Raw genomic sequence first — 131,291 nt, 5'->3', positions numbered from 1 at the left:
TTTTTTTTTTTTTTTTTAAGTAAGATATCAGTTCAGATCTTTTGCCCATTTCAAAAATTTGGTTGTGCTGGGCACAGTGGCACATGCCTGTAGTCCCAGGGGCTCAGGAGGCTGAGGCAGGAGGATCATGAGTTCAAAGTCAGCCTCAGCAAAGGCAAGGCTCTAAGCAACTCAGTAAGACCCTGTCTATAAATAAAATACAAAAAATAGGGCTGGGGATGTTGCTCAGTCGAGTGCTCCTGAGTTCAATCTCTAGAACACCCCCCCCAAAAAAAATTCAGTTGATAATTTTCTTACTGTTGGGTTTCAAGAGCTCTTTGTATACTGTGAACACAAATCTTTTGACACACAATTTGCAGAGATTTTATCTTCAACTGTGATTTTGCTTTTTATTCTCCGAGGAGTGTCCTTTACAAAACAAAAGTTTTGCATTTTAATGAAGTTTAATTTATCCATTTAAAAAATTTATATATTGTACTTTTGGTGCCATATCTAAGAACTCTGCCTAACCCAGGTCATAAAAGGCATACTCCTATGTTTTCTTCTAAGAATTTTACATTAAGATTCATCAGTTATTTTTTCTATAATTTGTGAAGTATAGATCAAAGTTACATTTTTTTATATAAGGATGTTCAATTCTTCCAGTACTGTTATTGAAAAGATTGCCCATAGAATTGCCATTGTACCTTTGTAAAAAAAAATCAGTTGAACATGTGTGTGGATCTATTTCTGGATTTTCTATTCTGTTCCATTGATTTATGTGTCTATCTTTTTGTTAATTCTACACTGCATCTTAATAGATTGTCTTAAAATTAGCTAGTGTGGATCCTTAAACTTTATTATTTTCAAAATTATTTCAGCTATTCTAGTTCTTTTATTTTTGAATATAAATTTCAAAATCAGCTTTTCTCTATCTACAAAAATCTTGTTGGCATTTTTATTGGTATTGTAAATATAGTACAAGAGTATCTGGGGATTTACAGTCAACAGGCCAGGTGAGGGAAAGACAGAATTAATAAGAGGAACTTGGTCAGGTGTCAGAAGCTGGGAGAAAGAGGAACTTGACAGAATATCAAGGGTGGGGGATTTTTGCTGTATTAGCTTAGCAGAATTCTTGCTAAAACTGAGCTCAGAAGGCCGAAGATGAGGCCTAAAGAAAAGTGTTCAGAGGAGCCTAACTAAAGTATGGACAAGGAGGAAGCCTCTCATGGGAATATTTAAATCATGACGAGATACTGTCACATACCTATTAGAAGAGCTAAACAATGAGACACCATTACACACATATTAGAATAGCTAAATTCCAAAACACCAGAAACAATGGTAAAGATGTGGAAAAACCGAAACTTATTCATTACTGATGGGAATGCAAAACGGTACTTTGGAAAACAGTTTGGCAATTTTTCACAAAATTAAATGTCCTCCTATCATATAATTTAGTAATCACCCTCCCTGGTATTTAACCAAATGAGTTGAAAACATCTTTACACAAAAACCTATACTTTTTTTTTAAGGTACTGGGGATAACCCAGGGGTGCTTTACCACTAAACTACATTTCCAGTCCTTTTTTTTCCCCCTTTTTTATTTTGAGACAGAGTCTTACTAAGTTGCCAGGCTGGCCTAGAACCTAAGATCCCCCTGCCTCAGCTTCTCGAGTAGTAGGGATTCCAGATATGTACCACCATGTCTGGCTACACACAAATACTTATAGCAACTTTATTTATAATTGTCAAAACTCAGAAACAGCCAATATATCTCATAGCAGAAGATGGATAAATGCACTATAGTAATCCAAACAATGGAATATTATTCAATGATAAAGAGAAATGTGTTATCAAGCCACAGAAAGACATGGAGGAAATTTGAAAGCATATTGCTAAGTGAAAGAAGTCAATCTGAAAAGACCACATAGTGATGATTCCAATGACATGACATTCTGGAAAAGATAAAACTATGGAGACAGAAAGAAGATTAGTAATTCTATACAGGAGCAGTAGTGCATATCTATAATTCCAGCGACTGAGGTGGGAGGATTATCAGTCCAATCAGCCTCATCAATTTAGTGAGTCCCTGTCTCAAAATAAAAAATAAAAAAGGTTGGGGATGGAGTTCAGAGGTAGAGCATTCCTCCATTCCATCCCCAATACTGCATGCAAAAAAAGATCTAGAAATGGTAGACACCTGGAAAAACCCATAGCATATATAACACAAAGAGTGAACCCTAACATAAACAAAAACAAAACCATAATGAGATTTAGTTAATAATTTAGTTAATAATAATATATCAAACACCTATTGGTCAGTTATTACATATGTACCACATTAATACAGGGTACAAACAATAGAAAAATTGTGCTCAGGGAGGAAGCAAGTCCAGCAACTCTGTACTTTCTGACCAATTTTTTTTTTTTTTGGTAAACCTAAAACTGCTCTAAAAATAAAAATAAAATACAAAAAACAAATCTCACAGTTAGAACTACTTCACACCCGCTAAGATAAAAAAGATGAACAAAACAATGACGACGATATGGAGGAAACAGAAACTCCCTTACGTTGCTGGTGGGAATGTAAAATTTGCAGCCATTATGGAAAAACATCCTGGTAATGATCCAGAACAGATGGACTTGAGCAGTGGGAACATAAGGTTAAGGTAATAATTCTATGAATTAGGCCTACTCTGCCGACCTCCACATGCATTTTTTTTTTAAAGCAATTTACCTGCAGCCCGACTTGGCTTAAGTTGACAGGATATGTTACATTCCTCCCCTAACTAGGTTATCTTTGGGAGAAATGCAGGCCCAAATGGGAAATGCTGATAAAAACATAAGTTACCCTGAAGGGGGGCACTTTTGTGACTCTTACACAAGCCAGATTGCAGAACTCATAGGCATAAGGATAATTTCCCCCCTAACCATAAAATCTGTAAGAACAGGTTTCAGTTAGAAACTGAAAGAGGGCGTCTCTATGACTGCCTAAGTTTTACAGCGGACAGATATCCAAAATGACCTAGAATTGTCTCCACAAACAGTGTAGACTTGAAAGTCTGATGTCATCTTGCTGTCAATCAAAAGTCAAGAGGTGGACATGGGTGGGACTCTTTGGAAATTTCCCTGTGACCCCAACAAAATCTGGAGGGTGGGAAGGGTGTTATAAAGCTCTGGCCTCCGGGAAACTGAGGCAATATAGAGACCCCCCCTTGAAACTCCGATTCTTGTGGTCAAATTAGAAAGATTTCAGACATGTCATTCAGAGTAACAAAAATGAGTTTTATTGAAGGGATAGGAAAAGGGAAAGGGGACACTCTTAAGGGAGAGAATGGGTCCTCTCAGGGAGGAGAGGGACAATCCATCTCTTCTGCACTGCAGTTTTATTGGGGATCCCAGAGAAATTTCCAGAAATTCCCGGCCAGGTCCACCTCTTGAATTTTGACTGACAGCAGGATGACTTCTGATTTTCAAGTCCCACTGCCATGACAACTCTAGGTCACCTTGGCCCTTCTGACCTGTTCTAATTGGAAATTTTTTTCCTAATTGTGTTCTTACAGATTTTATGGTTAGAAAGAATTATCTATTAAAAAAAATTCTCTCTCTGAGTTTTAGGATCTGGTCACAAAAGTCTCCTTCGGGAGACTTGGGTTCCTCTTATTGGCATTATTTTGGGCCTGTATTTCTCCTACAGATAACACGTAGTTTACTGAGGAATGTGACTTATCCTGTCTGCTTAGGCCAGGCAGGATTGCAAGTAAATTGCTTCTTGGAAAAGAAAGCATGTGGAGGTCAGCACAGTGGGCCCACTTTATAGAATTATTCTCTTAAACTCATGTTCCCACCATTCGTACCTGACTGTTCCCTAACAGGAGCACACTGTCGGTCTCTCTTCTCTGAGAGGACCCATTCTATCTCTTGAGAGTATTCTCTTTTCCCCTTTTCCTATCCCATCTAAAAAAAAAAAAAAAAAAAAAAAAAAACTCATGCCTATTACTCTGAGTGACATGTCTGAAATCTTTCTGGAATGATTGCAAGAATCAGGTTTTGAAGAGGGGGTCTCTATGACTGCCTAAGCTTTACAGCGGACAGATATCCTGTAACAGATATCCTATAACAGTGATTCCTCAAAAAAAGGCTAAATATAGAGTTACCATGTAACCCAGCAGTCGATCCCAAATGAAATGGAAACATGTCCACACAAAAACTTGTACACAAATATTATTTGCAGCATTATTCATTCACAATAGCCAAAAGGTGGAAATACTCCAAAAGTCCAGCAAGTAATGAATGGATAAACAAAATGTGGTAGTTCATACACTGGGCTACTATTTGGCGATATAAAGGAATGAAGCAATGGTGCATGCTACAGTATGCAAGATCTCAAAAACTATACTAAGTGGAACAAGTCAGGCAAAGAGAATTATGTAGTATATGATTCCATTTCTATGACATGTTCAGAATAGCAAATCCATAGTCAGAAAATAGAGCCCCACACCTATAGTGTCACTGGAGACCATATAGGGAGCACCCTGTCTTTGCCCAGTCAGGGTGCTCAGCAGAGGCCTGGTGGGGAGTCTAAACTTATCCTCTTCCCCAAGGTGACCAGGTATCTTTCCAGGGTGTCAACATGGGCTCTGTGGGGACCCTGGACTTCCACTCCCACCTGATAACTGCAAGGTGATTACAATACATGTACAACCAGCAAACAGTTTTGAGGGAGGAAAAAACAAAAAGACAACTGGTTCTTGGCAAGTATGCAATTCAAGAATGGAAGACATTGTGTATAATTGCTTTAGGGTTGGGATTTTAGTGAGCTTTAGCCCTCGGCCAGTACCTTTTTCAGAGTCCATAAGGTAGAGGTTGCTTGCTACTGCATTTCTGCATGTAAAAATGCAAGTTAAAGGGCTTTTAGCATCTGCTTTCTACTTGAAAGTGACCTGCCTATCTAAAGAACACTGGGGAGCCTGCCATAAGCACCATCCATACTGTGGATATTGGGGACCCCTAGTGGACAAGTTAGAGTGTGGGCTCTTCAAAAATCCCTGTCCCAATCAAATGGTATTCTCAAAGGAGACCAAACAGAAAGCCACTTACAGTGGACCCCCCATCACCCAGGAGTAGAAGTTTCTATGCTATTGCCACCCAAGACAAACAAATTAATCTATAAACTTATTGCAATTCTAACCAAATCTTTAAAAGATTTAAAAATTGGAATCTGAGAACTCTGATTCTCTCATGGAAGAGAAAATGTTGGGGGGGGGGGAATGTATAATTCAATGGAAGAGCACATTCTTAGCATGCTAAAGGCCCTGAGAGGCCAAAATATCCACGCACATTAGTCCTCTTGGCAAGAATCGTGCCCTTAACTTGTTTATTTACCACAATGTCAATAGTGTCCTGGGTAACTGTAGCCTTTCAGTCTAGCCATGGCAACATTCATTGGTTGTTCCTTTTTGACAACATCCTTTTCCTCCTTGTCCACACCATCACCTTTCCTGTAGATTCCAAAGTACCAAAGGAATAAACTCCATGTTTTGTAAAAGGTCTAGAGAACAAATATACAAAATATACAAAATTTTGGAAGATGGTTCCTGCTGGGAGTCTACTAACAATTTCTTCAATTGACAAAGGATAGGAACCAGGCAATTTACAGAAGAGTCTAAATCAAAAAAGGAAATGAGGGAGGGGACAGGAGAAAAGAAAAGAGAGGGAGAGGGAGAGGGAGAGGGAGAGGGAGAGAGAGAGAGAGAGAGAGAGAGAGAGAGAGAGAGAGATTGATTCTCAAACTCAATGGTAATAAAAAAAATTAAATGAGTTTTCCCCCCCATCAGATTGTCAAGTTAAAATTTTGCTTGTCTAGTGCTATAGTTACAGTATATTTCTTTTCTCTCCTCACTGCCCCTGTACCGGTGATGAAACCAGAGGTGCTTTACCACTGAATTACATCCCCAGGCCTTTTTATTTTATTTTGAGACTGGGTCTTGCTATGTTGCTGAGGCTGTCCTTATAATTATGATCCTCCTGCCTCAGCCTCCCAACAAGCAGGGATTACAGGCATGCATCACCACACCTGGCTTTGCTTTTTCTTCTTAATAATATTTTGGAAATGAGAGGTATGCCAATATTATCATGATATTTGTAGGTTTAAAATATTGTACAATGAGATATGTACAAGGAATAATTTTAGCCAGGAACAGTGGTTCATGCCTATAATTCAAGTAGCTCAGGAGGTTGAAGAAGGAGGATGGAAAGTTTGAGGCCAGACTCAGCAATTTAGCAAGGTTCTAAGCAACTTTGTGGGACCCTGTCTTATATGCTTGTTGTTGTTTTTTGGGAAATGTATTCAGAAAGGCTTCTTCTATACTCTGGAATCATATGTGTAAATTTAGAATTGTGTATTCCTTGAAGAATGAGTCAAACTCAATGGTGAAACCTGTGAGCCTGATGTTTTCTTTTTCTTTCTTTTTTAAAATATTTTTTTTAGTTGTCAATGGACCTTTATTTATTTGTTTTTATATGATGCTGAGAATTAAACCTGGTGCCTCACACATACTAGGGAAGCACGCTACCACTGAGCCACAACCCCAGCCCAAGCCTGGGGTTTTCTTCATAAGGTATTTCTTACTACTGTTTCTCTTTCTTTAACGGGAATAGGACTATTCAGATACTCTCTTGTTTCTCTACCTATAATTATGTATCCTTTGTGTTTCAAGAATGAATTATTCAGTCCTTTCTTGGTTTTTGCCAGTTGGTGAATTTCATCATTCTTTTCAAAGCACCACATTTTGACTTATTGACCAAAGCAAATTTAGGCTATAAATTGACAAGACAATTTGTGATTTTCCAGAGATTCAGCCCACTTCCCACCCCATCTGCTCTGTTTGAGTCTAAAGGAACACTCCTTTCAGTCCCTGGGGCCTGAAGGTATCACACTTTTGGGTCCTCCACGCCCCCCCCCCAAAAAAAAAGGAAAAGGAAAAAAGCTTTGTGGAGAGAAGTTCTATCTGTCTGCACATGCCTAGATGTCATTGCTGTCAAAATTGAAGCTGACAAAACTAAAGCTCAATTTTACCCAAATCTGCAAATATACTAAGGACAAAAGCAGTCTCAGGGACCTGCTTACCGCTCTGGATTCCTGCCTTGTCTAGACTTTGGCCCAATAAATCTGTAATCTCTTAGTCGCTAGGTGATGACTTAAAGAGGTTTTTGTGTAGTTGAAGATTGAACCCAGGATTTCACACATGCTAGGCAAGCTCTCTACCACTGACCTATATGCCCCACCTTAAGAAGATTAAAAAATTTTATTTGGCATTTTAATTAATTTCAACAGGAGCTTTAATCCAGATATTTAACTAATCTGGTTGTTTGATACACAAATACAGCAGAAGTCTTCTTTGTTTAAAACAACACAAAACACTATCATTAATTAATGCATTTAACTCACTGCTCACTGCTTTATGCCTCCAACCCTATTTTGTATGACATTATTGCTCCTATTTCTACAGTCTTTTTACCATTTGAGTGGCACATTTTTTCTATCCTTTATTTTCAATAATTCTATGCCATTAAATTCTTTTAAGAATTTCTTTTAAAATACTAAGTAGCATGGGCACGGTGGCACACACCTGTAATCTCAGCGACTCAGGAGATTGAGGCAGGATGATTGCAAGTTCAAGGTCAGTCTCAGCAACTTAGTGAGACTCTGTCTCAAAATAAAAATAAAAAGGACTGCCGATGTAGCTCAGTTAAAGCACCCCTGGATTCAATTTCCTGTACCTAAGTAAATAAATAAAATAACCAGTAGCTTGATTTATTTATTTATTTTAAAATCAAATATCTATGACTTTTATGGCTTAATTTTATATATTCATAATTAATGGGGCTAGGGATTTGCTTAGATATATTCTTATCCTATCATTAAGGATTTTTATTTAGCATGCTTTCCCCTCTACTCCTTTTCTACTTTTGTTTGAAGTAATCAAGGATTTTCTTTTTCCACATAGTTTATTTTTTACTCTAATAGTGTGACAGTAATACATTGTATATCCAGTATGTTATTAGTTATCTTTTTTTTGTACTAGGAATTGAACCCAGGGGTACTGAACCACTGAGCCACATCTGTAGTCCTTTTTAAAATATTTATTTAGATATTTATGAATCTTTATTTTATTAATGTATTTATATGAGGTGCTAAGAATTGAACCCAGAGCCTCACACATGCTAGGCAAGTGCTCTACCACTGAGCCATAACTCAGCCCCCCTTTTTATTTTTTTATTTTGAGACAGGGCCTCATTAAGTTGCTTGGGGTAGTTATCTTCCAAATATTCAATGTACACTTTAATTTTTCTGTTACTGTAGTTATCTGGTCTGAATTGTGTTCTCTAAAAAAGAAAAAAGAGGATCTTAGCTCACTTTTCTTCCTTTTGTCCCTTTCTCTTCCATAACCCTCTAATATCATCTTGGATTTTAGTTCCAGATTATAATTTTATTGGTTAAATGGTTTGTCATCCTAATAGTTCACTTTTAAAAAAATTAGCTGTAAATGGACTTTTATTTTATTTATTTATATATGGTGCTGAGGATTAAACCCAGTGACTCACACATGCTAGGCAAGCACTCTACCACTGAGCCACAACCCCAGCCCCTAATAGTTCATTTTTGATGAATTCATGTTTCTTCTCTCTGGAATATCTCCCCTAGTAATTCTTTCAAAAAAATGGGTATAATTGAAAACTTTATGAGTCCTTGTTTGTTTGTTTGTTTGTTTTAGAACTCAGGAATAAACCCAGAGGGAACTTTACCACTGACCTACATAACCAGTCCTTTTTATTTTTTGAGACAGGGTCTCCTTAAATTGCTGAGGCTGGCCTTGAACTTGCCATTCTCTTGCCTTAGCCTCCCAAATCATTGAGATACAGGCGTGGGTCACCACATCTGTCTTCATGAGTCCTTCTGAACCTGAAAATATATTTAATGCTCATTTTGGGATATCCATGTCAAATTTTAGTTTGAAAATTTTCTCATTGACAATTAATCCAAACAGTTTATTGCTGAGCTAGAGCTTCTGCCAATGGCTCAGTGACATACTAGAATGATTGGAAGGATTTTCCTCTGACTGGCAAAAATGGCCAAATGGACTCAAGATCCTCCCACCATCACCCTGACATGGAGTAGGCTGCTTCATTTTTGAACAGACAGAGGGGAAGCAAAGTGGCCTACTGGGACTGCAGGTTGATGGGCCCTTTATTTCCCACGAGAAGGGGAACAGCCAGAAGTGGCTCCTCAGAGGATGTGGCCACTTTAATAGAAAATCCATGACTGCCCCAGAATTGTGGGACTGTTAGTGTTTGGAAATGGAAAAGGAACAAGTTGCATACCTGCAAACTGGGAAGGACACTGAGCACCACAGCATTTTTCAAACATTGGGTTGCAACAATTAGTAGATGATGCATGAAATCAATTTTATTGTATATTTCCTACCAAGAAGAACTTTATCCCATGTAATAGCAATAGAACTGGGAAAATCACAAAATTAATATCACTTCCATCTCATCCTCCGCTCCCATTTAAATTTCACCTATTGTCCTAATGATGTCCTTTATAGCAGAAGAATGAACTTCGGAATCATATTGCATTTGTCATATCATTTGAGTCTCCAGCCTAAAATATTTCAATCTGTCATTGACTTTGACTTTCATGACCTTCATACTTTCCACGATTACAAGCCAGTTATCTTACAGAATGTCTTTCAGTTCAGTTTTTTATCTGATGTTTTCTCATGATCAGATTGGGGTTATACACCTTTGATGGGAATACCTCAGGATAGTACATTCTTCCCATTGCATCTTATCAGATGGCACATGACTGTCATTTGCCCCACAATTAATAATGCTCATTTTGATTACTTAATTAAGATGATATCTGCCAGGCTTTTTCACTACAAAAATGTTTCTTTTCCCCTTGTAACCAATAAGTATTTTGTACAGAGGAAGGTATTTAAAATTATGTAAAGATATTATTCTTCCTCTAACTTCTGATTTATTCACTTCCTTGTGTCAATATTAACTCATGATTTCTGTTTGGTAGTCAATGGGCTATAATCCAATACTATAATTGTGATGCTCACGTTGTCCCAGATTTAGCCAGCTGGCTTCTATGTCTTTTTGAGATGATTTTATCAACCCTTGAGAAGTACTTTGCTTTCTTGCACAAGGTGTTCCTGGAACATCTTGTGCTTTGGCCCCCACCCTAAAATCATCTATTTCTCTCAGAAGCCCTGGATTTTTTTTTAGAGGACAATGACATTTAGAAGCCAAAATCTAGGCACAAAATACTTATTATTATTGAAGTGCTACTGCTCCCAGGCTCTCTGGGCAGAGCTAATTCTGTCTCTATTTATTTCCTAGAGATATGTTGAAAATCATGAATGTATGCTAGTATCTCCTATTCCAATTCATAACACAGAATTCATCCTTCCTTTTCATACATATAACACCCATCTCTGATATCCTGTGTTATCCTTAATATATTTATTTGACACACTGCTCTGAAGCCAAAGCCCCATCAGAGTCTCTTGCACAGAAACCTAACTCTTGCCCCAACCTGGCCCCTGTGTGGATTACCTCATCACCCATCCTATGCTGATACCCACCTCCAGGAAATCTCCAGGATGGATGACCTCCTCACCCTACTTGGGCTCCCACCTATCCACAGCGCTTCTTCTCATACAGACCTCCTTCTCATTGCCCTCAGGCTCCAGCAACCCAGGTTGGGCTACTCACATGTATAGATGCCCTCTTCATTCTGTTTAGGTTCTGATTCTTCATGTCACACACACACACACACACACACACACACACACACGCTTGTTCAGGCTATGAAAACCTGGCTCCCTCCTTGCTACACCCTAGTTGACACCCCACATCAGATCTCTTCCCTGTGGAGATGCCCTTCACATTCCCACTGAGCTCATGCTCATCCACTCGGGCTCCCAACCCACATGGCCTCTCCTCATCCCCACCCTGTGGCCTCCAGGCTAATCAGCCCCTTCAGGTGGATGCTCTTCTCCCTTGCTCAGACTGTGACTTCCCAACCTGGGCCAATCCCATGTGTGCACTCCCTCCTCACTCAAGTTCTGATATCCCACACCAAACAGTCCCCACCATGAAAGCTTACCTTCCTCTACTCATATAATGGACTGGATTATTCAGGAAGGTGAGGCGCTCAGAAAATACTAACTACACCCTATGGGTATTTTTTTTCATGAAATTCTAGTTTTAGTAAGGTACACAGTATGTGTTGAAAGGAAAGTGACCATGACACTTGGAGCGACCAAGAGATCTTTATTGTTGGTAGTGTCATTAACAGAGAAGGAAGAAAAAAGAGAGAGAGAGAAAGAAATTGAGTGAAAGAGCAGGGAAAAAGAGAAGGAGAGAGCAAAGCAAGAGAGAGATTGGGGGAGAGTAAAGCACAAGAGAGAGAGAAAGCAAGAGAAGAAAGAGAGAGGGAGAGGGGGTGAGAGAGAGTAAAAGAGAGGGAGAGACAGCAAAGTGAGAGAGGAAGAAAGAGAGATAAAGAGAGAAGGAGGGTGAGAGAGAAGGGGCGGGTGACAGAGAAGAAAGAGTGAAGAGGAAGGGAGAGTTTTTAATAGCCAAAATCTAATGGGGTCTTTGAGTCTGTAAGCTGCCTTCTTGGCTACAATGATTGGATCATAGAGTAATTGCTAAGGGTGCCATCTTCTGCCATCAGGAAGACCAGGCAGGGGCCAGATGTGGGTTTCCCTTGCACCAGACAGGTGGAGTCGAGTGTTCAGCCTTGAGTGGGGTTGAGTGTTCAGATTTGAGGCAAACAAGGAGCCAGACACATAAGAAACCAGACAGATGAGGGTTGAGTGTTCAGCCCACCCTGCAGCTAACATGTGTTAGCCCTGAGGTTCCTCCCACTAGACCCCAACTCTTAAAGTTGCCACCACCTTCCAAGAGCACCATACTGAGTATCAAGCTTTAAACACATGGGATTTTGGAGGACATTCTAGATTCAAACTATAGCAATGCATGTATTGGATGATGATGTAAAATATATTTCTTCCCATGGGCCTCAATCCAAAAAGTTTAAAAGCTGTGGCCCTAGAAAAATTCTAGAATGATGGTGCTACTGGCCTCCCCAATTAATGTCTCATTGTACTCCAGATTGCTGTCTCCAGAGAGACCCCATTGTTTGTGTAAACACCCTGACCAAAAGGATGCTGCTTTCACAGCAATAGTACAACTTGTTGGGCCACTGAAAGTCAAAAACCCAAATTCTAGCTGTCTCAACCACTTTACCAATCAAGCCATTCAGTTACTTTATACATTAAAATACAAAAAAAAAAAAAGTGAATTTAAAAATCAGTAAAAATGCAGATGATGAGTTGAGGGTATAGTTCAATGGAAGAGTGTTTATTTACCTAACATGCATAAGGTTCTGGTGTTATGGTTTGGATGTGAGGTGTCCCCCAAAAGCTCACGTGTGAGACAATGCAAGAAGGTTCAGAGGAGAAATGACCAGATTGTGGGAGTTCTAACCCAACCAGTGAATTAATCCCTGATGGGATTAACTGAGTGGCAACTAGAGGCAGGAAGGAGTGGCTGGAGGAGGTGGTTAATTGGGGGCATGGCTACAGGGCATATTTTGTATCTGGAGCCAGAGTCTCTCTCTCTCTCTGCTTCTTGATCACCATGATGTGAGCTGCTTCCCTCTGGCACACCTCTACCATAATGTTCTGCCTCACCACAAGCTCTGAGGGATGCAGCTGGTCTTCTCTGGACCGAGACCTCTGAAACCATGAGCCCTCAAATAAACTTTTCCTCCCCTCTAATTGTGCTGGTCAGATCCTTTAGCAACAGCAGCAAAAAAGCTGACTAAAACAGCTGGGTTCAGTCTTCTACACCATACACATACACACACACACACACACACACACACACACACACAAATGCAGATGAGATTTGCTTTTCTCTCAAAGCATAAAATCAGGTAGTATATGAAAGTACATTGAAAAATACAATAATTACTATAATAACCAATATTTAAGGATTGCATATATACCTCTGTATAAAAGTGCATGCAATTTTTTTTTCCTTCAATACAGTACTGGGGATTATCCCCAAGGCTTTGCATATGATAAGCAAAACACTACCGCTGAGCTATACCCCAAAGCCCTAATATATTTTTAAATGGAAACAATTTTTAAATATTTTTTTTAGTTGGACACAATACCTTTATTTATTTATTTTTATGTAATGCTGAGGATCGAACCCAGCACCTTGCACATGCTAGAAACAGGTTTTCACTACATTGTCCAGGCTGGTCTCAAACTTATATCCTCCTGCCTCAGCCTCCTGAGTGGCTGGAATTACAGGCCTGTACCACCATACTTGGCTAAACCAGCGTTTGATCCCAGATCTATTACACTCCATCCTCAAAAGCATTAAATGGCACTTGTAAAATGCTATGTGAAGAAAAGAAATTTATGGCATTAGAAGGAAAGGAGCATATTTGTTCTCTGAACTTTGAATTATTTGTATGGAGAACTGTACCTGTTGCCATTCCCCGCCCCCCATAATAGTTCTTGAAAATTTGTGGGACTATTTCCTCTTCTGTGCAAATATAACTAAACGCAAGACTTTGAGGCTAAATGGGGCAACTCTGAAATGCCAATAGTGGCATCTGGTTCAGGGTCCTGGAGTGACATAGCAGTATCCTTAGCTATAAAATGGCCACTATTTTAAGGCCCTTTGTAGTATATATTGAAGAATGAACAAAGGAGCACCAGTTAGGTCTAGATCTCTGGCAGATTGGTGGGAAGGGATAGTAAGCCAGGGAGCAGTGCCCTCAAGCCCCCAGTGGGAGGGGCTACCGGAGAGGAGGGCAGACCTAGGGGTCTCTGTCCATCTGGTGTTCTCTAGGACTCCCTGCTGGGAGGATGGACAATCCTTAGAACATTTGGGTTTGGAGGGAGGGGGCAGAAGTGCTTGGGGTTTGAGATTAGGCAAGAGAGGGCTCAGGGTTCTGAGTTCAAGAGACTGATTATGGGTATTTCTTCCCAGCCCCATTTCCTGAAAGAATGGTCAATGTGAATTTTTCTTTATACTAAGCCCTGGGCTTGGGGTTAGGGATATGTGCCCTGCTCTTGACTGTTCCATAACTCCTGGATTGGCCAAGAAATGAGATTCAGAGGCCAGGCCTCAAGAATACAGATGGGGCTGGGGATGTGGCTCAAGTGGTAGGGCACTCACCTGGCATGTGTGCAGCCCAGGTTCAATCCTCAGCACCACATACAAACAAAGATGTTGTGTCCACCAAAAACTAAAAAATAAATATTAAAAAAATTCTCTCTCTTAAAAAAAAAAAAAGAATCCACAGATGATCTTATCTCACTAGTTCTTGGTATACACAATTGTTGCTCTCTCCTATGGCTTGAGCCAGAAATCTCCCATTTCTGCTTTGCCTAGACATTTTCACATAGCTTGTTCTCAGCATAAGACCTTGCTCCAGAGGCAGCTCAGCCAGGGTACTTGAACCAGGAAACAAGGCTTGAATTGGAAAACCCTGGTTTGATAAATTATATGCAAATATTTTATCATTTTATATAGGGGACTTGCACAGTCGAGGACTTTGGTATCTGAGGGGGTTCTTGGAACCAGTTCTCATGGATACTGACAACTTACATACCTAGTCACCTGGCCTCTGAGTAGACTCTTTCTACCCTAATTTGGCAAATCAAACTCTAGGGATCTTATTCTCTCCATTACCCCTGAAGCCCCATCCAGGCATGTCTGAAATAGTGTTAATGGACATATCTTGGACCTGACCATCACAGCCATTTCTCAGGTCTGGAATAGCTCAAGACTATATATCCACAGTCCATATTGAATAGGAATTTATATATTTTTGCAGTGCTGGGGATTAAACCCACACATGCTAGACAGCTCTATCACTGAGCTACATCCCATACTGAATAGGAATTTTTATTCTCAATTCCAGTGTGTCATGGATTGGGGAAATAATGAGCAGAAGGTTTTAGGTTCATTGGTGCTCTAATTGGATCTGGGCAGAGTAGCCGTGGCTGGGGTCTGGGTTTGAGCATGATGAGCCTGTTCTCCCACAGGGCTGGCCAGAGCAGCAGTGGAAAGAGAACTAAAGTGGAAAGAGAAAGTTGGGATATAACCAGCACTGTGGCATATGCCTGTAGTCCCAGTTGCTCAGGAGGCAGAAGCAAGATCAGGTGTGCCCAGGAGTATGGAGCCAACCTTGGCAACACAGCAAGACTCTGTCTCTTAAAAAATAAGGCTGGGGTGGAGACAGGAAGACAGAATGTCCAGCACAGGATATGAGACTAGCTGGGTCATGTCTGGGAGCCATAAGGTGGCCTCAGTAGGAGCTGAATCCTCAGATCTGCCTAGGACATCTCTGCTGAGGTAATCTGGAGAGCTTCTCAGCAACAGAGATTGTTTGGCAAAGGACAAAAAGGGCAACAGGTGACAGCCTAAGCCACAAGAAGTAAAGCCTTAAGGAGTAAGTACATCTTCCACCCTGAGGAGCGCAATGCTGCCCCAACAGATGTGGAACTGCAGAAACTCCAGGAAGTTTCAGTGGAAGGCCCCTCTGTCCCTTCCACTGACAAACACATCTATGCACAGGAGGGGCTCTTCTTCTCCAGGGACTGGGTGGATAGTTCAAGACAGAACAGAAGCCAAGACTCTAGATCCAACAGCAATTTTTATTCCCTAGGAACAAAGATACATGAGAAAGAAACTCCAAAAGAAAATAGGAGTATCAATGACAGAATGATACCAGGGTGCCTGGCTCAGGAGACAAGGATAGCATATTCCACAGAGGACCTGGTTACGGCCCTGGTTCCTTGGATCCATATTTGCCCATCCCCAAAAGCCCATTTCAGTGTTTTAGGATGGGGTCAGTGATGTGGAAAATCTGCCTACTGTACACAAAGCAGATGAACACACCTGCCTATTCAGAGAGGCTCAGGGACATCAAAACCTCTCAAGAACAAATTAGGCACACAAGAATGAGGAGCCTGGGAGTCACAGACAACCAGAAAGGGATCACAGGGCCCACCAAGGCTGACAGAATCGGTGTCAACATGGAATAATAAGGGAACAGTTGTCCTTTAAGGAGCTTTGAGCTATGTGGAGCTGGTGGAGCTGGTCAATCTTGTCAAATCGGGCCCCAGGACAATTTTCCCCAGAAGTATGGTCTCTAACTTCTCCAAAGGACACTGGCTATGCTGAATCAGAAGCCATATCCCTTTCCCAGAGGATTTGCTCCTATGCTCATTATTGCACTATCCTTCCCCTTGCAGCCTGGTCCTCTAGAGAACAGACTGGCAAAGGATGAGGAGAAACTCTGCTCTCCCCTCACCCGCCTGGAATGGGACAATTTCCATGGCAGGTGAGAACCTTTAAGAACAAAATCCTTTGGTGTAGACAAAGTCACCCAGTCCCATCCCTGCACTATAGTGTCCTCCGACTGCTGGCTGGCAGTGGGGATCTGTCCCCATCATAGAGAGGTCTCTTGGAGAACAAAAGTGGGGCTGCTGCCCTGGTGGGCTGAGCCATCCTGAGCCATCTCCTCCTTGTCTCTGCTGTCCCACAGCACCCCATTCATCTTCTTCTCCGGAAACAGGTCACAGTCCGTGGGGACATCCTGGGAACATGCAGAGCAAGGCAGTGGAACTGGTAAGGTGGGCAAGGGTGATGAGGGACACATGTAGGAAAGCGAGAGACCCTGCTTGGGTCCCCGCTAGAAGGGAGCCCAGCCAGGCCAGTGGGGGAGCAGGGGAGGAGAGGGAGGAGCACAGTACAGAGCAGGAGTGGGACAGGGCAGCAGAAAGGCCAGGCTGAGCTAAGCTGATCCTTCTGCTCCCCGAGCCAGCTCGGCCTTGTGGAAGGGCAGCTGCTAGGGACAGTCCCTGTTTAGGCACATGATTAGAAAAAGGAGTGCTGGAGACAGGAGACAGAAAAGGGGATAGGAGGGGACTTGGAAGGCAAGTGGCATCTGTGTGCAAGAGAAGGAAGTAGGTCATGTGACAGTGGGTCCCACCTGGCTGTGGCTTCTGCAGCAAAGCCGCTTCTGACAGGACAAGGGCAGGAGGGAGAGAAGTCTTGGCAGCACAGGGTAAATGGTCCCAGGGTTCAGGGGCCGGCCCCGCATTCCCCCTGAAGGCAAAGGAACTTCTGAGTGACTTCTGGGGAACCCTCCAGGGCAGCAAGTCCTTGGCTGTCCCTTCAGCAGAAGTCTCAGCCCCCTCCCACCTCTGGGACCTCTGCTGGGAAGCCTGGCTGTTACCTACAGCCAAGGGCTCTGAGGGGCAGAGTCCTCAGGAGCCCCCTTGCCCCTCCTCATTTTTCTGCACAGCAATACCAGATCCTTACCAGTGAGCAGACTGACAGTCAGGCCCACCACAATAACTGTGGTAGAGTTGTGAGCACTGTACCATAAATAAGACAGAGAATAGAATCGTTGCAGCCCTGTGGGCCTGGAGAGAAGAGAGGGGGGAAGACAATTAGCAATGGTTGAAAGGGCATTCTTAGACACCTCATTCTATCCACCTGCAACAACACTTCCCAAGCCAACACTTCCCAAAGTCCTCTGGTGGCCAATCCCTTAGCAAGGCCTGTTTTAAGATCCTTAAAACTGAGTTTCTGCCCTCAAGGAGAAGGACAGCAAGCCCAGCCTCACTTAGAGAGGGTGGTCGGGGTCATCAGGGTGGTCACAGTAGTGGTAGTCAGATTGATGGGCAGGCTGAAGATGGACCCATTAAGTGAAGGTGCAATGCTAGAGCTCATGCTGGTCACTATGCTCCCAACGCCGATCCAGAAGGCCATGATGAGTCCCGCCAACAGGCCCACAATGGCACCCTGCCCAAAGACACAGCACACTTTCTTGTCACAAGGCCAAACCTTCACAGTCTCCAGCCCCCCATCCTGAAAGCCCTGCCAACCAAGTCCACAGGCCCATCCCATGCACATGACTGTGGACCCAGATACATCACTCACAGGAGGGTTGGCACAAGGAAAGAACATCCCAAGGCAGAAGAGTCCAAGCAGTGGCCCCCCGACCATGCCAAAGATGCTGATTGCTGCCTGGGGAGGACAGAGTTGAGGAAAAATGAGAAAAGAACACACCACCCACAATCAAAGACCCCAGGCTCACTGAGCAAGCACAACTACCAATCACTGCCTCATAGCCCCACTCATCAGCTGTCTATCTCCTCCCCCTGGAACAGAGGGCAGAAATGACTGCGGGCATGTGCTCTGGATTCCCACTTCAGGCTGAACTCTATGTCTCTCTGAACTGACAATATCCCAGAAGCAACCTGAGAGCTTTTTGCCACTTGAGAGTCTACAGTGGCAAAAAGCTAAAGGTGGTCATCAAAGGGGATTTCTGACACCTGCTCCTTAAGCCATACCCTGCTGAAAATTTCCTATTTCAATCAATCCCTTTTCTTCCTTACAAAGTATTTTCTTCTCTCCATAGTTCATTACCTGCAGCACAGATCCCAAATGGGAAGAAATGTAGGCCATTCCAAGACAAAGTATCCCATAGCCAAAGGCTGGGGAAAAGCACAAGGGAGAAAATAAGCAGATGTGAGCAAACACCATAAAAAGAGAGAAAAACAATACAACTACCCAACCAAGCCACCACTCCTGGAGCCCTGGAAAGAGGGCACATATTCCTCATGCCCCAGCTCCAGGTCCCTCTGCCCATTCTCAGTGCTATGTGACTCAGAAACCTCCCCAGGAAACGCTCTGAGATATATAAAACCATGGGGTGAAGGCTGTGGGCTTCACCAGGCAACTGGTGTGCCCAGAATAAAATAGGTGCTGACAGTAGTCAGGGTGTATCTCAGAAAGAACAAAACTGACAATATGGGGAAGTGTAACCCCACCAAGGCTTCTGGAAAGCACGATGGCCCGGGCCTCGCAGAACTCAGGGAACCAAGGTTGAATCAGGTCTTCCATCGTAACAGTTGCCAATGAATTAAAAGCAGAGGATATGGTGCTAGAAAAAAAGAGAATGAGGAACAGCACTGTGCCCAGGAGCCAAGATAGGCAGAACTAACAAGGGACTCTACAGAGAGAACAGGGCCCAAAAGGTGACAGAGATGACATATGCAACCTAGAACCATCCTCACAGTTGGAACTCGGGATACTTCAGAGGAGGTCTGGAAGGCAAGGACACTGTCCCTTGTTGATTTTTCTTTTTTTTTTTTGCAGCACTGGGGACTGAACCTAGGACCACCCATGTGGTAGGCCAAGTGCTCTACTACTGAGCCCCAGACACTGTCCTTTTCGGATGTAGGTAAAGCTTTTGTTGAAGTCAATCGATTCCTGACATTATAAAAAGAACTCTTAATCACAACAGAGCATCATCTGCAGAGGCTGTGGTCTTATACAGTTGGACTATATCTTGTCATCCACAATGGATGGCACAGTGAGAAACTCAATGGGATCCCTCCTCCACCTGTCCCCTTGGAGTAGGAGCACCACACCTGGGGCAAGTGGTCAAAGGGGATACCTGAGGGAGCCACTGAAGAGGCAGGCAACAAAGAGCCCAGGCAGGCCTGGCAGACCTTTCAGGATGTCTATCACAAAGTAGAGGACGAACTGCAAGCAGAGCAGAGTACATGGACCTCCTCAGAAAGGTGCCTTCCCCAGGTAGGCTGTGCACAGAAACCCCTCTGCACATGCCCCAGCAAGTCCCCAGAGCCTGGTGCATCAGGATAGGGAGTCAGATACACAGGCATCTGCTACTATAAGTGACCTCCCCCAAGTCAACAGAAAAGGGGCCCTGAAGAGACAGTGACACATGGCAGCACAAGTCCCAGTTCTGCCTCTGACTAGCAGTATGATGTCAGCACACTGCCTACCTCACCAAGGCGATTTCTCCTCTATAAAATGACACTTCTGGAAGGATTATATAAGACCAGGCATATGACAACTCCTGGCAGGGCATGTCATGCATAGTGAGGGACAGGTTAAAAGTAACCTTCTCCCCACGCCCCCATCCTGGCAGGATGAGCACTAATTAGGTGATGACTAGGGCTGGCATCTGACTCTCTAGACTACTGGAACCTCAGAGTTAGAGAGGACTTTTCCTCCATCTCCCATCCAGGCCATGGGGCTTTTCTGTAGCTACTCAAACTATCTGCTTGGGAGGCACTGGGTTCGATCCTCAGCACCACATAAAACCATAAATAAATAAAACAAACTATCTGCTTGGATGCCAGGTCTGGCCTCTCATGGGCACAGGAGGGAGCTGGAGAGGCCCTCTCACTTGGTCAGGAGCTGCCTGAGACTGCTGGGTACTCATGGGATTCTCCTGGTAATAGGCGAACATGACCAAGCCGATGAGACAGCTCATGCAGAGGACCAGCTGCTGGCAGGGGAACACCGCATAGCAGGAGCTGCAAAAAGTCAGTGCCAAGGGGTAAGTCTGGGTTAATGGGCACCATCAGGCACACCCTCCTGAGCCTTCAGAAAGGAGGTCTACTTCCTGGCTCCAATGGATGCATGTGCACCCTGCCATCCTGCCCCACCCCATGCATCTCCAGGGAACCCCCTACTCTACTGCTTCCTGACCCCGCACTCACAGCACAGCAGCCTTCTCTGTACGGGAACTGAGGTAGCGCTGCACCTGAGCCTGGTTCACACCATATAAAGAGAGCATCATAAAGACTCCCCCAAAGGCCAAGGACCAGAAGGTATGCCGCACAAAGGGGTCAGGATCCAGCCTGCAACAGATGCCACCCAGCCACCATGTCAGAGCCCCAGACACCAACTTGGCTTTCCTGTCCCTGGAAAGAGAGGTAAGTGGACAGCAGAGCAAAGTGCCATTGCTATGCTAAGAGAATGACTTAAGACAAGGACCTGGATAGACTCAAGAGATAGCACAGCAAGCTGGAGGGAGAGTTCCCTCTTTTCAACCCCAGCCTCATCCCAGGTAGTCATCCTGGTACCATCCTGATCCTCCACAAACACCAGCAGGGCACCTGTGATCACTGTTCCTCTCTGTAGTGCCAGCTTCCTGCCCATGCAGTGTTGCACCTGAGCTTCCCAGCATGCCCTTTGCTTATGATGCCCAGATACTAGGTTTTAGGATGGGCTTAGATCCCAGATACTGCAGACTGCAGTCAGGTCAAAGTGTGTACTTACTCAATCCCAGAGATGCGGCCGTGCTGGGAAGCCACATCCCACACATGCCCCAAGCCTCCTACTTTGTTCGATCCCACAATGATGACTGCCAGCTGCCCTAAGAACATGACCAGTGTCTGGAACACATCTGTCCAGATGACAGCCTTCAGTCCACCCTGCAGAGAAAAGACAGCACACCTGCCAAAGATATCTTCCACATCATCCACAGGGAGGACACAACCAGCGGGGAGGCTACACAACTTTCCGGCAGTAATCACTGGGACTCTACTGGCATCATTCCCATCCTCACTCCTACCTCCCATCCTAAATCTCATCTTCCCTCACCCCAACCTATCCGTAGATTTCACCCCATCTCCTCACCTATATTCTTATCTCATTCCTTCTTCTTCTTCTTCTTCTTTTTTTTTCAGTTGTAGATGAACACAAGACATTTATTTATTTATTTATTTATTTTTATGTGGTGCTAAGGATCGAACCCAGTGCCTCACACTTGGGACGCAAGCACTCTGCGACTGAGCTACAATCCCAGCCCCTCATCCCTTCTTTATCTCTCAGGCCTTACTGCACTTACCAATGCAGTATAGATGTTGCAGACAATGCCCAGGGTCAGCACAGACAGCCACAGATCAAAGCCAGTCACTGTAAGCAGATAAAAGTCACACTCATATCTCTGGAAGAGGATTTCCCAAGACAGAAGCCAGAAAAGCCCTGGTGAATGCAGCTATGCTAAGTCATAGAGATGAAGCAATTAGTCATTAAAGACAAAATAAACCATTCTCAATGGGGAAAAATGTTTGCAAAGCTCCACCAAAAGGTGTTGATTAACCAATTCAGGAGAGGCATAGTAATGTTTGATCAGCTTTCAAGTAAGGTGAACCAATCCTGCTTCTACCTGATAGAAGCCAACCCAAGGGCCCATGCAATGATTTAACTCCCTGTCCAAAGTTAGGTTCTTATGGCACATTGCCCTTCTTTGACCCTCCCAAAGGTGTTTTCCCAGACTTCCACTGCTGGAAGCCAGGGGCCTGACTCCTCACCTGCATTGAGGGCCAAAGATGGAGCATAGAGCACGACCCCCATGTAGATCACCTGTTGGATATGCGAAATGATGCGATGGGGAGAGGAGATGCAGGTGGGATGAGAGAAGGATGGACCTCAGCTCCAATTTCCCCAAGATTTCCCCTTTCCTAGTTTACTTCCCTCTCCCTTCTCCTCCCAAAGTCTGGCTTACTATCACCCCAGTGCCTATGGTGGCATTGGACAGAATGGGCAGCAGGAGGCCGCTGATGGCTTCTATGACATTGACCCCTCACAGGAATTTCAATCCTGCCAGTCTGAGAGCAGGGAAAACTCCATCTCCCTCAACATGCCTAAATTCAGCTCTCTACATGCCCCGGGCTCAATTTCTATCACATTCCACTTACCATCTGAAAAATGAAGGTCACAGTTCCACAAACCCGCACTGCTTTATTGAATCGGAGCTCCAAGTACTGGGTAGGAATACACAGAAAGAAAAGGTATGGCATTCCTCCCAAGTCTGCCCTCCACAACACATACCCCTTCCCTCAAAGACCCAGGAGGAAACATCTAACGCATGTCCACTCTAAGCCTTCCTCAGCAAGGCACTCCCCGGACTCCCAGCCCCACCTGGACTCCATGTCCAGGAAGAACTGAGAAATTCAGGGGAATTCTCTGTCATCTTCCTTGGATGGCGGTGATCTAGGGCCCTAGATCACCTCATGTATGTCCTGTCCTCTTCTCCATTCATATCTCTGGAGGTCCCCATGCCTCCCCCGACCTTCCCTGCTCACCTCATAGGCACTGGTGAGATTCAAACGGTAGAAGATAGGGATGAAGATGTGAGCAGGTATCAGCAGCCCTAGGAAGTAGGAGCAACCCAGGAACCAATACTGGGTCCCAAATCGGTAGATCTCAGATGGAACTCCCAGGATGGCAACAGCTGACTGGAAGGTGGCTAGCAGGGACAGCGCCACAGGAAAGCAGCCCATTTTGCGATCTGCCATCAGCAGATGGCCAACAGTATGGTGGCCCCAGCCACGAAAAGCATGGTAGAGACCAATGGCCAGGGAGAGAAGCAACAGCAGAACAAATACCACATAGTCCACAAAGGAGAAGGTAGATGTGGCCACGCTTGTGTCCGAGGTTGAGAGGAGGGGGGCTGCGGTGCTCATCGTTGCACTCATCCTCGCAGTGTCTGTGGTCTGTAGCCAGGTGCTGCTCTTGGGTTCTGGGCTGCCACTCAGCTGGGCAGGGCAGGCAACTTACAAGCTGGCTCCCAGCCACGGTTATCACAGTCCTCCTCTTCCACCCAGTGACATGGTCCAGGGTGAGCTGCAAGGAGTCAACTTCTAGTCAAGCCTATTTTGTTCCATACCTGTTAGACTTGCACCAGACAGTGTGGCGATAACTACCTGTGAAGGCCTGGGATGGGCTGGATAGGGGAAATTGGAAAGGGAGGAAGCAGCAGAGTAAGAGAGCCAGGAGACAATAATTTGGCTAGGACCTTTGGGTGTGCAAAGCTATGAAATTCAATAATATTCTTGGGCTTCCACCTAAGTAGCAAAAAGAAAAATCAACTCTAGCTCCAGTTTCTTTTCAGAATTAATATAAACTTTGCCTTGTAGGCAAAGACCCAGTCACTATAATGTATTAAGCTAGTAGAGCCCAGCCTGGCGCCACAGCCTGCAGGGAAGAAGAAATGGAGAACAATGACAGCAGGGCTTCCCCTGTTCCCCTTGCCTCAGCCTCAGCCTTACCTCCCATGATTCCCAGAATCACCCTTCTAACAGCACCACTTCTCAACACTGCTCAACAGTGAGCTTGCCTCCATGGCAGCCTGAACTCCATTCTAATCACTCTGTGCCCTTTCCTTTCTCTCCAACACTACTCAATCAACCTGATACCCAATTTCTCAGACCCTCCACCTGCCCTACCAAGGTCAATAACAGATCTGGAAAGAATGATGGGATTCCAAAATGAGAGGCAAGGTGCCAGGGCACTGTGCTGGAACCAAGGATTGAAGATTATGATTCCAGAACCACTGTGGACAAAAGCTAACCAGCTGGGGAGAATGTTCACACACTGCTACAGGCAGACACCTACCTGGAGAAGTAATCCCTGTTCTGTGGCAGAGCTGGGCAGAGGTGGAGTGTCCGGCTCTATAAAGTGGCTAAGAAGAGACTAGGAATGAGGCGTGGGGAAAAGCTCAAAAGCTATTTGTTCTGGTCCATCCATGCAGGGAACCAATCACTGTGAACCAAATGGCCCTATCACCCCAACTCAGAAGTTCCAAAATGGAAAGCAGTGAGCTCATATTCAATAGCATTCCTAGATGGATTAGGCTTTCAACCTAAGTCACTCTTGGCACCCTGTGTGCTGGAGGGAGTTAGAAAGGAGGAACTGAGAGAAAATGGGAAAGTTGCTTTTCTAACTCCCACACAAAAAATAGTAATCCTCCAAGAACACACAGAGAAGCAAAGATAGAATTGCAGAATTTCAGCATTTAAAGATATCTTAGGTGATCACTATTATACCCTCTCATTTCACAGATAAGCAAAGGCCCAGATTATTCAAGTGAACTTTTCAGAAGCACAGCCAATTGTTGTCAGAAGCCAGATCAGAACCAAGATCTAATAATTCTCCATCCATTCTGCTCTCCATAAATATCATCTTGTCTTCAGAACCAATGCCCTAGGAGTACTTATTGGTACGGAGGAAAAAACAGCAGAGTGTCATGTATTTAGATAGCCTAACATGACGACAGTTAACATTTTCTAAACATCTGCTATATAGCCCAGAAGTGTGCTAAGTGCTTTGCTCTCATTAGTAACACTAAATAATGAAGTTATAATGGCTGATGCTTTCAAAATACCATTTCTCAGGTTAAGACAGGAATTTTTCACAAGGTAATTGAAACAAATAATTTGCTTAAGGTTATGCAGTATGATACAAAACAAGGGAGGAAAAAAAATAATGCTGTCTAAAGGAAGAGTATTGTCTGTAACTATGGCAGGTGAGTCACCAGAAAAGATCTGTCCTTACTACTCCAAGAAAGGGCAGGAGCTGAGTGTTAACTATAGTCAATCATTCAAGACACATAGTTTAGATTTCAACTAATCTAGAGATAGATTAATATAAACTGTGTCTTCTGGGCCTGCCCACTGGAGGGAAGATCAGGCCATCCTTTAGCTCTCCAGTATTCTTGGGCATATGCTACCTGGTTAGCAAGGAATAGACTGAACCTGAACTTGGAACCTCCTGGGACCATTGAAAAGAAGAAAGAGCTGGCAATTATTGGGTCACATGTTTACAGTCACGAATGCTAGTGTCTAGAACAAAGTTCTGAACAGGTCACTCTGGTTTAATCTAAAGATGGCCAGGTCTTTTTTATGTTGCAACATCTTGAGTTTTCTTGTTCCTCTTTGACAATTTTTACTGCTAATGATAGAGATGATGGGAACTACTAGAAAGAGATGTCTGCTATGTGCAACAAAGAACATGTAGAACTAAATGGTTAATGGCACTGATAGGCAGGTGGTTACAGAAAGGACTGGGACACCATACTGCTGAGGTAAACTGATAGGCTTCCTGATAAAATTCTATTTGCCTGAAGTACAGAGAACCCTCCTGGATGGCTAAAGAGAGCCAGGAAAGACAGGAAAAAAAAAAAAAAACCGGTAACAAAGCCTTCATCGAACACAGTATAATTCTAGGAACAGAGCAGTGGCTTTCTAAAAACCCTACACTGATAAAATCCAATGGACTTGCCAGAGAGTTGGAGTCAAAAGGAGGAACCAAGTTGTTTTACTAAAACTTCAACATACCAAGGTACAAACAGCTCCCTTTTAAAAAAGCCTTACTCACTTTGGTCGCACACTGCACTGGAATGCTTTGACTCCTACAAAATGTAAAGGACCCACTGTAGGATCAACTTCTCCAAAAAGATTCTCTCAAAATTTGTCTTGTGTCTAAAATTCCTCAAAGTCTGAAAAGCTTGGGGCTTCTTATCAAAATGCCAAGATCGGATTTTAACATCTTGGAAAATGTGCCTGCCATCCAAATGTAAAACGCAAATTCCGAAAATTCTCAGGTATAGGTACCTAGTAATAGATACCTGGGAGAACATGAAGGGAAGGCTCTGCTGGCTACTCGAGATGAGTTCTGGTTGGCTTCAATGAGCTTTTATTTTTATGTGGTGCTGAGGATTGAACCCAGTGCCTCATGTGTGCTANTGTGTTGCCCCAACCTCCTCGCTACGCTCTGGGACGCCGCGCGGTCTCAGGACTGAGGTGAAGGCGACTTGGCGCCCGGGGCGTTCCCAGGCTCGTGTCCTCCCACCCGTATTTGCCCTTCGCCCTCCGCTCCTCCATCACCCTTACCCTCTTTCTTTCCCGGTTTTCCCCTGCCCTCCACACGTGCCGAGCTCACCTCTTAACTGCTGGCACTTCAGACCTCCAGTCCCCACGCTTAGGGACAGTCCGCTCCGCCCCTACCAGTCCCTCCTCGTCCGCCCAGAAACTGTTCTGCCCAGCCTCTTCGCCCCCGCCCACTCCGGCCCGGCCCAGCCCACCTGCCGGGTCTCCACACGTGGATTGCTGGAGGGCTGGGCCCGCAGCGCCCAGGCCGGGTGACAGCGGGGCCCCGCCCCCTGCCCGCCCCAGCCGCTGTGCCGCCATGTTTACTGAGGGCGGATGGAGAGGCCCGAATCGCTACGGAGGCGCAACCTTGGCATCTGGACTAGCAGAACGCGGGCCGGAGGGAGTCTGCAGTCGGCTCAGGGGAGCTGAGCGGCTACAGGGGCGTATGCCAAAGGGGAAAATGAAAAGGCGGGTGGGTCTGTCCACCCCGAATGAGCACTGGAGCGCACCGAAACTAGCACGGACCTCGTAGTGATGTCCGCCCCTCGGCGACTGGACCTGTCCGACTAAGCCACGCCCCGAGGCGATTGCACTAGAAGGGGGTGGTGCTCCGGAGGCGGGGCCCCGCGCTGCTCTCGCGAGCTGTCAAGGAGGTCGGAGAGGGCGGAAAATGGCGCCTATCGTTCCTAGTAGTGGTGCAAGCCTGGTTTCCAGGGCTATGGCCCTGCTCCTCTCTCTGGGCGTGGAAAGGGCTCTGGCGCTACCCGAGGTACAGAAGCAAATTGAAGCCGGGCTGAAGTAGGGTTTGTTGACCCTCTGTGTGTCGCGCTTGCCCGCGGTTCTCCCCTCCCTCTGCCGGCTCAAGCTCGGATTTCCTCCTCGAGGCCTCCAGATCCTTGTCCCAGGAATACCCCAGACGGATCCTACTCCCGAGTACTCACAGTACTCACGTTGCCCAGGCCTCCGCGCCCTCGCCCTGCCCACATTCAAAGACCTATGAAATTCGACCTCCTCTCTCCTCAGCCTTTGAATAGTTTTAAATTCTTCGTGCGGATGAGTCCTATGACTCTTTTGCAAGCTGTCCAGTCACGAATGCCGTGCGTGGTGCGGTGATAGGACTATTCTTTCTGTAATGCTTGACGAGTTCTTTGTGTTCCTGCAGTCCTTTTACGCTCGGCTAAACTGGGTCTGCCAAGATGCGAAGTCTCTGGAGAGACCATAGTAAAAACCTTGTGTAGTAATCCTCGAAGTTAAAGATCTTTCCTCTGTGAAGACTGGTATTGAAAATCTGACTCACTCGTTCAGCGCCCAGCTTTAGGAGAAGAAATGGCATCTCCTAGTCCAGCCTGATAAAAAGATATGACATGAGCCATCTCCCCTGCATTAGAGGAATTCTGGAGAGGTGTACTGGCAGTGAATTCTTGATCCTTGTTTGTTCTCTTGGCTTTTCTTTCTACAACCCTAATAAGGTTTCTTTCTCTTCTGCAGATATGTACCCAGTGTCCGGGGAGTGTGCAAAATTTGTCAAACGTGGCCCTTTACTGTAAGCAGACTCCGGAGCTAATGCTGCAGGCCCGCTGCTGCCTGAATCAAAAGGGCACCATCTTGGGGTGAGGGAGTAGAAGACATCCTTGGACACCGGAAAAGAGTTTCAGACCTAAATCTACAATCCTTGCCAGATTGGGTTTTGGGATAAATATTGGTGCCTAACCGGAGGCATCTAAACCATGATCCTCAAACTTTTAAATTTGTTATAGCGTTTTTGGCTAGGTAAACAATCCTGTGCTTCCTGGATGAAACTGCTTAAAAGTCATAGTTTGGGCCTTTTTAAAAATAGGCTTTTATGCTGGGCTCAGTGGTGAATGTCTGTTATCCCAGCGGCTCAGGAGGCTGAGACAGGAGGATCGAGAGTTCATAGCCAGACTCAGCAAAAAGCAAGGCACTAAGCAACTAAGCGATACCCTGTCTCTAGCTAAAATATAAAAAGGCGGGGAGGGGGGGGATGCTGCTGATGTGACTCAATGGTTAAGTCCCTTTGGTACCAAAAAAGGGCTTTTATGGCACCATTTTGAAAAGAGCTTTGTTCTTTTGTTTATTATCAAGACTTGGGTTATTTACTGTGTGTCTGGAAGAGATTCTCCCCTTATTCTCCAAGACACTGCACTAATAAGGCTTTTCTTCCTTTTCTGATTAATTCATTTTTTCTTTACGACAAATTCCTCTTCCTGGCCCTTTTTTCAGGTTAACCCCTCAGATTCACTCCTTGGCCTGGCTGCCTTTCTCCCTTTATCTTTCTTTTTTTTTAGGGGAGGGTATGGGGGATTGAACTCAGGGGCACTCAACCACTAAGCCACATCTCTAGCCATATTTTTTATTTTATTTAGAGGCAGGATGTCACAGAGATGCTTAGGGCCATGGTAAATTGCTGAGGCTGGCTTTGAACTCTTGATCCTCCTGCCTCAGCCTCCCAATGTGTGGGGATTATAGATATGTGCCATCCTGCCCAAGAATCTGCCTATTCCTAATGGTTTCAACTATAACCATCATGCAAATCTCTCCCCAAATTAGGTATCTTTTAGTGACCTTTGACTTCTTCAAGCTCCAGGTACATGTGGGTATCTCTAACCTATTAAACATTTCTTCCTGGGTACACTCTAAACTTCAAATTGGAAAATGTCATGCCTTGCTCTCGTTCTCTTCTTTCCCTAATCTACCTAAATACTTCCTGTGTTAAACTTTCTGAAAGCCAATTTTTTTTCATTATCATTCTCTTGCCTTCATATTGTATGTGTAACTATTTCTTGCCCACAGGATACAGTTGAAATATGAACTACCATAACTAGTCCCAACCTGTTTGTCCATCATTTAAATTACTTGCCCACTCAAACCCTCCATAAGGTCTAGCTCCAGCCAGACTTGCCTCCTCCCCAAAGGCATTCCATTTTTGTTTGTTTCTTCATGCCTCTTTCCATAACTAAAATTGCATTCCTCCACCAAGTTAGGACATAGCAATACTTAAATTCCAACATCCTTTGTGAATGCTCCCTACTACCACATCCCAGAGTAATATCTTTTCCCTTGTAACACTTAGTGTTTATACCATTCGAATTTCTGTATATGGTCTCCTATGATTTCTTTCATATTGTAATTTAATGTATTCATTTTTAGTTTTTTTTTAAGTTATGCTCTTGTTCCCCTACTACATTGTAATCCACTTGAAGACTAAGATACTGTGTTATATATATTTTATCCTCTCCTAATTTTTGCATTTGTAGTTACTCAGTAAATTTTCCCCCCGGAACTGGTGATTGAACCCAGGGGAGCTATGTCACTACATTACATCCCCAATCCTGCTTATTTTACACATCTCATTAAATTATACCTTTGGCCTCAAGCTTGTGGTACTCCTGCCTCAGTCTCTCAAGATGCTGGGATTACAGGTGTTCACCACTGCACATGGCACTCAGTAAATGTTTGTAAAATAAAGGACTGGAAAACAATAGATAGTGAAGAAAAAATAGCATGTCATGGAGTTTAATGTCCAGGAGTTTAGAATCCGTCGGTAATAGAAATTGCACTTGGAAAAAAAACTGTATGTGATACATTTTTTTTTAATTTAAATGTTTTCTGTGGATCTGAGAATCGATATAAGATTCACTAATCTAAACAAGAACAAAATTTCTTCCAATATTTGCACAGTGCATAGAAAAAAGTATTAGAACAGTTTGGTCCAATAGAATATTCTGTGATAATGGAAATGTTCTAATCTGTACTAAACAAAACATAGCCACTAAGGTGGTTATTTCACATGCACTTTGAAATGTGACTAATGCAAATGAAACACTGAATTTTTAGACTAAATTAAAGTAACTACATATAGCTAGTATTGATTGTATCAGATAATGCATGATTGAAATGTCTACCACAACACCTAGTCTGTGGCTCTAAACAATTGTATTCAATTATCATTAGCTGAAAGGGGGACTGCATAATCAAATACAAACCTTGCCTTGGATTAAAAAAAAAGATACATAGTTATACTAATTATTTTATTTCCTCAGATTGGATCTCCAGAACTGTTCTTTGGAGGATCCTGGGCCAAACTTTCCTCAAGCATATACTGCTGTTATCGTGTAAGTGGTTAGGTACCCTCTTGCCCAAAAGGTGAATATGATAAAGTGTTGATAGGAAAATCTTTGGAGATGGACCCTTTAGAAAGTGAATGAATATTAATATTGGATAATCAGGAAAAAGATGCTTTCCTGAACAGTGTGTGCTTTGCAGAGACCTTCAAGCAAACCCTCTCAAGGATAACTTGGCCAACACCTTCCGTGGCTTTATCCAGCTCCAGACTCTGTGAGTAACAGGATAGGGCAAATGCTACAAATTCAATAACTTTGGGCTACATTTTCTTTTTCTTCTTTCTTTTATTTTATTCTTTTTGGTGTTGGGGATTGAATCTATGGCTCTTGCATGTTAAGCATTTGCTCTACCTCAGAGTTACACCCTCAGCCCCTCAGGCTGCATGTTATGATCACCTATGTTGTCTTCAGGGTACTGCCACAAGATATAAGCTGTCCTGGGGGTAATAATGCCTGGAAACAAGTTATCTCTTACAAAGACAACAAGATCTGCCAAGGGCAAAGGAACCTTTGCAATAGCACTGGAGACCCAGGTATGCTGTCTTATCTCCACCCTTCTGAGCATTTCCTTTCCTCCCTTATATTATCTGTTTTAGATCAGAAATATAATGATACTTAAGTTGTCTTTTGTTTGAAGATCTGAGGCTTTAACTCTTTGGAAAGAAAAGATCTTAAATATTATTATGTTCTGATTATTTGTATTCTGAGAACTAAGTTAAAGCACATATTTTGGAATAAACCTGATGCCATTCAGTGATGTTCTCCTTTCTTTCTGACTTCCAGAAATGTGTCCCGAGAATGGATCTTGTGCAGTTGATGGTCCTGGTCTCTTGCAGTGTGTTTGTGCTGATGGCTTCCACGGATACAAGTGTATGCACCAGGTGAGGATTTGATCTTCTTATTAGTAATAAAAGGAATGCATAGGGCAGGAACCTCACTGAAAGGAAAGCCACAAGAAGCTGATGCCAGTTACCTAGAGAAGAGGAGCTATAGGGGAATTGCCCAGAATGAACTAGGTGTTAGGATGTAGTCCTCTGTGCAATGAATGCTGTGTAATTTTTTTTTTTTGGTTAATCACAGGGCTCCTTCTCACTATTTATGTTCTTTGGGATTCTGGGATCCACCACACTATCCCTCTCCATTTTGCTTTGGGGAACCCAGCGCCGAAAAGCCAAGACTTCATGAACTACACAGGGCTTCCTACTGACCTAAGATCATCCTGATGTATATAGCCCAGCAAGGAAGATTTGTTAACTTGACGGGCATCATTGACCAACGGACCCTCCTAAGTCTGAGGCTGCATTTGGAAGGAAAAAGAAAAATTGCACTACACCAGTGTTGGACACTCTTGAGTCAGGAATGAACCAGTACCAGTTCCCATTTGTGCTGTTAACTACAATAAACATTAAAAAAAAAAAAGAAGAACTTTTCCCCTTTTTTTTCCCTCTCTTTTTTCTTTTTTACATTTTAGGGAAAGGCGGCTAGTCTTTCGTGTTTCTTGCTTGGGGGGCAGCTTCGTGGAGGCCGGGTTTTTCAGGTCTCGCTGGTTTGGCGCAGCGGGGACGACGCGGGCGCACCTCGAGCCCGCCCCGAACGTGCCCGGCCCCGCCCCTCACGCTGCCTGCTGCTCGCGCCGCCGCAGTCGTGCAGTCGCGGAGCGCGCCCAGGGCTCTTACCTCGCGGCGCCCGCCTTCTCTCTAGCGCTCTGTGCTGCTAGCCACGTGGACCGACTCCGGCGCGCCGCCCTCGCGTGGTTCCAGTGGGGCGTGCAGCGCCTCCTGCGTCTCTGGGTTCACCCCTGCTTCAGCTCGGTTCCCATGGCGGCCCTGGTGTTGGAGGACGGGTCAGTGCTGCGGGGCCGGCCCTTTGGGGCCGCTGTGTCGACTGCCGGGGAAGTGGGTAAGCAAGCCCGGGCGGGCTGCCGACCGCATCCCCTCAGATGCCCTTCTACCCAACCCGCGGTGCCCAGGCCCCACCTACACACTCCCTCATCCCCATCCGTGCCACGGCCCCGGCCCTTTCACCCCCCACTACCAAGGCAGCCTCCACGAGGGTAACCTCCGCTCTGGCGGTGTTGTGAAGGGTGCCCTTGCCAGAGTCCAGCCGTGCCTCTTTTTGCAGTGTTTCAAACCGGCATGGTCGGCTACCCCGAAGCTCTCACTGACCCTTCCTACAAAGCACAAATCTTAGTGCTGACATATCCTCTGATCGGCAACTATGGCATCCCCCCAGATGAAGTGGATGAGTTCGGCCTCCGAAAGGTAGCCACGCCCAATCCTTTCTCTCTACATTTCTTTTCAAATCAGTAGTTGTTGGTGAAGTGACGACATTGACACCCTGCTAGGCATCCTGGAAAGAACAAAGATACCCGTTGAAGCGGTAAATACTAAGACAACTGTAGGTAGGGGTTGTTAAGTACCTGGAGAAGCCCAGAGTGCAATATTTTGTCTGTAGTGAAGGCATGGAGCCAGGAAAGTGGCAAAGGTTTGGGAGAACAGTTGTCCAAATAGCTAGGAATGCAGAAATAAAAGTCCTGCAGATAGGTTGTAGTGAGTCTGGAGGGCTTGAAGCCAAACCAATTTGAGCTTAATTTTTTAAGGAACCAGCAAAGGATTTATAACAGTAGAATCATGTGAGGAGAGCTGGGCTCCGGCATTACATAAATTAATAGGAGATTGGAAAGGGTCATGCCTTTCTGGGTGACAGTGGGTACTAGTTTACCTACAAAACCAGTGACATTGATTATTATCCTTTAGACTTCTTACATTGCCTTTTCTCATTTTCTACTTTTCAAGTGTTTTTATTCTAAATTATAAAATTGAGTCTCCTGCTAGAGTGAGATTTCCCTAGTCTTTCTCCTTGGAATTTGGAAACTAAGTTGCCCTCTGAGAGTTCAAGTAAAAAAAAAAAGAACCAACACATAGCAGTTAGGTAATAGTGGAAGTCACCATAGCCTAGATTCATTATTCCTCAAAACTTACTTTGGCCTGATTCTAGGCTTGCTGAGCCTTTGATTCTTGATTTGCTCTCCTGGCAAAAGGGAGCACTGAATAAGAGATACTCTCATTGTTATTCCTGAAAAGAACCCTTCTTCATTATAAACCTTTAAACCACTGAATTCTAGTTTATAATGCAATATCTTGTGAATTTGGTTAACATATGTCAGTCATCAACTTTATCAGCTGTGGACACACTGACAAAATTGAGTTTATAAAACTGCAAAATTGAGATCCTGATAGGGTCAGTGGAAGTGAGGCCTCCTAAAACCTTAGCCTAACACTGATACTTTTGTGGCACGTGTGCTATAAATGGACTTGCACATGTGTGGATTAAATCCATCTTCCTTTAAACCCTTTACCATTGAGCTGAATGTGATTTAAGTGTGCTACTCCCTCCCACAAAAACTTTGTTTTGTTATTATTTATTGAGTAACAAAGTTGTGTTATACTTTTTTAAATGATAATCCCTAATAAAGTGGGAAAAGAATATGATGTCTAGTATTGTACTGTGCAACTTATTTTTTTTTATCACACTATATAATTAACATTTACTTATATGTTTCTGGCTCCCTAAATCAGAAATTAACATCATGAAGATAGGAACCTCTTCTTTTTGTACTCCCTGCTTTTCCCCAGCATCTATTAAAATGCTTGCACTTAGTGAACACTTAGTAAATGTTTGTTAACTGATACTGTGTGGTCAGACATAAATACATATTCACAATACAGTGTAAATGGCAAGAAGGGAAGGTGTTAGGTGAAATCTTAGAAGGAGGCATAAGCTATAGTGGGTGAATGGGAATTCCTTCACAGAAAAGAGGATTTGTGAACTCAATTTTGGATAAGGGAAAAGCAGATTGTCATTTTCAGCAATCAGGCATGTTGAGCCTGTATATTCAGTATTTTCTATAGTGCACAGCAAAGTTGGTAAAGGAACTATCCGTGCAAAAGCATAAAATACTAGGTATATTGAAGGAATGACAGGTCAGCTAGTGTGGTCAAGTAGAAGGTCTATGGCCAGACAGTGGGGGCAAATGCTGTAGGGAGATAGTTAGCCCCAAGCTCTTCACCTTCTCCTCTTTTCGTCTGTAGTGGTTCGAATCCTCGAAGATCCATGTGGCAGGACTGGTGGTGGGAGAGTGCTGCCCCACACCTAGCCACTGGAGCGCCACCTGCACCCTGCATGAATGGCTGCAGCAGCATGGCATTCCTGGCCTGCAAGGTATGGTGACAGGTCACTGGTGTGTCACAACAGAGCATAGTGTGCCTAGATGGAAAGAATCAGAAGGTTTCTGAAGTCTTTCAGAACCAAGGTCTAAGGTGACAGAAAGTGTCAAAGGTTTAGATTGGCATTTGGGGCTTGGGGAAGAAACTGAGCTATCACTCAAATGGAAAATTTCCATTATACAAAGGAAAGAATAGTATAATGAATTCCATAATCATCCACTCAAGACTGATCTTATTTCATCACCACTGTTACCATCCCTAGGTTATTTTAAAGCAAATCTCAAACATCATATCACTTTTTTAAAACTTACACACACACATATTTTAGTTGTAGGTGGACACAATACCTATATTTTATTTTTATGTGGTGCTGAGGATTGAACCCAGTGCCTCATGTGTGCTAGGCAAGTGCTCTACACTGAGCCACAACCCCAGTCCTCAAACATCATATCATTTCATCTACAGTAGTTTAATGTCTACGAGAAAGAAATTTTTAAAAAAAATGACTAATGCTGTTATATTTTTTAAAAATCCATTCCTTATATGCAGATAATGTTGAAAATTTCCTCAGGTCAGGAATTTCTTTTAACTATTTGTTTATTTGAATTTGGCTCTAAACAAAGTTCATATGCTACATTTGGTTGCTATTACTTAAATGTAATCTATGGACCTTTAACATATTTGAGGAAAACAGGTCATTTTTCCCTAGGAATATCCCATAGTTTGTTGGCTATATTCCTATAGTGAAAGTTAGCATATCCTTTTTCCTTGTGGAATTAACTTTCTGTAATTGGATTGATCTAGAATTGTGATTCAATTCAGATGTGATATTCAGGGCACAAATACTTCATGGTAGTGTCCTTTGATCAGGAGTTTTTTTTTTTTTTTTTTAATGTAAATGGACACAATACCTTTATTTATTTTTATGTGGTACTGAGGTGCTAAGCAGGCATCCTACCACTAAGCTACAACCTCAGCTGTTTGACCAGGATTTTGATGCCCATAAAATAGTGGTGTGTGACTTAGGTCTCTGGAATGAAAGTGCTCCTGGATGACTTAGTTGGGGGAGTGTGATCTCTGAGACTATGCTATTTTTATAGGAGTGGACACTCGGGAGCTGACTAAGAAGTTGCGGGAACAAGGGTCTCTGCTTGGGAAGTTGATCCAGGATGGGACTGAGCCTTCAGCCCTGCAATTCTTGGACCCCAATGCCCGGCCCCTGGTGCCAGAGGTCTCCATTAAGGTACAAAGGGACAGCAGAATTTTGTAAGTGGAAGCATGTTGGTTATTTTCTGCCCACAACTGGGATAAATATGTGAGGGTGAATCAGGGGGACCTCAAAGGTAGGGGTTGGTGGGGGCACACCTTATACCTGCTGATCATAGCGGCCAACTGTTGCTCTTTATTCCTTAGACTCCGCAGATATTCAATGCAGGGGGCATCCCTCGGATCCTTGCTTTGGACTGTGGCCTCAAATATAATCAGATTCGATGTCTTTGCCAGCGTGGGGCTGAGGTCACTGTGGTTCCCTGGGACCATAAATTAGACAGCCAACGTGAGTAGCTGTGGCCTGCCCAGGGCTTCAGACCAGGAGCTTGGGTGGAAAATCAGTCCATCAGTCTAGTTGCTAGGAGCAACTTTTACTCCTGTAAAAATAGCATAGTCTCAGTGAAAAAGACAAGGCACCAGGGCTTCTGTTCATATGATAAGAGCTGTGGTTTGTCTCTTCTGGTTGAAATCCTATGTTCAATGATATCTTTTCTGCCCACTGCAGAGTATGATGGTCTTTTCCTAAGCAATGGCCCTGGTGATCCTGCCTCCTATCCCAGTGTGGTAGCCACACTGAGCCGTGTCTTATCTGAGCCTAATCCCCGACCTGTGTTTGGGATCTGCCTGGGACACCAATTGTTGGCCTTAGCCATTGGGGCTAAGACCTACAAGATGAGGTGAGACTTGTGAGAAGAGGAAGGTGACACAATTGTAACATGAGGGGGGCGTGGGGTACATTGGGGACTGGAAGAGAGTCAGAGAGTGTTAGTGTATGAACAAGAGTGGGGCTAGCAAGTAATGAGGGCCAGGAGAGCTAGGTTTGGCACAGAAGGAAAGAGAGTGAAAGGGGCCTGTGACTTGACATGCTTCTATCTCCAGATATGGGAATCGAGGCCATAACCAGCCCTGCTTGTTGGTGGGCTCTGGACGCTGCTTTCTGACATCCCAGAACCATGGGTTTGCTGTGGAAACAGACTCCCTGCCCATAGGCTGGGCTCCTCTCTTCACCAATGCCAATGATGGTTCTAATGAAGGCATTGTACATGACAACCTGCCATTCTTCAGGTGAGCCTGTATAGTCTTGCCAGGGTAACTGGCAAGTGTGTGGCTTTGAAGCCCTAGGGTCTTTGAAGATGGGGAAAGTAAAGCCCAGCAGTAGAACTGAGTCCCCTCTGTCCACTACCCACCTCTGAGGCTGCTGATGTCATGCCAGTGATAAAGCATCCAATCTCTTCAACAGTGTCCAGTTTCACCCAGAGCACCAAGCAGGTCCTTCAGATATGGAATTACTTTTTGATATCTTTCTGGAAACTGTGAAAGAGGCTGCAGCTGGCAACCCTGGAGGCCAGACAGGTAAGCACTCTGAGTAGAATTGGATTGTGGACCTAAACATAAGATCAACATGCCCCAGAAATACTTGTTGGAGTTTGGGAGTGGTGGGAAGATAAGCAAGCTCAGACAGTTTATGTCACCTCTGTTAGGAACTCCAGAGTCATGAGTCCTGGGTTCTGGTGGTTCTCTCTCTGTCATTAGATGCATGATTTGTTCTGAACTCTTCTGAAAGTGAAGGAACTAATCCAGATGGTGTCTTGGGTCCCACTAAGCTGTGCCATTCCTTGACTTTATTTGTTTCTACAGTTCGAGAACGGCTGGCCGAGCGCCTCTGTCCAGCTGGGCTTCCTGCCCCTGGCTCTGGTCTTCCACCACCACGAAAGGTTCTGATCCTAGGCTCAGGGGGCCTCTCCATTGGCCAAGCTGGGGAGTTTGACTATTCAGGCTCTCAGGTAAGTCATAGTCATCTGCACCCTTCAGTGTATGTGACCTGCAAATGTGAATAGAGTCTTAAGGACTGAAGTAATGTTGATTATAGGGAGGAAGTCTGAGGATATACAGAAAGAAGGAGGTGGTGAAGGATAGAAATCAGTTATTAGGGAACTGAGATTATAAGGAGGGGAAGAAGAAGAGTAGAAATGCTGGCCAAAGACTATTTCAAGACTTGCTTCTATAATAGAAGCTGATGGGTCCTTCTTGTCCTCTTAGGCAATTAAAGCCCTGAAGGAAGAGAACATCCAGACATTGCTGATCAACCCCAACATTGCCACAGTGCAGACCTCTCAGGGGCTGGCCGACAAGGTCTATTTTCTTCCCATAACTCCTCACTATGTAACCCAGGTATGATGGGGGTAAGACTGGACTGAGGTGGGGACTCTTGGTGGATGGGGGGGTTTTATGGTCACTCTGGGTTCCTAAGCTGCTTTGAGTCACTCTCTACCCCTAAGGTCTAAAGGCCTATGACTCCTCTTTCTTGCCTCAGGTGATACGTAATGAACGGCCAGATGGTGTGTTGCTGACTTTTGGGGGCCAGACAGCCCTGAATTGTGGTGTGGAACTGACAAAGGCTGGAGTATTAGCTCGATATGGGGTCCGGGTCCTGGGCACACCCGTGGAGACCATTGAGCTGACTGAGGATCGACGTGCCTTTGCAGCCAGGATGGCAGAGATTGGAGAGCATGTGGCCCCCAGCGAGGCAGCAAATTCTCTTGAACAGGTTCGAGAGCTGGTTGGGTAGTAGAGTAGTGTAATTTTCTTTATGTCTTATTTTCTCTGGCTCTGGGCAACCTGTGGGAAGCAGAAAATAACCTATGAATTAATTTCTTCCATTCATTGCAGGCACAAGCAGCCGCTGAGCGACTGGGCTACCCTGTGCTGGTGCGTGCAGCCTTTGCCCTGGGGGGTCTAGGCTCCGGCTTTGCCTCCACCAAGGAGGAGCTCTCAGCTCTTGTGGCTCCTGCTTTTGCCCATACAAGCCAGGTGCTGGTAGACAAGTCCCTGAAGGGATGGAAGGAGATTGAGTATGAGGTGGTGAGAGACGCCTATGGCAACTGTGTGACGGTGAGTGATTGGGGAGGGAGGGTTGGCTCAGGCAGTCTGAGCTTTTGGAAGAGCAGAGACCAGGGCTGAGATCTCTGAGATGTCTGTGTTCCTCAGATCCAGGTTAGGCATAGCCCCATAGATGTAGCCTCCTATCTCCTGATTCCCTTGGACAGTGACATTTGTGTCATTCCCCTTCCCAGGTATGTAATATGGAGAACTTAGACCCATTGGGCATCCACACTGGTGAGTCCATAGTGGTGGCTCCTAGCCAGACACTGAATGACAGAGAGTACCAGCTCCTGCGACGGACAGCTATCAAGGTGACCCAGCACCTGGGGATTGTTGGAGAGTGCAATGTACAGTATGCCTTGAATCCAGAGTCTGAACAGGTGAGGCTGAGGCCCTGGAACTGACATTGTATCTGTTATCTCTTCTTCTTTCTGTAATCTTTGGGCCTCACAGTTAAGAGGTTTTCTGGCCCTGTAGATCCTGAGAGCCTGGATCAACTTTAGTAGGTTGAGCCTTAGGGAGGGCCCTTTGTTCTCTGTCCTTATGAAAAAGCTATTCTCTCTCCTTTCTGAGATCTCTTCTAGGCAGGAATTTCTAGGCTGGGTACCCAATAACTTTTTCTCTGTTCTCCCTCATTGCAGTATTACATCATTGAAGTGAATGCCAGGCTATCTCGCAGCTCTGCTCTGGCCAGTAAGGCCACAGGCTATCCACTAGCCTATGTGGCAGCCAAGCTAGCTTTGGGCATCCCCCTGCCTGAACTCAGGTATGAGGTAGGGGGAATCTTAGTGTTAAGAGGGGGCAGGGAGGCTGGGCACAGTGGTACACGCCTGTAATCCAGTGGCTTGGGAGGCTGATGCAGGAGGATTACAAGTTCAAAGCCAGCCTTAGCAACTTAACAAGGCCCTGAGCAATTCAGTGAGACTCGTCTCTAAATAAAATATTTTTTTTAGAAAGGGCTGGACTTGTGGGTCAATGGTAAAAGCACCTCTGGGATCAATCCCTGTTACCAAAAATGGGTCAGGGGAGCTGAAGAAAATATTCATGGGGCAAGGACTATGAAAAGGATATTGGTCTAGATGTGTGGGTCAGAGCTATCTGGAAGCTCACCCTGTCCTGTATACTTTTCTCTGTCTGGCAACCCTACTTGCTGGTCCCCAGGAACTCTGTTACAGGGGGAACAGCAGCCTTTGAACCCAGTCTGGACTACTGTGTGGTAAAGATTCCTCGCTGGGACCTCAGCAAGTTCCTGCGTGTCAGCACAAAGATTGGGAGCTGCATGAAGAGCGTTGGTGAGAGTCATACCCTGGTCACCCCCATAAGGTCCACTAGGACCAAATGTTCCCTAGCCTGGCCTAAAAATTCCCTGGTGCCTTTTTTAGCAGCAACTTAGAAATGTGGTTTCTGAGAGCTCATAGGGACACTTCAAACTAAGATAGTCCTCATCAGGAGCAGGGTCAAAGTCACCTGGAAATGTGTTGGAAGGCAGACTCGGCCAGGGTACAAGCGGCAAATTGTCTCATCTCTCTTATTTAACAAATGAGGAAACTGAGGTGCCCCTGGGAGTAAAGTGACTTGGCTGAGGACCCACAAAGGAGTAGGGGGTAGAACCAAGAGTGAAAACTAGATCGGCTTCCTAGTTGCATGCCCTGTGTTCACTGCATCACCTGTCACCTGGGAGACCAGTTCATGAAACCATGGACAGCATTTCATCCTCATGGCATTTTACCCATGGCCTCATCACTAGGTTGTTAATGCCAGTGGCATTTTATTCACTGTTAGTTTAAATACTTAAATTTCAGGAGAACAATTACTGCTGTTTTCTTGTGAACCTTTCTAAATCTGAGTCAGCCCAGTTGCAGGTATTCTTAGCCTATCTCCTACCCTGACACTCTGTGCCTCAGTCACTAAATGAAATGTTTTTTAAAATAATGTTAAGATTAGAGCAAGGGGCTGGGGCTGTAGCTCAGTGGTAGAGCACCTGACTTGCACGTGTGAGGCAATGGGTTCGATCCTAAAGCACCATGTAAAAAAACAAATAAGTAAATAAAGATATGTTTAAAAAAAAAAAAAGATTAGAGCCATGAGAGATCTTAATTATAATAGGGAGCTTTATCAATGAGTATGAATGGGTGTAACAGTCATTCACCACCCAGTAGTGGAGTTTAGTTGCCTTAAACTGTTCTCTAAAACATTTCAACCAAGACAAGAGTATGTATGTATGAGACCAAGTGTCACCAGCTCAGTAAATAAGAGCATTTCGTTGTGCTCCAGACTTCCATTTAGAGCACTAGTGGCCTTTAAACAAGTCTGGGCTCAGATATTATTTCAGAATTTTTAGAAATCCTACAAGACTGCCAAGTTGTTCCTTCTGGAGATGAGTTTCTATTAAATTATAATAAACATGGGAATGAAGCCATAATTAAATTATGGCTAAGAGAAGTAAATTGAAAATAGGACAATTGAAGAATGATTCCTAGCTGAAATATATAATAAGTGTTTTACATCTATTCAAGTATTCTTAGAATGTATTCTTTGGTAACTTTTTATAGGATTTATTGTATAAGTAAGATACATGAATCCTTGAAAAATGAAAGATTATTTAGCCAGAAAAAAAAAATCATCTGTGATCTTGTCAGAGTTGGATTACTCTAGATATATATACACATCCAAATTTTATATATATGTGTATGCATATTTTATATATTTTATGTATATGTGTGTGTGTCTGTCTCCAAGTTATATAATTTCAGAAATTTTGTAGGTATTCCTGTATGAGTGTGCGAAATTTAACAAATGCCAAAATAAAAGGTTCTATAACCACAGTACAAAGGAATTAAAATCTTATTCCACGTGCCTATAATCCTATCAGCTTAGAGACTGAGAAGAAGATCACAAGTTCAAAGCCAGCCTCAGCAATTTAGTGAGGCCCTAAGCAACTCAGTCAACTCAGTGAGACCCTATCTCAAAATAAAATATTAAAAAGGGCTAAGGATATGACTCAGTAGTTAAGTGCTCCTGGGTTCAATCCCCATTACCAAAAAAAGAAAAGAAATTCTACTTCATTTGCACCACTATCAGCATCTTAGTGTTTTAAAACTTTGTGGAGAGGTGGTACCAGGGATCAAACGCAGGGGCACTTGGCCACTGAGCCACGTCCCAACCCCCTTTTATATTTTATTTAGAGTTAGGGTCTTACCAAGTTGCTTAGCACTTCACTTTTGCTGAGGCTGGCTTTGAACTCAAAATCCTCCTGCCTCAGCTTCCCAAGCCACTGGAATTACAGGTGTGTGCCACTGCAACTGGCAAACTTTTTAAGAAACATAAATATTAGGATTGTAAACCAGGTGCAATTGCACATGCCTGTAATCCCAGTGGCTTGAAAGGCTGAGGCAGGAGGAACCCAGTTTGAGACCAATTTTGGCAACTTAGCAAGATCCTGTCTCCAAAAATAAAAAGGGCTAGGATGTAGCTCAGTGATAGATCACCCCTGAGCTCAGTCCTCAATAGTGAAAAGAAAAGAAAGAAAAAAATGATAAGAGGGCATGAACAGAACTTTATAGAAGAGGAAATCATAAGCAGACCTGGGGAGAAAAAGTTTCCTTTCACTAGTTAATAGAAATCTAGTTCAAAAGAGAGATTCTTTTTTATTTAATGACCAAAAACCAACTAAAATAATTATGTCCACTTTTCAGAAGGTTGGTTAAACTCTATTGTAAAGTACAAACTTTTATAAAGTAATTAGTATTTACCAAGGGCCTTTACCCCTTACCCTTGCACCTCTTGAAATTTATTAAAAGAAGCTAATCCAAAACGTCACAGCCTCATTTGTAACAATCAGCACTTAAAAGCTAAATGTCCATCAGTAAGTTGGCAGTTAAATTATGGCAAATCACACAGAAGTTAGGTGTCTGTGAAGTCACACAGCTATGTGGGAAAATATTTATGAGAAAAAAAGGGTGGGCATTATGTATGTACTATAATCGTGTATAAAATATACATATGAAAAAAGTTCAGGAGGAAAAACTCTAGAATACTTTTTAAAATATAACTGTCTCTAGAGGGATTCAAATAGTAATGATGTCATCTTCCTGTTACCCGAACCTTTTAAAGGTCTAAAGGTTGAGGCAGATTCCAGATGGTGTCATTACAGTATAAATAAAACAAGCCGAATAACTGGGCAGTCATCAGTAGTTCAGGCCAGTGGGATAAACTATAACATGTCCATTTTAGGCATATCAATTCCATATTTACTCATAAGCACAAAGCTTATCCATGAAAATGGCAGGGAGAAAAGCTTAAAGTTTTGAGGTTTCTTAATAGTGAAATATCATGAATCCCACTACCCTGGGGCTTACCTTGAGAGCCTCCCAGAGGTTTGACTAAACCATAAGTATGCTGGGTAGTGTCCTGCCCCTAAGCCCTCAGTTTTTTCATCTTGTTCCTCCAGGTGAAGTTATGGGCATTGGACGTTCATTTGAGGAGGCCTTCCAGAAGGCCCTGCGCATGGTGGATGAGAACTGTGTGGGCTTTGATCACACAGTGAAGCCAGTCAGCGATGTGGTAAGCAGCTTACCTCCTCAGCAACACCCTAGCATGGACTCTGCTCGTTATGGGAGAATGTATTATTAGACTTGTTTTTACAGGTGAGGTTATAAAAATTGCTCATGGCAGTGAGAGGCAGAGCCAGGATTTGTATCCAGGATTTTGCAGATTCCGAGCCTATGCCATGGTGTTCAGCTTCTTTTTCCTAACACCAACTCAAGCACTCAGGCTTTCAGAGGTGCTGACATGAGTAGGTTGGGAATTTGTTTTTGATTAATTGATTGAGATAAGGTCTCGCTGTATTACCTAGGCTGGTCTCAAACTTTGGGGCTCAAATGATTCTCCCCCTTACCCTCCTGAGAAACTGGTATGCACCACCACGTCTGATTGATTGGGAATATTTTTGGTTAGCATTCTGATCTCTCCTGCTTCTGCACAGTTCCATATCTATCTGTATTCTCCCCATCAGGAATTGGAGACACCAACAGATAAGCGGATCTTTGTGGTGGCTGCTGCTCTATGGGCTGGTTACTCAGTGGAGCGCCTGTATGAGCTCACACGCATTGACCGCTGGTTTCTGCACCGAATGAAGAGGATTGTCACCCATGCCCAGCTGTTGGAACAACACCGTGGACAGCCTTTGCCTCCAGACCTGCTACACCAGGCCAAGTGCCTTGGCTTCTCCGACAAACAGATTGCCCTTGCCGTCCTGAGGTCAGAGATTGTGGTGAGGGGCTTGGGCTGAGAAGTGTGGGCAGAGCCTTTGTATCAGGAAGGGCCCTTGGGGAGCTTTGGAGGCTCTGGCCTTTTTCCCTGGGATATTTTCCTCTTTGATCCCTGCCCTAGGAACTTACCTCTCTGTCAGTCTGTATCCTACTCCCAGGGACTGAGTTACCCACCCTTCTCCTTCAGCACAGAGTTGGCTGTTCGCAAGCTGCGTCAAGAACTAGGGATCTGCCCAGCAGTGAAACAGATTGACACAGTTGCAGCCGAATGGCCAGCTCAAACAAATTACCTGTACCTGACATACTGGGGTAAAACCCATGACCTCACCTTTCGAACACCTCATGTCCTGGTCCTGGGCTCTGGCGTCTACCGTATCGGCTCCAGCGTTGAGTTTGACTGGTGTGCTGTAGGTTGCATCCAGCAGCTCCGAAAGGTCTGAGATTTTGTGTTGCTTAATAGTTTCTCTGCTGTCTGCTCAGTTTGGGTGGTTGCCTGTCATCCCTCACCTAATCCTGACTCTTCCTATTATTTGCTATACCTTTCTTCTGTCAGAGAGCTTTGGGTTGGGGCCTTGCTTAGTCCATCCAGTACTTGAGTCCCTTCCCCAACTCTTTGCCTGCTTCCCCCCAATGCAGCTGTGCTGTACAACTGTTTCACAGGAAGCTGAGCTGGCTGGCACTCTCCAGTGGGGGCTTTGGCTTAGTTTCTCCATGCTCTTCCTGCCTCCTAATTGCTAAGTGCATTCCCCACCCTGTGGCAGATGGGGTATAAGACCATCATGGTGAACTACAATCCAGAGACAGTCAGCACCGACTATGACATGTGCGACCGACTCTACTTTGATGAGATTTCTTTCGAGGTAAGGGGAATGAGGGCTGCCCTATACCTGGGTGGCCAGGGTCAAGAAAGAATGACTGACTGACCCAGTATTCTGTGGCACTTATTGGGAGTGAAGGGATCTGTGAGCAAGAAGGCTCGGCTTCCTGACCCTCTTTGTGGCCACTGTCTATAGGTGGTGATGGACATCTATGAGCTAGAGAACCCAGAAGGTGTGATACTGTCCATGGGTGGGCAGCTGCCCAACAACATGGCCATGGCTTTGCATCGGCAGCAGTGCCGGGTGCTAGGCACCTCCCCTGAAGCCATCGACTCAGCAGAGAACCGATTTAAGTTCTCCCGGCTCCTAGACACTATTGGTATCAGCCAGCCTCAGTGGAGGGAGCTCAGTGACCTAGAGGTAGGCCGGGGTAAAGGGGCCTATAGGCTGGATGGTGTTTGTAGGTGAATGTGACCAACCCTGCTAAACTCCCTGTCCCTCTTAGTCTGCTCGCCAGTTCTGCCAGACCGTGGGGTACCCCTGTGTGGTGCGCCCCTCCTATGTTCTGAGTGGTGCTGCTATGAATGTAGCCTACACTGATGGGGACCTGGAGCGCTTCCTGAGCAGCGCAGCAGCTGTCTCTAAGGAACACCCTGTAGTCATCTCTAAGTTCATCCAGGAAGCCAAGGTGAGAAGCTGCAAAGAAATCTGGGGGCAGGCTCAGGGCCCTAAGGAGACTTCCCTCTGGTCCTGCAGAGTCATAGAAACAATGGGTTGGGAAGGATGGGTCACATCTTGGTCCTGTTAAAGAAAGGGAGCATCGCCGGGCACAGGAGCACACCTGAAATCCCAGTAGCTTGGGAAGCTAAGACAGGAGGATTGTAAGTTCAAAGCCAGCCTCGGCAACTTAGTGAAGCCCTAAGCAATTTAGCAAGGCCCTGTCTCAAAATAAATATAATAAAGGGATGGGGATGTGGCTCAGGGGTCCCTAGGTTCAATCCCTGATACTGGGGGAAAAAAAAAGTGGAGGGAGCATCCTAGAGAAAGGGCAAGTCCTAGGATGGCTCTTGCCCTACATCACACTGCCTATGTCCCCCACTAGGAGATTGACGTGGATGCTGTGGCCTGTGATGGTATGGTGGAAGCCATTGCCATCTCTGAGCATGTGGAGAATGCAGGTGTGCATTCAGGAGATGCCACACTGGTTACCCCACCACAAGACATCACCACCAAAACTCTGGAGCGGATCAAAGCCATTGTGCATGCAGTAGGCCAGGAGCTGCAAGTCACAGGACCCTTTAATCTTCAGCTCATTGCCAAGGTAATAAGGCAAAAGGAAGGGATTAAAGGGCTCTGCAGCTCCTCTCTGTTCTGTACCGTCCTGTGGTGCATCTGTCCTCACCCAAGTAGACAGGAGAACTGCAGAGAAGAGCTCAGTGTTATCAGGGTTAGTGATAGTTATTCAGGTTCATTACTCACAGAAAGAAGAGGGGAAGAGTCAAAGTTCATACAGTAGCTTCAGAATGCCCAGCCTATGCAGGCCTGACCAGTGTTTCTCTGCCCCAGGATGACCAGCTAAAAGTTATTGAATGCAACGTGCGAGTCTCACGATCCTTCCCCTTCGTCTCCAAGACACTAGGTGTTGACCTAGTGGCCTTGGCCACACGGGTCATCATGGGGGAAAAGGTGGAACCTGTAGGGCTCATGACTGGCTCTGGAGTCGTGGGAGTAAAGGTAAGGAGGATTGAAACCCTTGAGCAGAGAGCTCAATCAGCAGATGAACTGCCACCTACTTAGGCATTGCCAGATTGTGGGGTCATAGACGGTTTTTGTCCCTTTGGAGCTTACTCTCCAGGAATGGGAGGTAAAGGAAGTTGGGTCCAAAAATAGCTTTATCATGGGACAGTCAGATAAACTCACATTATCAAGGTATAAACCAAATGTGCAAGATGGTTAGATACAGAAGAAGCAACTTCCAAGAGGGCTGACCTGGGAAGGCTTAGAAGAAGGGGTGGCATTTGAACTGAGTCTCAAGGATTGTGAGGATTTTTGACTTTCAGAGTTTTTTGGGAAAATATCCCATGATCATTGAACAGATGGAGCAGGAACAGTTAGAGAAGCTTTAGGGCGTGTGGAGCGTAGCATCAGGGAAGGCCAGCATCACTGCAGGTACGATAAGGAGCAAGGACTATGTTTGTCCCTCTCCAAGAGACAACCCAGCCCTCTCTTTCATCCTGCTCTCTCAGGTACCTCAGTTCTCCTTCTCCCGCTTGGCTGGTGCTGACGTGGTGTTGGGCGTGGAGATGACCAGTACTGGGGAGGTGGCTGGCTTCGGGGAGAGCCGTTGTGAGGCCTACCTCAAGGCTATGCTAAGCACTGGCTTTAAGATCCCCAAGAAGAATATTCTGCTGACCATCGGCAGCTATAAGGTACCAGAATTACAGAGGGTCATCCAGGAGTTGGAAATGGAAGACAGAGAGACATTCCCACTTCATGCCTCTGCTTGATTTCAGAACAAAAGTGAGCTGCTCCCAACTGTGCGTCTGCTTGAGAGCCTGGGCTACAGCCTCTATGCCAGCCTGGGTACAGCTGACTTCTACACAGAGCATGGTGTCAAGGTACAACTCCTGCCACCACCCCATACTTCACTCCTGTGGCCCCAGGCTTGCCTCTCTCTCTCCCTCTGCTTCTGTGATCATGACATGTTATTAACGTGTTTCATGTATAACAAGTAGGGTATACAGGAAAACAAAAAGAAAAAAGTCCTTTGTAGTTTTTTGCACTGTTAATATTCTGGCATATTTTCTTTCCAAGGCTTGCCTGTGTATGTGCCCACGAGCTCATATTGTTTATGGTCTTTGGTAACCTGTCTCATTCCACATACCTTTCCTGTCAAGAAAGATACCTTGCAAATAGCAAATAGCAGTAGCCCTGGTCCCCACTGGGGGTCCTTAATTTCCTCATTATGAACTCCTAGGTCAGCTCCCCTAGTTTTAGGCTGGCCTTCCTGACCCCTGCCATGTTCAGGTTGGCCCTGACCTTAACTCTGGGCCTGCAGGTGACAGCTGTGGACTGGCACTTTGAAGAGGCTGTGGATGGTGAGTGCCCACCACAGCGGAGCATCCTGGAGCAGCTGGCTGAGAATCATTTTGAACTAGTGATTAATCTGTCCATGCGTGGGGCTGGGGGCCGGCGTCTCTCTTCTTTCGTTACCAAGGGCTACCGTACCCGGCGCCTGGCTGCTGACTTCTCTGTGCCCCTCATCATCGACATCAAATGCACCAAACTCTTTGTAGAGGTAGCTGAAATGGGGTGCTGGGAGGGAACCTGCTTCTCCTTTGCATGATGTAGGGAGGGAATAGTGAGCACATCCTCAGTATTGGAAAAGGTCAGTGTGAAACAGCATTGCTCTGAGAATGCTTTGTGGCTACAGAGGGAGGAGCCTTGGTTTTAGGAAAGCCTGGTCCCTACCCACTACCCTTGGGTCCCCCTTCCATTAAATCAATGTTAACCATGCTCCCCACTTGCAGGCCCTAGGCCAGATTGGGCCAGCCCCACCTTTAAAAGTGCACGTTGATTGTATGACCTCCCAGAAGCTTGTGCGATTACCTGGTAAGTACATCTCTTGGGACACTTGTAGCTGGCACAGAGCCCCTTGGGGTCTAAAGGTGGCTATGGGTCTACTCTGCCCTGGGCTGTATAGACAGTGAAGGCCTCAGAATCTGTCTCACTCTGAGCCCTTCCTTCCTTAATCCAGGATGCCCTGGACTGAGGAACTTGTATCATTTGCTTTTAATTTTCCCACTATGCCAACTCATTTATGTCCTTCCTATTTCTGAATCTCCCTCTAATATTGCTGTCCCCGTGTTTTCCCAGGACTTATTGATGTTCATGTGCACCTACGGGAACCAGGTGGGACACACAAGGAGGATTTTGCCTCTGGCACAGCTGCTGCCCTGGCTGGTGGTGTCACCATGGTGTGTGCCATGCCTAATACCCGGCCCCCCATTGTTGATGCCCCTGCTCTGGCCCTGGCCCAGAAGGTGAGCCACTACACCCCTGCTTCCTTGAGCCCTTTGCCCTCTTCTTTCCCTGTGGGGCCAGGTGTGATGCTAGGCTGGCCTGTGGGCATGGGTGTCAGCAGCTTTCTTCTCATGTGAATCCCCTGCAGCTGGCAGAAGCTGGTGCCCGCTGTGATTTTGCCCTTTTCCTCGGGGCCTCATCTGAAAATGCAGGGACCCTGAGTACTGTGGCAGGGTCTGCAGCAGGGCTGAAGCTCTACCTCAATGAGACCTTCTCTGAGCTGCGGCTGGACAGTGTGGCGCAGTGGATGGAGGTAGGGAGTACACGTGTGGCAGAAGACCACCAAATGGTATCCCTTGGCTTGAGGACCCCAAAAGTGCTGGGCTCTGAGCAAAGAATCAAAGGCTCTGCACTCTCCCTCATCAGTTCTTTCTGTCCTCAGCACTTCGAGACCTGGCCATCCCACCTTCCCATTGTGGCTCATGCAGAGCGGCAGAGTGTCGCTGCCATCCTCATGGTGGCTCAGCTGACCCAGCGCCCAGTGCACATATGTCACGTGGCACGGAAGGAGGAGGTGAGAGTGCACCTGAGGTCCTGGTTCCCTGTTTTTTTCCCAGTAACTCTAAAGGTCAGGGTAGTCCTTGTGGGGCAGGAAAGGATGGGAGGAGGGCCTTGATCTAGCACCCTGGGCACAGTTGGCCCATAATACTCTGAGGAGAGTTGCCGGCCATGAGAACTTCGAAGGACAAACATGGGGGACCTCCTCCGGATCTCCTCTCTCTCTAGATCCTGCTGATTAAAGCCGCAAAGGCACAAGGACTGCCAGTGACCTGTGAGGTAGCACCCCACCACCTGTTCCTGAGCCGTGATGACTTAGAACGTCTGGGGCCTGGGAAGGGAGAAGTCCGGCCTGAGCTTGGCTGTCGCCAGGACATGGAGGCCCTGTGGGAGAACATGGCTGTCATTGACTGCTTTGCTTCAGATCACGGTGAGAAGACCCAGCCTACTCCTCCTTTGCCCAGCAGGACTTGTGTCCCAGGTCAAGCTATGGGGCAGCCCTAGCAAGAAAATGTAAGGGGGCTAGACTCTGAATTCCATAAAAACAGGATCTTGATCTGTGTAGGTCCCCATCCTCTAATTTACTGCCTGGTCCGTGATAGGTGCTTGACAAATACTTGACCGAGAGAATAAGTGTGAGTCTATTGTAAATGAGAGAATACATGGGCACAGGTGTGGGAGGACAGTGTTCCCGCTTCCCTGGGCTCCAATTCCCAGGGGGGAAAAAAAAAAGCATTGAGGTTGGTAATACAAGACTACTGGAAGTACAGCCCTGGGGTGTGAATCCCCAGGTATTGAGGTGACTCCCTGCCTCCTCAGAAGGTAACCTCTTTCTTTCTCCAGCCCCCCACACGTTGGAGGAGAAGTGTGGGCCCCAGCCTCCACCTGGCTTCCCTGGGCTAGAGACCATGCTGCCATTGCTGCTGACAGCTGTGAGCGAGGGCCGCCTCAGTCTAGATGACCTGCTGCAGCGATTGCATCACAATCCTCGGCGGATCTTCCACCTGCCCCAACAGGAGGATACCTATGTGGAGGTGTGCGGGTGAGGGCCCCAAGCGAGTGGGGGACTCTAGCCCTTGGTCTGTTCTCTGGTATGACCTCTCCTTCTTGTAACCACACCCTCTGGGCAGGTGGATCTGGAGCATGAGTGGACAATTCCCAGCCACATGCCCTTCTCCAAGGCCCGCTGGACACCCTTTGAAGGGCAGAAAGTGAAGGGCACCATCCGCCGTGTGGTCTTGCGAGGGGAGGTTGCTTATATTGATGGGCAGGTGCGTGTATGGCCCCTACCTGATCTCAGTAATGACCTCTGTGGTTTTCATTTTCTTCCCTGTGCAGCACATCTGCATAGTTCCACTGCCCCTGCATCAGCTGCTTGCTGATGTCCACCTTTAGAAGCCCAGTCATGGTGCTCTCTGTTCCTTTCTCATGCCCCGCCCCTGCCTTCTGTCTGCAGGTGCTGGTGCCCCCAGGCTATGGACAGGATGTACGGAAGTGGCCTCAGGGGGCTGTCCCTCAGCCCCCACCCTCTGCCCCTGCCACCAGTGAGATAACCACGGTATCACACTGCTCCTGGGCTAGGGCTTGTGGGGTGCCCAAGGGTAGGACCAACAGTTTGAACATTTTCATTGGTAGTCAAGGGCTCTACACTTGACCACTAAAATGCCTCCTGCAACACAAAGTTGACTGTTAGGAGGCTGCCTGTGAGTGTCACAAACCCACTGCTCATCCAGCCAGGGTTCTGTCTAGAACCCTGCTGTGGGGTTAACACACACCTCTAAGAAGCCAGTTTGTCACCTGTTGACAAAACACCAGAAGGATGGGGCCAAGGGGAGATGGCATGGAGAAAAATGCACACACACAAGGAACAGCTCTTCCTGTGGGACTGTGAACTGTGGTTAGATTCATTACCTTTCAAAACACTGAGCCCATGTCACCACTCCAGACACCTGAAAGACCACGCCGAGGCATCCCAGGGCTTCCTGATGGTCGCTTCCATCTGCCACCTCGAATCCACCGAGCCTCCGACCCTGGTCTGCCAGGTAAGAGAGGGTTTCCTGTGGCACAGGAGAAAGGCCACTCTTGACTAAGGTGTGTAGGGACGGGCTTCTCCTGCATTCTGTGTCCAAGATCAGGACTCAGTTGCCCAGGAACTGGTTCAGGCCCCTCCTCCCAGCATTTGCCTGTCCTTTTCTCCATCCCTTTGTCCTAGTTCCTCATTTGCCTAAGTAAATCACCACACCGTGAGGTAAACCTCCCACAGTTGCTTCTCACAGCCCTTTTTTTTGTTATGGGCAGCTGTGTTCCTGCGCCCGGGAGCTGGGATCCCACAGGGCAGCAGAGTATGGGGTAAATCCTGGTTGCTGATTGGTGTGAGCCTGGCCGTCCTCTGCCTAAGATCCCTGTGCCAAGGGGGAAGGCCCTGGGAGGGCACCACTATTCCCATACAACAGAACCCCAGAGCTGCTGCACCCTCTCACCCTCCCCTAACCTGCTGTAGCTACTGTCGTGTGAGGTGGTTTAACACAGGTGCTGTGAGGCAAAGTTCCTGGGAAAATTGGTGCTCTCTAGACCACAGCTGAAAATTGGCATCTGTCCTGTTGCCCTCTTTACAGCTGAGGAGCCAAAGGAAAAGCCCTCTCGGAAAGCAGCTGAGCCAGGTAAGACTCCACTCTTGGCACACACTTATCTTGGGGACACTCCACTCTGGCCTGGGTAGGGGGAACCCTCTGACCAGCTTCTTCTGCCCCATCCCTCACTGCAGAGCTGATGGGAACCCCTGATGGCACCTGCTACCCTCCACCACCAGTACCTAGACAGGCGTCACCCCAGAACCTGGGGACCCCTGGCCTGCTGCACCCCCAGACCTCACCCCTGCTGCACTCATTAGTGGGCCAACATATCCTGTCTGTCAAGCAGTTCACCAAGGATCAGGTGCCTGGGGGAGGGAGGGCAGGGACACCCAGAGCTTTGAGGATTTGGAAATTTGGGGCCAGGACCTCCAGGGGCTGCTCAGCGCCTTTCCCTCTGACTTGGGGTTTTTCTTAGATGTCGCATCTGTTCAATGTGGCGCACACACTGCGTATGATGGTACAGAAAGAGCGGAGCCTCGACATCCTCAAGGTTGGGATCAGGGTTGTGGGCTGAGGGCCCCCTCCATTATCTGCCATTAGCCCCCGTTGGGGATGGGATATGCAGTGGTCAGAGGGGATCTTCCTGTCCCTGCCATCAGGTTCTTTTGTGTGCCTCCAGTCCCTGCACTGTCATCAGCTCGGCCCTCTGTTCTGGGAGAGCCTGCTGCTCTAGACCTGATCTCAGCAGGTAGTTAGTTGACATGGGGACCTGAGCACTATAGCATCAGACCACACTTGGGGTCATCTGATCTGTGCCAAGTGGTCATGGGAGAAAGCTGTGGCCTTTCCTCCTCTGCTGAGTTATTCACACTCAGTGATGCGTTTTGGAGGCAGAATGTTTAGCTCAGAGTCACACTAGCGGCAGAAATGTCAAGACTGTGATAGGTCACAGGGGAGGTTTGTGTAAAGAAGGATCCCCTCAATTCTCTTTGATATAAACTGGAGAGGTGAGCTCTGTCCTGTTCCTCAAGATGAATGTGCACACATGCCTTCCTCATCCTCTCCCCAGGGAAAGGTCATGGCCTCCATGTTCTATGAAGTGAGCACGCGGACCAGCAGCTCTTTTGCAGCGGCCATGGCCCGACTCGGGGGTTCTATGCTTAGCTTCTCAGAAGCCACATCCTCCGTCCAGAAGGGCGAATCCCTGGTTGACTCCGTGCAGACTATGAGTTGTTATGCTGATGTCGTCGTGCTTCGGCACCCCCAGCCTGGAGCAGTGGAGGTGAGGCCAGCTGAGATGGGTTGATTAGGCTGAACCCAAGGACGTGGGGTCCCTTCTGCCTCTGTTTCATGTCTTATTTGGGCCATATCGGTGAGGGGACCCAGGAAGAGAGGGCTGGATTGGGGAGGGGCCTCTGAGTTGCAGAAGGCAGGATTCTCCTTCCTCTTTCCATTCTTACAGCTGGCAGCCAAGCATTGCCGGAGGCCAGTGATCAACGCTGGAGATGGGGTTGGAGAGCATCCCACCCAGGCCCTGCTGGACATCTTCACCATCCGGGAAGAGCTAGGGACGGTCAATGGCATGACGGTGAGGACAGTGACAGGGATTGGAGCCCTGCCAGGGGGAGGTTCTGGAGAGAAAAGCAGTGGTTTCTCTAGTCCAGGCTATACTGTACCCTGGAGATAGGCTTTGAAGTGGTGGCAGTGGTCCTCAATCTGGGTCCCTCTGGTGATGGTGTTCCTCTTCTAGATCACCATGGTGGGTGACCTGAAACATGGACGCACAGTGCATTCCCTGGCCTGCCTGCTCACTCAATACCGTGTCAGCCTGCGCTACGTGGCACCTCCCAGCCTGCGTATGCCATCCAATGTGTGGGCTTTTGTGGCCTCCCGTGGCACCAAGCAGGTGAGACTCTCACAGTCCAGCAAGCTTAGGGACCTGGGTTGAGTAGTCAGAACCCAGCTCTGCATTCCCCATGGCTCTGCCTTCCCCTCCAGGAAGAGTTTGAGAGCATCGAAGAGGCACTGCCTGACACTGACGTGCTCTACATGACTCGGATCCAGAAGGAGCGATTTGGCTCTACCCAGGAGTATGAAGCTGTGAGTGCCGGGCTTGAGGAAGAAACAGGGCTGGAGCTTGGGAGGGCTGGGTGCAGGGCCATTAAGCCTCAGGTCCCTTAGTTGATGTAGCTGCATGTAGGTATGGAAGGGACACTGGAGGAGCCCAAATTGTGTCCTCTATAGCCATCACTGCCCTGAAGTGCTAACAGGGACCCCGTCTGCCTTGCAGTGCTTTGGCCAGTTCATCCTCACTCCCCACATCATGACTCGGGCCAAGAAGAAGATGGTGGTGATGCACCCAATGCCCCGCGTCAATGAGATAAGGTGATGTGGAATCAAAACTGGAAACTGCCTGGGGTTGGCTGTGGGAGGGGCTCTAGTCCTGAGCAGGCCTTCTGTGAGCTGCACAGTAATTCTTCTCCTTCTCTTGCAGCATGGAGGTGGACTCAGACCCCCGAGCAGCCTACTTCCGCCAAGCTGAGAATGGCATGTACATCCGCATGGCTCTGTTAGCCACTGTGCTGGGCCGTTTCTAGGCCCTAGTTTCCTTGGCCTCTTGTCTTCAGGCCCAGCTGCTGGGCAAGAATCCCAGTGCCCCCCACGGGGGCAGCACACTTAGCAAACGTAGCTCACATTCACATATGCACACATGTGGTTACCAACTTCAGGCTCTAGACTGGAGGTCTCTGGCACAGGGTGCATCCTCAGATACCGGGACCCTGTCTGCCACATCTCCATTCTTGCACCGCATATCTGTACAGTTACTTTTCTACTGACTAATAAATAGCCAAGCTGCTTCAGTTCCTGCTTCTTCATGAGTTATCACAGGCTTTAGCATTCTCTGCTAAAGCCACATTCTCTGTGTGGTAGGATGAGAGACCCACAAGTCCTGACAAACAGCAGTGCCATCTTCCTGGATGTTGGGTGAATACAGCTCACCATAAAAGTAAGGCTGTGCATTGGGGCTGGACCGATGCGGTTCATTATCTTTCAGGCCCTTACTTTTCCCTCCTGTTTTTGACCAGTCCTCTCCTTCAGTGGGTAAGGCACCCATTTCATCCTCAAAACCTCACCCTGGAGTTCTCTCACTGTTAGGAGCGCCCCTCCTTCCATCCCTGGGAGCCTCTGTCTGATGTTGGCTAGAAGGGCAGAGCCTTGGAGGCCTGAGGAACATTTGGCTGGAGACCTGGGGTAGGGCATGGGGGTGAAGTAACCCGTGTATCTACAGGTGAAGTCTTGTGTGGAATAGCCATTACATCCCATGCAGTTTAGTAGCATTAGAGGAGTCTCATTTCTTGTTGCAACAGACTTTAACTTGGCACACTCTGGGCCCAAGGCACCATGCACAGTGGGAATACAAGGTAAACAGTTCTCACCTTCAATTTTTAGCCTCTTATTGAGGCACTCCATGAATCTATAGGTTAACCTGCTTCACCTTGGCACATGGTGGTCCAAACTCTTCCCAGGCTCTACAGGAAGAGCCTACTTCACCCAGAGCTATTAGCATGTTACAGAGATAGGAAAAGGGAAGGGCCCCATTTTTTGAAACCTTGGTATAAGCAGGAACTTCACACATAGTCTCATTTAATCTCATACCAGCCTTCCAACTATTTTTCAGATGTGGAGATGGGCTCAGAGAAATTGGTGGATAGCTTCTCAGACCACTGGCCACCAGACTGCTTGACTTGAAACCCACCTTTCTATTGAAAAGGAAAAGGTTTCTGACTTTAATGCCATCCAAACAGAAGTTTGCAGGGATCAGTATGGATAGCAGTCAAAGGCCCATTGGAGTCGGGGGTGGAACTGATTCTGAGGAGGAAGGGATTCTGATGAGTGAACAAAACGACAAAGGAGCAAGAACCATATGTACAACACAGTTTGCCATACAGTGAGGAGATGGACCACGTGCAGCAGAGGATTCCTGCTGTGTGATATTTGCAAGCTCTGAGAGTCTAACAGCAGACCTATGAGGTTTGAGTGTTGATTCCAACAAATAAAGAATTCATAATCTGGCTGATGTTTGAAGAAGGGTAGGGCTAGATGTGATGCTGCGTCCTCTAGAGAGCTGGGATCTCCAGTTCCGCTAACGTGAACCCTTTCCAGTCACTGAATCCTGTTCGGCCAGTTCCTTGGGTAACTGGGGGACTTGAGTTAGTAAATAGTATCATTTATAGAACTCTTCTTTCCAGACCTTCGATCTCCTGCTTAAACTATTCTCACAAGTCAGAATATTTTCCCAGTCTGTCACAGATTTCTGCAGACCTGGGATCCTTGTCCCCAAGTGGAAGCCTTGTCTGCTGCCAGGCGGCATGTTCATTCTCCTCAGTGGCTAAGTGGTGGGAGGTGTTCCTGCCCTGCTCCTTTCTTTGGCTTCCCTAATCATAACACAGCTCTAAGTTGAATAAACTTTCCCCTACAACCAGAAGTCAGGTGTTAATACATTGGGAAAGAGAGAGAAAGAAGATATCAGCAAAGAACAAAAACAGGCCTTTAATAATAAAACAAAATTCTCATGTCTGAGCTTGTTCCACATCCACTGAAAACCAGCCCCACGTGTTCCATGTGATTGTCATTAACCATAGGCTTTAGTTTCCTGTTCGCCTTTCCTCCCAAGATGCTCAATACTGAAGAGATTTGACCTATTTAATTTTTTGAAAACAGTTAACAGTTCTAATTATGTGTCAAGCACTATTTAAGCATCTTAATATGACACTTGCATGAACCCTGTAAATCTGCCCCCACCCTCCTGAATAAAGTTCCAAACTAATGTTTACTTGTTACCACTGCAAAGTCATCCTCTCTCCAACTCCTCTGCAATCCTTGGGATGGAATAAATTTCAAAATAGTTGGTCCACCCATGTCTGATTCCTGACTGATCACTAACTGTAAATGTGGACAACTGGGTGCACCTTAGAGTTTTAATTTGAAAAGGTAGAAATGGAAGTTCCCAGTATAAAACTGATAGATGTCTAATTCTGGAACAATATCCTAGGCACTGTGGGGAGACACTGTCTGGTAGAGCAAGGAATGAGGGCCAGAGTGAAATGAGTGCTCAAGGAAGACTGGCAGCAACACCTGAGAGGTGGAGGCAGGGAGCCATTCCACCATCAGGGAGGGTGATCAGGAATTGGTTGCAGTAAATGCAAATGGTAGGTGAAGAGGGTCAGGGTTGAGACAGGAATGATGTCACAAAATACTAAGGGGGAAGAAATGACTCATGGTATGAGACCTTGAGGCTGAGATGCGTCCTAGTCTATTTTTCATTACTGTTACAAAGTACCTAAGGCTGGGTAGCTTCATAAAGAAAGTTTATTTAAGCTCACAGTTCTGATGGATTCTGTTTAAATGTGATATTTCTCAGCTGCTGGGAGTTGGAGCCTGGTGTGCCAGAGATAAATATATGGCATTTATATATAAGTGCCAGGAGAACAGGGACTTTGCTCACTAGTGTGTCCCCAGCAACTAGAGGAGTATTTATGGTTTGTGTGTTTGTTTTGGTCCTGAGGATTGAACTCAGGGACACTCAACCACTGAGGCACATCCCCAGCCCTTTTTTGTGTTTTATTTAGAAACAGGGTCTCACGGAGTTGCTTGGCACTTCGCTTTTGCTAAGGCTGTCTTTGAACCCGCAATCCTGGCTCAGCCTCCCAAGCTGCTAGGATCACAGGCCTGCCCCATCGTGCCCAGCTTAGAGCAGTGTTGAGCACATAGTGGTGCTTGAACATTTGCTTAAGGTTTCGCATCTTGATCAGCTCACTGAGAGAACTGGGGCAAGGAGAAATGATCAGAGGGCTAACGTCTGATTTTCAGAAATGTGAAGGAATGCTAGAGACCTCCAGGAGGCCCCAAATTCAAGTGTGAGGTGTGAGGAAGAGGTAGGATCAGATCCTGTAGCAGGTCAAACAAAACAAAGGCTGAGGCAAGGACACTGTCACAGCAGACATCAGCTCAGTGCTTGTGGTGGGACAGTAGGTGCCAGGTCTCATGAGGACCTGGTTACTGATGGACTGGTTTAGAAGCTGAAATCACTTGCTAAGAGACAAGGAAAAAGAGGTGTTGGGACTGGGACCCGAATGAGCCTGAAAAAGGATGTAAACCTGAGATGAGTCCAAAGGAGATGAAGAGTTTCCAGGTGGCAGGGCTCAGGAGGAATGCAGGCCCCGCAAATTTCTGGTGGCGGTAGGCATGTCACCCACCATGGAGGACCTTAGAAATACAAATTATTGCCTCCGGGCTGGGGATGTGGCTCAAGCGGTAGCGCGCTCGCCTGGCATGCGTGGGCCCAGGTTCGATCCTCAGCACCACATACAAACAAAGATGTTGTGTCCGCCCAGAACTAAAAAATAAATATTAAAAAAATTCTCTCTCCCTCTCTCTCTCTCTCTCTCTCTCTCCCTCCCTCTCTTTAAAAAAAAAAAAAAAATTATTGCCTCCTTGAGAGGCACCAGCATAGTTACTAACACATTTTGGCAAATGCACCCAGGGAAGTCAGTGGCTTGTTGGCCCATTGGTGGTTGCTGAGGAAAAAGAAGACATTTGTGGCTTTGTATTGACTTGGCAGCTGGGGGTGGGTCATTGGCTCCATGCCCATCTTGTTCACCATCCCTCCATCCAAAGGAGAGCGCCACTTGCAGGGCATTCTCCCAGCCAGCACTGCCACTTGCCTCCCAGAAATACTGTGTGGCTCAGTTTTGGTCAGCGTCGGAAAACTTTCTTATTTTGGTAAATTTTGCTGTCCCTTTTATTTTGCAGTTTTGGTTCCCTTTAGTTTGTTCCCAGGTTTTGGGCTGCAATGATAGCCCACCATGGGGTCAAAAGAAATCAGAGACTGGGATCAGAGGTTAGGGCTAATTGGATCCTGTCTGCTGAATGAACTTCCCCGGCCTAAGGCAGCTACCGGTCCTCAAGATGCTGTAGCCAGAGCGCAGGTGAGCGTGGCTGGAGCAGTGCATAGGAAGTGGTAGCAAAAGGAGAGAGGGGCTGGGGGTGGGGGCTGAAGGAAGGAGGTACAGGTCCTGGCAACTGGGCCCCTCCTTCCTACCCACTCTCCCCATATGCTTTTTATCACCAGCCCTGGCAACAGGTCCACTGTCTTGGGATCATGTGTGACCACAGCTGCATTTGGGCCCTCAGACTTTGCCCCACTGGGGCCAGGAATTGCCCCAGTTGGAAGGTATTGACCAGGTGCTGATGGGTCAGCCCTGAGGTACAGACAATGAGGTCCTGGGAACTCCCTGAGTTTGAAGGAAGGAAAGTTGGGGGTGTAAAGTCTTTCAACTATGAAAGAAATGCTCCACAGAGGTGGGAGAATCTGCCAGGAAGAGGGCAGGGAACCTTCCCACCCTTCCCATAGTGACTCTGGTCCAGAGATTCCCTCCAGACTTCTGGTTGCCTCTGCTGCTATGGGCCTTAGGGGGGTGATGCTCCCACTGACAGTCTGGGTCTGGACACCAGGGTGGGCTGCTGGGCCCTCTTTTAGATTGGTCAGCACTGAAGTCCCTAAAGGGGCTGGATGTGGATATTGCTTTGCCAGTTACCCTGGGCTTCCAAAGAGCAGGCTGCTCCCTGCTCTTCCAGGTCTTTGGCTTGCATGTCTCAGACACAGCACAGCCCTCCCTGGGCCTTCCCAGTGAATTGCCTAGGGAGGAGAGCAGAGCCTGTCCCTCCACCAGCTGGGTGGCCCCAGACAGTCTCTTCAGCTTCTCAGATCCATGATCTCCTCTCTGGCTAGTCCATCTGGCCCCTTGGTCTCCAGTCTCTTAAAGAGTCTCCCAACTGTGCTTTCAGTGTGACAAACCCGGCTCTCTCCTCCTCTCCACCTCATTCCTGTTCGGCTCCCTTTGGCTCCCTTTCCTCCAGTCTCTCTCTCTGCCTGCAAGCGGGCCCTTGCCTCCCCAGTTACTCAGCTGTGTAAAGAGCCGCCAGGGCTGATGGATGGGTATTCCCTCCTTATTCTCCCGCTGGCCTCCCCTCATCCAGCCCCTCCCCTCACCTCTCCCACTACCTCCTATTGTATGTTATTTTATCACCAGGGAATGGCATCCCAGGAAAGGACTTCTAGATAAGCAAGTGGAGAAGGTGGGTTGGGAATGATGAGGAGGGGTGGAGCATCTCCCGCAGATAAGGATTCCTCCCAAGGGAGGGAGTGCCAGTGAATAAGGAGGCCAGTTTCCTGGTCCTCCTGTCCTTCCCTGTCCCTGACAGTGATGCCTGAAGGGCAGAGAGGCAGAATAGCAAGGAAAAAGGATTGGGGACTTTCAGCAGCCAGAACAAAGTTTGAATCTCAGTTTTGACCCTGTTTAGCTACATGATCATGGACAGTAAGCCTCAGTTTCTCCATCTGTAAGGTGTAAATACTACCTACTCACAGCGCCCTGCACAAAGTGTAAACTCAGTAAATGTTGGTTCTTGCCCCTGCAGTTAGCATGCTGGGTCACCCTATTCCCTTGAAATTTCCCCCCTCATCTTGGATTCCAACCCAAAGCTAACCTTTATACTGGGCACATTTCCAGCCACAGTATCAGGGAATCTTTATCTTACCATTAGGAAAGGGGAAATGCAGAGAGGTTAACTGTGTCAAGAATCAGCAGAGGCAACGCCAGAGTAGAAAAACTTGGTCCCAAAGCCCCAGGGGCTGGGCATGCCAGCGAAGAGGTGGCTGGGAAGCTGAGAAAAGGTTGCAGAAAATTCACCTGGGAATGAGCTTCAATAGCCTAGGGTGGCTCAGGAGCCCGGGATCTACTCCTGCCCACCACTGGCTGTGCGAGCCTGGGAAGTCCTTTCCTTCTCTGAGCCTCATCTTGCAGGGTATGGGGCAGCCTATGAATGGTATGCCTGGCTCTCTTTCTGTCCTGCATATTCTGTTTCCTCACCTGCACTGGGCACCTAGGACAGCCCCGGAGTAAAGCTCTTCACAGGGTGATCATCTTGCTCTCTTCTTTCCCGCCCTCCTTTCCTCTTCTCCATTTCCTCACTCTTCCCCACCCCCATCCTGTCACTTGGGGCCCATAATCAATGAGACATAAAATGAGAAAGTGTCAGGAACTAGCAAAGCGTGGTGAGCAGCTGGGGCAACCTCCCATAGACTGCCTGAGTGGGTGGACCCCCAGCTTTTGCCCCAGCCCAGCCTCCACACCCTGCCCAGCCATTGGGCCACCTGCCAGGGGCCCAGCCTGGGGCCTATTTTCAATGAGTCGAAAAGCTTCATCTAAAAAAAACATCATGAAATCCGTGTGTATTGACATGGAAAGATGTGTCAGGATTTAGACGCTTCTCACCCCCATTTATGTTATCACATAAACACATCAGTATGCACAAAAATGTGGATGGACGGACCCCTGCTGACTAGCAGAGACCTCTGGGAGTAAGATCAAAACACTCACCTACTTCAGATACTGCCTTTGTTGGACCTTTAAAACAAGCATATATTACTTTTATAATAAAAGTATTTCCATTATGGGGAAAAATCTTCACAGAAACATGTATGGGCTAATGGAAATGCCCAGTCTAAAAGCACAGAGACTGGTTTTGTGTGTGTGGCGCTAGGATAGAATCCAGGGCTGCTCCAGTACTAAATCATATCCCCAGCCCTTTTTATTTTGAGACAAAAGTCTAAGTTGCCCAGCTGGCCTCAAACTTGGGGTCTTCCTATCTTAGTTTCCCAAGTAGTTAGGATTACAGGTACACCCTACTGAGTTGCTTTTTTTTTTTTTTTAAAGAGATGATCAATATTTGTTTAATGTGGCTGGTCTGTAAGACTAAATCTTCAGAAATTTGTAATTTTTAAAAGTACTTTTTAGTTGTAAATGGACACAATATCTTTATTTATTTATTTTCATGTGGAGCTGAGGATAGAACCCAGTGCCTCATACATGTGAGGCAAGCGCTCTACCACTGAGCTATAGTCCCAGCCCAGAAATTTGTAATTTTTAAGACAAAGGAGACTAAATATAAAAGAGGCCCTTAATGTGAAGGCTGGTTTATGACAACCAAGCCCACAGCAAACTGGAAAAGAATATTTCTTGGCAAAATTTACCAATATAGAAAAGCTTGTGCATAGGAAGAAAAGAGGAAGGAGAAAAGATTGGAGGAAAGGGACAAGAGGGAGGGGATAATTTTTGTCCAATGAAGACCAAAATGTTCTTTTTCAGGCTCATGTATTTCCTAGGTTGTTCTCAGAAAGAACAGGGACTCTTTGCTCTGTTGTGGAAAGCTTACTGAAGACAGCAACCCTGGATACCCCATGTCTCTTCCATGGACAGGGAGATCTTAGTGCCTGAAACGTAGGAAGAATGTCCTCCTCCAAAGTCACTGATGATGTGGCTGTGTCAGAGGCAGCAGGAGCTGTCACTTCTCCCCACCCCTGCATTCTGGCCACGGTTGCTCCTGTCACCCTCTTGCTGTCCCAGAGATGTGCATCCACACATAGCCCACACCTGGGCTCAAGATTGCCACCCTCCGCATAAGTACTTTACACAGCATAAGGACCAAGTCCACTGAGCTCTGTGGTCCAACTCCCCTCCCGCAAAGGCACCCAGCTTCCCTGCAACCAGCCTGAAGGAATCCTGCCTCCTGGAGCCTTTAAGCATGAACAGTTCCCCAGAATCCTTGCTTCACTCCTAGCCTGCAAGCTTTCTCCTGCCACCAAGCCCAGGCACATGGGGACTCTCCCTGAACCAAGGACCACGCTGGAGCATACTGTGAAACAGAGAAAGGGAGGAAAGAGGCTGGTGTATCTCTGCCTCTTTCTGAATGAGGGTGGAGGGCTAGCAAGGGACATGAGGGCCATGGGAGGTCACTCCAGCTGCAGAGTCTGTCAGTTGATTCCCACGCTGAGGAGTCACACGGGGCTGGAAGATGCAGTCAGACACAAGTTTATTGGTGGAGCTGCAGCAAGAGTCCTCCCTCTCCCTGGGAGAGCCAGCCGGGGGCACAGCACTAACAGAGGGATGGACAGACAGACTCCCAGACAGACACATGGGTGGAGCAGACTCATAGAGACCATAGCACAGCCACACAGGCAGAGACACCGAGGCCACAGCACCAAGGAACACACACACAGACAAAACCACAGGGCTAAGACACATGGAGAAAGTGCAGGCTTTGGGACCCCTGCATAGACAGAGCGAGGGCCACATGGGGAGGGGGCCCCTGCTGACCTCCCCAGGCATAGGCACACCAAGAGCACAGAGAGGCAGATGACCCAGCCACACAGCCAGACAGGCTGCCACACAGACACATGGATTGCACAGAAAGGACATGCGTGGCTCTCCAGGCTGTGGGGAGCAGGGACTGTGGGGGCTTCTTACATTCCCCTGCCTCTGACCTGCTTCCAGCTGTTCAGCCTGACTCCCACCCAACACTCCCCCCCACACGCTTTGGTCTTGCTCACTGGGGCTGGAGCTGGGGCGTTTGGCAGGTGGAAGAGGGAGAGAGGAAAAGGTATGGGCCCAGCTCCATTCCTTCTCCGTGACCAGGGAGGCAGGTGCTGAGAGTCCAGGACTGAGCCTGGGCCTGGCAGTGGGGTGAGGGTGGGGCTGTGGCTCAGGCTTGGGGTGGCTCCTGGCAGCGTGGACACCGGGCCATCTCAGATCTGTACCGCTCGACCTGCAGGGTACAGCTGGAGATTCCAAACCGGGAGTAGAGCCGGGATGATGCTTCTTTCAGGACAGCCTCAGGGTCAGCCGTGGAGTCTGTGGGAGAGAGATAAGAGGCAGCCTCAGTCCCCAGGGAGTCAGGACCAGGCAGGCTGCGATAAGGACAGAGTGAAGGGGGCCTGAGGGCTGCATAGCCTTAAAGCTAGGCATGAATGGCGCACTTGCTTTTCTTTCTGTATTGTATGAATAGCATAAAATCATCAAAGAAAATGTCAGAAAGAATCACCCTAATAGACCATGGTTAACACACTAAACTGTTCCTACTACTCTATTTTCTTCTACCTTTGAGTATTAACATACAGCTAGATGTTTCATCAACCACACCACCGGGCTTTCCAGGACAATTCAGATGTTAAACATTCTGTCTCATTGTCCTGCTAGAGTTACCATCAAGTATCCCACAAGTTATGATATTTTTGGCATCTAAATTGCATGTCTCTGATTGCTTCTTGCATCTGGAAGAAACTAAAAAATTCTTTGTCAGCTCATGAGTCACTGTATATATTTTTAATAGTTGAATCATAATGTAGATACAATTTTATATTCAGCTTTTTTCTCAGCATTATACCATAAACATTTTTCCTAGTTGCCATACAGACTTCATAATTGTCATTTTTCATAGTGATGTGATATCCTACTGAGTGGCATAAGTTAACTGTGCCCCATCACTAGACCTATAGATACTAGTGGTTTTTTAAAGGATTGTTGGTTTCTTATACTACCTCAGAAAGGGTGAAATCTCCCCCAGAACACAGTGTCAAGGCCTCCTTCTTTCTAGTGTGTGTGTGACAGAGAGAAAGAGAGATCAAGAATGAAACAATCCCCAGTAATTCAGCCTACTGTCACATGTTGAGGGCCAGAGGATGGTTCCAGGAAGGTAATGGTTGGGGCCAGTGTAGACTCACCAATGGCCAGGTGTGCAGAGGCAACATGGTAAGTAAGTGTCAAGGCCCACAGGTGCAGCTCATGGGTTGCGCGGACTCCTGGCACCGACAGCAGTGTATCTCTTACAGGTTCAAACCCCACACCGCTGGGGGCACCTGCAACCAGCACCATAATGTCTTACTGCCAGGGCTGCTCCTGCCCAGGGGCAGTCCCCCCGACTCCGCCTCCCTGATCCTATATCCAACGGCCATGTGGACCTCCATGATCTGCCCTGTGTCCCAATCCTTCTTTCACTAATAGGTCTCATGACTCAGCCTTTGTACACTCTCTCCAGAGAAAAGAGGGGCGGCCCAGTGCTGGGGTTTTGTCAGAGAGGCCTCTGGAGTGGGAAGCAGTAGCTTTGGATTCACCTTCCATGAGGATGTGAAGAACATCTCGGAGAGTGGGGGCGGTGGATCCAAGGGCACAGATGGAGAAGAAGAAAGTGCTGATGGGGTCAGCCGCCTTGTACTGAGGCTATGGAGAAAGAGATCCTTAAGCCCAGAAAACAGGGACCTCTAGAGGAAGGTCTTGGGAGAATCAGACAAATAAGAGTTGAGAGGGGAGCCCTGCAGAGGGGGAACAGGAATGTGATCCAGGGCAAGAAGAGGCTGGGAGCTGGGAGCCTGAAGGAGGCTGTCAGAGGCTGAGGGTTTCTGAAGGAGGGGCTGGGACTTGGAGTGAGAAGGAGGGCTGGGGTAGGCCTCCACAGGTGGTACCTTGAAGTAGATGAGGACAGAGGCAGCCAGTACCCCGAAGCTCTGCACGAGGTCCCCCAACACATGCACGAAGGCCGCCCGGACGCTGGTGTTCCCCATGGACAGGGGGTCACCAGGCCCTTCTTCCAGCGGTGCATACTCTGCCCCCCTAGACCTGTGGCTGTGGGAAGGCCCAGCCTGGTGCAGCACAAAGGCCATTCTGAGGGGAAAGCAGAGCAGCTCAGCACAGGCAGCCTCTCTGACCTCCTCTGCCCTGCTTCCATGCCACCTCCTCCCACTGCCCCAGGAGCCCAATCTACCTGTGTTCCCAGCCCCAGGAAGAAACCAGCATTGCCTAAGAGAGATAAATAATGCAGCCTGGGGGAAAGAATACTGGACTTGGTGCCAGAGACATAGATTCAAATCCTGGCCTTACTAGTTAATTAGCTGTATGACCTGGACAAGTCACCTAGACCCCCACCAGGATCTTTTACACTCATGGAAAACAAGGAATAATACTACCAACTTCAAAGGGTGACTTGAGGTTTAATTGAGATTATACCGATGAAAGACCCTCAAAGGGGCCAGTACACAGCAGGCCCTTTACAAATGTCTGTTCACTCTGAATTACAGGTCTCTGCCCTGGCCCCTTTTCTAGCTGATCCAAAGCAGACAGTGGAGAACTGTGTGTGGAAGAGCCAGCTCTCTCATCCTGGAGGAAGAGCCCTCGCCCTGAGTCCCACATAGTGCCTGCTCCACACTGGAACGTACATCATATTGGCACAGACTGCAATGCTGGCGGTCAGCAGCATGGGCTCTGCCTCGATGTGGTAGTCACTGTGCAGCAGGCGGAGGAAGGCCAGGTACAGGAGGACACCAGTGACCATCCAGAGGGAGACCACAGAGGCCAAAGCCCCCAGAGTCTCTGCAGGGGGAGACAAGCTGTCAGAGACATGCTCAGGACCCTGAGAGGTGCTTTCTGCAACACTTAGGGGCATTGGGTCATGCAGCGCCTTACCTGAGCGGTGCCAGCCAAAGGTCATGGTGCGGGACGCTGGCCGGGCAGAGAGCCAAAGGGAGAAGAGGCTGCCCATCATGCTACCCACATCTGCCAGCAAGTGGACGGCATCAGTCATAATGGCCAGGCTGTGTGCCAAATACCCACCTGCAAGGGCAAAATTATGTGAAGTCTAGTTCCCTTTAGGAAGTATCACATAGTTTGTGCTCACAGACACAGAAAATAAACAGAGGAGAACACACAAAAATGAAAAGTGGGGCGCCGGGGTTGTGGCTTAGCCGTAGAGCACTCGCCTAGCACGTCCAGGGCACTGGGTTGGATCCTCAGCACCACATAAAAATAAAATAAAGGCATTGTGTCCAACTACAACTAAAACAAAATAAAAGAAAACTGGGTTTTTTGGGTGTGATTAAGGGCAGGTTTTTATTTATTCTTTTCATGCATCCATGTTTTTAGGTTTTTCTACAATGATATTCTATTTTAATAAAAAGACACAGCTTTTTAAAATACCAGCCAACACGGAGAGGTCAGCCCTGGCTTGCCAGCACTGCCGTCACTCACCCTGAACCCCTTAATACCACCCCTCTTCCCGCCTCCTGAGTCCTGGGCACACCCCTCCCACCCCTCCACCTTCCGCCTCTCCACTCAGGAATCCCTGGACTGGCACAGGTTGGAGAGCTGCTCCCCACTTACCAACCACCTCCCCGGTCATGAAGACGACGCAAACAGCACAGGCGGCGTACAGCTGCTTCCGCGCCCGCGTTCTCTCAGGCGTGAGGCCCAGCGGTGGCATGGAGTCCCTGTGGCAGTGGTGGAAGGGCATCTCCACAGGCTTGGGCTCCTCAGGGAGGGGCTCCGAGGGCTCTGTGAAGAGACTGAGGGGGCAACACCATTCCACCTGGAGTCTGGCCCCTGTCAGGCTGACCTGCTCATTCCCAGGTCCTCATCCCCCATGCTGGCCTCAGCAAATGCTGACCATCTCCCGCTCTTTCCCTAGGCCGGGTCATGCCCTAAGCCTTGTGGACAGATGGAGGCCATGAAATAGTTTAGACCCTGACCTCCCTTTTCCTTCCATATACAGAGCCACAGAATTTCACAGCTGGAAGGCATCTTACAGATGAATGGTCCCATCTAACAATGAGAAGCATGAGGCTCAGAGCAGGAAAGGACTGATGGGGGCCCCACAGTTGGCTGGTGGTAGAGTTGACAGTAGAACCCAACCAAATTAATTTGCTATGATAGGCACCACCAGGAAAACACATTGAGTGGGACATCCTTCCTGGTCTCTGGGAGGTCTTGATGAGCAAGATGAATGTGCACTTAGACACTATGATACAGCCCAGGGTGGCTATTGGCAGCAGAGCACCTCTCAGGTGAGTTCTAGTGAGGAAGTCAGGGAAACAACTGATGGAGGCAACATGAAGAGGCTCTTGAAGAATTGGAAGGACTTTGATAGAGATGAGTGAATGTGCCAGGCAAAGGCAACATGAAGGGACACTGGTGTGATAATGTGGAGCAGGACTCAGCACATGAACATGGCTCTCCCAGCCCTCTTCCTGGTGCTTCCACTCCCAGAGCCTGCCCTCCCTATCTAGATACCCAGCAAAAGTGTTGTCCTTTCAGAGAGGAATAGAATATTGGGACCCAAAACATCTGAGATTCCCAGCTCAGAAAACTGATGGCTCCAGAGCTGAGGCTGTCATAGGAAGAAGAGCTGCAGCCTGCTACAGCTGGAGATGCTGGTATGGGAGCACTGGTTTGGAGTCTGCCACAGGTTAAATGGACTTCAGTCTGACCATAAGCACCTAGAGGCCCTCTTAGCTACATGGCACCATGGCCTATCTTGACAAGTGAATGGGGACGGAGGCCTCCCTGGAGGGGGCCAGAGGCTGAGCTTGGGCTATTTTAGGTCTATTCTGACCCAATTCTCACCCCATCACTATCCAAACTGAACCCCAGCAAGGACAGAACCATCCACAGAATAAAGAACCTAAACAAATGAACAAAACACCCATGACAATCTAAAATAGTTATGGAGGTGTGATAAGAATACCCATCAGGGAAAATGATGGCTCCAAACAGAAACTCATCACAGAGGTGCAGTGGAAAGGTGCCTGGGGCCGCTGGCTGAAGAAAGCTCCACAAGTAGGTGAACCAAGGTTTGAGGGAAGCTGAGGGCATTTGGTGCTTGTGGGGAAAATCCAAGTGCTGGTAGGAAGATTTATCTCCTGGATATCAAAAGCCCCTTCCAAGACATAGAACCTGGGTATACATGTTTCTGGGTGTTTTCAGAGGGAGTGGGGAGATGAGAGTGGCTTTGAAGTCCATCCTTACTCTTTTTATGAGGTGTGCCAGGCAGTACATACATATAGAAGTCCAGTCTGGTGGGAGAGACAGATGTGTAACAAATAGCTTCTAGGCAGGGAGAGGCTATCGAGGTGAGGTTATGAACAAAGGACTTTGGGGCACTGTTGGGAGTGACCACCTCTAATGGGGGTGAAGACAACTTCACAGGGGAAGACATGAGCCCTAGGTGGAGGAGGGTTCTCCTGACACGTAAAACAACCATGACAAGGTTTGCAGCTTGCAGTTTAAGTGTGAGACGAAAGGGGAAAGGAGGTGATGGCTTCAAAGGAACATAAAGGGAGATGTGCTGATTTACTGAACAAATATCTTCCTGCAGAGATGACCTTGCAGATGGGATGGAGAGAGGAGAAGAGGTGGAGGGGTCGAGCACAGACCAGGCCTGAGGCTCTGAGTGCAGTGTCAGAGCATGGGCAGGTAGATAGGAAGAGCCTCTTTCTGAAAACCCTGCAGGATTTGGTGACTAATGGTCATATGAGAATGGAGATGGGCTGGGAGTCAGAGTCACAGAGACTGGGTGGCTTTAGGGGCAGTGGGCAGGGCGCCTTCCCTGGCCTCATAAGGCACAGCACAACCAATCATCAAGGTAGTTATCCATCAACAGGCTGCTCCCTTTTGTTCTGCATGAACTGGGAATGAAACAGAGCTCCTAGTCGGGATGCCAGGGGTATGTGTGGGCCCGGATAGCTACATTCTGTTGAGTGGGTAAAGGCTGTTCCCTCTCCTGGCCCTCAAAGCCCTCAACAAACAAATTAAATCTAGTGGGGAAGGCAGGGTGATGTGAGCAAGGGAGCAGGAGCTGATGCAAAGTCAAAAGGATACCTGAGAGATGCCAGGGTCACAGCTGGAGCCCCTACAGCGGCCCACCTCTGCAATCCCCTGCAGGAAGTCTTCCCTCTCTTCTGCTCACCCATTCCCCCAATCACCCAGGTTTAAGGTCCCCTCCCAAGGAAAGTGCTAGAAACACACAAAAGCACCTCATCAAAGACAAAGGGAGCGGGGCAGGAGAGAAACAGAAAGATTAGGAGAGACAGAGAGAAAGATTAGGAAGAGAAAAACCTGGAGATCATGCCAAATTCTGGAGACAAACAGACGGTCAGCCACCAGACAAAATGGCCAGCAGAAGTGACCATGAAAGGCCTAGCGCTGCCGCCAAGGGGTAAGGCGGATGGAGCCGGCGGTGGGAATACCAACAGTTGCCTTCGCTTGAGAATCTGTGTAAGAAAAGCTTGGCGGCAAGAGTGGTGCTTGCACCTGTTTACCCAAGAGTCATCAAGTGGCCCTATTTCCAAATTTTGCAAAGGTCCTCTTGAACGCCAAGCCTGAGGGAATCATGCTGCACCTGGATAGGAATTTGGGATTTTCTTCAGGAGTTGGAAGGTCAGCCTACGATGGAGCCCTGTATGGAACTGTTGGTTTTTTGTTTGGTTTGGTTAGGTTTGGTACAGGGGATTGAACAGTAGGGGTGCTTTACCAGGAACTACATCCCCTGTACTTTTTATTTTTTCATTTTGAGACAGGGTCTTGCTAAATGACCAAGGCTAGCCTTGAACATGGATCAACCTGCCTCAACTGCTAGTGGCTAGGATTGCAGGTAGGCACCACTGCCTCTGGATGGAACTGTGGTCTTTTAAGAACTATTCATTCAACATTTACTCAACACTTATTCCCTGCCACACATCCTGCTAGCTTAGCTGGAGATGGGTGGTAAACAAAAATAGAGTTCCTCCCCTCCTCATTCTAACTTTACTGCAAAAGAGCTGTCCTCTGGAGTTCTTTGTACCCACATGCTTTTACTGCTGTGCTTTGGTAACAGTCATTAGGCAGAGCTTGGTCCCAAAGACATGATGGAAGCAGGAAGCCCTGGATGTTCCTAGGGTAGGTCCCCTCAAGGGGTCCTCTGGTGGAACAGGTCAGAAGACACTACAGTGCGCGGAGTCCGAACTGCAGATCCCGCGGCAGCTGGAGCCCCGCCCCGCGTGGGGCTATCTCCTAAAGCCCCGCCTCCAGGCTCCCCGTCCCCTCTCCCACGCCTAAACCCCGCCCCCTAAGTCCCGCCCTCATAGCCAAAGCCCTATTTTCCCGCGCCAGAGCCAGGTGGGGACACGGGGAGCGCCCTGCCACCCCAGTTCTAGAGAACGCTTCATCTGCACAGCCCCACCCCTTAAGTGGACCGGTTCCGCCCCTGCCCCAACTCCCACCCAGCCGTTCCAAGACAAGCTCCTCAGGCTTAAGGGACCTCCCAAGGACCAACTTTAGCCCAAGGAACACCACCCTTGCAGGCCTGCTTGGAGTGTCGCCCTGCCACCCGGTAACCTTATGGCCAAATCTATATCCAGAGAACCAAGAAGAATGTGGAGTGAGCAAAGACACATCCCAGAGAACCTCAAGAACACTGGCAAGAAAACCCACTGTGGAATCTCTGGGGTAGGAATTCACAGCAAAATCTCAGTTGAGCACTGTTCCGCTAATAGTTTACTTTTACAAAAACCTTGAGTGACAAAAAGCTTCCTGCTGTCCATTATTATCCCTACTTTTTAGATGAGTAAATTGGGTCCCCCAAAAAATGTCCAAGACCATGCAGTAGATGAATAAAGGTCCCTGAATGAAACCTCATCCTCTTTCTCTCCCAGATCGGGCTAGGGCGCCCCACTGGGACTGAAGAGTGTGAGTCACAGTGCTTTCACTGAGAGGCTAAGTGAGACACCAGGAGTAGTACTACCTTTCTGGGGTCACAAGCCACTGGTTACGGAGGCAGGTTGCAGTCAGCTTGTGATTCCTTATCTCCATAAGTGGAGCACCTTCTGGGGCATTATCTCATTTGGGGAGCATTAAAACCTAGTATAAGGAGTGACTTACGGCAAAGTCGATGGCCGAGGCTAGAGCTGAAGCTTCAAATGCTCAATGCTTTCTGCCCCTCGCACCTATAGAATGAAAACGGGTGGGAATTGGATTGTGCACTCTAAGCTGCGACAGTCTGTGAAGAGGAGGGTCCGTGGGAGGAGGGGAGAGAATAAGCAGGGATGGGGAAGCACTGAGTGTGGAAATGGTTAGTGAAGGAGGGCAGGCAAGGAACTCATCAACCGCATCTTTCAGAACACACTGGGCGTCCTGAACTATGAGTCCTGAGAATAGACACCTACCCTGGACATTATTGTTAAAAAAAAAAAAAAATGAGACCGTGTGTGCACTTACAAAAACAAAAACCCCTGGAGCACGTGCCAGCTAGAGTGACTGGAAGTGATGGGGTTAACCCCGGGGAGAGCTTCGCGGAGGAGGTGAGGCTTAAAACGGATTAGGCAAGCTGGGCGGCGAGCTGGCTGTTCCGGCGGGGGAGAGTGCCTCTCGGCTCTTGCCAAGGTTTGCGGGTGGAGGGTGCTAAGGGATCGCGCTGAGCGGCGCAACCCAGCAGAAAAAGAGAACCGAGGGTCTGCGCTCGCCCTCCCCACCGCTCCTCCACCCACGCCGCGCTCCGCGCCGCTGCCAGCCTTTCCTTCTAGCCAGTACCCGCACCGGCGCCTCACGTACCCGCGAGGGGCAGGGGAGCCAGGGAAGCGGCGGGGTCGGGTGGGCGGGGCTCTCCAATCTCCCTAGGGTCTAGAGGTTGAAAGGACCTCAGCTCTCTGCTCAGGTCACAGGAGGGCAAACTGGGGTAATGAGGTGAAACCACCGACCAAGGTCACCTTGTTGGCCTGTGTTAGAGCCACAGTGCCGCTCATGCCTCTGCCCGGTTGTGCCAGGGCCCGGGCTCGTCCCCTGGCGCCGTCGGTTTTCTAAACTTGCCACCCAGCCTGGGGCTTCCCCAATTCTGAAAACCCTGGAGCTGGGATGATCAGGAGCTCCGACGCACTCCAAGGCGTGGTGCACTCGCCTCGTCCCCAGCTGCCCGGGTAGCCTAGCTCGAGAATGGGGAGAAACCGCGGGGCCTACACGGGGACCCAGCTCCTTGGCCCGCCTCGCTGATGACGACAACAGGGGACGTGACAACAATGGCTTCCTCCGGGATTTCCCTTCCTGGATATCCACCAGCGCGCAGAAAGCAGTCCCGACTGCCCGGGAGGGGGTGCAGACATAGGCACGTGCCCGCCCCGCCACCCGGTGGGATACAAGCTGGGAGAGAGAGGGGGGCCTCGGGGCGAGTGGATGACAGGCTGGCTGGATGTCTGGCTGCTGAACGTGACGCCTCCGCAAGCCTAGGGAGCCGGCGGTGGGAATACCAACAGTTGCCTTCGCTTGAGAATCTGTGTAAGAAAAGCTTGGCGGCAAGAGTGGTGCTTGCACCTGTTTACCCAAGAGTCATCAAGTGGCCCTATTTCCAAATTTTGCAAAGGTCCTCTTGAACGCCAAGCCTGAGGGAATCATGCTGCACCTGGATAGGAATTTGGGATTTTCTTCAGGAGTTGGAAGGTCAGCCTACGATGGAGCCCTGTATGGAACTGTTGGTTTTTTGTTTGGTTTGGTTAGGTTTGGTACAGGGGATTGAACAGTAGGGGTGCTTTACCAGGAACTACATCCCCTGTACTTTTTATTTTTTCATTTTGAGACAGGGTCTTGCTAAATGACCAAGGCTAGCCTTGAACATGGATCAACCTGCCTCAACTGCTAGTGGCTAGGATTGCAGGTAGGCACCACTGCCTCTGGATGGAACTGTGGTCTTTTAAGAACTATTCATTCAACATTTACTCAACACTTATTCCCTGCCACACATCCTGCTAGCTTAGCTGGAGATGGGTGGTAAACAAAAATAGAGTTCCTCCCCTCCTCATTCTAACTTTACTGCAAAAGAGCTGTCCTCTGGAGTTCTTTGTACCCACATGCTTTTACTGCTGTGCTTTGGTAACAGTCATTAGGCAGAGCTTGGTCCCAAAGACATGATGGAAGCAGGAAGCCCTGGATGTTCCTAGGGTAGGTCCCCTCAAGGGGTCCTCTGGTGGAACAGGTCAGAAGACACTACAGGGGGACCCATGCTAAAAGTCCATGCTAGATCATTCATATTGGAAGAGGAGAGTGAAGCCCAGTGCGCCCCAGTGTTGAGATTAAGATTTAAATTAGCCTAGGGACCTTAGGCAAAATTTGGAATCTAAGCGTGAGCAAAAACTAACACTTGCAAGAGCCAACCCAAGCTGGAGAGGACAGGCTAAGGCAACCTGGAGATCCAACTTCTACTCCATTCTCCACTCAGATATCACTTCCAAAGAAGCCTTTCCTGACTTCCCCCAGGCTAGGGATGTACTCCTCTGGTTCTCTCAGCACGTGCTCATCTGACCATAGTAATCACATTGTCAAAACCATTTGCTTGACTGTCTTCTCACTAGAGAGAGGTTAAGCTCCCTGAAGGGAAGAGGGTGTCTTTCTCATGCTGGATCCCCAAAGCCCCAATAGTGGCAGTACACAGTCCTTAATTAAGCCTCTCCGAAGAGAAGGAGCTGGTCATCAGGGTGGAAGAAGGATGGAGGAAGCTGACTTTTAGTTGGCAACAGAGAAGATAAGAAAGGGCTGCAGCTTAAGGATTCCTGGCCCCCAACTGGGTTAGTTCTCATGTACTTCTATTGCACACTAAGTTTTCTTTCCTAGCATTTATCACCCTATACTTAAATTTCTACTTGAAAATGATGTGTTTCTTCACTTGGCTTCCAGGATACCATAGTCGGGTTTTCCTCCTACTTTGCTGACTGCTTATTTTCAGTCTCTTTTACTGGTTCCTCCTCATCTCAATCTTGCAATTTTGGATTGACCCAGGAATTGGCCAGCCTTTTCTCTTATCTTTCTGCACTTATTTCTACCATCTATCACCCAATCTTAAGCCTTTAAGTACTATTCAGTAATAGCAGAAAGCAGGGGTTGTTGAAGTTGGATGTAAGGTATATGAGGAATCATGGTACTATTCTATTTTTGTATGTGAAATTATTTTTTAAAGATTAAAATATAAATGGCTCTATAGATGATAATTCCTAGGTATCTCACTTGGACTTCAAATTCCTATGCCCAAATGTCAGTTTGACATTCTCTCCTGAATGTCTTAACAGCAAGCATCTCCAAATTCATTAATCTAAAGCTGAGCTCTTGATCACCATTCCATCCCAAACCTCTTTTCTTTAGCCCTCACATGTCAGAACATGGCAACTCCATCCTCCATATGTATAGGTTAGCAATTTTAGGGTTATCTTTGACTCTTCTATTTTATTATCCCACATTCAATTTGTCAGCAAATTCTGCTCCTACCCTTGTCCAAACCACTACCATCTGCCTTCCTGATGGTCATATTAGCCTCCTAGGTGGTCCCCCTGTTTCCTCCAGTCTTATTGCCCTATATCCTTTTCTCAATCTAGTAGCTAGGCAACATATGTCAGATTTTGCTAATCCCCATCTTGTTCAGAGAACCAGCCAAAGTCTTTCTAATGTCCTACAAGGCTCTACACTGATCTCAGTTCATACTCATTACTATCACTCTCCAGTCACTCCGGCCTTTCTGTGAGTCCTATAACCCTGCAACACACCAGATAACCTCCTGCCCCAGGGCCTTTGCATTTGCCCATCTCTACCTCTACTGGATTCAGTCAGATGTATTTACAATCTACCTCTTCACTGGCTTCAGGTTTTGTAGCAAATATCACCTTCTTGGATCCCCTCTGCCTGTTCTTTTAAAAACTGCAACCCCTCCCTCATCACAAACTTTCTCCATCTCCATTCCCTGCTTTATTTTTTCTCCATAGCCATTATTACCATCCTATACCCTATTTTTAAAATTTATTTTGTTTGCTATTTTTTCCTATCAGAATATAAGGTCCATGGTGGCAGAATTTTTTTTGTGTATCCCCAGCACCTAGAAGAGTATCTGGCATATATTGGCACCTACTAAATTTTTGTTGAAAGTCATAATGAAGATGGGCACAGTGGCACATGACTATAATCCTAGTGGCTCGGGAGGCAGGAGCCAGCCTCAGCAAAAGTGAGGTGCTGAGCAACTCAGTGAGACCCTGACTCTAAATAAAATACAAAAAAAGGGCTGGGGATGTGGCTCAGTGGTCAAGTTCTCCTGAGTTTAACCATTGGTCTCCCCAACCCTCAAAAAAAAAAAAAAGGTCTAATGAATGTCTCAGTAGGCTATAATCTATTAAGTCAGAAAAAGACTTTGAATGCTTATCAATATATAGCTTTGCTTAATAAATATTTGTTGAGAAAGCTATATTCTTAAGGAAGAGGACATTTTACAAGGGGACATGGTATAAGAGCAATGGTACAGAGGTAAGGAAGAAATATTTGGGGTGGGAGGAGATGTCATTTGGATTATTGTAGAAAGTTCACTTTAGGATGATAGAAGACAGTGAGTTTAGAAACATAAGTCGCTATCAAGTTGTAGAGTTCATTGACAGATTTCAAAGGCTGCTTTGTATCCTGTAGGCTACAAGAAGAGTGGCTTTAAGGAAGGGACTACTTAAGATCACTAATCTGACCAGGCCATAGTGGCATGTACCTGTAATCCCAGCCACTAGGGGAGGCTGAGGCAGGAGGGTCATAAATTCGAGAGCCAGACTCTGTCTCAACATTAAAAAAAAAACAAAACCAAGGGCTGGAGATGTAGCTCAATGGTAAATCACCTCTGGGTTCAATCCCCAGTACAGAGGGGAAAAAAAGAACAGGAGTCTGGTAGCAGGATTCCAGATGAGACTGGACTGGGGAAACAGGAGGGGAGGATCACAACTGTTATGATCTGGAACTCCCTTTAAGATTTCGAAAGGAAAATCTTAAAGCTGTGAGAGCTGACAAGAAGGGACAAATAAAAGAGCCATTTTGGGGAAAAAAAAACTAATCAGACCTTTATAATCTGGATTTGGGGAAAACAAATCCACAGCCCAGTGATGCTTGGGTTTTGAGTTTCATTATCTTGGACGTAGCAATAACATTAACAGAAATAGCGAAACTAAAAGTAACAACCCATTTACATCAAGATGATGAGTTGAAGGGGCTGGGGATATGGCTCAAGCGGTAGCGCGCTCACCTGGCATGCGTGTGGCCCGGGGTTCGATCCTCAGCACCACATACAAACAAAGATGTTGTGTCCGCCGAAAACTAAAAAATAAATATTAAAAAATTCTCTTTCTCTCTCTCTCTCTCTCACTCTCTCTTTAAAAAAAAAATGATGAGTTGAGATTTTAGAGTGTGGTTGTGAGGCGAGTGGATGACATTGAGGCGTAGCTTGACAGCTGAAGCCAGGGTATAGACTGGACCTCTGAAGAAGAGAAGAGAGAGCACACACAGACCAAGCATGCAGAATCTCTGCAGTCAACTGTTAGAGAAGGAAGAGGTGCCAGGAAGCGACCAGGAAACTCATATGAGATGTAGGAGAGCCAGAATAATGCAGACCCACAAAATGAGAAGGCAGGAAAGTAATGGGGTTAAACAGGAAGGACAGAGTGATGATCTAAGGCCAAAGTCTCCTCCCCAAGCCTAGCCTGATGATTTTCACTTCACTTAGCCATTCTACCTGAAACTCTAGTTATTCCTCTTGTGTTAGTAAGAATCAAGAAGGTGAGGTATGAGTTGCCTTTCCCGCTATAATCTAAATTCTAGTATTGATTCTGATTGCTTTCCACCTACCTTTAGGGATGAGATCATCTATGCAGCAATGTTATTTATTAGAAGCATTGAAAGGAAAGGAAGTGAGAGAGTTAATTTTGGAGTTCTGGCTGCTTGGGGAGGACTATGGAGATCATTCTGGATAGCCAGAGGATAGCACTGGGTAGGGGAATAAGAAAATGAGGTTCTAGAGGGCTGGGAGAAGGATGCAGAAAGAATGTGGAAAAACATCAGTGAAAATTTGCAAATCGTAGAGGAAGGGCTTACTTTTCCCCTTCTTCCTAAAGACAAAGTAAAAAGCAGCATCTCTATTTTGGGCAGGGTGGGTATTGGGAATGGAAGCTCTCTGCTACTGAGCCACCAGTTCTTTTTACTTTGCTAAGCTGTCCAGGCTGGCCCTGAATTTGACAATCCTCCTGTCTCAGTCTCCCAAGCAACTTGGATTACAGGCATATGCCACTATGCACAGCAACTTCTCTCTGTAAAATTGGGAGGATACCACACAGAAAGAATTATTCCAATATAATAGTGATAATTATTATACTGCAGAATTCCTATATACCAGGCTCTGTTCAAATTAAGAAGCTGGTAACAACCCTAAGAGGTAAGCACTGTTATCTTCATCTTACAGGTGAGGCAGATGTGCTATTATCTTCGCCTCAGGTCTGCAGCTTCTAGGGTTGTACATTGGAGAGGACAGAGAAAAGAAGTAGCTTCTTTAGCTAGAAGCCTTCCACCTCCCACCCCAACATAACTGGCCTGGGAAGGACAAACAAAACTAAGCTGGGGGGTTTCTGTCACATGGAGAACACAAGCCTTCCTGAGGGGGCAGGGAAAGAGGGACATTCCCTGACATCACCCATGAGAGAACATGAATATCATCTACGGCTTTGGTCTGTCTCTAGCCATAGATTTTAAACTGGAAGGGAGTTGGTGTGTATAAGGAAGAATCATGGTATAGACACTGAACTTGGAGTCAGGAAACTTAGGTCTGGACTTCACAGGTGACCTTGAGCACCTGTAAATTCCTTTGGGCTGCACTGGGCTCAATTATAAAAATGAAGGCATTGGGGTAGAGTTAAACCTCTGAAGTCCTTTCCAGCTTAAAAACTGTATAATTTCCAGAACCTGGTTGTTGGGTGTGACAAATTATGATCTCTCTCTCCCACCACATATGTTCCAGAGCGTGGTGTTTTGGGTATAAATATGCCAATGTCTGCTGTCTGTACGTGTGTGTTCCAGCTATATGACTACAACTTTTTGTTTGTGGGTAAACAAGGGATGCTTCGTGGTTTTCTTCAGGAAAGACCAAATGGCTCTGGGAGGCAGAAAACTCTACGATCAGTGATTCAAGTCATGGTGAGAAAGCAAATGATTCCAAAAAAGGTTTGAATCTGTAATCATTCATTGTCAGTTATTTTTGTTTTTCTATTCTTTTTGCAACCAAATACAATTAAATCTTGACATTAGTCCTGTAAGATGGCACAGGTTTTTACAGAAGAAGCAAATGAAACTCAGGGATTAAAGAACTTGTTCAAGATTACACAGCTCATTAGAGCCAGAGCCAGAACTGAGATCTCATGCTGTTGAAACCTGGCTTGTGTGTTCTTCTCAATACTATGTGGGGTGTGAGAAGACAGTCTACGCACGGGACACAGTTGGAGGGGCTGTGGTTTTTAGAAGGCAGAGTGGAGGATGCTCCAGCCAGTAAGCTGCAAAGTGGATGCCAGGCTGACTTGCCTGCTATGTTCCCACTCTGCACTTACTGGCTGTAGCATCCTTTCATTCAGAGCAGAGCCTCACATGACTTAAAGATAAAGGCCATTTTTAGGAGCCATGAACTGGGATTAATTAGAATGGCAGAGGGCAAGGATGAGAAGCATTAACTTTCTAGAGTTGACTAACTTTCTCCCAGGGCTCCCGGCTATAAAATAGGGATGTGATCATACCCTCACACAGAGTTGTGAGGATCAAAGGCAATGATTGGGTTGAAGTGCCTCTGAAAAGTCACATATACATTTGCTCTTCCATTCAACCAATCAACATTGACTGGGCACCTACAATATCCCAGGGATTGTTAGGAACTGGAGGAATATATATATATATATATATATATATATATATATATATATATCCGATGAAAATAGAGGGGAGATCATCGGAGTAGAGGAAATGAATTGAGGGCGAGTAAGGAGGGAGGGGAAAAGGGAGAAACTGTGGAATAAACATGNATATATATATATATATATATATATATATATATATATATATATAAAATATATATAATATATATATATATATATAATATACATATAAACAGCTCAGAATCACATTACATATTATCTCTCTTCTCATCCTCTTTTTGTCCCTTCTTGTCTAGGACCAGATAATGGGAGATGGGCCCCGTTGTCCTACCCAATCCCCCAGCTTCTGTCCCAGAGAATTGCAGCTATGGCTAAGCCTCCAGGTTTAAATTCCATTGGCAGAGAAATCCCTCAGCTGTAGCTCATTCAACAAATCATCCATTCACTTCCTCTGAGCCAGGCAAGGTTATAGGTGCTGGGGATACATGGTAAATGAACAAAGTCCTGTCCCTTGTAGAGCTGTCAACTGGAAAGTTGGGCCTTAAATCAACACCCAAATAAATATATACTCACAAATCATAGTGAAGGTGGCATGAGGTGGGGAGGGAGGAACAGAACCCAGTTTAAAGGCCTCTCTTTGGAGGCATGAGAATAGTCTGTGGAGGAGCCCTCTGGGCAGAGGAAACAGCTCTCTAAGTCAGAGGCCCCTGAAGTAGGAAGGAACACAGTGTCTTCAAAGATGTGACAGGAAAGAAGTGGGGCAGAGCCCACAGCAAGCAGGACGGTGGTTCTCCATGAGATTGGAGTAAGAGGTAGGGGCAGGCCACTCTGGGTCTTGGGGACAGAGGTACGGAATCCACTGTAAGTATACTCTGCTTTGAATGCCTTCTGCTCTCTCTTCCCAATGCAGTGAAGAAATGAGTTGGCTTGTTCAGTTCGATTTTACTGGCCTTTGCTTCTGATGAACAGTTAGAGATTACATGGAGAAATCTGGCATAGCACTAACCACCAAAAATAGTCAACATTAGGTCCTCCTCATTTGCCAAGTCACCTTGAAACTCATCTGATCCAGAGCCAATGGAACTGGATGGGTGTAAAGGATTTCACCCCCACTCCTTGTACTGATCACAGATCTATAGCAATAAATTCACTAATTCACTGTCATTGTGCCTGCTGCATAGGGACTCAGTTTGCTTAGATGACCTATGTCAATGGGGGTAGTGTATTGACTTACCACTTAAAACCTAGAAGAGGAGGTAAATACGTGCAAATAACTGTAATAAATAGAAGAATGTAATAAAAGCCACAAGAGTAGTAACAGGCAGGTATTATGGAAATAATAAGACTCTTTCAGCCACTGTGCTCTCCTCTGCAAAGGAAACCAACACCACAAACACTGCCTCCCTTAGGGGATCACAGGACATGAAGCCAGAGAGAGACAGGGGCTCACGGCCTGCAAGTGGTGATGCAAAATGGTACTTTTGGTGCTTGTCTGGGAAGAAAGTTAGCAATATGGAATAAGAGTTTTGAAAAATATTCTATTTGACCCAAAAATTTCATTTCCAGGAATCTATCCTTAGACAAAAATCAGATTTGTTCAAAGATTTATGCATAATTACATTATGGTACATCATCATGATGGAGTAGTATCTGAATAAAGTTTCAGAAGCAAAGTGGTGACTTTTGGCAAGTCTCAAGATATCATTTTAAAGAGTTGTGCCAACGAATCGTTACAATGTAATAGGATAAATGTTTTGCCAGATGACGATGAAATGGGAACAACTGGGGGTGAGAAGAAAGAAGTGTCTCAGGAACTGACTTTCGAGGTGACTCTCAAATGCTGTGGAGGGGCTTCCAGGTGGAAGGGAAAGGACCAAGTGGCCACCCCCACATTCTGAGGAATGGGAATGTAATACACTTCTTGAGAAGGCTTGCAGCAGCCATACCTCTCATCCGCCGCCTTGCCAAGCCCGTTGTCCTCCTGTAAGTGAGTTGGAGCACCAGGGTGGCCATCAGGATGGGTGACGCCCTCCCACTGGAGGAGGAATGCGGCAGCAGGCTGGGTCGCCAGGGGCTGGAAGCAACGCTCAGCCCAGGGCCTGCGGGTCAGGCCTCCCGCGAGCGAAATAAGTCTCACGGCCAACGTGGCCTCTCGGTGTAGCTCTTCCTGCAGCGCCAAAAACCACCCGCAGTCTACTACCCAGCGCGCAAGCGCAGTGGGCCGAGGAACGGGCGGTGTGACGTTTCACACCTAGAAAGATGGAGGGTGAATGAGGCCTACCTGGTTTAAGAGCCCTACTGGGAGGTAAAGGGCCAAACCCAGCAGGGAGAGGGCACAGAGCTGGAGCTCCCCTTCTGCTTGGTTCTCCCTGCCACAGGTCTCCCAGGCCTCCTGCCCTGCTCTCTTTGGTCCTGTCCCTGGCTCCCTCAGTCGGCCTCCCCCGCAGCAACCCCTTTCGGATCCCCTCTCTAGCCCCTGAGGCATCCTTCTGCTCTGTCCCCTACCTGGTTTCTAAGGGGCAGAGATGGGGTGGTTTGAGGGCCAGTGGCTGCGGGTGGGGGCGGGGGAGGACAGAAGTCCCTGGCCTACCTGCAAGCCCCGCCCTCTGACCCTGCATTGGGACACCTGCCCTCCTTAAACAGTGGAGGATTTGGTCTGAATTGTTTCTTCCTTGGCTGTTGTGGATCTTCCTGATTCTGGACCCAATCTTTAAAGGGGTTGGGGCCACCCTGGTCTTTCAAACTTAGTCATCATGAACTTGGACATGAGTGGGGCTGTTTACTTAAGGTAATAGGAGCTCTAGACAAAATCAGGTCCTTCCATGGCTTCCTCTACTTGCTTATGCCTCTATAGTCTGTGGGGTCGCTGGAGGTCTGGGTAGATGGGGGATCCTGAGAAATGTAAGGGAACGATGTCTTCTCTTTAAAATTCCTTTCTGATCACTTGCACTCTCCTGGTAGTCAGAGTATCAGCTCACTACTGTCTTATTCTTGTCCCTTTGGCCCAGAGTATGGCTCATGTGGATGAAGCAGCCCGCAGGTTGTCCAAAACTGGGACAAGTCTCTATGCAGTGCTGGAGCTTAAGAAGGGTGCCTCACCTGAAGAGATCAAAAAGGCCTACAGGTTCAGACCCCAGCTCTTTATTGAACCTTGAGATTTCCCCCACTTAATCCCTGTTCTTTCTAGCTTGATTTCTGACCTATTTGTAAACCCCCCCCCAAGAAGTCTTTTTTTAAATATTTTTATTAGTTGTTGATGAAATTTTTTTATTTAACTATTTGTATATGGTGCTGAGAATCGAACCCAGTGCTTCACACAAGCTAGACAAGCACTCTACCACCGAGCCACAATCCCAGCCTCCCCAAGAAATCTTTATTTGAGGGACAAAGGAGGCTATCAGCCTCTTTAACATGACATGAGAAAACTTTTAGACCTTGACTACTTACCTCCATCCTTCATACCACATCTCATGCATTCCTCTGCACTAGCTAGAAACCTATCCCTGCCATTCATCCTAACCTTCCCTTCCCAGCCATTCCCTATCTCCTCCCTACCCTCCTTTTGGGTATTGCCTGGGTAGGAGACTGGCCTTGCAGTATCATCCAGACAAGAATCCAGGGAACCCTCAAGCAGCAGAAGTCTTCAAAGAGATCAACACAGCCCATGCTATACTAAGCGACCCTAAGAAGCGGAAAATCTATGACAAGCATGGCTCATTGGGAATATACCTGTATGATCACTATGGGGAAGAAGGAGTCACATACTATTTTACGCTGAATAGTTGTTGGTTCAAGGTACACAATTTCTTCCTAGTCTCTGACCCTCTTATCAGACAAAAGTTTCTATTGTCTCATTTTCTGGGTGTGAGGAGGAAGGAAGGAGGGGAGCTTGAGTGAAATACAGAAGAACTGCTGGATTGAGGGCTATCTTCTACCTTTTAGACACTTGTCCTCCTCTGTGCACTGCTCACTTCTTGTTGTTGCTGCTGCTGCTGCTGTTTTTGCTGTGGAGCCCTACAACCACCTTCTGAGGAGACGAATAAGAGGAAATATCAAAAGAATGTCCGTACTCAGCCTAGGAGAGCAGGTGAGGACCATAGGCTGGGACTGAGGTCAGATCTGGATCAGGAATGAAAGAAATGGTTGGGGGTAAGAAAGACCTGTGAAAATGGCAGGTCAGCCTCTAAATATGGCAGTTTCAAGTCTGGAATTGAGGCAAAGTGAAGAAAGGGAAGGCATTTGATATTTTTCTGTGGACCTCATGCCACAAACTGACAGCTTGAATATAATGTTGGCCTCTCCTGACTGTTAAGCTAAGGAATGAGGTGGGAGAACAATAGCTGAGGACAGGTTCGAGGTTGCAGTTTATTGTATCTGCTCAAAAGAAAGATGAGCTGAGGTTGTAACTCTTGTGCAAAATGAAGAATGACATGTCTGAGATGATTCCTACCCCAAATTGTTGAAACTTTAAAATGGTGGATTGGCTGAGGTTTACACCAGTGCCACCTTGTGATGCTAATGAGTAACTGCAAGGTAATGGTTTTCTCATCTGTATATTAAAAAATCGTTAATAGGAGGATACGGTGGCGTACCCCTATAATCCCAGCAGCTCAGAAGGCTGAGGCAGGAAGATCGCGAGTTCAAAGCCAGCCTCAGCAAAAGATAGGTGCTAAGCAACTCAGTGAGATCCTGTCTCTAAATAAAATATAAAATAAGGCTGGGGTTGTGGCTCAGTGGTCAAGTGCCCCTGAGTTCAATCCCCTGTACCAAAACAAACAAACAAACAAAAAACCCAAAAATGATACTAAATGTCTACATATATAAATATGTGTATAATTCCATCATAGGAGCAAGAAATAGCTCTTCGGATGATGATGATAGTGATGATTAATAAAATATGAAGAAGATTGAGGTATGTACACTGAAAAGCAGCAATAATTAAAGAAGAGAAGCATATAAGCTAATTTGAGATGAGTCCTTGGTGGAAAGTTTATATCTTTATAGCATGGGCTCCAGGTGTTTATATCCTTACATAGAGGGTTTGCTTTAAATTCTGCATGATTTTTCTTTGTGATTAATAAGGTGCCAACTTCTTCTGCCATTAGGTGCTGGCCCAGTTGAGGGTGCCCTCTGCTACCCAGTCCACTGGACATTGAAGAGAGGAGCAAGTAGCCCTGTCCTGATGTTGACCCCAATTTGACTCCTCTTATAAGAACCTCTATATTAAAAGCATTGATAATGTCCATCCCAGTAAGAACACCATTGCTGCCCTCTATGGTACCACTAACTCTGGCCATATGGGGTCTCTCAGCTACTCTTCATTTTAGCCCCAGTCCTACTTTTAATCTGTGAGAGAGCAGCCCTCCCTTCCCTACCTGTATGAGGTCTCAGGCAGTGATGGCAGACTTTTCCTGAGGATTCTTTTCCCAATGACTGCCTTGGCATTTAAGCCAATGTCAGGCAGGACCCTGAACCACTTGCAGCATCTTCACCAAGATTCTGATAGTAGAGCATGGTGGGTCCTATTCCTGGAGCTGCTGCACCAGTTAATCCTTCTTTGCTGCAACTCGTAGCATCAATCAGCCTCCTTTCTAAGCCAATACATTTCTCTGAGGCTGGTGCCCATACCATGGGATTGCAGCCTCATCTATGCCACCAAAAGTCAACTTGGGAAACACATGGGTGCATTTGAGACTTATGGGTAGCCATCCCATCATGGATTCTCCCTGACATCACTTACCAGCACAGCAGCCATTGTTAGCCCTGGTTCATGGGGTTGACTGCAGTCCCCATGACAGTGCCTGCTTGCCTCTGTCCTTCACCAAATCTTGTGCATCTTATACATTTTGTTCTTAAATCAGGGTCTGAAACATGATGGGAAAAGCTTGTGCTTTACAATTGTTCCTTCCCCACTCTTGCCTCTTTGGCATCCTCTCCACACCACTTATTTCTCATCCATGCAGGGTCAGGGGCGAGGCACTTCTCTTCTCTCCCTTACTGGGGAATATCAGTAAGGGAATATTAGTAAATAAAAGAACTTTTGTGCAATCCCAGTGCATGTGTTGGGCCCGAAAAAAGACAAGTTGTGCCTGTAATAGAGAAAACGGCCAATTGCTGAAAAAGACAAGACTGGTGCTTGCATCTGGGATGAGCCCGGCATGGGAAGTAGAGTCCAGGACAGCGGTGGAGTTGGGGCCAAAGTTTCCCAGAACCTAGTGACTCCGACTTCGTCAGAGCTCTAAGATTTCCCCGGAGACTGATTCCCTGGTGCCCAAAATAGGTCCCTGGCATTCGGATCTCCCAGCTTCTCTCAGTTTCCAAGCAAATTTAAAGTCTTTGGAGTGGCCTTAGTGATGTGTTTGTGGACCAGAATCACACTTCTCCAGGGGCATGCTCATATGACCTGGTGCAGCAGCCACCTCTAGCCTCTGTAGCTGCTTTCCTAGGGTGACATAAAAAAAGGGCTGGGCAAGAACAATCACAGGCCTGAAGTTTGGGACAAGAGGCTATCTCCCTAGTCTCTGGTGCCTCTCTTCTGAATCACACAGTCTTGCGGAGGAGTGTCAGGGTCACTGGCTAAGCCTGAGGAGAAGACTGGAGATCCAGCCAGGTCTTTCCTCCCACCCTGAGCCATGTGTGGTGCTTCTCCCACAACCTGATTTAGAGACTGCCACTGACTGTATGAAGGGGCCATGCCAGAGCATAGGGGTCCAGGGCTCACAGGAGCCTTCACAATGAGAGCCAGTGAGGAACCCACACCTTTGCTGGTCACTACAATCAGTAGTGACACTTGCCCCGGTTGTTGCTCCAGGGAGTCACCCATTCCTGAGTGAGTCAGGGTCACTTACTTGGCTGACAGCTGTGGCTCGCCTTACATGAGCTAAATTGGGAGTAGGAATGTCACACAGATGCCCCTTGTCTCCCCACCCCCACGATAATATTAATCTCCTCTCTGGGGAGCAAGGGACAAACAGTGCTGCCCAGAGTGAACGAGAGTGGTTTGGGGAACAAAAGGAGAATCACCCAGGGAGGGAAGGATAAAGCTACATGTGCCTGGCAAGGACACCAAGCAAAGAGCAGACGTGTCTGGAGACAGCCAGGACAGGACGAGTTTCAGAGGAAGGGACAGAAGATAGAGCTGCACTATTTTAAGAGGGAGCACCAGAAGGGAGCATAAGAACCCACAGATAGTCTGAGGTGAACAAGGGAGTGTCCAGAGGCAGTAGAGAAGGCCAGGACCAGGGCCGCAGCCAGGGCCAGCAGAGCACTGAGGGGATGAACTTCACCGTGGGCTTCAAGCCGCTGCTCGGGGATGCGCACAGCATGGACAGCCTGGAGAAGCAGCTCATCTGCCCCATCTGCCTGGAGATGTTCTCCAAGCCCGTGGTGATCCTGCCCTGCCAGCACAACCTGTGCCGCAAGTGCGCCAATGATGTCTTCCAGGTGGGCTCAGGGCAGGGGTGGTGAGGAACCCCAGAGGGTGCTGGGCAGAGTGCTCTGGGAGGTGGGTGGGGCCATGGTGGCTGAGGAGCAGAAGAGCTGGGGTCCTAGGATCCCAAAGTAAGCATGAGTCAGCATTTGCCCTGCAGGCTGGCAAGCAGAGCCTGTGCCATAGTGGCTAGAAGGCTGGCATCCACAGGGGACAGCGTACCCAGCACAAACTGGGTAGAGGTGGTCTCACACTGGCCTCTGTGGGAGCCGCACTAAACTCTGCATTCAGTTTGGGGTTTCAGATTTCGAGATCCTTGTGGAAACTCCAGAGAAGAAATCAATGAAATGCTGAAACATTCAGAATGAAATAATAAATCCTGTGACAAAGCCCCAAATAACACCAGAATTACAGTAAAGCCCAAGGCATCAGTTTTGGGGGACAAAGTTTGACCTAATGACAGGATGCTGGGATTTCTCCCCAACTTCAGCTCACACCTGTGACCCTTCTAGAGGCCTAGAGGCTAACAACTATTGAGGTCAAGACTTACCACACAGACAGAAGGCAGAGAAGAAATTCCCCAAAGTGCAGCCAGTTTTGGTTCATCTTTGGTCATAGAGCATAGTTGAGCAAAGTCACAGATATCATTTTGGTACTGATTTCAAAAATAAAAGCAGCATATACCAGAATGGTTTATAAATGGAGATCAGAGGTTGGGGAGAGTGATGGGCAGTTTATGTGTGTGTGTGTGTGTGTGTGTGTGTAGATGCATGTGTACACCCAAAACTTTGAAAATGAAATGAAAACTCTTTTCTAGATAAGAGCCATTTGGCTTAGTATGCATTTCAGTGATAAAAGCATCATAAATAAGTATTCTTTAATATTGTTAGTATGAGGAAATGTGCCAAGCACACAAGTAAATTTTTTCTTTTTCTTTCATTCTTTTTTTTTTTGTGTGTGTGTGTGTGTGTGTGTATATTGTGAGTTGAATTCAGGGCCTCAAGCATGCTCTATCATTGAGCTGCACTCTAACCCCAACACAAATGATTTTTTTTTTGTATCAGAGATTGAACTCAGGGGCACTTAACCACTGAGCCACACACACACAGCCCTTTTTATTTATTCATTTATTTTTATTTATTTTTTGAGACAGGTTCTCATTAAGTTGCATAGGGCCTCCCTAAGTTGCTAAGGCTGCTCTCAAACTTGCAACCCTCTTTTCTCAGCCTCCTAAGTTGTTGAGATCACAGGTGTGTGAAGTGATTTTTTTGTAATTTATTTTTTAATTTTAGATGGACACAATATATTTTTTATTTTTATATGGTAGCTGAGGATCGAACCCAGTGCCCCATGCATGCTAGGCGAGTGCTCTACCTTTGAGCCACAACCCCCGCCCAACCCAAGTGATTTTTAACTTAACTAAGAAAATACTTATCTTTTAGGTTCCTTGGGGCAGATGTTTGGGGAAAAAAATGGACTAACAAACCAGGCCGTCACACATTGTTGCCATCTCCACTGGGTGTCCACCAACCTGAAGTCTCTCCTGCTATCTTCCTGTTGAGACCCCTTCTCATCTCCTTTTATTCTGAGTGTTCAAATGTGGCATCATTTAGCTCCAGAGTCATGCCTTTCCCTCTCGGGGGGCCTAGACTGAATGCTATGTCCCCTCACCCAAGGCTTCAAGTCTTGTCCACCACCTTGGTATTTCCTTTGGTCTAACTAACTCTCTGAACATTCTTCAGGCTGAGATGCCTGGGAAGGAATTGCAGAAAGACTTTGTCACCCTTTCTTAGGAATTTATAGTGAAACATCCTCTCTTCTAATGAACCTGAAATATATGAACCAAAGAGAAATTTGGAAAGTTAACATGTCCTCTAAAAAACTGGCCAGCATGTTAAAATACAAATCATACAGTATTATCTGACAGTAGGACCCATGAAAAGAACCTGTATACAGAGGCAAGAAGAAGTTGAAGTGTCCTCCATTATTGGAGGCAATCCTCTGTATAAGGAGCACTGTTTGGGTTCCAAGAAGCTCTAGAATACTGATATGGGCCCAGAGAGACTCGGAGATGGTCTGGGTCAAACCCTATGCAATATCAGGACACATTGGTTTGCTTCTGTAGTCCCAGCTACTTGGGAGGCTGAGGTGGGAGAATTGCTTGAGCCTAAGAGTATGAGGCCAGCTTGGAAAACACAGCAAGACAGTGGCTCAAAACCAAACAACCAAACAACCAACAAGCAAGCAAACAAAACTTGTGCTGACTCTTTGGGAAGTAACATGATTCCCAGGACTCAGGAATGGTTCTATGGGTCTGGAGTGGTATACAGCATTGGAAATGCAGAGCACCCCTGGACCCTCCACAGAGAGGAGAGAACATCTGCCTTCCTTGCTGCTTTATTTGGGAGGGCTTGGGGGAGGCTGACCCAGTTACCCAGCTGCAACTATGTATATGCCTCCTGGCAGAACTCAGCAGATCTCTGTCTGAAAGATGAGCATATTTAGTTTTTTCACACATTGCCTCCACATTTTGACAACTCCAGGCATAATCAGATTGTTTTCTAAGTATGGCGACAAGAATAGGACTTTGAGTTCCTCTATCTTCAAACCACTTAGGAAGAAAACCTTTAGAACATTGCCTAGAAAGTTAACAGTTATGAAAGTGACACCAGTACACCATATTTAAACTTTCATATGTACATTTCTTCCAAGCACCATAGGAGTTTATATCATGAAAAATGAATCTGCTACTTACCTCAGTCCCTCAGTTCTCTTCACCAGATAGAAGCAACCATTACCAACTTTCTTGGGAATCCTTCCAGGAAATGTTCACACTTAGGTCCATGTTTGCACATATAAACATACTTACACTGGACTAATGGCCTTGTTCACTTTGCCATGTTTGTTCCATAACCACACATTCAGCTCTCTGCTTTCCTCTTTTTTTAATATTTTTTTTAGTTGCAGATGGATACAATACCTTTATTTATTTGTTTATTCATTTTTTTATGTGGTGCCAGGGATCAAAGCCAGTGCCTCACGCAAGCTAGGCAAGTGCTCTACCACTGAGCCCCAGCCCCAGCCCTCTGCTTTCCTCTTGAATAGCTGTCTGATGTTCCATTGCAATGACTGGACCACGGTCTATCTAATCCATCCTCTAGAGCCTGTAGATGGTTTTCAGCTAAAAACTTCTATGATAGACAACAAATGGGAATTGGGGGGAAATGTGACCTTGTGAAATCAGGTTTGCTAGACAGCCAGGAAGAAAACTTTGAATAAAACATTTAGTTGAAAATGTTGAACAGGATTAAGGATTTGGGAGAAAATCAGCCATAATCCCCCTTTAACCAATCTAATTTTCTTCTTCTCCTTCTCCTTCTCCTTCTTCTTCCATATTACTTTCAAGTCCTTATCCCCACACATATTTTCACATAGTTGCCATTATAATGTGACTACTTCTCTTTAGAGCTGTAACACATCTCTCTTTCTCTCTGAACTGAAACAGAAAACAGTAAAATATGACATTAACGCTCTCTAATTTCTCCCTCCCTCTTTCTCTGCACTTGCACCCACTCAGCTACCGAGAATTTTGACTACAGCAAAGCTGTTGGTGTGGGTATTTGACACAAACATCTTCCCATGTGTTTCTGTATTTGTAAACTCTATTCGCGTCTGAACTACTTTAAAGCAAGCCTTCAGTTTATTTTTGTATCTGCCCCCACTTTACTGTGGGCACTTACTTGTTTGAGCTACAACCTGTTGTAGCTCAGCAGAAGGTCTTGTAAGAAGGTTGCAGCTTTTATGGAGGAGGTTCTGCTACAGAGGGACTTGTAGAGAGGAACAGCAACGAAGAGACCTCCTTCTCCAGAAAAGGGTGGTCCAACAGAGAGAAGACCTCGGTTTCACTCCAGTCCTCTTCCAGCTATCAGTTAATTGTCTGGACCTGTTGTCACCAGGTAGAAGCCTCCGGTGAAAATCCCACCAGCCTGTCTCCTGGATCCCACGTACCTGCTGCCCAGGTCACTAGGACTTCTTAGCTCTGCCTTGGGCAGGTCTCTTGTATGAGAAACTGGTTCACCAAAATTTTGTAGTTGCGTTAACCCACTAGCAGTGCTCTCGGTCTAACTTCTGTAGGGAATAAGATTGGTTTCATGGGAACAAAAACCTAGACTGAAGTTTAGCACTCCTGGCACCACTGTCATTGGCAATTTGACACATGACACAAAGCAAGAGGCTAGCTGGGCACAGTGGCATACACCTGCAATCCCTGCTACACAGGAAACTGAGGCAGGAGGATTCTAAGTTCAAGGTCAGCCTGGGCAATGTAGTGAGATCCTGTCTCAAAATAAAAAGGGCTTGGGCTGGGGTTGTGGCTCAGTGGTAGAACACTTGCCTAGCATGTATGAGGCACTGGGTTCAATTCTCAGTACTGCATGTAAATAAATGAGTAAAATAAAGGTTCATCAACATCTAAATTTTTTTTAATAAAATAAAAAGGGCTCAGTGGTAGAGTACCCCTGGGTTCGATGTCCAGTACAAAATACAAACAAAGACTAGCCTGTTTACACATCTTTAGATTAAAAGGGTATTTTAAAATGATTTTAACAACCCTTGTAATTCTACCAATCTGCTTTCACAAATTCAAGAAATATGATTTTTTAAAGGATTTTCCATTCTGTACCCAGCATTCTCACTTGGCCTCCTTTTCTGCTTGTCTGTGGTCCTTTTGGTAGCAGGATTCAGTTTGTCACCCTGTGAAGGGGCAGAGGCTCTTCCCTAGACTTCAGTCATGGCTAGCCCTCTTCTCAAAATCCCTGTTAAAGCTGCTGCTCAGCTTTTACTGAAACCTGGATTCTTCCAAGGCTTTGCAACTTTTCTCCAAATGTCTGGACTTCTGCCCACCACATTCCTGTAGTTTCTCCAGTGTGTTCTGAGGTCTGACTCACAGAAACTGCCTGGTCCACCATTCCTCACTGGCAGATCATCAGGTTGGCCTTGCATCCTGGGCCTGTGTCCCACATTAGCCTCTCCCTGGTCAGGTAGAGAAGAGGGAAAACATTCTGAAATAAGTATGGATTTCCCAAATTAGTAGCAGTTACAGAGATCTTCCTGGATGGAACATTTCTACCAGAGGTTATGGAACCTACAATAGAAGGCACCAAGCAGCCTACAAGAGACAGCTAATGGCATGGATGCCAGCTAAAGCCTGAACAGAGCTAGAATTAAATTCACTTGTTTCTTATTGGGGGTGGTGGTGTTAGGGATTAAACCCAAGGTATCATACATGGTAAGCACATGCTATGCTGCTGAGTTGCACCCCCATCCCTGTTCCATTCCATTTTATCCTTCACAGTGAAGAACAAACAGTTATTTCATGCCCTGTGGTTCTGTGTGATCTTTATTGTTAAGGTCTAGATTAGGATTGTTACTATTTCCTTTGTGTTTACACAGTGATTTATAATTTATAGAGTACCTTTGCAGACAGGATTCCATTTGAATTAGATAGAATGGATCAGAGAGAGAACACAGGAAGCAGGTTACGGTCACACAAACAAAGAGATAGGGTAGGGACATAAATCTAAGTGTTGAGTTCTGTTTCCTAGAGTGATAGAATTTCCTCTAAACATCACATTGTTGGCACATAAAAATTTTACTTCCTGGGGCTGACTCTCTTGTCTAAAGGTAATATTTAAGGAAAGAACATACACACAATAAAGCTTATCAGTTATATTTTGTCTTGAAATAGGAAAATAAACAGAAGCAAAATGTAAGATTTTGCTAACTGGAAATTAGTTGGCAGAGAGATTTTTAGCCCAGAGTAGAGACTGTTGACTATGAAGATATAGTAAGGAGATTATCATCACTACCCTAGAGCCCAAGATTCCTATTTGTGATGAGAAAACAGAAAGACTTACAGTCAGAACAGAGAGTAATTTCTTTTTCTTGCCATGGAACTATTCGTCAGTCTATGAAATCTACGGATCCATTCCAAGACCGATGTTTTTAAATGCATATATATAATATGGTGTTTATATGGGAAACTAGTTGCATTAGAATGCAGAAGCACCCTCAACAAGGGTGATATTGCTGCCAAAGAGGCAAAACAATCTTATGCTGTTATGTATAAAGCACACAAAAAAACATGCAGTATATAAGCAGTGGATCTGTGGTGTAGACATTTAATGGGGCAAGAGGAGCTATTAGGAGAAAAATGCCTAGCTGGGTGTGGTGGGAACACCCCTGTAATCCCAGCAACTCAGGAGGTTGAGGCAGGAGAATCACAAGTTTGAGACCAGCCTCAGCAACTTAGCAAGGCCCCAAGCAACTTAGTGAAAACCTGTCCCCAAAAAATAAACAGAAAGGACTAGGGATGTGGCTCAGTGGTTAAGCACCATGAATTCTATCTCTGGTATTTTAAAAAATGTCTAAACAGAATCTTAGAGAGGGCAATAAAGAAGGAGGTTTGGAAGCAGGTGCAGTGGCAGATACCTATAACCCTAGCAACTCAGGAGGCTCAGATGGGAGGATCACCAAGTTCAAGGCCAGTCTCTGCAAATTAGTGAGGCCATAAGCAACTTAGCAAGACCCTATCTCAAAATAAAAAATAAAATAGGCTGGAATGTGGCTCACTGGTAATGTGTCCCTGGGTTCAATCCCAATACAAAAAAAAAAAAAAAAAAAAAAAAAAAAGAAGGAGGAGGAAGAGGAGGTTTGGGAATTACCAAATTGTTTATGTGCTTCTTTTTAAAATTTTTTTAAATTGTTGATGGACCTTTTTATTTTTATTTATTTGTATGTGGTGCTGAGAATCGAACCCAGTGCCTCATGCATGCTAGGCAAGCGTGCTACCACTGAGCCACAACCCCAGCCCCTGACATATGTGCTTCTTGATGAACCCATTAAATAATGAGATTTGGCAGTGGCCTAATAACTACTGTAACTTAGAAGTAGTTTAAGTGTAAACTGTTTTTTGAGATTTCAGCAACAACTGTAACATGATATGAAAACAACTGTGATTTCTGTTGGTGACAAAGTCACAGTTGCTGCTAAAACTCCTGTTTTGCGCCTGCATTCATCACTGAGGGAAATGCTCCATTTCTGCTAAAGATTAATGAAAATAAAGATGTAATTCTTCTCCCACCCAAGTTCATAAACTCCCTGAACTCCATGGATCTTTTGGTGTCTGTGGCACCCAAGTTAAGTACACCTGTGTTGGGGACATCAGTGTCTTCCCAAGTACCCTGGCTTGCAATTCCAGAGTTGTCTTTGACTCCCTCCTCTCCCCAACACCCCAAATCCAAGTGACTGACCATTCCCACTGATCCCATCTCTAGCCTCCCTCATCTCTCTAGTGCTGCCATCCCTCTAGTCAGCCCTGTGGCTGACCTTGACCATGGCACTTGCTTCCTAGCTGATCCTTGCCTTTAGCCTCTCTCTGTCTCATCTATCCACATTACTTCTGTTTGATTAATATTTACCACCTTTTCACTCCCAACTTAGAAACCCAGCCTACAAAATCAAGTTCACGTCCTCACTCTGTTCAAAGTTTTCCACGATAAACCCATCTTTCCAGCTTCCCCCATGCTCCTCTGTTTGTAACCTGAACTTCTACAGTCCCTCTGCTCCTGAAACTCTTTCCAACCTACCATCTCTTGCTGTCTACCCTGATTTCAAGTCCGTTACAAGTGGCATCTTCTCTTCATACTAATATTCTTCTAGTTGTGTCCCCTGAAGTATTTTGTCCTGTTGGCACCGTTAATATGGCATTCTAGTGCCCCCTTTTATTTGTGTCACGTCTGAGCATTGCATTTTTTGTTAAAGGAAGGATTTTTTTTTAAATACCTTTATTCTATTTATTCATTTGTATTTGGTGCTGAGGATTGAACCGAGGGCCTCACATGTGCTAGGTAAGCACTCTACAGTTGAGCTATTGCCCCAGCCCAGAGTTTTGCATTTTTTAAATTAAGGGAGACCCCACCCCAAATCCTCATAGAAAATTTTGAAATCATAAAAAAGAAAAAAGGGAGAAGGATGAGACCCACAACACTACTACTCAATAACAATTACTTCAAAACTATTTAGTTTTTGTTTTATATACTTAGTCATTTGTAGCATATACAGAGAAACTTGGGACATGCCAATGAATACCAAGAAGAAAAAATTGAATCACATGTAAATTTATACTGTATATATAGATTTGTATCTTTATTTTAGTTTTTTAATTTATTTTTTTTATTTTTGGGTACTTGAACCCAGGGGCATTTAACCACATCTCAGTACTTGACTATTCTATGTACATTATATAAGATAAATTCCACGACAGTTGTCCTTTTGTATCTGGTTTATTCGCTTAGCAGAATATCTTCAGGGCTGGTCCATGTTGTAGGCTGGATCCTGATTACTTTTCTCTCTTAATTTCTGCTATAATCGATATGGCTTTTAATGGCATCATCCATTCTACTGTGCCAGATGTGGGAGGATTCTCTGTTAAAAATGTTGTTTGATTACTCTCCTTAATTCTGTTACCTCTGTTTAACTGTCCAGCTGCCATCACTTAGATCTCTTCTTCAATTAAATAGACTAAGTTTTCTTCATTTCTTTTTTTTTTTTAATTTTAATATTTATTTATTAGTTTTCGGCAGACACAACATCTTTGTTGGTATGTGGTGCTGAGGATCGAACCCGGGCCGCACGCATGCCAGGCGAGCGCGCTACCGCTTGAGCCACATCCCCAGCCCTTCTTCATTTCTTTACAAACATTAGGTGGGCATGGCAGGGCACTCCCTTTTAGAATGGGATGGAGAAATTCTCTGGTAAGCCTGCTTTCCCTATGATCATGCCCCTTGCACTAGGTGCAAGTTGTCTGCTTGTCCTCAGGGCAAGGGTGCATTGTTGTTGTTATTATTATTATTATTATTATTATTATTATTATTATTATTATTATTATTATTTTGGTACTGGGGATTAAACCCATGGGCACTTTACCACTGAGCTATATCCCTAGTCCCTTTTATTTTTTTTATTTTGAGATAGGTTCTCACTAAATTGCTGAGGTTCTTGCTAAGTTGCCCCAACTTGCCACACTCTCACCTCAGCCTCCTGAGTCACTGGGATTACAGGTGTGCTCCACCTCACCTGGCTAAGGGTGCATTTTCTTCACACACTTAACCCAGAACATAGCAACTACTTGGCATACTCCATATATAATGTAAAATGAATAATCCATTTTAGTTTTTAACTACACAGGTTGAATGCTTGACAAATTTACAGAGTAAAAAAATAAAAAAGTGCCAGGGGCAGCCCAAGAACCAGGACTCCTGACTCCCAATGCCTGAAGTGACCTTCCAGAATGACCTGGTTAATTATGGTTTATCTGCCTCATTGTTCAGCACTTGCATTGTGTGCACCCCTGCCTAAGACTGCAGAGACTCTCCCCAGACATGGCCCAGAGGGTCCTAGTCTAGGGAACACTGGCTGCATGGCTCAGCCTTCCTACCAAAGCTTTGAGCTGAGCCCCTCTGCAGAGATCTCATCCTCACTCGGCCCTAGCCAAAGCTGCAGGGATGTTCAAGGAGCTGGGCTGAGTAATGAGATAAAGGCCAGAAACCAGCTTCCTGGCCACCTTTCCCTGAGCTGCTTCCAGGGGAAGCTCAGCCATAGTAAAAAAGAGCTAATGCCTCCCCAACCACCACTGTCCTACTCCCCAGCCCCCAAGACCCTTCTTCCTTCCTCCTCCAAGTTCCTGCACCCTCACTGTCCTGTTCTCTTGTGCCACCTATCTTCACAGGCCTCGAACCCTCTATGGCAATCCAGGGGCTCCACTGCTGTGTCTTCAGGAGGCCGTTTCCGGTGCCCATCTTGCAGGCATGAGGTGGTCCTGGATCGACATGGTGTGTATGGCCTGCAGCGAAACCTGCTAGTGGAGAACATTATAGACATTTATAAGCAGGAGTCTTCCCGGTAAGCTGTTAGGGACTCTTGCCTCTCACCTCTCACAAGATCAGGGCCAGGGACTCTGCCAAGGAACCCATCAGGGCCAGAAGGGAGGGAAGGGAACAATCAACTGCCTCTTCAGTTTAGAGAGGAGAGGCCTGGATCCACAGAGGGGAGGGACTTGGCCCAGATCATGCTGAGATGGCAGACTCTGATTCCCTGGTAGTACTTCTCCTTCACCCTCTCCTCTTGGGGTGGGGCTGGGAGTCTACCAGCAAGACCCTTGACCTTGCCAACCCTCCATGACTTCCTGTCCTATGGGACAGTCTTGCCCCCTGGAATAGAGACTTGTCTTGGATCCAGGTCTCCTCTACCTCTTAGCCACATCCCCTCCCCAAATTGACATGGAAACCACTTACCCACCCACAGCACAAGCTGCAGGGAGGTAATGGCAGTTGAGTGGAGACTCAACACTCTGGGCTCACCTCCCTGGCCCCTGACCCTCACTGCCACCCTGCTTGCTCCCCTCAAGGCCACTGCACTCCAAGGCTGAGCAGCACCTCATGTGTGAGGAACACGAGGAGGAGAAGATCAATATCTACTGCTTGAGCTGTGAAGTGCCTACCTGCTCTCTCTGCAAGGTCTTTGGTGCCCACAAGGACTGTGAGGTGGCTCCACTGCCCACCATTTACAAACGCCAGAAGGTATCAAGCAGGGAGGGGAGTTCGAGTGGGAGCTTAGGACAGGGTCAGCCTTTTCGCTCCACTTGCTTGTGCAGTCTAGTGGATCAGGCTAACGGCGCAGTTCTAGGCCTGACCCTGCTTGGCCCGGAGTAAGTTACTTGACCTCTCTGGACCTCACTTTCCTCAATTATAAAACAGAAAGTGAAAATACCTACTTTTGAAAGCTGTTATAAGCATAATATTAGATAATGGATGAAAACAGATTTCAGTGTGGTAGACTAGATATGCTCAAGGTCCCCTCCCTATCACACATCTAATTTCTGCATAAAGCATAATTTTAAAATTAGATTGGTTGGCACATAGGAAGTGAAAGGAACCTCCAAGTGGAGTGGGGCAGGGTGAGGAGGAGAGAGCCAGATGAAAACAGAGCCCTTGGCAGCCAGCAAAGAAAAGACACCATTTCCCAGAGGGTTGATGCTGGCAGTGCCACTGAGCTTGACAGAAGAGACGATGCCTTCAAATATCTAAAAGGTGGGGGAGCTGCCTCTAAGACTCCCAAGACCCCAGGTTAAACTGAAACCCTGGAGCTAACATCATCAGCTGCGCCACCTGGCCTTTGACAGGAGCAAATGCAAATTCTGCCTGGAGGAAAATATCCTCAATTTAGCACTTAGGTTTTGTTGATTAAGATCAACAAAATATTAGTTTAAAATTGAAGATACACAGAAGAATGTACTCCATGAGTGAAGTCAGCAGAAACAAAATTATAATTCAGACCCATTGAGAAATTCAGATATTGGAATTATTTTTATAAAATATTTCTTAGTTGTTAATGGACCTTTATCTTATATGTGGTACTGAGAATCAAACCCAGTGCCTCACATATGCTAGGCAAGCGCTCTGCCACTGAACTACAACCCCAGGCCCAGATGTTGGAATTATTAAAGAATAGAAAGTCACTATGAATAAATGCTTTTTAAAAGATGGGATATTTTTAAAAAGCAATTATAGAACATTAAAAGTGACCATGCATATCTGACAAAGCACCAAATAGAGCTTTTATAAATTAAGTTATAATTATTTAAATAAAACATTCAATGGATGAATTGAATGAAATTTCTCTGAAGAGAGAATTAGTGAATATGATAAAAGGACTGAAAAAAACGACTATAATGTAGCACTGGGAGGTGAGAAGGTTGAGGATGAGAAGGCTTAGCATAAGTCTTATCAGAGTCCCAGGATGAGATAATAAAGAGACTAGAGAAGAGGCAATATTATCTGAAAGGATATCACAGATTTTTTTTTCAGAACTAATGGAAGACATAAATCTACAGATTAAGCACCAAGTCAGTGCCTGGCACATGGCAATATTAGGAGAATGTTTATTCCTTTTTCATTTGGTGGTGGGACTCTCCTCTCTGCCTTCTTCCAGATTTCATAGAATGCGTCTCCATACTTCTTAAATAGTTTCAAGCCTCCTAGATCTTTGATGTAGAGAGTTCAGTCTTCTAGGCAGCACTGGCTGGGGGTGACAGGGATATGACTGCAGGACAGGTTCTCCAGCTCTAAGAGCTGACCCTTGTGTGTGGTAGAGTGAGCTCAGCGATGGCATTGCAATGCTGGTGGCAGGAAATGACCGTGTGCAAGCAGTGATCACACAGATGGAGGAGGTGTGCCAGACCATTGAGGTGAGCCTGGGCTAGGGAGGGAGGAGAGGACGGAAAGTGGCTGGCCTGGAGACCCCAAGCTCCAAAGATAGTTTTTCCTCTCTGATTGCTGGTCAAATTGGCAAGACAGATTCTAGGCTCCTGGAAGTGGTGGAGTGTGCTTAGGCTGCTGGATTGAATCCCAGATCTGTTGCTCACTAGCTCTGTGACTTTGGCCCAGTTATTTAACTTATCTGTGCTTTGGTTTTGTTTTTAATTGCATAAAATAGTGATGATGATAATGATATACTGGCTGTTTCATTGGGTCTTTTTTTTTTTTTTAAGTGGTGCTGGGGATTGAACCCAGGGACTTGTGCATGCAAAGCAAGCACTCTACCAATTGAGCTATATCCCCAGCCCCTGACTGGCTCTTTTGTGAATTAAATGGAATAATGCCAATCAAAACCAAAGCCAGGGATATAGATAGCACCCAGGGAAGCTACTTTGAGATGTCATGTTATCTAAAAGATCTGGGTTGGATACTGGCCATGCCCCTAACTCAGGTATAGCCATGGTCAGGTCACTTTAATTCTTGGCTCTCTCTGAGTTCCGTTAAGTGGGGAGCAGACGAATATCCAGCTCTCCCAGCTATAGGTCTTAGCCACACCTTCCCTCATGCTCGGGGTCTTTCAGGACAACAGCCGCAGGCAGAAGCAGTTGCTAAACCAGAGGTTCGAGACCCTGTGCGCGGTGCTGGAAGAGCGTAAGGGCGAGCTCCTGCAAGCGCTGGCTCGGGAGCAGGAAGAGAAGCTGCAGCGCGTCCGCGGCCTCATCCGTCAGTATGGAGATCACCTGGAGGCTTCCTCTAAACTGGTGGAGTCAGCCATCCAGTCCATGGAGGAGCCGCAGATGGCACTATACCTGCAGGTTGGCCCCGGGGGAGGGCGGCAGCCCGGCACAGTGGCTGAAGTCAAGGGGGCATTGGCACCTGGAAACCCAAATTCAGGTCTTATCTCTTGTACCTATTTGCCCCCACGAGCCTGGCCAGGTCACTCCCTCTGCGGTCGCTTTCTCCTAACGACTTGTGACATGCACTAAACGACTTGTGATATGCATTCCCACCTACCCTACAGGACTGTGGTAAGAATCAGAAACTGGGCTTTGCCGGGGCTGGCCCAGCACTTACTCTCACCCTCTTTTTTCTTCCCTGCAGCAGGCCAAGGAGCTGATCAATAAGTAAGTAGGCTCCGCGGGAAGGGAAAGGAAGTGGCCCAGCGGATTCCTCTGGCACTGGGAGGGGCTGAGGGTACCTGGGCGTTGCCCGCTGAGCAGCTGTGGCCACCGCAGGGTCGGGACAATGTCGAAAGTGGAGCTAGCGGGACGGCCGGAGCCAGGCTACGAAAGCATGGAGCAATTTTCCGTGAGCGTGGAGCATGTGGCCGAAATGCTGAGGACCATCGACTTCCAGCCGGGTGAGGGAGCCAGGGAGGGAAGGAGGGACTGCACTTCCACAACCTCAGTATGGGGGTGAAGTAATATGATCTCCAGAACAGCAAGGACTCCACCTCAATGGCTTTCTTTCCTCCCAGGCGCCACTGGGGAAGAAGAGGATGAGGAGGTGGCGCTGGACGGGGACGAGGGCAGTGCAGGACCAGAGGAAGAGCGACTGGACGGGTCAGAAGGTGAGAGTGGCGCAGAGGGGCTTGGTGCGAGGTCTGGCTGGCACTCTCATGTTCCGTCCTCGGGTGATTGCCTTCCGAGCCACATCAGGGCTCACCGACAGCCCCCAATAAAGTGCCATCTAATCCCAATGCTACAAAAGAGCGCCCCCTAGCGTGCAGAAATTAACGCTCTTTCCCTCCATTCATTCTGGGGCTCTACGAGATCGGGTTGAGTTTGCAAGAAATCCGGTGACTGCGAAAGGCAGTGAGCCGAGCTTCGGGGCTACCATTGTTCTTTGAGACACCCGCCCATCGAGCTTTCTTTGCCTGGCACAGGGCTGCACTGACCCGATCCCTGGTCGAGAGCCCACGCGCACGGAACCTGGCGCACGGAACCTGGCGCCAGCGTCCTGGAGTATCTGCACAAAGACCACCGCCGCCACCCACTTTGGCGCCAGGCGCCAGGGGAGGGCCTCAATAAAGGAATTTTGCGTCCCAGATGCGTATCTCGTTTCGCTGCCTACTCCCCCATTCAGGGCTCTGGAGGCGACCTCGCCACCAACGCGCCCTTCCCCGCCTGAGATCACTTGGGGGGCAAAAATGAAATGAACCTCTATTTGAGCACCTCCATGATGCCCGACGCGGACTCGTGAGCCCAATGACCTGGGGAGAGGGTCGAGGGTAGCATGGTGGTTGCGGGATCTCTGAATTTAGGAATTTGGGGGAGGGGGAGGTAATGGGACCCCCTAGAGACTTGACTGAAAACAGTTCTCCCTGACCTTCTCCCCATCAAGATTGGGGCCTCTCCTGCCTCTCCCACGGATTCCCTTCTGTGCTTGCCCGAGCCCCCACGACAGGAGTCAAAGGCTCTTAAGCACTTTTATTAGAAAATAGACAAGCAGAGGTGCTCAGAGCGTCTCTGGGCCACTCTGCATCGCGGGACTGGGTTAGTTCCGGTCGCGCACCTTTCAGCCTCGGGGTGGGGGAAGGGGTCAAGGTTTTCGCAGTCCGGGACTGGGCGGCTCACTTGCCCACAGAGTCGAATATGATGCGGTTTTGCTCCGCACGCTCACGTTGACTCTGCGTCCGGGCCAGCTCCAGCAGGGTCCGCAGCAGGTGGAATGTGAGGTCGATGGACAGTGGAGGGTCGTCGCGACGCGGCCGCTCGCCTGCAGTCCCGGATCCCCATCGGGTGAGCCCAGTGCGGCGCGGGAAGCGCTCTGCCAGTAGCAAGAGAAGAGCGCGAGCCCCACCACCCTGGTTCCGCGCCCCGGCGCTCCATCGAAGACTCGGGTCTTGGACCTCGGTCCCAGCTGCAGCCGCCGGGCTCCATTGGCTGCCCCCGGGACGCAGCTGGGCCAGAAGCAGCAGCGCCACCAGCAGTGCCGCGCGTCCCGCTTGCTTCATGGTGCCACCGGCCCTAGACACACGGGTTGCGCAGGGTGAGGTGCGCCTGGGACAGCCGCAGGTGGTGTGACCCTTATCAGCGCATGCCCAGCATCCCCGCCAGGACCCTCCAGCTTCTGCCCAGTGCCCCAAGTCTGCCTCCCAGCCCCAGCCGCTGCGCCAATCCAGTTCCACCCCTCTCTCCCTTCTTCCCCGCCTCCCGGAGGGCCGCGGTTGGTGGGCTGAGCACTGAGTCTTGGTGCTCAGGGAATCTAGACGGTCGCTCCCATTCACTCACAGGTTATCGGAGAGTGTCTGCCTGATACAAGACGGAGCTCCAGTCTCTGTCCCTCGGGCTGGACTGAGGGCTCCTTGGGGAGCACAGGGTCTGTCCCGGGACTGCCGCCAGCCTTATATAGCGCTAGGACAGCTCCGACTGACGTCAGCCAAGAACATGAACTGATTGTAGAAGCAATGACAGCAACTTTGAGTCCAGAGGTTTCGAGCCCCCAGAGCGGTGCATTTCTTGACATTTGACTTAGTGTCCCTAGGGCTAGCACTGGAAGCAGCATTAGATAGAATTGGAAGAGTGAGAAGCCGGCTCCTGAAGTCTGGGCCATGAAGATTGCTCTACGACCCGAGTCCTTCTCCCTGTCTAGAACAGATAGCAGAGACTAGAGCTGGTCGCCACATCACACTAACCTGGGTTCCTGGCCTCTGGCACACAGAAGGGAGGTGGGACCGTGGAGCTGTCTATGGTGCTGACCCTGTCTTTAGACGCGAAGAAACTGGCAAGAAGCCTGGGGGAGAACTCTGGGATGCTCAGATCCAGCCCCTAGCCCATTATCAGGTTGTAGACTGGGGGAATCCAGAACCAGTGCTGGCACTCAGCCAACACTATAGGCAGCCTGCCACAACTTAAGTATCCCCGGACTCTTGACCTTATTACAGCCCTGGAATCTAAATTCTACAGCTGTCTGAGCACCAAATATGAGGATTTCTGGCTGGGCCATTTGTTTCTGAGTTTCTTCAAAGTGGAAGTTTAACAAATACCAGTTTTTCTCCCAGAAATCATAACAGCAGTATTATGCCTTTGCCCCTGTAGTTAAGATCAGTAGGCAGGAAATAAGAAAATTGGGTTCTCTTAGACAGGTTACCTCACTTCCACAGACCTTAGCGTCTGCATTTGTAAAAGAAGACTTGGAGGATGTAGGCTTCTTTCCATCAATAGCTATTTTTATAGTTTTCTCCTGGGTCTTACTCCTGACCTCTGCATGTTCCAGATTATGTATTTAAAACATTTACTGAAGCACAATAAAGAGTTTGAAGGGATCCCAAAGAGCACTAGGGTTGGGAAGGGCTATAGTAACAGACATGTCAATGAAAAGTTGGCATGAGTGGGAATAAGACTATGTCATGTGCCATAAACAATGTTTCAGTCAATGACAGACCACATACATAATGGTGACCCTATAATATTGTAATGGAGTTGGAAACTCCTATCCTACCACCTAGTGACATGGTAACTGTTGTAACATCACAGCACAATGCATTAATCCTATGTTTGTAGTGATGCTGGTGGGAACAAATCTACTGCATCACCAGTTGCTTTAAAGTATAGCATGTATGACTTATGTGCAGCACATAAAACTTGATAATAATAATAAAGACAATATTACTGGTTTATGTATTTACTCTACTTTATCATTATTTTATGACTCAAAGTTTTTTTTGTTGTTGTTGTCTTTTTGGTACCAGGGATTAAACCCAGGGGTGCTTAACCACTGAATCACATTCCCAGCCCTTTTTATTTTTTGACACATGATTGCTTGCTGAAGTTGGCCTTGAACTCCTGCCTCAGCCTCCTGAGTTGTTGGGATTACAGGAATGCACCACAGAACCTGGTTTTTCATTATTTTAGAGTCTTCTCTAATTTAGGAAAAAAACCTTTATGTGGTGTTAGACGGGTAGCAATCCTCATACATCTCATATTTACCATGTCTCTTCTCTGCATCAAGAGGCCACATCAAGTGACTGATCTATACCACCTAGGTTTGTGTAAGTACACTCAATGATGTTTGCATGACAATGAAATTGCCTAATGATAGTTCTCAGAACGTACTGTTGATAAGCCTTGCATGAATGTATTATAAAGGGCTAGTGATTTTCAGAAGCAGTTTACAGTTTAAAATGAAATGTCCCATTTCAGAGTGCTCATCTCATCAAGTTCTGACCAGCACTTCCACCCCCATGGACATTGATATGCCCATTTTGAGGAGACTGTCTGACAATCCCGGGATCATGGTGAATCATTGCAGGTGGCAATGATGAAGCAAGGCAGGCTAGAACTGATGTGCTTTCCACGACAGGTAGGAGTTCCAAATGACAGCAACACACTGGACAACAGCCAACCTAGGAACAGGAATGCATTGTGAGGAGGGAGACTAGGAAGCATGGAAGGGGGAGCAATGGAATAGGACAGGGAGAGTGCAAAGGAAAAGGAGGCAGCATTCTGAGAATCTCCAGATTTGAGTCTTCTTCCTCCAGCCCCTATGGAGGGACTATGTGGCTCAGACCAGAACTAGCTCAGATTCTCATTCTCTCCCAGGGCCCTGAATTCCAGATGAAGGTCTCAACAGTTAAGAACCCAGCAGTTCTTGTCAGGCACAAGTCTGTTATTCATAACCTGTCCAGGCCCCTTCTAAATACATTTATCTGTCCATCTTGTACCAACTGAGGAGAGTCCACCTTCCAAAAAATTTGCTACCTGTGTATAAAATAGAACCTTTTCTTGTTTGCTTTTTGTAGTGCCAGGGATCAAACCCTGTGCACACTAGCCAAATGCTCTACTAGTAAGCTACATCACAAGCCTTTTAAATATTTTTATTTTGAGACAGGGTCTTATTAAGTTGCCCAGGCTGGCCTCAAGCTTGCAACCCTCCTGCCTCAGCCTTCCCAGTCACTAGGACCTTCTTTATTTTAACTTGACTTTGCTCTAGTTTCAAAGACTGCTGCAAAGGACACTTATGTTTAGGAATTGGTTTGTAAGTAGGTATTCCTTTAGCTATGCTATCCATGAAAAATTTGACCATGTCTTCTCGGAAGAGTTTCAGAGTTTTTCTGTTTCCAAGATACCTCACCTGCAAGCATTTTTAACAACTCATTTTGAGTTCCACACTATTTTTTATTGTCTCTCAGCAATGACCTTTATTATTAAAGCAAAATAATGCTTTGCAGTAAACTAACCTGACAAAGCCTTTAGGTCTACCTTTCTGTCTAACCTAGGATGCAGCACCCCAGTGAGGCACTGTCTCTGCAGATATGCCATCAAAGGTGGAGAGCTCAGGTGGGATGGAGACAAGAGTTGTAGAAGCAGGATCCTCCATAGTGAGATGATAGAAGGTCAGTGGGGGACACTCTGGAACAGTTTCTGTAAAGGGCCAAAGGTTATGAATAAAATGCTTGGAAGTCTGAAGAGTTATGACCAGAGCAAAGTATACTGGTGGAGATCTAAAGGAGGTGAAGGTTGAAATGAGAATCATTTTTTTTCCAATTGTTGGTAACATGGATCTTCCCTGAAGGGTGGGGTGGGGGTCTGTCATACCTGTAATGCAGGGGCACTAGGTAGAAGTTTGCTAACTGCACAGCAGGCCAGAGCTACAAAAAGAGAAGGCAAAGGTTGAATGGCTTCCTCCCCAACGGGACTTCCAGACTCACTGCCTCACCTGGACCTGCCCTGACTGCTGCACACAAGAAAAGACTAGAAGTTAGTGTTTCTCTGAGCATGGGGCCTGCAGGGGGAATGAGTAATCCCAAGGGAGGGATTCCTATGCCAGGCGAACCCCAATCCCAGGGCATTTCTGGACTTAAGGGAGCAGGAAAACAGACAGAAGGGGTCAGTTCTTACATAGTAGTTGGTGAGGAGGGCATCAGGATAATCCTGAGGAGACAAAGAAGGAACAAATTCACACTTGCACCTCTAAGTGGCTGCCACCCCTCCCCAACATGAATATCATACACAAACTTCTGTCCCAAGAGCACACCTCTAGCCCCACACTCCCCTCCCTTCCTGGCTCTCCCTGCCTCCACGTTTTCCTGGGGTTGCCAGCCTACTAGCCACAGACTCACTTACCCTCCGTAATTTGGCCCAATTATCCTGGGCTGACAGTCCATTGAGTGTCCCCATCAATGGGAGGAAGCAGCCTAAAAAACACGGGGCAAACCCCCCCTAGGGAAGAGAAATTAAAGCTCTGTGAGTACCCCATGTCTTAACCCAGCTCAGCCTTCCCAACACCCTTTTCCTTCACTCACCTGATCCAACAACATCTTCTTTAGTGCATCCACCTTGGTGGTGCCAGGGATGAGCCGGTCCAACACCTTGTACCAGCCTCCTAGTACAGGGGCCTGGAAGTCAACCCCAGATGGGGCCACAGGATGCAGTGAGGGGGCACTTGATTTTTATACCACAAAGTTCTTCCCCCAAGTATCAGAAACCAAATCTCAGGGGAAGCATACACTGAGACACTACGAGGGCTGCAGGGTGACCTAGGTGTGACAGGCCAAGGGAAACTACAGGATGGCAAAGAACTAGACCTCTAGTGAGTTCAGTGCAGCCTTACTGTGGGCAGAACTTACCACAAAGCCACAGCCCAGGGACACCATGGTTAGGGTTCGGCCTGTCTGGTGTTCCTGCAGACCCCGCCTCTCCACCAGCTGCTGTGAGATAATGTCACCTAGGCCCATCAGGGACCCTGTGCAGGGTACACAGATGTTGTCAGGATAGCTCCAAAAATTTAAGTCTGCTGACAGAATGAGGCTCTGGCACTCTGAGCCCCAGGACTTCATTCTGGGCAAATGACTAGCCCCACCTGCTACCACAAAACCGCCTATTCTTCAAGGATGGTGACACCTCATGTATATCCTGAGTAGGCCAAGAACTCTGCACTGAGAGGCAAAGGGAGGTCAAGTCAGGAAACAGCAGATAGAAGAAAGAGAATTTAAGGTCCTAGGACTGAAAATCATAGACAGAATTAAAAGGGCCTACTAGATCATTTCTTTTCCTTTCTTTCTCTTTTGGTACCAGGGATTGAACTCAAAGGCACTTAACCGCTGAGCCACATCCCTAGTCCTTTTTTTAAAAAATATTTTTTAGTTGTAGATGGACACAATACCTTTATTTTGTTCATTTATTTTTATGTGGTGCTGAGGATCAAACCCAGTGCCTCGCATGTGCGAGGCAAGCACTCTACCGCTGAGCCACAACCTCAGCTCGGTATCCCTAGTCCTTTTTATTTTTATTTTGAGACAGGATCTCACTGGGTTGCTTACAGACTCATTAAGTTGCTGAGGCTGGCTTTGAACCTATGATCCTCCTGCCTCAGCTTCCTGAGTCACTGGAATTACAGGAACGCACTACCACATCCAGCCTAAAAGATCATTTAATCCAAACTCCTTATTTTATTTAATACTTATCATTTGCTAAGTTTAAACTGAGTTAAAATAACATTACTTTATTGTGTAAAGTTATTTTCATCTATATTTTTTATTTTAAAGTAAGTATTAGCAAAATGCAACATGGGAATATAAAATAAAAGCCACCCACCTCACGGTCACCTAATAAAACCCATCTGATCCCAAATCCATTATTTTAGAGGTAAAGAATCAAAGGTCTACCATCTCAAATAACCTGTAACTGAAGAGGCAAGCCAGAACGAGGAGGCTTATATGTTCTTTCTAGGACACTGTACTACAAATAGATCATGTATAGAATAATAAAGAACCCTGTTTCTTTCTCCCTCTGCCCAATGCAAGACTTAGCCCACAGCCTTCACCTTGGTCTTGGGATCTCTATTTGCAGAACACAGCAAGGATAACTCTTTTCTAAGACATTAGTGCTCAAATGGTCCTGGGTGGGAAAATGATTGAACTGAAGGAGTTCCCAACAAGAAAGAGTCCTGGCCACCTTAGCACTGTCAAACCCAGACTTCCCCATTTGTACCCTCAGACTGAGTTGGCAATGGGTATTAGAGCCATTTCTCCCCAGGCCTCTGCTTCTGCTTCCCCCTTAATTATACAGACACTCCGATCCATGCAGCCCCAGTGAGACATCCACACTCAAAAACCAAGACAGAATCATCATTGTTTACAGAGCCCCCATCAGTTATGATGGCGTGATGGTTTCTAGCAAACACACACTTATAGGGGCCGCTTGGGATTGACCATCTGATCTCCAGCTTGCCCATCTCTCTCACTGAGTAATGAAAGTCCCCTCCAGCCACAAAGCCACCACTGTCTCTATGCCCTCAATTAGCACTGGGCAAACACATCCTGCAACCTGTTCCTTGGCCTGGAACTGGCTCTGACGTCCATGCTGGCTGCGTGCTCAAGGCTCTGCTCTTCTCTACCACCCTCTGCACAGCCCTGCCCTAGCAGCCTGGTCAGAGGCAACAGGGGAAAGCTGGGGGCTAGGGCTGGGGACAGGCATCCCTAGATGATCTGGGCTGCTGACCACTGAATATCTCTGGTCCCCAAGGTACAAACTATTTCAGATCAAGGCACCCCTGAAACTTTCAGTCATTCTTCCCAGAATACTGGTAGACATAACCTCCTCAAGGGCAAGCACAAAATCCTAGACACTTTTGTTTTCTTATTCCTCACCATACTTAACAGAATCCCTGGCAATTGTACAGAAATAAATAAAGGAAAAACGTCAAAAGCATGATCCCAAACAACAGGACTGCTCTGGGAAAGGGCATGAAGATCCACGTGTTGGAATCAAGGTGTAAAAACCACAGGGAAGTGAGGGCTTGCTCCCTGCTCTCAAGTAGTGAGCATTTAATTCACTATGCCTTCCCCCAATGTGGGGGCACTGGCTGTGCTCCCAGGAAGGACAGGGAGTTTCTGCAGCCATGCATAAAGGGAGAAGTGACCCTGGGAAGACCAAAGGCACTTCTTCAATGAAGGCACTAACAGTCTGACAGTGGACTTTGGCCAGATGGTTACAGATAACAATGAATGTTCACATAAATCTCACAAAAGGTCTGGAGGTAGACGGTCACACATCCAACTAAGGTGTGTGACTCAGTAAGGAATAGAATTGGGACAAAGCCAGGCCAGGAGAGCAAGGAGGCCAGCATTCCAAGTAGAAGCTGAGACAGGCTTGGAGGTCAATGGGCAGCCATGGGCTCCTGTGGCTGCTCCTCTGCAGTGGTTCCTGTCCAAGCAAGGTCCCAAAGAGTTTACATATAAGAAATGCTTCCTGGGGCTGGGGATGTGGCTCAAGTGGTAGCGCGCTCGCCTGGCATGCGTGCGGCCCGGGTTCGATCCTCAACACCACATACAAACAAAGATGTTGTGTCCGCCAAAAACTAAAAAATAAATATTAAAAAAAAAAGTTAAAAAAAAAAGAAGAAATGCTTCCTAAACGAATGCATTTCCTGTTCTTACTCTCCAGTATTCAGCACCTTTGTTCCTTGTCACCTTGTGGGGAGGGCAGGCAGCAATGCTCCTGGGGAAAAAAATTGTTAAAGAGAGGTATATATTTCCACTCTTCATGACTTGCTGACAGTCATCTGACAAGCTAAAGGCAGAGTTGGAATGAAAGTCCAAGTTCCTGAGCCCATAATCATGGGAGCCCACAGCCATAGAGAAATATGGATTCTAGGCCCCAAACTGTGCACATCAAGTCCGAGGGACTACCAAGCGACATGGCAACAACAGAAATGAGTAGGCACTATGGCTGTACAGCCCCTTCCAGGTCTTTCAAATAGAACAGCACCCAGAAATTCATCTTCTGCCCACAGATGATCAGGGACCTGGACCTACCTACAGCAACTCCAGCATGGTCTAAGGCTTTGGTCCAAACAAAGAGAAAGACCTACATTTATGGCTCAAGTGACCCTTTGAGCAGGAAGGAGTCAGATATTCAGATTCCTCATTTCATCCTTCTCAACCCAAAGCCCCAACAGACCCCAAAACCCCAGGCTCTGGGAGACCCGAGACATATTTTGCTAGTTTTGAGCTTCTATGATCTGGCTCCCTACTCCTTGGTCTTGGGATTTGGGACTAGAGGGCTGCAGGCACATAATGCCCAGAGCCTTGATGGGGCAGGGCAAGGGGCTGCTGGGCCGTGATGCCCAAATGCCAGAGCTGGGCACAGAGCCCAGCTAACAGATGCTGGTGCAGGTGTGACATCATGCCCTTGGGTAAGTGCCAGTTCTCATGCCGTCACTCCCTGCTAGAACCAAGGGAAGGAGGTAGGAGAGCCTATCTCTGGGCATAGATCTACTTGGGGCCATCCCCTGCCCATTAGTAAAAAAGTCCCAACTTCCACACCTTCTTCCAAGGTATATTTTGTTCCTCCACTGGCTTTTGTGTTGAATCTTATGTACAAGAAAATAAAGCACTAATGGAAGATGAGAAGACAGGGGGACAGGAAGTAGCTTCTTGGAGTGAAAGTGTGCCCTTGAGCACAGGAGGCTGGGTTGGCAGATAGACACTACTGGCAGGGGGCCAGCAGTACTGCCTACTCAAAAGCTTCCTTAACTACCTCCCTGGCTGGGGTAGGGACTTGACCCTGGCTAGGACAGAGTACATCATCTGGGATGGGTCTGAGGGCTCTCCTCACACCTGGTCTTAGCCCACCCTTCTGCTGGAAAACAAGACAAAGTGGATGGTTCTGATGCTTGCCAGATGTCTAAGCTCAGACCAGCTGGGACAGCACTCAGCATCCTAAGGACCCCATAGTCTCAAGTGCAGGGCAGTGCAGTAGGTAGTACTCTAGGTTCTAATGACAGCCCTACAGTGACCATATAAGACCTCAGCACATGTCACTCCCTACTCTTGCCTTAATTTCCTCTTCTGTAATATTGTGGGTAGGAATGGTCTTTAAGGCCTGTTGAGCTCTCACATCCTGGCTTAAGTCAGACTTCAGGGAAACCAGGGTCTACAGGAGCTCAGTTGCTCTCATAGTAGTACTAGGGTGGCCTAAGATGAACAGAACTGGGCCCCGGGCCCACTGGAGACTAGAAGGGCCCTCAAGAAAGGAAGGGATAAGGCTGACTCAGACTCTACAGAACATGCAGCCAACCTTTCCCTAGGCTGCCCTGTTCCTGACTCTGGCTTGGCCAAAAGTGGTGTATTAGACACTTCCGTTGAACTATTTCAGATCTTGGCTCACCTATCTCTTGGTCCAGCCATCACTGTAGTTCAGCCTAACAGACCCTTGCTTCAGGCCCATGCCATACCTGGGGACTCACTGTTAATGTCTTCAGTGACTATGCTTGTGTAACCTGGTAGTGGAAGGGGAGCTAACACTTCCTAAGGTGACACTTTGGCCAATGTGAGATTGGAGTTCTCTTCTTTTCTCCAAAAATGACTATTCATCCAGACAGTCCTAAGAAGCATTTCAAAGAGGTTCTTAGTTCCAAGAGATTGAGCCACAGTGAACAGAATAGTGGACAATTTAACAATATATCCTTATTCTGGTTCTCCCTCTTTTCCTCTGTGGGATTACTTTCTACTCCCTAACAAAGTACCTGCACATAAGTTTTCTGCTCTGCTTTTTGGAAAACCAAGGCTAACATACTATTCATGAACAGATTTATGGCAACTGGGACAAACTCAACCCACTATAAAAAGAATGGCTTGTTGTGCTTGGGTTGACTCATAGAAAGGATCAAACCCCTTGAGCCTTGAAGTCTGTTGTGGATTTTTAAAAGAATTCCACATTGATAATCCTTACACTGACCCTGTGAAGTCCTAAATCCCTTAAAAAAAAGAAAAAAAAAAAAAACCAACTCTGTGTTAAGGGCTAACTTTAAATAGATCAACTCAAGTTCTAAATGAGGAAACTGAGGCCCAGTGAAGTTTATTGGCTTGTGCTAATTAAAGCAGTTATAAAGTACTATGGTTCTGATTTTCATATCTTGGTCTTTTTAACTCCAATTCTGAAATCTGTTTTCCAGTGTGATGAGCTAGTCCATGGGACCTTAGGAACTAATTGTGCTGGGGTCCAAATATGGCTCAGTGAGCTAAACCTACTTCCCATCTTCATTTATAATTTGGTCCCAATATACCTAGCAGCAGGGATAGACTGCAAGTTTGGGGAAATTTAAGAAAAGTGCTAGGAAGCTTCAGATTGTTTCAGGAATGAGTTGTCAGCATAGATTCAGGAAGATTGAGGTTGTGAAGCCAAAGGACTCTAATACCACCACATTTTTGCATTTGGGACCCTTTTCAGCTTTAGCTCCTGTCCTTGTCAGCTGCAAATTCACTGGGTATGGAAACACAAAGGCTATCATTCCTTCCTCTCTATTCTTGATGACCACAAGGGGGAATCTTCTATCTGGCAGTTATGGGACCTGAGGGAATTTGAGGCTGGGCAAAGGGCCCAGCGTGTCAGTTCCCATCACAGCCACACAGTCCAGCATGAGTCATGCAGGCTGATGGACACTCTGAGGACAGGACAAGAGGTCTTTGGGCAGAGGAGGCTGAAGAGAGGCCCAAGGAGGGGCAAAAGAGTCCATCCTTCTCTTGGTCAGTCACACAGAGAAGTTGCAAATTTTTATTTGAGTAATAGGATACCAGTTCCATCTTAACTTTCAGTAGTGCCCTATCCCTTCTAAAACTCTTTCTTCTCAGAATCCCACAGTCCTCACATAGGCAAGGCCTCATCTTACCCTGATCACTCTTTGCACTGCCTGATATTTTCCCTTCTAAAGCTTATCTCTGTGTTATCTCCTTGCGTTAGCTAATCTGCAGAAAGAAGATAGTAACAAATGTAGGGATATCCTTGGGTTACCTTCATGAAGTTGCTATCCAATCACTGGATTAGAGTAAAAAATCCTTGGTTAGAACGGTATTTGGGGATATACACATAGGTAATAAACAGTAAGAAAAGCAAAAGAATGATATAAACAAAACTCAGAGTTCTCATGGAATACCTGAATTAGGGAGAGTGCCACAGAAGATGCCAAAGCTGAGTACTGATACAGGAGTGATCAGTTTTAGTATAATGTAAACTTCAAATGTATATATTTATTCTGGCGCATATTTCACAATAAAAATGCTAAGAAAAATAAACTGGAGTCTTGATATCAGCACTTACTGGGTATGTAATCTAATCTGGAGTCAAGTAATTCTAACTCTGAGCTTTATGGAGCCCCTGTGGTACGATGCATATGAAAGTGCTTTGCATTCTATAAAATGTTAAAGGAGGGGCTGGGATTGTGGCTCAGCTGTAGAGAGCTTGCTTAGCACGTGGGAGGCCTTGGGTTCGATCCTCAGCACCACATAAAAATAAATAAAATAAAAATATTGTGTCCAGTTACAACCAAAAAATAAATATTAAAAAAAATTTTTTTTAAATGTTAAAGGAGTGTTTTAGTTTTCCAAGCGGGTTTTCCTGTAGCAATGCTTTTATCCTTGAGATCAACTGCTCAGCTTTTTGAGAACTTTCGTATCCTACTTTACAGTTAAGCCAATTATGCATAACCCGTTAGAATAGCTTTGGGGACTCGTACTGACAGAACAGATTGAGATGAGAGTCAACACTTCCGGGAGGCTAAACAGAAGCAGGAAATAAGGGCAGTACCTTGGAACGCACCCTTCTCCCTAATCAGCCTGCTCTGTTCCCACTTTGGTTCCCAGACACTCACCAGCCGTCAGGACCTGGACTTTCCACGGGTGAGCAGCCAGGGCCCTTTGGTACGCCCGCCAGAGTGCCATGCCTTCTGTCAAGTCAAGAGGAAAGGGTCACTCCCACTGCCCTACCCACGATGAGAAAGACACCTGACATTTCCCTCGCACCCACTCCCTCTTTCCACTTCTGATACATCGGGAAGGGGCAGAGGCTTCCGAAGGGATGATTCCTGACAGTGTCGCCTTAGACAAGTGGAGAAGAGGCAGACTGTGCAGCTATGGACACCTAGTGGCAGCCAGCCCTAGTTCTGAAACAGGGCTGGGTGGGTGTCTCCAGCCCCGGCCGAAACACTCAGAGCAGGCTTTTTCCAGCTTTCACTTTGAGCCAGGGTCCTCCGAAAAGGAGACCCGACAGACTCCAGATTCAGACTTAATTGAATTAGCCCGCATTCCTCCCGAGTGCAATTCCAACTAGAAACAGGACCCGTCGTTGCCTGGGCCTGGAATGGTCACGTGCCCTATGGGGCACTGCCGGTGCGCGGCGCTGGGAACCAGCGACTGTAGATCACCAGCCACTCACCTGAACCCTAGCTCTGCGCGCCGCAGGGCCTCCCGCGTCACCTGAGACGGCAACTTCCGCCGCAAGCACCGCCCCTTCCGCTCGGCGTCCTGTGAGCCCTTGCAGCAGGCGCAGGACTGGAATGCCACCGGGCCACGGAATCCCATGGAGAGCACCTCTGCTGGGTCACCCACTCTGTGAGCAACCCCCTCCGGGGGACAGCGCCGAGCGTTAGCATGGGGTTCGCCAGCCATTCTGCCCACGAGGTTCGACCTCTGCCTCGTCTCTCAAGCCCCGGCTTCTATGGGGTCTTGAGGGACCCCGCTTTACCGCCCACAGGGCTTTCGCAGAGCTGGCCAAGGTCCTGACGTCCTTCTTAAATCTCAGGAGTGGTATTTTGGAAACAAGTATAGTTCAGTGCGAACGTGCGTTATTTTTTGTCTCTAGGTTCTTCATTAGCCTAGCTCCTGAGTGGGGAGAACTAGAACTGTTCAGATTTGTCGTCTTCATAACTAGTTGAGTGTTTTGATCACAAAGTCCCTTTTGGAAATGCTGCGTAAGGATGACTTCCATGGAAAGCACGGGAATTACAGAACTTCTGGAATTAGTTTAGGTACTAACACGCCTTGATCCTTACTAGACTTGCACTTCAGTTTCATCATCTGTAAGAATGATGGGGTTACACTGTTTGAATCAAACTGGGATCCTCAGTTCTAGGGGATGTTTGTGGGGCGGGGGATGGGAGGAAGATTATCACTAGATTCTTCTACCTAAAATGTTTTGTTCTTCAAAATATATACTTCTAGAAAGTTATTTTTAACAAAGGGATTCATGACTATTTGGAAACCAATAGGGAAGGTGATCTTTTAATCCCCTTCCAGCTCTAACATTCTAAGATTTTGTGAAAGTAGTGTAGAATTCTTCCTAGGGTGGTGGGAATTTCTACAATATGCCTGGCAGGGAATTCAGCAGGCTGTGCCTTTGCTTATCTCCAGGTAGCTCACATTTCAGGAGGCAGACTTGCAAACTCTCTACCTGCCTACCTCCAGGCCCGGTTTACTCAATTCCTATGATTAAAGCAGGGGAATCCTCTCTCAAACACCGGAGAAACAGAGTAAGGATGCAAGAAAACTCAATGTTACAAACATTTAACCAAAAGCTTTCTATATACAAAACACCATGGTAGAGTGAGCTTACACTAGCAAATTTAATAGGAGACTAAATATGGTAGTTTGGGAAGTTATATTCTCAAGTCAGACTGTCTGAGTCAAAATCTCAGCACAAGTACTTTGTAGTTACCTGACTTGTTCAGATTGCTTAACCTCAGAAACTAATTTTTAAGTAAAACAGCAATACCAGACTGGGGTTGTAGCTCAGTAGTAGAGCACTGAGCTAGCATGTGTGAAGCACTGGATTTGACCCACATAATAAAGCCATTAAAAACAAAAACAACAAAACAGCAATACCTACCTTACAGGACAGAAATATGCCAAGTACCCAAAATATGAGTGCTTAACATTTATCTTTTTTCCTCCTTTCTTGGAAACACATGGGAAGAATGTTTTTTTGTTTTTTTAAACGGAAACTCCTTAGTCAGGGTGAAATTTCAACTTTTTTTTTTTTCCAAGCAGTACTGGGGATTGAACCCAGGGCCTTGCACATTGCTTAACTCTTGCTCCACCCCCAGAGCTACACCCCTGATCTTGAAGGATGAATAGATTAAGTTGGAGACAGAAATGACAGTACTAGAGAAGGCAATAATGTGAACAAAAACACGAAGATAAAAAGGTGCAGGAATGGAGTATAAACTATATATATTGAAAGGATAGGTTAGAAATTAAGTGGCCTAGAGACAGTGTTTATGGGAAAGAAAAAGATCAAGACCTGAAAGCATCATTCTTATTTTCTTTTGGAGGTTGAGATTAGGGCTGACACTCAACAGCAGGAGCAACTATGGCTGGCACCAACCTACAACCTAACTGTATGTATCACCACGTCCCACATTTTCTATTACTGGAAATAGAAAAGGGGCTGCTGAATAGCATCAAGAGGTTGCTCTGTAGAGCAAAGCTTCTCTTAGTGCAAGGCACTTTCCTGTCAGCTCAAAAAGCAAAACTGGTACAACTTGAGTTGGGTTACAATAGGATGGTGCACACTTGGTGCCTCTGCACTGATGTGAGTTATGATTCCTTGGCTGCTAAGGAACCTGGGTTTTCTGTTTTTCTTTTGTATAGGACAGGGACTGAATTACTCACTTGATTGCCTTCTTAAAGGTTTTCTGATATATGATAAATTGACTAAATTAAACAGGAAGAAATTTGTTCCCAGATATATGACCAGTTTGGAGCATCAGAGGTCTTTGTTTCAGGAAGACACTAAGCTCTACTCCTTCCAACAGGCTTCCCCCTCCCCATTCCTTTAGGTCATCTAACTACTTCCCTCCAAACCACAGCCATTATTCCTATGCATCTTAAGTCTATGGTTTTCCTATTCTACCTTGCAGGGATCAATTTGTGCTTAGGAGGCAATATCATAGTCACTACAAGTCTACAGTATCCCACAAGAGGACTCAATATCAAGATAATACATTACTGTACTTATTATGTTCTAAACACTTCCTATACGTAAAGTTTAAATAAACGTTTTTAATAAGTCAACAATGTGACCATATCATGAAGGATCAAGAATCATGACGTGTAAAAGAATGGTTGAAATAACTGAAGATATTTAATCTAGAGGAAAAATACTTGGGAAACACATGATAGCTATTGTTAAATACTTAAAAGGGCAATCACAGGGAAGAATGTCTAGATTTCCTAATACCCATAAGTAAAATTAATAAGAGGTATACTCTGACTTGATATAAAGGAAGATTTTTAAAACACGACTGTCTAGGAGTGTTCAAGTAGGGTCAAGTGACCAATGATCAGGAATATTTCATAAGCAGGAGCAAGTAAGAGCTAAGCCACTGTTCTACTGGTAGGGTGTTTGTGGTGTTCTCCAGTTAAAGAAGTACTATGAGCAGCTTCAGTCCAATAAATTACTGTCACTCCTCTTGGGCTTGTGTGTTGGTTACTCTAAAGAGGAAGTTTGGGAAGGCAGTAACATTGGATCCTTGAAGACAGACAGAAGCCTTCATGCAGATAAGTCTTTGTGATTCTCCAAACACCCACTCACAGTGGTCTCAAAAACACCCAGTACCTTTACTTAGCTTTACCCACTTCACAATATGCTCAATATGAGCAATTGGACTCCCAAGCCTATGTTAGGCCTGAGTGTTACTTGTGAGCCATAGTTTTAGGCTTAAAAGCCTTTGTGGGGGGAGAGCCCCCCTGCCCGCAGGGGACTGTGACCATAGAAGTCAGTAGAAGGAGAGGGATCTAAGGAGTCCTGGGGAAGCAGTACTAAAGGTCCAGTCCTAGTGCCATCACTGTCCAGGAAGGCCCCAGTTCCTATGGCTCTGCGCATGGAGGCCATTTGTTCTTGGCAGATTTCATTCCAAGGGTCCTGTGTGGACTAAGACTAAGGATTGGACAGAAGGCGATGACTGGCTGGAGGGAAGCTGGGCCCTTTAGTTGGGGAGGATGATTGGAACATAGCACTGAAGTGTGCTCGGCTTTCAAGCTGCATACGGTGGCCCAGTGGGGAGGTGAGTCCACGGACAAAATGGATCCGAACCAGCCCTGACTGCCCCCCAGATACCAGCCATCCATAGGAGTCCAGGTTTGGGCTGAAACGTACCTATAAGAATAGAAAACAAGAGAGAGGCTCACAGGTGATGTTTTAGGGCAACTCTTAGCTCTGTAAGCAAAAAAAAAAAAAAGTCACAATCTGAGAAGGCAGGACTATAATGGGGTGAGAGAGGTAGGAATAAGAAGCCAATGAATGAGGTATGTCTACTATATTCCAGAGGAGGTTGCCAAAGCTACTTCTCCTCATTAACCATCTATATTGCCTTTTTATTTCCCATTTCATTGATCACAGACCCAAAGTTGGGGAAGAATGAGTGGAGGGTGGGGAAGATAAGACAAGGTTCTTACCTTATGAATAGCCTCTAGCTGCAACCTGTCCAGGCACAGCTGAGAATGCCCTTCTCCTTCCTGCATGCGCAGCATTGGTTCTCTATGGAGCAAATTGTGGAAGGAACCCTGGGGATGGAAGTGGGACAGGAGAGAGAAAGCAAGCAGCTCCTTAATTTTGCATGTTTGTGATGGAACTCCTTAGGATTTCCTATTATACAAGGACTAAAGTTTTCTACCTTTTCTAATACTACACCCTATTTTCCTGGACTTGACTTACCAAATCTGTGTCTTGAAAGAGCAAGTAGTGATGGTTGACAGTTTCAGCATAAGTTCGAGCTGTGGGAGGATTGGGGACCCCAGATAAAGCAGAAGAGTGGTCTTGACCTTCAGGACTGTCCTGATATGGCATCAGATCAGCTTTATATATAGGCTAAAAAGGAGACCATAAGATTAAGTTGTATAATGCTGAAGACAGAGCTGGCAGCAGTGGCACATGCCCATAATCCCAGCTACTCAGGAGGCTGAGGCAGGAGGACTACCAAATTTGAGGCTAGCCTGATCAACCTGAAGAGACCCTGTCTCAAAATCTAAAAATTTAAAAAAGGGCTGTGAAGTAGTTCAGTGGTAGAGTGCTTATTTAGCATGTGTGAGGGCCTGGGCTCAATTCCCTGTACCAAAAAAACAAAACCCCCAAAAATCTGAAGATAGAACAAAAGTAGAGGAAATTGGTTTGAGGCAGGAAAGTCTTAATAATGGAAAAAAGTAGTATGTTTAAATATATGCTCAAAAATAAATAAATAAATAAATAAATGCTCAGCTGAAATAGAATAAAAAAGATTAGGGCTGGGGTTGTGGCTCAGCGGTAGAGCGCTCAGCCTAGCACGTGCGAGGCCCTGGGTTCAATCCTCAGCACCACATAAAAATAAACAAACAAAATAAAGATATTGTGTCCAGCTACAATTAAATAATAAATATTAAAAAAAAAAAAGATTGAACATAATTCTGTGCCAAGACTTTCAGGGACAATGTCAGGGCTTGGAGACTAAGTACTAATTTGTATTCTACAAGGAATTGGGAGGGCAAGTGGTTAAGATCCAACAGACGGTGTTGCTGTTAGATGTTCATATACGTACAAATCTTCGCTCTGCAGGTCGCTTGACATTTATTGGGTTCGATGCCATATCAGGCAATATAGCCGCAATGAGTTCCCCAGATATATCTCCTGCAGCTATTGTCCCAAGCCAGTCAGATCCTGAAAGACTCTAATAAGAAGAGACAAATTTCATTAACTTACTCATTTCTATGAACTGATAATAAGTCTACAGTCAGAGGACAGAGAGAATGCAGAAACAAAACTGAGTTTACCATAACCCATGTCCCTGATGATACAGTTGCCATATATCTGAATTCTCCTTCTCCCCAAAACCATTGTCACTTCCTGACTACCACTAAGGAATAATAATAATGACTATCCTTCTGTGTAATGAAGACTGCAGAAGACAGGCTCACCCAAACAGTGCCTTTTCGAGGAGCTGTGAAGTAGGCCTTGAAGCCAAGATAACCAGCATCAATATAATGAATTCCACAAAGTCCATAACTGTATGAGAAAGAGAAATAAAATAAAACCTTCCTTTTTTAAGATTAGATTAATATCTTCTCAATTCCTTCCCAAAATCAAACTGCCTCAGCAAACCAGCTCAACGTATCTCTCCCCACAACAATCTTGCATGCCATGCAGCCCAACCCTTAGGGTCTGGCCCCAGAGTTCTTCCTATCTCCATCTTGCCGTACGAGGCATAGCAGTTGTCCTGAGCCACAGTGACACCATTGTAGGGGACCAGCCAGGCTAGCTCTGTACTCAAGAAGCGCTTGATAGAATTTATTGGTTCATAAGGTCGTCGAAGGTCCCAGAATTTGATTTTCCGATCACTTCCCGCGGAGACTAGGAAATGACTGTAAAGATGGGAGAAAATCAAAGCTAAACAAACCTGGAAGAGTTAGCCTGCCACAGTTTTCATCTTCCCCCTCCACAGATCTTCTATTCTATACCTGTTAGCTTTGCACCACTGAAGTGTACGTACAGCTTGGTCATGGGCTAGGAAACACTGGAAGGGGTAGAGCTTTAAGGAGCCATCAGAGAGCCGTATCCGCTGAAGGGGCGAGTTAGTGGGAAGGTTCCAGAAAACCACCATGCCTGAAGTAGGAATAGAATGGGTAGGCATTAAAGGCACTTTCTCACTACTTTGTTCTAATTTCTTTCTCTGGGGTCCTAGGACCCTGGTCCTCTAACCTCAGATGCAAACTGCAATGGAAGAATGTAAGGATCATAATAAGCTATTCAATACACCCCTCTATGGTTTTAAGACTCAGTCTGACATTTTTGTTGCAATTTTCATCGACAAAAAGTAATAGCATAGCCTGGAATCTGCAGTTGAGAGATAGGCTGAATGTTCTTAATAACTCTACTGCCTATTAAATCAAAGTAAAGAGTTTTTTTTTTTTTTTGGTTGTAACTAGACACAATATCTTTATTTTATTTATTTATTTTTTTATGTGGTGCTGAGGATCGAACCCAGGGCCTCCCACGTGCTAGGCAAGGACTCTACTGCTGAGCCACAATCCCAGCCCCAAGAGATTTTCTTTAAAAGAAGCATAAATACTCTAGGAAAGGGTTGGTATATTAGAGCTCAGGGGTCAAATACAGCCGGCTGCCTGCCTGTTTTCCCTAACAGTTTTTTTTTCTTTTTTTAAATATTTTTAGTTTTTAGTTGTAGTAGTTGCACACAATATATTTATTTATTTATTTATTTTTATGTGGTACTGAGGATTGAACCCAGGGCCTTATATGTGGTAAGTGAGCGCTCTACCGCTGAGTCACAATCCTAGCCCCTTCCCGAACAGTTTTACTAGAACAGTCACACCCATTAATATACCCAATGTCTATGGCTGATTCCATGTTATAATTTGCAGAGTTGAGTTTCTACAATGGTCAGCCTGTTTACAAAGCCTAAAATTATTACTACCTGAGTCTTTACAGAAAATATCTGCCAGCCAGGCATGGTGGTGCATGCCTGTAATCCCAGCAACTTGGGAGGCTGAGGCAGGAGGACAGCAAGTTCAAGGCCAGCCTTAGTAACTTAGCAACCAAGAGCCTATCTCAAAATAAAAGATAAAGAGCTGGGACTGTAGCTCAGTGGCAGAGTGCCCTGGGTTCAATCCCCAGGAGATATATATATGTATATATATATATAAAACATATATATGTATATATACACATATATGTATATATATACACGTTTATATATATACATATATACATATATATACATATATGTATATATGAAAATTATCTGCCAACTCTGGTCTAAAACAAGAATAGACAAGGAGACAAAAGCAACAAAATGTGGAGGGAAAGAAAACAAATAGACAAACAGAAACTAATTTGGCAGACCCCAAATAAGCTGACCCTTGACAATGCTGGCAAAGGAAAAGGTACTCAAAAGTATAACTCTGATAAAAATAAAAGACAAAGAAATAAAAATCGTGAAAATAAAAACTGAGAAAAATATTGGTAATTAAAACCCATTTTATATGTAAACTCAGGGAATGTAGCACCCATGAATCTTTCTCAAGAAAAAATTGACAGTGATTTATAGGTAAGTAATAAAAATAATTCAGTAATGACAGGGAGACAATCATTAAATCACTTAGGAATTAAGATACAGAATAGCATGAAGCAAGTTCATTAACAACTTAAGAATACTTTCACAGAAGAAAAACAGAAGATGGAAAGAGGGATAGTAAAGGAAGTTCAGTGCTAATTTTCTTATCTTCCTAGAAGAAAGTATACTGAGGATGTCTGAATAGGAAATTGTTATTTAGAAACAGCTAATAATTCCAACTTAATGTTATTCATCATCTTTTTTCTTCTTTTTTATTTTTATTTTTTTGATACTGGGGATTGACCCCAGGGTGCTTAACCACTGAGCCACATCCTCAGCCCTTTTTACATTTTACTTTGAGACTTGCTAAACTGCTGAGGCTGGCTTTGAACTCTCCATCTTCCTACCTCAGACCTCCAAGTTGCTGGGATTACAGCTATGTGCCACTGTGCCCAGTATTTTTTTATTTTTTATTTTTAATCTTAAAAATAACTTTGAGGAACTAATGTCTCCTGTGGTGAAGAAAGATTTATTAGGAGTTAGCTAATCTTTCAGCTCAATTTCAGTGTCTTTTTTAAAATAAACTGTAGTTAAATTTAATACCTTCAAATTTAAAGTAGCTTATATAGTATGAGCTCATTTTTTATAAAATCGTCTTTCTTTTAATCTTTGTATATGCATAAAGAACTGTATGAAATTATGTTCATCTACTCTTATTTTTTTCTGATTAGAAAAATTCTATTCAAAAATGTATCTCTCTCTTTTTTTACATTTCTTGAATATTTGTAATTATACAAAAAAATGCCCAGTTCTGAACCAAAAAGCAAGCATATATGACAAATTTAAAGAGCAATAGCACGCGCGTGTGCGCTCTCTCTCTCTCTCTCTCTCTATATATATATATATTTTTTTTTACCATTATAATATCCAGCAGCCAGGTGGTGGTGGGGCCTGGTGGGCATCCAGGCCAGGCTAAGGCACTGACCACACTCAGAGGGATCTGAAGCTTGCATAGATCCCACCTGAAGGGTTGCCACACATTGTACCTGAAGGGACAGAAGAGAATGGGATTAGGGTTAGGGGTACCTACTGTTTATAACAAGGGCTCAAATTAGTGTTTAATTTAGCAGGAGGGGGTACTTTTCAGAAATAGGGGACACACTGTGGAATTAATAAGATAAGGCTTTAAGAAGATGGAGTTTCAGCTAAGGTAGCAGGTTCCTTACTCACCTTATAGATGGCGGGCTTCATCGCATCTGTGAGGGAAGAAGAGCAGTAGCTGATGCTTTGGATCCACAAGTCTGAGCTTCTACTCAAGCCTTGCTCTGAGATCAGGACCCCATCCATGCTTTGGACAATGACCTTCCCACATCATTTATTCAGAAATTTCTTTTCCCACCATCAACTTTCTGACCCTACCTCCATCTGCCCCCATCTTCTTTCTTTCTTTCTTTCTTTACAGTTGACAGTACCTTTCCTCCTATCAAAACCATAATCCTTCCACTCTGGTCTCATCCTCTCTCACCATTTCCAGAACTTTGCTCATTTGGTTATTCTTCCTTTCTTCTGCATTATCCACTTGCTCTCCACCTACTGGGTCATTCCCAGATTCCCATGTAAATGCCCTATAGCCTCTTCTATAAATAAATAGACAAAACTTTCTTTTACCCTTTAATCACCCCAGCCAGCACTCTCAATTTTTTGTTCCCCTTCATAGTCAAATTTCCTAAAGGAATCGTCTACAATGACTATCTTCATTTACTCACTTTATATTTCCTCCTCAACCCACTTCTCTACCAGACCAACAAATATGGGACCTTCTCAGGGCTCAAACCTAGGTGCCTTCTTCTTTAAATACTCAGTACTATTGAAATACAAATACAAGCTATCTTTCCTTGACCTATTCCTCTGCTTTCTCAGCTTTAACTCTAATTCTTTCCCTCTCCTCACAGTCAAAACCAGGCTGTGCATGTGTACGTGTGGGAAGTGGGTGGTAGTGGTGAGGGCAGGAGGGATGAAGTCAGAGGGGAGATGAGCCCCATCTGTCAGCCTCAGCTTTTAGCAGCTCTTTACACAGCCAATTAGGGGATGAAGCAAAAGGGGGAATAGCCTAAGGATAAAGAAGAATAGCTTAGAGGGTAAGAGAGGAGCTAATGTGCTAAAAGACTGCAGTTACGAGCCTGAAAAAGGAAAAGCAAGCTCAAGAACAAATGAGAAGTCACAGTGGGGGTTTGGACATGAGTAAGTAAGACTTTGTGCTAGAGACTGAACCCAGAGGAGTTTCAGGGGAAGTGGGTATGCCCTATGAAGCTCTGGCCATTGCTACTGCAGCCCCATTCTCCTTGCTGAATTACTTACCTGGGGGTTGCTGAGCCAGCAGGGCCTCAGGATGCGGCAGACTGAATAGCAGCACCTTCCCATCTGAGCAGGCAAGAGCCAAGAGACCCAACCGAGGCAGGAGAGGAGCCTAGAGGGCAAGATCAGATCTGTGCTGAGGCTTGCTGCCTTCAGGAGCCTCTCAGAAAACTTTTGAGGTTCTGGTCCCTGGGATACGACACAGAGTTGCTGGAAAAACACTGTCTACCACACTCCAACCTTCTTTCCTCCAATGCTGAGAACTCCCAGAGTCCCTATTTCCTAGCTACAAGTCCCATGGCCAACTCATAGTCAACTGGGAAGTACCTTTCGAAGGGTGCCTGGAAGTTCCCATGCTCCACTGGGGCAGAATTTGAGGTCCCAGATACAGCCGTGATCACAAGCAATCCCATAGACAAAGTGGGCCCTGTTGCCAGGACTGGAGAGAGAAAGCACGTGGAGACAGTAGGTAGGAAGGAGGGGCCTAAGGCTGCCAGAGCTGTTTGAGCCCAATTCAAGCCCTCCCTCCATCCTTCTCTCTCCCTCACATACCCACCCATGGCAGTGTCCCAGCCCCACCTCACCAGCTTTCTTGCTGCAAAGTCCCAAGGCCCCAGAGCTGCAGCAACCCAGGGCCTGAATGAAGCTGACTCAGTGGGTGTGTCTCATTCATATCAGGGCTTGAGAAAAGGGCAACATATTGCGAAGCTGCTGACCCCTCTGGCACTGGGCACCAGTCTAGAGCCCAAAGTGGTCCCCCTGTGAAGAAGGACACATCCCAGCGCTCTGGATGTGCTGTGATTGAGCTAAATCTAGAGAAAAGTCAAAGAGAGAATGGAGAAAAAAGTTAATAAAAGGTAATGACAATAGAATGGGAGCTCTACCTGGAGTATGACCTGGCTTAAGCAAGGACCTGAAAATCAAGAAGGTAAGCACAGTACTTAGCTACCACTTGTACCTCCCTCCTTTCTTTCCCAAACTCTTTATAGATCTAGCTCATCTTCAAAGATGAGAGGCTGTTGATTCTGGTTTACTGCAATGTTCTGTCAAGGACTGAATACTTGTGACCTTGTAAGCTGGCTTGACTCTAAGTCTCCTTAGCTTCTCTCAGTCTGGCTGGCAGCACTGAGCACTAGAAATTAGACAAGATTGATCAGCTCCAGCTAGAACCTCTATTCTTAGGACCAAGTAGACCAACTTCAGGGAAAGGGAAGGGCTAATGTGTCATCCCTTTCAAAAATTTATCTTCCCTGTTTCCCAAGAATCAGAAAAAAGGTTGAGCTGCAATCATCACCTGTTTATTCGGTACAGTGTGCCATCCTCAGGAAGCCCTTCACGTTGTACAGAAAATAGCGGAGACTTCTCCTCCTGGGGCAAGTAGGGAGCTGCCTCACTGGGGCAAGACAAAGGAAAGAGCCTGAATTTGGATGAGTTTCACCCATCCCAGGATTCCCACCATAAACCTAGAATCCTCACTCTTCTGTCTCCAGTCCTTGTCACTCCTCCTAGGCTTCAGAAATGTCACTTCAACTTACAGTTCAGATAACAAGTGCCACTTCCAGGCTAGAGGAATCCATTCAGCAAACTCCCACAATGAATGTTTCTGTTCTCGGCTGGTGAGAGAGAGAAGTATCAGTGGAGGAAGAGAGAGATTCTCTAGCAGCAACTCTAACACAACTTTCTTAGGATCAGAAATGATCTGTTGTCTGTACTGTCCAATATGCTAGCTGCTAGGGGCAAGTGGCTACTGGGCCCTTGAAATGTGTCCAGTGCAACTAAGAATTGTAACTTTCCAATTCATTTTGTTTATTTATTTTTTTGTGGTGCTGGGGATCTAACCCAAGGCTTCATGTATGCTAACCAAGTATTCTACCACTGAATTACACTCCTGGCCCCTCATTTCATTTTAATTGAAGAGCTCTAGAGCTCTTGCCTTTGTAGTAGTGCTTTTTGGTAATGAATATCATCACCATGCTCTGCCCATGAATGCTTCTATCTTTTTAGATCATCTTTGCATTCCTCTGTCACCCCTCCCCCCACAGCCTCTGTCCCCAAGTCTCACAGGTCCTTGGTGAGATGGAGGCACTTCCAAACAGGGGCCATGATGTAATTGGGTAAGCCATTGGGAGCCACTCCCCGGCAGTGTGGCTTCTGCTTCTGAGGATGAAATGGGAGAAAAATTAAAGGGAGAGAATTTTCTAAGCTAGAAAAAGTCCCAGAAGGCAACTTTCTTTCCTAATTTTTGCTTTCCTGGCATTAAATACCCCACAACCACTGCCCTATCAGCATCTTAAAAGATTTGTGTTTCAACCATTAAAGGGACTTCTCCACTTCTGCTCCTACTCCTCTATTAGAACTGCATGTTGTGCTGTCTATTGTCTGTTCATCTTCCTTATCATCTCCAAGGCATTTGGATTCAGAGGACTCCCATATACTTCTTTTTTTTTTTTTTTTTAAAGAGAGAGAGAGTCGAGAGAGAGAGAGAGAGAGAGAGAGAGAGAGAGAGAGAGAGAGAAACTTTAGTATTTATTTATTTATTTTTTTAGTTCTCGGCGGACACAACATCTTTGTTTGTATGTGGTGCTGAGGATCGAACCCAGGCCGCACGCATGCCAGGCAAGCGCGCTACCGCTTGAGCCACATCCCCAGCCCCCATATACTTCTTAAAACCTTTGCTCCATGGGACAGTCACCCCCTATTCCCTCCACCTCTCTAATATATTCTTTTTAGGCTCTTCCTCCTCTGATGGAACTGGCCATTGAGGGTATTCTCTATATACATACTCTTGGAAACTTATCTCATGTTCCAGGGCTTAGATTCACCTTTATGTCTAATTATAAAGTTTACATCTCAGTAAACATAAAATTGGCTCAGACCCAAGTTTTCTATAAGTTCTAGATCTATATGATATTGGGGTAAGCCATATTAGCCTGCAGCAAAAGAAAAATCAGTAATCAGTTAACAAAGTTCTTGTCTTTCCACATACACAACTGAATACTCTTGAGGCCACTGAATTGTACATTTTTCAGTGGTTAAAATGTTAAGTTTTTTCTTATGTATATTTTACCACAATTAAAAAACAAACAAAACTCAGCATTATTGTTGGCTCCTACCAATTTTAATCCTATTATCCTCTCTAGTTTGATCTCCCTTAAAATTTTATCCAGGCCCTATCCTTCAGCTGCAATATATTTATGGGAAAACCATTATTTCTGACAAGTTTGTATTCACCCTTCAAGACCCACCTCATTATCATTCTTCTATGAAACCTAAACAGTTCATCACCCTCCCACTATATGCCTAAATCATTTTGTTCACTCCTGGTATAGCACGCACTGTAGCACTGTACTGCAAACCTTGTGAGACAGGGCTCTCATTCATGTCTATGCTTCCTAGCAGACAATATTCAGTTAAAAATAAACAATCTTGCTTACTATACCCCTTGTCCTATAATCTTACTAATAGCTCAAAGGACTTCCTAATAGTCCCTTTTCTTACCTATCTTGTCCAACATAATTACTATCCTTTTAGGTATCTGGCTAACCCCTTAAAAATCCTATTCTCCCATTCACTTTCTTGTCCATTCAGGTTACCCCTGAAGTGGATCCTCGTGGGTTGCTTCGGGGTGCCACAGGCTCAGGGTCAGATGAACTCTCACTTGGAGCCTCACTTTCTTCCCCCTCTTCAGCCTCAACCTGGAGCACAAAGTCTTCATCCTGTGCAGCAGTATTCTCCTCTCCACCTTGACAGATTGCCTGCTGCTGGCTCTTCTTCGGTTTGGTAGGGCTGCCCACTTTGGGGCTCTTAGGACAGGAGACTGAAGCAGGCAGGGCTGAAGAGAGTTCTTCAGCCAGTTCCTGAAGATACAGAAGTGCCCTGTGGGATAGGGCAGAGTCAAAGCCATTCTTGTAAACACTTAACTGAGAACCCAGAAATCCAGACCTGGTTGATTCTTATCTCACTGGATCCTCCCAGTAACACTATGAGGCTGCTATTAATTTCCCTTTCCATGTTGACAGATGAAGAAACAGTAACTCAGGAAAATTAAGTGACTTGGCAGAAAAAAGTCAGATAACAAATGTAGAATCTTAACTCAGATCTTCCAAGCCCAAATCCAGCGCACTTTTCATCTACTACAGTCAAAGAATATTTAGGGCATTGGGAAAGAAAGGAAGGGCACATAAATAATGAAATAAGCTGGGTGGTAAACAGCAATGAAGAACTGGGTGAAGTCTGTGAAAAAAAAAATGTGATGGAGTACAAGGTACAGAAAGAAGCCTCTTGAATTAAAAGAAAAAAAAAAAAGAAATCAGCAAAAAAAGCTGCTGTGCTGAGAGCTAAAGGATTGCCCGTGGGCTGGGGTTGTGGCTCAGTGGTAGAGCGCTCGCCTAGCACGTGCGAGGCCCTGGGTTCGATCCTCAGCATAAATAAATAAAATAAAGGTATTGTGTCCAACTACAGCTAAAAAATAAATTAAAAAAAAAAAAAAGGATTGTCCATATTCCTATATCCCCGAGTTTAGGTACCACCCCTGCTTACCTGATACCTACTCATAGTCTTCCCATCTCTCCAACATCTGTCCCATTCCTATCCCTTCAATCATTACCCCCCTCCACCAAGCTGTTCCCCACAATCCTTACACTTGGGCAGCCCTTCGGCGGGGTCGTTCCCCAGAAGGGGTCTCAAAGTCCTCAGGGGGCCTCTTTGAAGGTGGAGACTCTGGCTGATCTAGGCCTTTTGACAACTTCAGCAGTAGCAGGTCTCCTTTGGACTTCTGACTTCTTTTCTTAGGCATGGGGGCAGATAGAGGGTTGGATTGATCTAAGAGACCGGGAACCAGAGGGGCTGATGGAAGTTTACGCTGTTGGGGCCTTTTGGGGCCTTTTCGTGTCCTACTACCTCTCTTCCGGGCAGGCTTTGAGGCCCTAGGCTTTGAGACCTTTGACATCTCTGAAGAAAGATCTGTAGAGAAGAATATGGGTTTGTGAGATGAGACCAGAACTCAAACCTCTTTGGAATAGATTATACTGCACTCAGATTTGTAAAATCCTATGAGCTCAAGCTGCTCTCTTTCATCTTAAGCTAAGTATAGGGAGATGAAAAGATGAAAGGAAAAGGTACACACCTTGCTGTTCCAGTCTGGAGAGGCTCTCTGGCTCTGGAGGAAGACTCCTCTCATCAGGAGAATCCTCAAATCCAGGCAAAGAGGGAGGTAATGACATCTCTATGGAAGCCTCCACACTGGTAGCTTCTGAGGCCTTGACATCAAGCTGGTTTAGCACTTCTCGTCCAGGAGAGTCTACCACAGTCATGCTTCCCACGGGGCCGGCCTCCCCCAAGGCAACACAGCCGACCCCATAGGTATCCATCAGCACCCCCCAAAATGGCTGCACCTACATACAGAGACACACCAATGAGCAAAAGGCAAAAACTGTTTGTATAGTCTCAGATTTTTCTCTTTTCCTGCCCTTTATTCCCTTATCCCACAACTAGAAACCCAAGCTCCCTGATCATTCATTCATTCAACAATAATTACTAAGCATCTTCTATGGCAGGCACTGGTTATATGACAAGACAGACAAGGTCCCTGCCCTCATGGAACTTTCATTCTGGTGAAGCAAACAATAAACAGTCTACCATTTATCAGATGCTTACTATGTACCATATATAAGAGCTTTATATACATTATTTAATATAAAGCTCATACATTTTTCTGTAAGAACACTGCAGTGAATGCACAATTAATTAACCCCTCACCTTGAAAGCCAATAAAATGAAATATACATGCCCCACCAACCTCATGCCCAAATAGCAAGAAAATAATGATTATGCATCTAGGGAAGGGTAACAACTTTCTATAACAGACTACCAAGAATAGCTGCCACTCCAGGCACAGAGATACATACCTATAGTTCCAGCTACTTGGGAGGTTGAGACAGGAGGATTGCTTCAGCCCTGGAGTTCAGGGCTGGCCTAGGCAACAGAGCAAGACCTGTGTTTCATAAAGCAAAACAAACAAAAAGTGAAAAGGATAGCAGCCAGACACTATAAAACTTGGACCAAACTGAAGGATGATGCCTAGAGCTAACATCCATTTCTGTGAATACTAGTGAAGGTACAAATTCATTTGAGAATAAATAACAGTTCTCTGGAGTCTGGTTATCAATCTTTCACTTGAAATGGAGAAGGGGGTTAGATTAGGGAACAATTAAGGAACATCTTATTACATTAAAAGACCATTTCCACATCGAAGAATGAACTAAAACTAAATTTTCATAAATATTTTCTTTGAGCCCAGAAAATCAGATGTGCAACCATGGCCCAAAGTAGGCTAAGCAGAGGGAGGTAATGACACTGACCACCAAACCAAAAACGTGAGCAACACAGAACTTTGCAGAGGTCCAGTTTTTTGGCAAGAATAACTTGCTTGCCTGTGACAAAAGGAGACATATAGTTTAGCTACATATGGACCTATGGACAGTCCTAAATGATGTACATAAATGATATACCTAAATGATGAAGAATTCATCACCAGTAGAAAGTACAATATAAAGTTCCTATTTGTCTCCTTTGAATAAGATAGTTTAAA

At 46.1% G+C, this 131,291-nt stretch overlaps 9 protein-coding genes, 1 long non-coding RNA gene and 1 other non-coding gene across 20 annotated transcripts in view; 5 read left to right on the top strand and 6 right to left on the bottom strand.

The window, feature by feature from the left end:
• Window positions 1-15,729: 15,729 nt before the first annotated feature.
• On the bottom strand, window positions 15,730-26,366 carry Slc5a6 (solute carrier family 5 member 6). Of its 2 annotated transcripts, none has more exons than XM_048804660.1 (16): window positions 24,328-26,366; window positions 23,016-23,556; window positions 22,629-22,631; window positions 22,242-22,293; window positions 21,776-21,843; window positions 21,205-21,359; window positions 20,643-20,783; window positions 20,327-20,456; window positions 19,568-19,656; window positions 18,939-19,051; window positions 18,535-18,602; window positions 18,046-18,132; window positions 17,729-17,907; window positions 17,422-17,525; window positions 17,090-17,205; window positions 15,730-16,693 (listed from the first exon to the last, which is right to left on the bottom strand). In XM_048804660.1, the coding sequence occupies exons 2-16, from the start codon at window positions 23,406-23,408 to the stop codon at window positions 16,547-16,549; spliced, it is 1,845 nt and encodes a 614-aa protein (XP_048660617.1). In that variant the 5' UTR covers window positions 23,409-23,556; window positions 24,328-26,366; the 3' UTR covers window positions 15,730-16,546. The 2 variants fall into 2 exon arrangements, with proteins under 2 accessions (XP_048660617.1, XP_048660616.1); XM_048804659.1 differs by having other exon boundaries at window positions 22,629-22,694; window positions 24,328-26,363.
• A 517-nt stretch (window positions 26,367-26,883) lies between these two features.
• Atraid (all-trans retinoic acid induced differentiation factor) lies at window positions 26,884-32,084 on the top strand. Of its 2 annotated transcripts, none has more exons than XM_048804658.1 (7): window positions 26,884-27,021; window positions 28,071-28,192; window positions 30,644-30,715; window positions 30,867-30,938; window positions 31,136-31,257; window positions 31,508-31,605; window positions 31,805-32,084. In XM_048804658.1, exons 1-7 carry the CDS (start codon window positions 26,899-26,901, stop codon window positions 31,907-31,909), a joined length of 714 nt encoding a protein of 237 aa, XP_048660615.1. In that variant the 5' UTR covers window positions 26,884-26,898; the 3' UTR covers window positions 31,910-32,084. The 2 variants fall into 2 exon arrangements, with proteins under 2 accessions (XP_048660615.1, XP_015335353.1); XM_015479867.2 differs by lacking the exon at window positions 26,884-27,021 and adding an exon at window positions 27,122-27,351.
• On the bottom strand, window positions 30,101-32,968 carry LOC125617223. Its single transcript, XR_007348146.1, has 3 exons — window positions 32,759-32,968; window positions 32,401-32,550; window positions 30,101-31,661 (listed from the first exon to the last, which is right to left on the bottom strand). It is a non-coding gene; the product is annotated as an uncharacterized LOC125617223 (long non-coding RNA).
• Cad (carbamoyl-phosphate synthetase 2, aspartate transcarbamylase, and dihydroorotase) lies at window positions 32,488-55,205 on the top strand. Of its 2 annotated transcripts, XM_015479865.2 has the most exons (45): window positions 32,488-32,623; window positions 32,846-32,985; window positions 34,816-34,945; window positions 36,051-36,193; window positions 36,364-36,505; window positions 36,725-36,896; window positions 37,099-37,284; window positions 37,460-37,572; window positions 37,858-38,003; window positions 38,260-38,391; window positions 38,534-38,767; window positions 38,890-39,111; window positions 39,294-39,482; window positions 39,744-39,868; window positions 40,264-40,394; window positions 43,553-43,665; window positions 44,117-44,361; window positions 44,560-44,806; window positions 45,134-45,232; window positions 45,386-45,610; window positions 45,696-45,878; window positions 46,293-46,511; window positions 46,757-46,924; window positions 47,437-47,619; window positions 47,704-47,808; window positions 48,249-48,488; window positions 48,721-48,802; window positions 49,067-49,233; window positions 49,362-49,526; window positions 49,656-49,787; window positions 50,000-50,201; window positions 50,615-50,805; window positions 50,902-51,042; window positions 51,228-51,329; window positions 51,717-51,813; window positions 52,070-52,120; window positions 52,387-52,431; window positions 52,536-52,705; window positions 52,820-52,894; window positions 53,414-53,626; window positions 53,807-53,932; window positions 54,095-54,250; window positions 54,343-54,444; window positions 54,635-54,729; window positions 54,839-55,205. In XM_015479865.2, exons 1-45 carry the CDS (start codon window positions 32,542-32,544, stop codon window positions 54,939-54,941), a joined length of 6,729 nt encoding a protein of 2,242 aa, XP_015335351.1. In that variant the 5' UTR covers window positions 32,488-32,541; the 3' UTR covers window positions 54,942-55,205. The 2 variants fall into 2 exon arrangements, with proteins under 2 accessions (XP_015335351.1, XP_015335352.1); XM_015479866.2 differs by lacking the exon at window positions 52,070-52,120.
• Window positions 55,206-62,120: 6,915 nt separating this feature from the next.
• Window positions 62,121-71,989, bottom strand: Slc30a3 (solute carrier family 30 member 3). Its single transcript, XM_015479485.2, has 8 exons — window positions 71,925-71,989; window positions 67,395-67,576; window positions 66,702-66,848; window positions 66,455-66,608; window positions 65,705-65,903; window positions 65,357-65,462; window positions 64,967-65,101; window positions 62,121-64,097 (listed from the first exon to the last, which is right to left on the bottom strand). The coding sequence occupies exons 2-8, from the start codon at window positions 67,522-67,524 to the stop codon at window positions 63,949-63,951; spliced, it is 1,020 nt and encodes a 339-aa protein (XP_015334971.1). The 5' UTR covers window positions 67,525-67,576; window positions 71,925-71,989; the 3' UTR covers window positions 62,121-63,948.
• A 10,748-nt stretch (window positions 71,990-82,737) lies between these two features.
• Window positions 82,738-84,926, top strand: Dnajc5g (DnaJ heat shock protein family (Hsp40) member C5 gamma). Its single transcript, XM_015479416.1, has 4 exons — window positions 82,738-82,850; window positions 83,260-83,521; window positions 83,669-83,813; window positions 84,832-84,926. The coding sequence occupies exons 1-4, from the start codon at window positions 82,738-82,740 to the stop codon at window positions 84,924-84,926; spliced, it is 615 nt and encodes a 204-aa protein (XP_015334902.1).
• Window positions 84,927-86,680: 1,754 nt separating this feature from the next.
• On the top strand, window positions 86,681-101,576 carry Trim54 (tripartite motif containing 54). 3 transcript variants are annotated; one of them, XM_015479863.2, is made up of 9 exons: window positions 86,685-87,169; window positions 96,943-97,115; window positions 97,621-97,792; window positions 99,364-99,459; window positions 100,111-100,344; window positions 100,631-100,653; window positions 100,765-100,889; window positions 101,007-101,099; window positions 101,415-101,576. In XM_015479863.2, exons 1-9 carry the CDS (start codon window positions 87,002-87,004, stop codon window positions 101,423-101,425), a joined length of 1,095 nt encoding a protein of 364 aa, XP_015335349.1. In that variant the 5' UTR covers window positions 86,685-87,001; the 3' UTR covers window positions 101,426-101,576. The 3 variants fall into 3 exon arrangements, with proteins under 3 accessions (XP_048660609.1, XP_048660610.1, XP_015335349.1); XM_048804652.1 differs by lacking the exons at window positions 100,631-100,653; window positions 100,765-100,889; window positions 101,007-101,099; window positions 101,415-101,576 and adding an exon at window positions 100,424-100,619 and having other exon boundaries at window positions 86,681-87,169; XM_048804653.1 differs by lacking the exons at window positions 100,631-100,653; window positions 100,765-100,889; window positions 101,007-101,099; window positions 101,415-101,576 and adding an exon at window positions 100,457-100,618 and having other exon boundaries at window positions 86,682-87,169.
• A 367-nt stretch (window positions 101,577-101,943) lies between these two features.
• On the bottom strand, window positions 101,944-104,240 carry Ucn (urocortin). The gene is made up of 2 exons (XM_015479864.2): window positions 102,763-104,240; window positions 101,944-102,498 (listed from the first exon to the last, which is right to left on the bottom strand). Exon 2 carries the CDS (start codon window positions 102,483-102,485, stop codon window positions 102,102-102,104), a length of 384 nt encoding a protein of 127 aa, XP_015335350.1. The 5' UTR covers window positions 102,486-102,498; window positions 102,763-104,240; the 3' UTR covers window positions 101,944-102,101.
• Window positions 104,241-104,583: 343 nt separating this feature from the next.
• Window positions 104,584-115,339, bottom strand: Mpv17 (mitochondrial inner membrane protein MPV17). Of its 5 annotated transcripts, XR_007348145.1 has the most exons (9): window positions 114,685-115,331; window positions 114,122-114,196; window positions 107,100-107,215; window positions 106,776-106,868; window positions 106,597-106,692; window positions 106,372-106,404; window positions 106,069-106,121; window positions 105,711-105,894; window positions 104,740-104,876 (listed from the first exon to the last, which is right to left on the bottom strand). XR_007348145.1 is itself a non-coding variant. In XM_015479862.2 (8 exons), exons 2-8 carry the CDS (start codon window positions 114,189-114,191, stop codon window positions 104,807-104,809), a joined length of 531 nt encoding a protein of 176 aa, XP_015335348.1. In that variant the 5' UTR covers window positions 114,192-114,196; window positions 114,685-115,307; the 3' UTR covers window positions 104,584-104,806. The 5 variants fall into 5 exon arrangements, 4 of the variants coding, with proteins under 4 accessions (XP_015335348.1, XP_048660613.1, XP_048660611.1 ...); XM_015479862.2 differs by lacking the exon at window positions 105,711-105,894 and having other exon boundaries at window positions 104,584-104,876; window positions 114,685-115,307; XM_048804656.1 differs by lacking the exons at window positions 105,711-105,894; window positions 106,069-106,121 and having other exon boundaries at window positions 104,584-104,876; window positions 114,122-114,193; window positions 114,685-115,339.
• Window positions 115,340-117,371: 2,032 nt separating this feature from the next.
• Window positions 117,372-131,291, bottom strand: part of Gtf3c2 (general transcription factor IIIC subunit 2) — a 23,036-nt gene continuing 9,116 nt past the window's right edge. Inside the window, exons 2-20 of the mRNA XM_015479858.2 lie at window positions 130,609-130,694; window positions 129,828-130,095; window positions 129,343-129,664; window positions 128,296-128,578; window positions 126,765-126,859; window positions 126,238-126,315; window positions 125,997-126,095; window positions 125,287-125,514; window positions 125,030-125,141; window positions 124,706-124,814; window positions 123,578-123,603; window positions 123,264-123,393; window positions 120,735-120,879; window positions 120,477-120,638; window positions 120,195-120,282; window positions 119,819-119,947; window positions 118,963-119,115; window positions 118,704-118,811; window positions 117,372-118,404 (exon numbers count right to left, since the gene is read on the bottom strand). Coding sequence (XP_015335344.1) covers window positions 118,186-118,404; window positions 118,704-118,811; window positions 118,963-119,115; window positions 119,819-119,947; window positions 120,195-120,282; window positions 120,477-120,638; window positions 120,735-120,879; window positions 123,264-123,393; window positions 123,578-123,603; window positions 124,706-124,814; window positions 125,030-125,141; window positions 125,287-125,514; window positions 125,997-126,095; window positions 126,238-126,315; window positions 126,765-126,859; window positions 128,296-128,578; window positions 129,343-129,664; window positions 129,828-130,071 — 2,730 coding nt within the window. The 5' untranslated portion in view covers window positions 130,072-130,095; window positions 130,609-130,694 and the 3' untranslated portion in view covers window positions 117,372-118,185. The remainder of the gene's footprint in view (window positions 118,405-118,703; window positions 118,812-118,962; window positions 119,116-119,818; window positions 119,948-120,194; window positions 120,283-120,476; window positions 120,639-120,734; window positions 120,880-123,263; window positions 123,394-123,577; window positions 123,604-124,705; window positions 124,815-125,029; window positions 125,142-125,286; window positions 125,515-125,996; window positions 126,096-126,237; window positions 126,316-126,764; window positions 126,860-128,295; window positions 128,579-129,342; window positions 129,665-129,827; window positions 130,096-130,608; window positions 130,695-131,291) is intronic.
• Window positions 129,064-129,132, top strand: Trnaa-agc. Its single transcript has one exon. It is a non-coding gene; the product is annotated as a tRNA-Ala (tRNA).

Source organism: Marmota marmota, unplaced genomic scaffold (genome assembly GCF_001458135.2).
Source record: "Marmota marmota marmota unplaced genomic scaffold, marMar, whole genome shotgun sequence".
Taxonomy (NCBI): domain Eukaryota; kingdom Metazoa; phylum Chordata; class Mammalia; order Rodentia; family Sciuridae; genus Marmota; species Marmota marmota.
The sequence above is the reverse complement of the archived record's forward strand: the minus strand, read 5'-3'. Positions and strand labels throughout refer to the sequence as shown.

What these genes read in the sequence shown, in the direction of transcription:
- Mpv17 (XM_048804656.1), bottom strand. Translation starts at nt 114,191, where the DNA reads ATGGCACTCTGGCGGGCGTACCAAAGGGCCCTGGCTGCTCACCCGTGG. An exon ending in AGTCCAGGTCCTGACGGCTG is followed by an intron (nt 107,216 to 114,121) that starts GTGAGTGTCTGG and finishes TACCCTGCACAG; the next exon opens with GGTCCCTGATGGGCCTAGGT. An exon ending in CCCTCCTCACCAACTACTAT is followed by an intron (nt 104,877 to 106,371) that starts GTAAGAACTGAC and finishes TCCTGTTCCTAG; the next exon opens with GTTGGCTGTTGTCCAGTGTG.
- Slc5a6 (XM_048804659.1), bottom strand. Translation starts at nt 23,408, where the DNA reads ATGAGTGCAACGATGAGCACCGCAGCCCCCCTCCTCTCAACCTCGGAC. An exon ending in GGCCGCATCTCTGGGATTGA is followed by an intron (nt 20,784 to 21,204) that starts GTAAGTACACAC and finishes CATCTGTTGCAG; the next exon opens with GCTGGATCCTGACCCCTTTG. An exon ending in ATTTGGGATCTGTGCTGCAG is followed by an intron (nt 18,133 to 18,534) that starts GTAATGAACTAT and finishes TGTCCTCCCCAG; the next exon opens with GCAGCAATCAGCATCTTTGG.
- Atraid (XM_048804658.1), top strand. Translation starts at nt 26,899, where the DNA reads ATGTTTACTGAGGGCGGATGGAGAGGCCCGAATCGCTACGGAGGCGCA. An exon ending in GGGGAGCTGAGCGGCTACAG is followed by an intron (nt 27,022 to 28,070) that starts GGGCGTATGCCA and finishes TCTCTTCTGCAG; the next exon opens with ATATGTACCCAGTGTCCGGG. An exon ending in GCATATACTGCTGTTATCGT is followed by an intron (nt 30,716 to 30,866) that starts GTAAGTGGTTAG and finishes TGTGCTTTGCAG; the next exon opens with AGACCTTCAAGCAAACCCTC.
- Dnajc5g (XM_015479416.1), top strand. Translation starts at nt 82,738, where the DNA reads ATGGCTCATGTGGATGAAGCAGCCCGCAGGTTGTCCAAAACTGGGACA. An exon ending in GAGATCAAAAAGGCCTACAG is followed by an intron (nt 82,851 to 83,259) that starts GTTCAGACCCCA and finishes TTCCCTTCCCAG; the next exon opens with CCATTCCCTATCTCCTCCCT. An exon ending in TACTCAGCCTAGGAGAGCAG is followed by an intron (nt 83,814 to 84,831) that starts GTGAGGACCATA and finishes TTCTGCCATTAG; the next exon opens with GTGCTGGCCCAGTTGAGGGT.
- Trim54 (XM_015479863.2), top strand. Translation starts at nt 87,002, where the DNA reads ATGAACTTCACCGTGGGCTTCAAGCCGCTGCTCGGGGATGCGCACAGC. An exon ending in AGGTGTGCCAGACCATTGAG is followed by an intron (nt 99,460 to 100,110) that starts GTGAGCCTGGGC and finishes GGGGTCTTTCAG; the next exon opens with GACAACAGCCGCAGGCAGAA. An exon ending in AGATGGCACTATACCTGCAG is followed by an intron (nt 100,345 to 100,630) that starts GTTGGCCCCGGG and finishes TCTTCCCTGCAG; the next exon opens with CAGGCCAAGGAGCTGATCAA.
- Slc30a3 (XM_015479485.2), bottom strand. Translation starts at nt 67,524, where the DNA reads ATGCCCTTCCACCACTGCCACAGGGACTCCATGCCACCGCTGGGCCTC. An exon ending in CTTTGGCTGGCACCGCTCAG is followed by an intron (nt 66,609 to 66,701) that starts GTAAGGCGCTGC and finishes CTCCCCCTGCAG; the next exon opens with AGACTCTGGGGGCTTTGGCC. An exon ending in CTCTGCACACCTGGCCATTG is followed by an intron (nt 64,098 to 64,966) that starts GTGAGTCTACAC and finishes TCTCTCCCACAG; the next exon opens with ACTCCACGGCTGACCCTGAG.
- Ucn (XM_015479864.2), bottom strand. Translation starts at nt 102,485, where the DNA reads ATGAAGCAAGCGGGACGCGCGGCACTGCTGGTGGCGCTGCTGCTTCTG.
- Cad (XM_015479865.2), top strand. Translation starts at nt 32,542, where the DNA reads ATGGCGGCCCTGGTGTTGGAGGACGGGTCAGTGCTGCGGGGCCGGCCC. An exon ending in GGGAGCTCAGTGACCTAGAG is followed by an intron (nt 45,611 to 45,695) that starts GTAGGCCGGGGT and finishes TGTCCCTCTTAG; the next exon opens with TCTGCTCGCCAGTTCTGCCA. An exon ending in CTACCCAGGAGTATGAAGCT is followed by an intron (nt 54,445 to 54,634) that starts GTGAGTGCCGGG and finishes TCTGCCTTGCAG; the next exon opens with TGCTTTGGCCAGTTCATCCT.